A 144179-nucleotide genomic window follows, 5' to 3' on the forward strand; every position below is an offset into this window, starting at 1 on the left:
TGATTTTTATTAAGTATTTCATTCTGTCTTAAAAACAAGGCATTTGAAATAACCAGTGACACCAAACCTTTTATTAGCCACAGTCCTGAAGATCTTGAATGCAAAGATTGTCTGAACTTGATACAGTTTACAATAGCAAATGCATCTATACCTATTTAACTTCTTTAAATAGCCTTGTTTTTTTTTTTTCATCCTAAAGTGTTACAGTATCTTCTGACTTAAGTGTGTACAAAAAAGGTTGGTGTCATTCAGCAATTCCAGTTTTGCCATGAAATAAAAATAACTGACATTAGCATCTTAAGTTTTGCAAATTACTTTATTATCTTAACAGAAGATATTCAAATTTTGCAGGTAAGAAAACTGAGGCTTATTTGGTCAAACAACTGATGAGTGTTGAGCCAAGAAAGTAGAGTGGTATAATTTTAAAAATTGTTGTGGAATCGGAGGACCTGGTATGACTCTAGATTTTGTAGCACTTCCTATTAGTGTGGCCTTGTTTAGTGTGGACAAATTATTTTAAAAAAATTCTTGGCCTCAGTTTCTTTATATGTAAAATGACACTAGATTGGATTAAATTAATTCCAAGGTTTATTTTTGCTCTAAATCTCTAATTCCTTTCAAGTCCTTTTCAGCTCTAAACTTATGGTCATATTTTCTACAGATTTGAACTCAGGTTCTCCTGACTCCAGGTCCAGTGCTTTCCCACTACCACTCAGCCTCTAAAAGGAATTAAAACAGGTATCAAAAAAAATTTACATTTTGTTTTGAGTCCTATCCTTGCAACCTTAAAATTCATGGTCTTAGAGCCATAGATGCTAAAATTGTGTAGTATCATTCCAAAAAGAAAAGAACAGTTTTATTTTGTTTAACTAATGGAGAGGTTAGTTGTTTTGTTTTGTTTAAATTTGATACTTTAAGATTTTAAAAGCATTTGTTTTCTTTTCCTGTTAATTAATATGTAGATATATAGGCAGCTAGATGGCACATGGTAGCAGTGCATAGAAAAATGAGCTGGGAATACTAGCTGTGTGATCCTGTACAAGTCACTTCCCCGTTTGTGTCCGTTTCCTCATCTGTAAAATGAGCTAGAGAAGGAAATTACAAATCATTCTACTATCTTTGACAAGAAAACCTCAAATAGGTCTGTGTGACCTTGGACAAGTGACTTAACTCTTTGGGTGTCAGTATCTTCATCTTTAAAATTAGGGGGTTGGACTCTGTAACCTTTAAATCTCTTCTAGTTCTAGATTAATGATCATATGATTCTCTTATTTTACCATGATATATTGTTATCAATTTTATCTTTACCCTTAGTTATGATAACTGACACACAAACACATATCGTATAAAAGTTTGCAAAGACATGAGCATGACAGAGTAACAACAGATGTATGGAATTTTACATTGCTTTTGGGAAAGTTACCAGTATTTTAAAGTGTGTGTGTGTGTGTGTGTGTGTGTGCGCGTGCGCACACACGCACATACATTGTATTCCAAAACTTTCCCCCCTTTTTTCACTCTAGCCCAGTTCATCTAATTTGTCCAAAATGGGTTACTTTCCTTTTAAGAGAAATAGTAGATTTCACTTAAAAAAAGAAAGTACTTGTACTTGAAACTAATGAAAGCACAAGACTCATAGAAGGAATAAGTATTGAACTAATTTTAGTTAGTAAAGTTACCTTGTTTTTCACCATTGGTATTTTAGTTTAATAAGTAGATCACCAATTTTCATAAATTGTTGGATCAGATCATCTAATTCAATTCTTAGGAATAGAATGTGTTGTTCTATTATAAAAGCTTTAAACAAAAAAGTTAAACTTAAAGCCACTTAAAGACTAGTAAAGTTACTGAAAATTCTCGTAATTTCCCTTCTCTCTCTCTCTCTCTCTCTCACACACACACACACACACACACACACATACACACAGCACACACATATGTGCGTGTCATACACACACATGTATGCAACTAATTTTTTTTTTTTGTTAAGGTGGAGTTTAAAATTTTGAATTCCATACTATAAATAAAAACTTTGAAAGCATTTTTTGGGTGCTTCTTAACTTACCTGAGATGGTCTTCTTTTCAAATCTGCTCATCAATGAAACTGAAGTATATATAATAATAATAGTGTTACTTACATTATAAATAAGAGTCATGTTTATCCATAAATTCTTAGATACTTAACCTTTTTTCTCCAGTCATGACTCTTTCTAGACTTATTAACTTATAAGGCAGTAGGTGATAAAAAGGAGGAGACAGCAATTAATTTATTTGGTTATAATTGAAAGGTGATTATTGTCCCTCATGCTAGATTAAAAACTTAGATAATTTTAGTGTAATAATCTAAGACATTTTTCTTTCTTTCTTTTTTTTTTTTTTTGTAAAAATTTTTTTAAATAACTTTTTATTGACAGAACCGCTAAGACATTTTTCTAGGCAAATTTTATTTTGGGAAAAATTTTTATTCCAATCAGTCACAGGAAAGGCACTGGACTTGAGTTGGACTACCATCTCTGTTAACATCTTCTTTTTTGGCTGAGGCAGTTGGGGTTATGTGATTTGTCCAGGATCACAGCTAGGAAGTGTTAAGTATCTGAAGCAAGATTTGAACTCAGGTCCTCCTGACTTCGGCACTTACTTACTGCCCCAGCTGTTAACTTCCTGACTTTTTGCAAGTGACTTAACTCTCTGGGGACAGGAGGTTGAACTCTGTAACCTTTAAATCTCTTTCAGTTCTAGATTAATGATCATATAATCTCTTATTTTATTTTGCCATAGTATATTATCTAATTGCTTTATCTTTATCCTTAGTTATGATAACTGACGTACACACACACATATACACATATTGTGTAAAAGACATACATTGTCATTTGAACCTCATAGCAACTCTATGAGGGAGATGTCTCAGGTAATATTGAAGATGAGAAAACTCAGATTCAGAGAAATTCAGTGAGTTGCTTTTGATTGCACCACTAAACCAGATATTATAGAATGGAAGTAGTATTCAGTAAACCAACAGGTAGTTGTTAAGTACCTGTTATATGACAGGCAATATTCTAGGCAATGTGGATACAAGTAAAATCAATAAAATAGTCCCTACTAGAAAGAATTATAATGGGAGAGACAAGTATACATACATCTATATTATAGCCTAAATATAAAATTGCCAGATGCAGGATAGTATGAGGTAGGGCACGAACAATTTGGTGAGGCTTAGTAAAGGCTTCATAAAGACTAAGTTAGAGCTTCATCTTAAGGGAAGAAAGGAATACTGAACACTGAGGGGAAATTTAGGAAGTAGTTCATTCCAGGTATATGGGACATGAAGGCATACAGAGAAACAAAAAGAGTACAATTGGTTGGACTCAATATGGAAGGAATAGTAACATCCACTAAGTTTGAAAAGATAGGTCGAGGCCAGCTTATATATTACCTTGAGGTAATAAAGGCCCTTTGAGAATCACAAAGTCAGATTTGCCCTTAAGGAAAATTTGGCAGCAGAGTGGAGGATGGACTGGAATAGGAAGAGATTTGAGATGTGTAGAGCAAGTAGGTAGCTGTTGCAGTAATCTAGGAGGAGAGCAATGATATGGACCTGATGATAATTGTGGGAGTGGAGAAAAGGAAAGATTTGGGGACTGATTGGATATGTGAAGAGAAAGGAGCATGATTTTGAGGTTATGAACTTAAAGCTGGAAGAATGGAAGTGCCATTAGAAATAGGAGAATTTGGAAGAGGGCAGGGATTGGGGACAAAAGGTTTGTGAACACAGTGAATCTGAGATGTTTCAGATGTTTCAAATGCATATTAAGTCATTGGTGATATGGGAGCTAGGGGAGGGACTGGGGCTGGCTATGTGTCTATGTGTCATCTGCAGAGAGATGATCGATATAGAGAGTTTATCCCCAAAGTTATTAATTATTCTTTATGATTTACATTTTGAATGTTTCTTTAGAAACTTGGATGTTATTTGGCAGTTATTGAATTTCTTAAGTACAGGAAAGACTGTGTCATAGTTAATGAAGGTTGATGAGATTTGTAGTCCCCATTTCTGTTACTGATTTGCTTCATTACTGTTGGCAAAACTCTTAGCTTTTGGGTTCTTCATTGGGAGAATGAAATATCTTGACTAGGGGCATTGGGTGCTCAAGAATCACTCAGTGTTAAGTATAGGCAGCAAAGAAGCCTATACTTAAAGCAGCTTCAGAGACATATTGGCAGACTGGCAAGAGCCTCTCTATTCACTTGCTGTATGACCTTGGACGAGAAACCTGGGTATCCTTAGCCTCAGTTTTCCCATCTCTAACATGGCAGGATTGGACCAGATGGTATCAGAGATCCCTTCCAGCTTTAAAAATTTATGATCCTAGATAAAATTCTATTATAACAAATTCCACAAACAATCTAAATATTTTTGTTGCAGTAAAATTTTTAAATGAATGTAATATTTGACATTTTTAGAAGCTGGAGAAGAAACAGATGCCCAAACTCCATGTTGTGAATAGAGTGTTCTGGGCACAGATGGATGAAGAGGGACATTTTATGTTTATATTTTTGCTCAGTCCCTTCTTCCTTAATATCCCAGGAGTATTTTTTTAGTGTGTTTTTATTGCAGTTGATGATTTAGAGATTGGACAATGATGACTGAGAGATGAGAAATTGGCATTCTTAGCAGAATAAAAGCTTTAAAGAGCTCAACTGTAACCTAATTCTTCTTTTCTAACATAGATACTTTTATAGGAGAGAGGGAGTTAACATTGATAAGGAACTGAGATAGTATTTGGTATACAGAGTTATGTATTGTAGAGAATTTGTTATTAACATTTCATCAAAATGCTATTGTTATTATTGATCATTTGCAAGCAGTGTTCATGTAAATAACAATATAACAGAACACTTTGTTATATTTATTATAATTTAACCTATGTGTTCAGGGACTTCACAGAGACGTTTCTTCTTCTAGTGAACTTCTAGTGAATTTACTAGGTGGATAATCACAAAATTCCAAACAACTCTTTCTGAGTGGAACTACAAACTGGAAATTACTGTTAACAAAGGTAACACTGAGGCATAAATATGGAGAGGATGTGTGGCTAATAGCAGTAAGGAACTATACTGTACTGAGCCATCCAAAAAAACACTTACTTGCAAACTATTCTTATAGAAGGTTTATAGAAACTAGAATTAAGACAACATGACAGAAAGAAGAAAAGTAGCATAATAGACCATTTAAATGATTTAATATGTAATTTTGTTTTATTTTAAGGTGTTTAAGCATTTTTGCTACTTGGAATTCTTTTATCCCAATTTGAATAACTTGAATAATATTTTAAGTGCATGCTAAATATTGCCCAAGATTTAGGACAATATGTATAAGAATCTCTTCCTCTCCTGTTCCATACAATAGATTTTTTTCTGCCATCTGATTCACACTGTTTACCTTTAGAATTTTATTTCATAAGTTAATTTCACAAGTTAATACCGAACAAATGAATGAGTTAGGCTTACCAGTTTTTAGATTCATCTATTTTCTATTGATTATTAAAAGTAAATGTATTTCAGAAATGCTGGTTAGCATTCTGTTTGTTAATATTCTTATTTATTTAAGCATTAAAATGACAAAAAAGCAATAAACATTCTTAATATCTTAAAAATTCTTGTTAGTTAACATCATTAGTTATACCGTCAATAAGTTTCTTTTCACTTTGTCACATGCCAGGTAGCTAAGTGGTGCCATAATGTACAGAGCAATAGATCTGGAGGCAAGAGGACTTGATTTCAAATTTTACTTAATATATTTATTATCTGGGTAATCTCAAGCAAGTCACTTGACCTCTGTTTGCTTCAGTTTTCTCAACTGTAAAATGGGGATATAACACTACCTACCTTCCAGGGTTGTTGTAAGGCTCGAATGAGATAATAATTGTGAAATGTGTAACACTGTGCCTGGAACATAGTGCTATATACATGCCATTATTGTTGTTGTTGTTGTTATATCATCATTCTGAAAGCTTGGTTTCATATTCTTTTTAGGAAAGGTGTCATGCATATTGTTGTTCTCAAATTTTAAAAGGTGGTAGAATATAAAATTACAGACTGAAAAGAAAAATGCTGTGGCAGTGAAACAACCATACTTCTGAAACATGAGAATCAAAAGAACAGAAGTGACATATCAGTGATTTCACATTGAAATGACACATTGGCAGTCCCAAACAGTAGAATCTCCATATTTTTGTCAAATTGTTTTAGACTTGCTTTTGGAAGCCTAAAAGTGCTGTCACATAGCTTTTGTAAAAACCTTATCTCCCCACTTTTCACTTCCCCCCTCCCCCCCAAATATCTTATTCCATTGTAGCTTTCACTAAAAAATAACTGTGGAAGTGAATTGTTATTCTGTTTAAAAAATGTAACACCTTGTTTCAAGGTCTTTTAAACTTGTCTATATTTTCCAGAAAGCAGTGCTTATGCCATTATTACATTACACTTGGCAATGTCTAATGTACGTACAAATGTTGAAGGTATTTATTTTTAAAAGATCTACTTGCATATTATCTATTCTTCATAATAGTTGTTTTTGGCTTTTATTAACATTAACTAATAATTTGATTGTGCTTAATGATCTGAGTTTAATCACTTGTTTTCTTCTTTTTTTTAAGGCCCATAAACCAATCTAGATTCTGTAAGCAGAAATGATTTAGTTCATTTTATTTCATAGCTAAAAATAGCAGAGTTCCCTCACCTCCAATATTTCAAATTTTAATCTATAGCAACATATATTAATAACTAGAGTTTAGTTATAGCCATTTTTCTTCATAGAAGTAGCTTTTATTCTGAAATAACATTGGGAAATTTAACTATTTTCTGTATGACAGAAGTTTTAAAGTACCTGACTAGATTTCACAGATTTCATTTTTGTGGTATATATTAATTTTTTCTCTCTTTATGTTACTTGGGAAAAGCTGGAGATGATAGCAACTCCTCTATGAAATATTTGGGGGATTCTAGGACCTCATGTCTTGATAATTGATTATGTCAGAGGCAAGTAATTTAGGATTATTTTCTGGTTTCTATTTTTATCTTGAACTGCCTCCTCCTACTTCCTTTTCCCTAATTGAAAAAAAAAAAACAACTTGAATATTGACACTATATAACCCCTCCCCCCCACCAAAGACATGATTGCTATGTGTTTTCGACTTTATACATGAAATAATTGGATATTTTAAAAATATATATTTAGAAAGTAGTTAAATATTAGGAATGAAGTACCTTTTTAATCCTTGCCATTTTTTTTTTTTTTAATTATACATGGAGTAAGACCAACTGTAGCAGAGAACTGAAATCCTAAATGTAAAGATTCTAAGTCTTTTCTAGAAAAATGACCCTGCTACAGAAAGACATGTTAGCCACAGTAAGAACAGTTAACCAATCTTAAGGTAATACATGAGAATACATGTGAAATTTTTTGTGGTAGAGAAGAGCCTCCAAAATTCATAGGACACAATAAAAAAGACCTAGTCAAAGATATGCTGTCTTGTTGTTGTTTTTCCTTCCTCCTCCAAGAGGACCATGATATCAGGAAGGTGAGGCCATGATATGCAAGTGAGTTGGATTTAAATAAGGGAAGGCTATGCAAGATCACCTGCCTCATTTTCTCTTCCACAACCATTTGGGTCCTATAACCTTAAAGGTAAAGAGAACATGTTTATTAAAAGGTACTCAAAACAGAGAGGTTGTGATTATTGCTGTTTTAAAGAATATTAAAGATAGAAATTATATGCTACATTATTTGTGTGATTATGGAAGATAAAAGATAATTTATGCCAGCTTTTGACTTCTTCATAGTAGTGTTGAGAAATCCTAAGAGCTGATTAGATTCTGTACTGGGAGATTGGGGAGAAAATTGAATACATAGATAGTAAACATTGTAAGGATATCGTTAGAACTTAAGAATTTATGTAAAATTCCAAGTATGAATTACAGGTGTGTCACATATGGAGATGTGACAAATCACTGAAACATTTAAAATTTTCTACAGTTATATAAGAACTTTGCAAATTTTTTGCAATCTTCAGAATTCCATAAGTTTCAGACTGATAATATTTGTGCTTGAGAAATTACTTTATTAATCTATGCTTAGGAAGCACATTGTAAATAGCAACCAGGAATATTTTAATGACTCTATGTTCTGGTGAACATTTGGTGAGAAGATAGTGGCAAACTATGAAAGTGTAGGTAATAACTCTGTTCTACTCCCTTCCATGAGTTGTCACCCCCATTTTCCTTTTCCCCTTTCTTTCATTTTTCTAAGTCTTGTCTTTCAATAGATTTTAGACTGTTGAGGGCAATGATTATGAAATTTACTTCTTTTTTTTTTTTTTTTTTGGGTTTCCAGTCACTAACAAAGTATTAGATAGTATTGATTCTTTGTTTTTTTTTCCTTTATTGCAAGAAGTTATAGAATCAATTGCTTTATTTTTATTTTTTATAAATTTAGAACTTAAAATATTCCCCCCAAAATCATTTCCATATACAAAGAAGAAAACAAAAAGAAGATTCTGTATGAAACTATGTATCTTTATTTCACACAGTTTTTTAAAAAAAACACCTGTTTTCTAGGTTTTTCTGGACTCATGTTTCTTTATTTCAGAGTTCTTACTTAATTAGCCCTGGTATAGTCATCTGGAATACTTGAAAGTGCTCTATTCCATTAAAGGATCATTTCTCACTCCTGATTGTATATATATATATATATATATATATATAAATTCTGCTCTTACTTTCAAAACTGCCGTACCTTTCTTCCCTTCTGAAATTCCTTTTGTTTTCTTCTATGAATTAAAAGAAAAGTTTTGTTGCTCCTCTTTTTTTTTTGGCGGGGAGGGTGGAGGGGGGAGAAGCATCCCTGCTTCATCTCAGACCTCTACCCTAATTAGCTTAAAGAAAGAAACAAAGAAAAATTTTGTTGTAATGGTATGCATAGACAAGCAAAATAAATCCATGCAGTGGCCATATCCAGAAATGTATGTTGTATCCCCATCATCTCTCTGTTAGGAGGTGGGTAGCACTTGTTTCTTTTTTCCCCTTCCTCCCCATTAGATTGTTAGTACTACATCATCATATTATTCTTTCCATTTGCTCAGATATGTTTACCTTTCTAGGTTTTTCTGGACTCGTGTTTCTTTATTTCAGAGTTCTTACTTAATTAGCCCTGGTATAGTCATCTGGAATACTTGAAAGTGCTCTATTCCATTAAAGGATCATTTCTCACTCCTGATTATATCTCAGATTTTGTAGAGTAAATGATTGTATACCTTTATTGTTTACCTCTCAAAAATGTTATGTTCTAAGATCTCTGGTTTTTAGCAAGAGCTACCATGTCTTTTGTTAATCTGAGTATAATTCTATGATAATTGAACTGCTTTTTTTTTCCTGGAAGCTCTGAGTCACCTGGGTCTATCTGTACTGATCTCCACTTTTCAGAATTTGTCTTCTCAGATTATTGGAAAGTTTCCTCTCTGGTATCTGTATCTCAGGATAGAGTGTTAGGGACTTCAGGCACTGAGTGCCTGGGGGTTTTCTCATTATCCTGGGGTTCACTTATTGGAGCCCTCAGCTTTTGCTACCTCCAGAGCTATATAGGCTCTGTTGCCTATGGGCTTACTGAGAGATTGGCTGAATGAACAGTCTTTGCTGAAGGGACGTCGGCTGGATTTTTATGCCACTATCTATATCTGTATCATATCTATATTACACAGAGATCAACACTGTTGATCTCTCCATGCAGCAGGTACTTCATAAATGTTTGCTGAATTAAATTGACTCCATGTGTGTGCTTTCTAATTAGTTTACCTGCCTGAGTCCATTTCCAATGTATATGTATGTGTGTGGATTTGTCTTTTGTATTATATGTGTAACAAGAGATGTTTTTAGTGGATATTTTGTGAATTGTGATTGCATATTAGGTCTTTTCCCCACTTTGTACCAAGTATAAAAGATCTCTTATGTAAATTTAAATTTCGAATTACAGTTAAGTTTAGAACCTGCCAAGGAATAACAACTAAGCTGTGGCGGACACATGAATCAGATTCTTCTAGTTAAATTTTTTTTTTTTTCAGTGTACTGGCATTTTTGGTAGGAAATAATTAATTTGAATAACTAGCTACTTTTAAAGGATACAATTTGAAATTTCCTAGATGCTTTTTTGTAAGAAGTAAAGAATCTTATTCCTAGTCAAGTCTCATGATATTAGAAAGGAAAAATCTACTTAGAAAAAATAAATGAAACTTTTACCTTCTTCACTTGAGAAATCTGAAAAGAATCTTTGGATGTTCCCTAATTTAGTAGTTCTCAAACTTTTTGTTCTTGGGACTCATGTATACTCTTAAAAATTATTGAGGACTAAAGCATGTTTTTTGTTTATATGGGTTATATTTATCAACATTTCCTGTATTAGAAATTAAGATGCATTATAATTAGTATGAAAATAGTTTTGACTTCTTGTACCCCTTCAAAGGGCTGCTAGGTGGTGCAGTGAATAGAGTGGAGCCTGGAATTAGGAAGGTTCATCTTGAGTTTAAATCTGGTCTCAGATACTTATTAGTTTTGAGATCATGGGCAAGTCATTTAACCCTGTTTGCCTTAATTCCTCACCTGTAAAATGAGCTGGAGAAGGAAATGGCAAATCAATCCCATATCTTTGTGAAAAAAAAACTCCAAATGATGTCTTGAAGAGTAGGACATGACTGGAAAAAAATGACTGAAAGACAACTCCAGACAAGAGTCCAGGAATTCCTGGGGAACTGAGAACCTGGTTGATTCAAGAAATATTTCCTTAAATCTTTCCCTTCCTACTTTGTTTTTATCTCTCCACTCAAAACTGGCTGGCAGTATGAAGGAAAATGTGTTTATTCTTATATTATCATTCAGTAGTTCTAGGCATTTCCTATCCTGTTCCATGAGAGGGAGTATTTCATTCCTTGAAATTAAATTATGCTGTTGTCTGATCTAATGTCTGTGAACAAGTCACTTCTCTCAACTTGATTATCTTCAGCTGTACAATGAATGTTTACTAGATGATCTTTAATATCTGTTTCAGTTTTGCCAGTTGATGATTGATTTGTCATAGATGTTGTAATCTAGCATAAAATATCACTAATACTGGCGGACACGGTATATGTAAAGGTAGTTATTGAAAATTTCTTTGGAAAAGAAGAGAGGAAAATATTCCTTACTACTCATAACACTTTTATAAATAGTAATACTTATAAAAGAATCAGTGTGTTAAATAATATGATGTTAACTGAAAAATAGGACCCTGGATTTTGTCCTCTAGGAATTTATAGACTCAGTGGTAATATAAAACAAATACAAAGTTACCTTAGAAGGATAGGGTCTGCAATGAAGAAAGAAGCTTTTGACGTTAAGAAACATTAAAGTATAGTGGGAAAAGCCTTTTATGTAGAGGCAGGTGACCTGATGCTGCCATTTTTGAGGGTGTTATTTTGAACAAATCACTTACTCATTTTGTACCTTAGTTTCCCCATCTGCAAATTGAAATAGTACTATCTAACTGGCTACCTTAGACTGCTGGAAAGGTCAAATAAGATAATGGATGTAAAACACCATTTTATCTGTTTTCCTCACAGGACTACTGGGAAGAAAATGCTTTATAAATCACAAAGCATTATATTTTATTATTGTAATGAATTAGCTGTTTGAATATTCCGTAGGCAATTTTTTTAACACTTTAACCAGTCTTCTATTGGTTTTACAAAATGAGTTTCTGCTGAGTACTTTTAGTGTTAAAGAAAATTACTTTTGTATTTAAAGAGTTTAGATGTGACATTGGTAACTAATGAAAATATCCTTCATTTATGGAAAAATTCTTCTTGTTATTAGGTATTTACAAGGTTTAACTTGAATTCATATTATTAAATTTGATATCTTGGAATAATTTCTAAGTTTTGTAATATGTCTTTTAGTTTCTTAGTAGTAATTAAAGTCTCTTAGTTAAGATGTTGAATTATATTGAATAAATTACTTTTTAAATTAAGTAATGTTCTGTTTATTTCAAGTTGTTAACTAGGTCTTTTTATATTTTCATAGACAATCTGTTTCATCTTGATTCTGCAGCATTCCAGAATAGAAGTGTCCTTGGGGCTCTTTCTTAACATTGATATGGTACAGAAGATTTAAAATCAGGTATGACTTTTTGTCCAGAATCCATCAATGAAATGTAAATTTTAAGTTTTATACATTTGGACACATTTTGATTACATATTGATTCTTTTTTTGGCCATCTTTTAGCTGATGTTCACAAGGAATAGAGTCACGTGATGTATGAAGGGAAACACATACACTTCTCTGAGGTTGACAATAAGCCCTTGTGCTCATATAGCCCCAAACTGTGCAAGCAGCGGCGGCTCAACGGCTACGCTTTCTGTATCAGACACGTTCTGGAGGACAAGACTGCCCCCTTCAAGCAATGTGAATATGTGGCCAAGTATAACAGCCAACGCTGCACCAACCCCATCCCCAAATCTGAGGATCGCAGGTAAGACTTTTTAGGGCCTATATGTAATTAATATGGATTGTGATTTGGATTTTTTGGTTTTTGTTATTTATTTTTTGCTTAGATTGTATTTTTATTCTTTGGGGATTAGGGAATATTTGTAAAAGAAGTGTTCCAGTAAAGCATGTTCAAGTATTTTTCCCTCTTAATTTTATAGGCAATCCAGAATTAACTATTAAACTTTTTTCCTCCACAAAATTTGCTATTATTTCTATAGCTTATGAAGACCTTGCAAAGAAGTCTCTGACTCCTTTAAGTTTATTAGTTATTTAAATGAAAACAATTAAAAAAGGAATTTTTTTCTCATATATAAGCTCACTGGTCACTTATTGATTAAGATGGCATTCAGAAAATCTTTCATTGGTGCTAATGAAAACTATTTTGTAGACATTTTAAAAAACAGAATGTTGCAGGAAAGATGATTATGAAATTAAATATTTTTACAAGGATTTTGACATTTTTGGCTAAAGGGTGGCTATATAGGTATATATTTCTTAAAAAAAAAAAAAGGAAAACCAGAAATGTCATTGGATTATATTTCAATCTTTCCTATTAAATTTATTATTCAGGTTTTATTTTCTTTTAAAATGATTTTTAAGCCTTTTTGTGACAATAAAGTTTGGTATTAAAATATATATAATGTACTCACAGAACACAAAACTTTGTTTTTACATCTAAAGTAGTTCTAAGTTATAAACTGAAAAATGATGCCCAAGAAAATTCCTTCTAAGAAAACAATGTCTTAGAAATAAGTTTTATGATAAAATGTATACATGAATTGAAAGAGATGATCTGCTGCTGATCATACATCTTGCATGTTCTTAAGAGAATTCATATTCTTTTTTTATGGGCTACTTTTCCCTTTCTGATTTTCTTCATCATCAAAGAGCAATGTCCATCCTATTTATTACTTTATTTACTCATGTAGAGGATTATACAGTAGAGCAAATATTGCACATTTTCCCAACAATTTTAGCTATCCCTTGAAAAACTGGATATATTGTTTTTATATAAGTAACTGAAAATCATAATTTTAGTTTTGCATTTTTTTTATGTATTATATTTCCATTGGAGGGAAAACCTGAGACTCAGCTTTCACCTTTCTGTTTTCAAGTAAATATCTGTTTGATTGGAGTATAAAAGTTGTTCTGGTGAGCATCTAGACCTGTAATTTACATTTAATGTGTGAAATAAATAATTTGTATAAAATGAGATCATAGCAAAATGACTGTGTGGTTTGATGTAGTGATTTGGGAGTCCTCCCTTAGAATTACTAATCAGCACTTCAGGCTTCAAATTACAATACCTGAAAGTTATAGACAGTTGTTTAGTGAGGGAAGAAATAAAAGTTTAATCTTAGATGAAAAAAAGACTCATACTTTGTAGAAAATGTGCATGACAGAATTTGATTTTATAGATTAATAAGTAGCCTGAAAATTACAATTTCTCATTACTCTTTATTTTAGGATGATGGATGAACATAAATTAATTCATTGCCTTAAGTAGCATTTTTTAATATCTATATAATTTTGCTTTTAAATTTAGTTCAGCATTGACGCATTTGCCAATCTTGGATATTTTCCCAAGGGCCAGTACTAAAGACTTATTATTACCAGAGTTAAGAGCACAAATTAAAATGAGAGGCCAATCAGAAGTTCCCCACAATGTTATAGGCATTTCAGATAACCTCTTTTCTTTCACTTTTTAGCTCTGAAGTATACTTAAGATTTTTTAAAAGACAAAGATGGACTAAGGATAGACTGTTAATTCCTCATAAATCTATTAGGAGATGCTATGATTAAATACTAATTTAGATATTTTTACAGGATGATACCACAACTCAATATTATATTTTCTTTTTCTGTATTCTATATTGACTCAGATGTCATTAGAATCTGTTGTTTTTCAAATCCTAAAAAAAATCTAAATCAAAATTACTTCTAATTTGCGAGACCAGAACTTGGGAGAAGAATAATGTTTTTAAAATAACTTGAAGAAATCTAGATCATAATATTACTATCATAATATTACCTGTTTACAACTGCTATTCATGGTTACAAGGCTATATTTGTTTGCTTCTTCTATAGGTAACAAAAAAAAAAGATATATTAGTATTCATAATAAAGTTCTTCTTGGATAATTAAGGTGAATATTTTAAAATTGTTTTATAGGGTGTTTTTTTTTTTTTTAGCAGACTACTAAGGATAGTAATTTACAATATAATTTTGATGAGTTGGAGAATTTAGGAAACTTCTTAATATTGAATGGCTTACAGTTTGGCCAAATATATTAATGCTTCTGCTTTAAGAGGCCCTTTCTTACTAAAACAGAATGAATTGCATTGTATTATACTCAATGGAAGTACCAGAATGATTATTTTTTGTTAGTTTTTTTCCTTACTTTGAATTATAAAGTCAGTACCATGTATTAAGTACCTGCCTGCCATGTGCCAGGCACTCTACTAAGCAGTGAGGATACAAGGAAAGGCAAAAAATAGGTTCTTCTTTTGAGGAATTTATAGTCTAATGGGGAGGGGGAAAGAGAGGATAACAACTTACAAACAATTTAGTCAGCTCAGGTTTTTGCCAAAGATTTTTATTTTTAAAAGTTATTTTAACAATCAATCTTTTATAATTTGTCTTAATTTTGTATTAAATTTTTAGTGATGTCACAAAATCAGTTCTTGAATATTCAAAGCAGTATGGGAATTTCTTGGCATAGATAATCAGAAATGATAGATAATTGGCAATATGTGAAAACTATATTTTAATTGATAATTAATTTCCTGTTTATATTCCCAGAGAACTTGTGTATATTTATATATTTGGAGGGGAGTAGTCTACACTTTTATTCATAAGTACACAGAACTTTGGATGAGGAACTCCCCATCAATGCAGTTCTGCAACTGCTCTTTTACTTACAAATTTAGACTATTAGCTGAGGCACTGAAAAATTAAATGACTTACCTAAGGTAACAGTATCAAAAGTGGGAACTTGAAACCAGGTTTTCCCATTTCTGTGGCTGCCTCTGTCCATTTGTCATGCTTTGTACACATAGATTAGAGATTAGTCTTTTTGTAAATAATTTTAAAACAGGAGATCTTTACCTGTGGTTTGTTCATGAACTTAAAAAAATTTTTTGATGACTGTTTTTCAGTGTAATTGTTTCTGTTGTAACCCTATATTGTTTATAAATTTAAAACAGTATTGTGGAAAGAGGTTCATAGTTTCTACCAGAGTGCCAAAAGAGATCCACGACACAAAAAAGGTTAAAAATCATTGTTTTAGAATCTCACTAGAGTTACACTACATAGGAAAGTTATATGAGAGATAAACAGAATTGTCAGTATTTCTTTTTTTTTTTTAACAATTATGGTAAGGATGGGGTGTGTGTGTCAATTTATAGATTATTATATTAATACAAAAAAGTAAGGTCACTTGTAGTTGGGACAATATATATGCACATTGACAAAAGAAAACTGTTCAAGGGAGGAGAAAAGATTGATTTGAGGCCTAAATAAAAGCTGTGAAATTATTTTAAATTTATCTTTAAAATTAGTGAAATTAAAATTATTTACTGAACCAGAGTTTTATGTGCATTTACATAGTATCATCCCCATATACTTGTTTCTTTAGTTCATCCTCTTCAAATATGTTGCAAGCCAGTGGTTCTTAAGCTAGCACAGTCAAATATGTAAGACTTGTCTATTTTTTCTATCTTAGATAGAAATTATTCTGTAAAAAGTGAGAGACTTACAGGGATTTACTTACAGAAATACATATGCCCAATTCGGCACTAATGTCAGTAACATACTAAAGAGATATTAATTGAAAGAAATAGGTTTTTAATTTACAATAGAAGTATAAGTAAAGATATGTATATATACACACACACATACACACACATCACACACATCCTTCTCTGTTATATAAGTGTGTGTGCACACACTCACACACATACTCTATTGGACATAGCATTTATGGTTCCTATAAATTCCATTAAAATGTTTATGGAATACTTGTGTTATTATCCTTCCCTTTATTTTTTATTTTACTTTTTGAATAATAGGTTTTTTTTTTCCAAAATATATGCAAAGATAGTTTTCAGTATTCACTCTTGCAAAACCTTGTGTTCCAAATTTTTTCCCTTCCTTTCCCCACATCTCCTCCCCTAGACAGCAAGTAATCTAAGGTATGTTAAACATGTGAAATTCTGCTATACGTTTTATCATGCTGCACAAGAAAAATCAGATCAAAAAGGGAAAAAACTGAGAAAGGGGTGGGGGAAGCAAACAAGCAACAAAAAAGGTGAAAATAGTATCTTGTGACCCACATTCAATCTCCAAAATCCTCTCTCTGGATGCAGATGGCTCTCTCCATCACAAGTCTACTTATCCTTTTCTTTAAAGAGAACTCTGTAAAACATTGTTGAAAAGTGTGATCATTTATGGAGAATGGAAGGCTTGCCTGCTCTCCCCAACTTTTGTCCTCTGAGTAAGATAAAATAAATAACTAGGAGGGAAGACTGGGTTCTTGGCTTAGCTAGCCATGTTCCATTGCGCTCTTTAGCTGGAGATTACTAGAAGAAACATGACACTCATAGCACTGAAACCCTTCTAAACCAAAGATGCCCCATATCACCTTAAAATGCCTTAGTTGATGTATAAAATGAAAAGAACATCTTTTGTTGTTTGGGTCTTTTTAAATGGCCATTTCAGCCTAGTCTTGCTAATTATCCTGAAATGTCAGTATAAAAATTCTCATTTTTTAGGGAGTGTGGCTTTTAACAACCACTTTTCAAGTACCCAAATGGGTCTTGGGGCCTTCATTTAGCTCTGTTTATCCTGTCCAAAGGAAATCCAGAACTTACTGTGTATGCATTTTTTTAAAGGTACTGCAACAGCCACTTGCAGGTACTTGGCTTTATACCGAAAAAAGAGAGGAAGAAAAAGAATGACCCACTAGAGGAGGCGAAGGCCAGGCACCAGATGGATACCATGGCCTTCAGCCTGACGGTGCCCACCCTGGCCTTGAAGATGCCCAATGGACTTGATGGAATGTCCCTGTCACCACCAGGGGCGAGGGTCCCTCTCCACTACCTGGAGACAGAGTTGGAAGATCCTTTTGCTTTCAATGAGGAAGATGATGACCTAAAGAAAGGGGCAACTGTGAGGAAGAAGTTGCAGAGTAAGCTGGCCCAGAATCGGCAACGCCAGAGAGAGACAGAGATTTTAAAAGTCCGCCAAGAGCACTTTAGCCCCCCTCCTGCACCTTTGCAGCAGCAGCCTCCGCAGCAGCACGCCCATCTGCCACCTTTATCGACTTCTTTAAAGCCTCCAGGGCTGCCGCAGGGTCTGGTCTGCAAGTCCCCTCCACCTCAGAACACCAGCCTACCAATGCAGGGAGTGGCACCCACCACACACACTATAGCACAAGCCAGGCAGTCGTCCCAGAAGAGACCCCTGCCTCTCCCGCCCTCCGGTAGGGCTCCTGCTGCGGACCCGCCCCGGACTGACCGGGTCCTCATGAAAGCCACGGCCTTCTCTCCACACTCAGCTTGCATGAGTCGGCTGCAGAGACTGGTGAAACTGTGCACTCGGAGACGGCAGCTGGACACAGATCTGTTTCCCCATCTAGGTGAGTGGATAATCATCTCTGGCCTAGGGATCTAGGGACAGACCAAAGAGCTGGCAACTGACACATCTGGGCTTCTCATCATTGCTTTTGTGTTTCAGAGTTGTTGTTTCCTCTTTGGGTATACCCCAAAGTTTCTTTCTTTCTTTCTTTCTTTCTTTCTTTCTTTCTTTCTTTCTTCCTTCCTTCTTCCTTCCTTCCTTCCTTCCTTCCTTCCTTCCTTCTTTCTTTCTTTCTTTTCTTTTTTCTTCCTTCCTTTCTTTCTTTCTTTCTTTCTTTCTTCTTTCTTTTTTCTTTCTTTCTTTCTTCCTTCCTTCTTCCTTCCTTCTTCCTTCCTTTCTTTCTTTCTTCTTTCTTTCTTTCTTTCTTTCTTTCTTTCTTTCTTTCTTTCTTCTTTCTTTCTTTTTTTTTTTTTTGTTGAGGCAATTGGGGTTAAGTGGCTTGCCCAGTGTCACACAGCAAGGAAGTGTGAAGTGTCTGAGGCCAGATTTGAATTCGGATCTTTCTGACTTCAGGACTGGTACTCTATCCCCTGCACCCACCATCTGCCCCCCTACATTTCTTTCTACAGCAAAATATTCTGTTAAAATGTGTAAATTAGCTGATTATAAAGTGTCATGTGAGAGTTAATTTTAAAAATTGTAATTATTATTGCATATTATTGTGTTCTCTCTCTTCCATTTCCACCTTCCCCTCATATGAATAGCCACAATAATAAAACTCAAAGTGAAAATTAAGTCAGTTCAACAAACATTTATCCTATTATGTGATAAGGCTGGGGCTAAAAAAAGACCAAAAAAAAAAAATCACGATAGTTAGCATTTATATATACTCTAAGGTTTGAAAAGCATTTTAAAATATTAACTTATCTTCAGAACAACCCTAAGAGGTTCAGGGACTCTATTACTGTTTATTTCAGGGGCTCTATTTATTTCACAGAAGAGGAAACTGAAGAAAATAGAAGCGAAATGATTTGCCTCAGATCCCAGAGTTCCTTTAGTGTTCCATCTACTGCACTATCTAGCTGCCTCCTAGTAACTAGCATTATGTAGTGCTATATGGTTTGCAAGTTTTACAAATATTACCTTGTTCTATCCTCCACAACCCAGGGAGGGGTTATTATCCCCATTTTACAGATGAAGAAACTGAGATAGGTTAAGTGACTTGCCCATGATCACATGGCAAGTATGTGTCTGAGGCTGGCTTTGAATTCAGATCTTCCTGACTCCAAAACGAGGGTTCTCAAGAAGCTTATAATATAATGGGGGAGACAACATGCAAAAATAACTATATGCAAACAAGGTATATTCAAAATAAATTGGAGATCTCCAATCAAAAAAGGTAAGACAAAAAGACTTAAAACATAAAACATGGGATTTTATTGGGCACTTGAGGGAGGTCAGAAGACAGAGGTGAGGCAGGAGAAAATTCCAGGCATTGGAAGCAACCACTTTCATAATAAACCATATCTAGCAAATATGCATAATACTGCCAGGCAAATTCCTGAATTAGCCTATGTGAAAATGTCTATGCCTGCATTTTAAGTTCATCAAATGTATTCTGTCAGATGTGGTTTATTTTATCTTCTGATTTATAGTTTATCATTGCACTAATTAAAGTTTTAACTCATTCAAAGTTGATTTTTCTTATCTCTGTTAAATTTTTTTCTAATTTTGCTTGCTTCCTTCTGCATCAGTTCACAGTAATCTCACTTTTCGTTAAAACTGTCCCTTTTATCATTTCTTATAGCATCATAATTTCCCATTATATTCCTATGCCATAATTTGTTTGTCCATTTCCTAATACACAATCTTAGTCTCGAAATTTTGGCTAGTATGAAAAGCTGATATTAGTATTTTTGATCATATAGGTTCTTTTCTTTTTTCTTTGCTCTCCTTGGGATGTAGGCCCAATAGTGGTATGTATAGTCAATTCCAAGAGTATGTGCAATTTAATAATTTCGGGGACATGGTTCCAAATTGCTTTGCAGAATGGCTAAACTATATCACATCTCTACCAACAGTGCACTAGGGCGTAAAGGCAAAGTTATTAAAATGGGAAATATATTTGTAGTTTTATAAATATCAATTCAGCTAGCTTATGTAAACTAAAAATCCAAGGAAATAGTTATTTAAGTGTTTGGAAAATTTAATCTTTAAATTTTAACCCATTTTAAATAATCTATGAGAGAACAACTATCATTTTACATTCTTTATGATGAGCCCAATTTAAAGATAACTTCCCTGTTTCTGTCAAGGACACCACCAGCTTTCAGTTACAACAGTGTAACTTTTAACTTTTTAAATAACCCCATTCCCTAGTATCATTGAATTTTAAAAATGACTAACTAAAACTATGAGAATATAGCATCTACGAATTAATCTTTGATGTTACAAACATAAAAGAAACAGGAAATATTTACTTGTCTTTAACCAGAATTCATATTTTTAGGACTCAAATAAAAATTTTGAAAGGAAGGTTTATTTTTTGGGAAAATAATACTTTTAAATCCATTAGCAAATATAATCATCTAAATCATATTTGTTTTGCCAAGAGCAAAAGGAAACATTCTAGAAGCTAGAAGACCAGATTAGGGAACTCTGCTCACCCATAATCTGTTATTGGTTAGCTTAGTTGGTTATATTAGAACTAGTACAAATGAGGTCAAGGTTAGAAAAGTTTTGATTTTTAAGGCTCAGATAGTTTCATGCCAGGACAAGACATTCATTCCCATGATCACAGACAACATTCCTCATCTTAGGCATTTCATAGGTATGTAACATTGATCACCAAGTTAACCAGGTGAGTGGGTCTGGATGATTTAGCTTAAACCTATTTCACTTATGCTATTCATGGTAGATCTGAGACATCACCTTTGTCTATGAAAGATAGTGTATTATATACTTGTGGTATACAGAATGAAATTGTTGCTATTGTGATTATTTCATTATTGACTCTGTATCTTTTGGGGTAAATTAGAATATTATATTTGGCAAAGCAAAGTAATGTGCCTTTTAAGGTGACCTTACATTTGCCAGTAATTTCGAGTGTAGATTTAAGAATTTCTTTATTTTAGTAGCAACATATTATCTAATCTTAAATCTCAATAATTTTTTCAGTTGATTTTTTTCTTAGCTGTTCTTTGACATATATAAACCCACTTAAAATCTTTTGAGAGAATGATCCCTAACTTTTTTAATGATGAATCCAATTTGAGTATAACTTCCCTATTTTCTGTCAAGGGCGCGACTATCTTCCAATTATCATATTTTGGTGGCTCCACAGAATTTCTTTCTTTGTTTTCTTTTTCTTTTTATGAGGCAGTTGGGGTTAAGTGACTTGCCCAGGGTCACACAATTAGGAAGTGTTAAGTGTCTGAGACCAGATTTGAACTCAGGTCCTCCTGGTTTCAGGGCTGGTGTTCCATCCACCACATCATCTGCTCCACAACATTTCTTGCATCTGACCTCTTCATTTCCTTGACACTCCCCTACTTCAAGTCGTCATCACATCTTGACAAGATTATTGAGGTAGCCTCTATTTTCTCCGCTTTTTAAAAATCTATCCTCCATATGGTTGCCAAATTAATGTTTTCAAAATACGGGTCTGTCTGACACTTCTCTGTTTAAAAAATTGCAGTAGTTTCTTAGTGATTCTAGAATCAAACATAGATACCTTTTTTGATTCTAAGATCTGACTATAGTCTGTCTTTCTAAACCTAGTTCCTGTTACTCCCACTCATACACTCTATCTTCCAGTCAAACTGGCCTGTTTGCTATGCTGCTAGCAAAATATTCAGACATGATAGACACAATAATTTGTCTGTTGCTTCCTTGTCTTTGAAGGGGCTGTCCTCTACACCTGAAATGTTCTTCCTCCTAACTTTATTCTTTTGGAATTTCTAATTCTTTTCAAGAATTAACTTCAGTGGGACAGCTAGGTGGATAGAGCACCAGTCCTGAAGTCAGGAAGACCTGAGTTCAAATGTATTGTCAGACACTTAACACTTCCTGGCTGTGTGACCCTGGGCAAGTCACTTAACCCCAGTTGCCTCAGCAAAAAAAAAAAAAAAAAAAAAGAATTAACTTCAGGGCCATCTCCTAAAAGAGGCTTTTTCCTAGTCTCCCTCCATTACCCTGACATCCCATTTGTTGTCAGGGCTGTATCCCTTTCTCCTTATATCCCTAGGGCCAAAACAGTGCTTGGCCCAGAGAGTAGACCTAATAAATACTTGTTTAATGAAATTGGGTGAAAGTCCTTCTGCTAAAGTCAAAATCTTTAAAGGTGAACTTACAAAAGTAATATTAAGTGCCAAAGTCACTTAAAGTTTCATATGCATGTGAAAGACTGAGTAATGAATTTCCATGATTGTGACTGACTTTGTGTCACTTGCTCAGTGGTACTGTGGATAGAGTATATAGCCTAGAGTCTGGAAGCCCTGAATTTAAATTCAGCCTCAGATGTTTACTAGCTCTATGACCCTGAGCAAATTAAATGTTTATTCCTTCCCTCAGAAAATAAAAATGATTTTAGAAATTAAGATTTAAAAAATAAAAGAAAAAGTGGATATGCAGAATCCAGTTTTTAAAATAGAAATAATATAAATTTATACTAATATAATGAAATTCATTTTAAGTGGAATTATAATCTTATTCATTCAGAATTAAGTGTTCTTCAAAGTAATGTTAGAAGTCACGTCATTTATTTTTCATCCCCTATTACTCCTCTCTAAATTTGGATCCTAGAAAATTGAAGGGGAGGGGGAATTTACCATACTTTTCTGAAGGAACTGAATGAATTTCAAATTGTATCCATAATCTTCAATAAAATCTTTGGAGGTCTTTTGAAGCTATTTAAGACTAAATATATTATTGTGAGTTAGAAGGTGAATTGATAGTCAAATTTGACCATCAGTGGTTTTTACCTTCTTTCATTTGTCCTTCTTAAACTATTTGTCAAATACAATTGTAAATACAATAGAACAGTACAATTTGTAATTTAGTCTTGCTGTGTAGGGGTTAGTGAGTGCTATATTTTCAATTGTCAAAATATAATTTAATTTTCAATGATGGGGTAGTTCTTTTTATCTTAGAGCACAAGTAAAGGCTCATTAAACTGAAAAGACTTAGTTTGATTAATAAGTGCTCTTGAATTGAAACTCCTTTATAACAAAGTAAGCCATGTAAAAAATAAATATAACTTTCATAAATCACTTGAGCAGGGTTATTCTTAATTGGTTGTACATTACCAAAATAATTCCATACATAGTTTTTATCTGTTTTCAAATAGTTAAAGATAAATTGGGTTGCCTCTGACCAAATTAAGAAATTGGCAAAATTTGTCTTTTACCTCCATTTTTGCATTTCCCTCCTTCACTGCAAGTGACTCCCTCATTCACTTCAAATACTCTTGTTTTCTTATCTGAGTTTATTCATTATAAACTTCATAAGCAAATGGAGCTCAGCAGTCCTGAATACAGATTATTCTTGTTTACCTTTTCTCTCTTCCCTTAGGCTTTCTCCCTGTAACTCCCAGATTTGTGTTTTTGTTTGTGGTATATTTAATTTTTAATGATATTTTCATACTACTTGTTGATGTACTTTGTATTTTGTTCTGCCTAGTATACATTTGGCATTTAAACAATGTGGCAATTCAGTGGAGTAGGTGCTCTCTGCAAAGGAATTTGAAATATACACTTGTCAAAAAAGACTTTTATGGAGAACTCAAACAGGGCTGGCACTCACAAAATGGTCAGGAAAAACCCATACAAGGACACTCTCAAAGTCTCTTTTAAAAACTTTAGAACTGATTGTATGACATGGGAGACACTGGCACAGGACTGCCCAGCATGGCATGCCTTCATCAGAAAAAGGACTGTGCTTTATGAGCAAAGCAGAATTGAATTAGCTCAGAAGAAATGTGAGATGTACAAAGTTTGAGAGTTCGCTCCAAATGTTCACATGGACTTTTTGTGTCCAGACCTGTGGCAGAGCATTCTGAGCACATATTGCTCTGATCAGCCACAGGCAGACACACTAACTTGACTCTAACATAATGATGTCAGTTTGGTCTTCTTTGTGAACAAAGGACAGTAACCAGCCATTTTCTTCTGCCTACCTAAGTTCTCACAGCTTATTATCAGCTTAACCAAGTGATGGCCAGTTTAACTATAACAACTCAAGAAGACTATCAAGTTATAGAAGGATTGTGATCCGCACTGGTAAAGGGAATATCCATAGCAGTGAACTATAAATGCTAGGATAGAAGTATGTCCTTACTGTAAATCTCCTTATATCTTAAAATACATCCTATGGCTCCTTATTTTTATCCTTGCTGATGATAGACATCTTTAATAAAGAATAGAAAACTTTTTTTGTTGTTGTATTTAAGGTTCAGTTTTTTAAAATAATGAATATTAATCAGCTATTGTAGTAATGTCTTAGAATCAAACAGGCATCTTAGATAGAATTTATTTACATTATGGTAGTACTACCATTATTAGCTTGGACAATTTTGAATGATTTTTATTTCCTAAATTCAAAGATAAATTATTTCTTTGAATTTTAATTTTTCTATCTATATGTCATCTGCTCATCTGCCTCAGGGCTGGACTGGTCTGAAGATAGTGGAGAAGAATTGGAGGAATCAGAGCAAGCCTCGCCATACCAGGTTGCATGGTCCATCCGAGAAACCCTCAGATATGAGAGACAAGAGTAAGTCTTTCTTTTCTTATTAAAAATAAATTAAGTTATGTAACACACAGATTTTGTATATGGACATTAAATTTCTTTGACTGTCACATTGGGTTGGGTCTTTTGATAGAGGAAGCTATGGCAAAATGTGTTTCTTCTAAGAAATTCACTTCATCTGGTAGAACTTCCTGGTAAACTCATTTCTTTATCTGTCCTTTACAACTCAATTAGAATAGATATTGGCTTTATGGAATGCTGGTGCTGAAAAGGGACTTTAAAAATCATCAAGTCCAACCTCTTCTTTTATGGGTGAGAAACTGAAATCCAAAGGGGTTATATATGCAAAGCAATATAGCTGTTTAGTGGCAGAGCAGTGACTTGAGCATTGCTTTCCAAATTCAGTTTTTTATTATTTGTACTGTTTCATAAATAGTGTCCATGTCCCCTGTCCCCAGGAAACAGAAAGGCCAATATATTTGAATTTTTCTTAGTTTTGGAAAGTTTAGACCCATCATTATTTAATTAACATTTGTTGAGTTTTGCTTAGTATTGTACAACTGTGTACAAGACAATTTTTTTAAAAAGGAGTTTGTTGGGTTTTTAAAAAATTATAATAATAGCTTTTTATTTTTCAAAGTACATGCAAAGATAGTTTTCAACATTCATCCTTGCAATACCTCGTACAAGACAACTTCAGTAGTTATTTTCAATATTTTCAATTCCAATGTTATTTTTTTTTCCAGCTTTACCAAAAAAAAAATGAGATGTACTTTGACCTTTCTTTTCTAGTTCTGACTTCTAAACAGGAACTTGGAAAGGTAGCATTATATCATGTAATTTTGAAAGACGATATTGCTTTTTGTTTAATAGAAGAGGAATATACTCTGGAAATATAGGGTTCTTTTGACTATTGCACTTCACTAGTACAGGCACCATCATGACAAGGAAAATTCAGTTCCATTTCTCTGCTTTTTTGAGAAGATAGTGAATATTGCACATTCTTATTTGCTGACTTTTGCCTCTGGAATGTAAATTCCTTGAGGACTTGAACTACTTTTTATTCCAAGTATAATGCTTGACACAGAAATTGTTTGATAAATGCTTGTTGATTAATTTATTCACACCTATTTATTCACCCACTAAGTACATAAATATCATTTCCATGATAGTGTTCTGTTTCTAAAAAAAATTTTAAGGATTCCCCATAGCCTAGGGAACAAATTCAAAGCTCAGCAATTCCTTAAAAACAAACAAACATTTCTTCCCTCTTTAACCTTTAAAAAAAGTATTGATGGGATTTATTTTGCTATAGCAATCATTTCCCAATAAAAACCTAAACAAATCTGTCTTTAAAATGTGTTCCCTAAAAATAATTTTTCAGTTATTAGATATGTCCTAACTTTGACCATTATATTTGGCTAGAGTTTTGTGGCTTTTATTAATATTGTAATCATCATGTGCATTATTATTTTTTCACTTTGATTTTTTCACTCTGCAAAATTTCATAGAAGTTTGCCTATGTATCTCTGAATCAGGAGTCCTCAAACTATGGCCTGCAGGCCAGATGTGGCAGCTGAGGGTGATTATCCCTCTCACCCAGGGCTATGAAGTTTCGTTATTTAAAGGGCCACAAAACAAAGTTTTTGTTTTTACTATAGACCAGCCCTCCAACAGTCTGAGGAACAGTGAACTGGCCCCCTATTTAAAAAGTTTAAGGACCCCTGCAAGCCTTCCTTTACAGTGAAATAATATTCTACTATATTTGTTTATTTCCAGTTTGTTCAGCTCAGTTGTTTTAGGACAGATGACCTTTTTCTCAGTTCTTTTCTAGGAAAAATGAGTTATTTGTTATGTCTTTTGTTTTTTATGTCCAATTTATTTCCCATTATTTCTCCCCTCCCAAACAATTAAGAAAGATTGACCCATAGAATAATTGCATCCAGCATTATTTGTAACATTCCACAGTCATAGCTGCCCACCTATCTGTTGAGATAAGAGAAATGTATTTCACCATCTCTTTTCCTAAAGCATGACTGGTCACTTGCGATTTCGCTGGCAGCCTTTTAGTATAATTTTTGTTGTTGTTATTGTTATTTTAGGTCTTCTGGTTCTGCTTTCTTTGTTTTTTATCAATTGATATAGGTTTTCCTATATCAGTCCTCAGACTTTGGATCTGAGTGTTAATCTCATGTTTCATTCATTTCTTAATATAATAATATTTCATTACATTCATATTTCATGATTTGTTCAGCTCTACCCCAGTTAATGAGTATGGTTCTTAGTGTTCTAGATCCCTTTCACATTTTATCCAATTATAAATAATTATTTCCTGTTTTTTCTGCCATGATGCATCATCTTCTTCCTTGGCCAGTCCTTTGTTTTCTTTTGCTTTTTTATTTCATTCAGATTTAAGGCAATTTAACTTTTACCTAGCAATCATCTTTTTCTATAGTCTTTCCTTTAATTGAAGCTGTAAGAGTCTCAGTTCCTCATCACCTTTTTTTTTTTTTTTTTTTGGCAGACAATTGTCAAGCTTTGAATTCTTTTGATATCTTTTGTTTTCATACCTTCATTTCCAGTTGATTTCCCCATCCACCTCCAATGAACTGTTTTATAAAAAAATACTTTAAAAGAAAGAAAAAAAAATCAGCAAAACTAAATGAAGTGTTTGCTATGTTTGACAATTCATGCAGTATACCATACTCAGCAGTGCCCTATCTGTAACAAAAAGAGAGCTGCATATTTTTCTCTGTGACCAAGCTTAGTTATTATAATCATAGAATATTAATTATTTTGCTTTTCTTTCCACTTGCATTATATAATTATTGCATATATTGTTTTCTTGGTTTTGCTTACTATCAGCTTATATCTTTTTATGTTTCTCTGAATTCTTCATATAGTGGGAAATTTGTTTCTTTTGGTATGGTGATATTTCATTACATTCATGTGCCACAATTGTTTTAGCCATTATCCATTGGTGGACATCGTTTCACATCATGGGGATTATGGGCAAAGTGCCCCTGCAGTCTGGAATATCCATGTTTTTTTGGCCCTCCTTTCGTACTGGAGAAGCCTGAATAGTTTTCTTTTATAATAAGTACCTTATAATAAATAATCCAAATAAGTAAAATTTGGGTTGATGATATATAATACTATACATATATTTTACGCATTTCTGAGTTTCTGAACTTTTTCTGTGTTGTCTGCTGGCCTTTACATGTTGTCTGTGGCTTCTATGAAATTCCCTCAAAATTCTCATTTAATTTCTTATGCCGATAAAGTTTTGATCTTGAAGGGATAATTGTGTTTTGCTGCCTGCTCTTTTCTAGTCTTGACTTTAGATCTGAGCAGTACTCAATGTCTTTAAGTGTCTTATCACATACCCATCTGTCTTACTGTTCTTAAAACTTAACATTTCCTAGCTTATTACCTTCCTTTTCTAAATGATCTACTTCTAATCTTTTTTTTTTTTTTCTAGTTTTCCCAGTGGTACTACCATCATTTAGTTATTTAGATTTAAAACTTAAGTATCATTTTTGAGTTTTGTTATTTTTTTAATCTCTCAAGTCCCATCATTATTTTTTCCTTTAAAATGTCTTTTAAATCTGTCTCTTTATTTCATTCTCTGAATCTCTGTGATTTATTGTCTAAAAACTAAATGAAAACTCTTCCTTTGCTATGATGTCATTATTCTATTTTGCTTTCCATTTCCATTGTTCCCTCCCCCATTCTATTGTTAACAAACTTCCCTTTATTAGTTTTCTTCTTTAACATATTCCTTCTTGCGCAAATGGAAACCCGAGCCTTTTCAAGCAGATAGTGCATCCTTAGCTTCTCTTTCCAGTACTGGATGTACCTTCTCTTGTCCTACCCCTCTTATTGGACCAGTATGAGAAATAGATATTCTATTCCTCACTGACAGTTCTGGACCAATCTCTTTCATCCTACCCTCCCTATCACCCCCATCCATTATTTAACAACCTTTCCTCCTTTTAGTTTCATGATATTCCGATATATAGATATACAGATCCTGGTTGTTATCTGCCATTAGGTCATTCTCCCATCTTTCTAGTGAAGTTCAGTAACTAGCTCATGGTCTCCCTTTCTTCCTGCATTGTTGCTATCCTACTTGGGGACTTTGGTTTCCTCTAACACACCTTGGTCTCCCAGTTGATCAGTCTCTGCCTCTTCAGTGATTTGTACCTTCATCATACCTTACCCAATCACTAAGTATTTATTAAGCACTTACCATGTGCCAAACACTTAACTGAACTAGGTGCTGGAGATAAAAAGATTTATCTTCTGTTAAGGAAGATGACATTTATATAAATTATACATAACATATACAAAGAACTAGTCTAGGTGTTTTGGTGCATACAAAAAATCATAATGCAGTTCTTAATCTGATGGAGCCTATTAATTTAGCTTGGGAACTAGACAATCAAATGAAAATTAAAACATGTACCACTTTAAAGCAGGCTATTAAAAAACCTCATAGTGGGTGTAAATTAAAATGGTAGTGTCAGAATACTACCAATCCACACAACTAGTTAATATTCCATTCTATGTAATAGAGTTTCTTTCTTTCTTTCTTTCTTTTTTTAATGTGAAAATTAGGGCATTTCTCTCTCTCTCTCTTATAAAGCTTTTTATTTTCAAAATATATGCATAGATAATTTGATAACATTGACCCTTGCATAGCCTTATATTTCAGATTTTCTTCTCCTTCTCTCCACTCCCTTCCCTAGATGGCAAGCAATCCAGTATATGTTAAACAAGTTAAAATATATGTTAAATCCAATATGCATAAACATATTTATGCAGTCCTCTTGCTGCATAAAAAAATCAGAACAAAAAAAGAAAGTAAATGAGTAAGAAAACAAAATGCAAATGAACAACAACAAAAAGAATGTTATGTTGTGATCCACATTCAGTTTCTACAGTCCTCTCTCTGGGTGTAGATGGCTCTTTTTGTCACAAGATCATTAAAACTGACATCAATCGTCTTATTGTTGGAAAGAGTTATGTTTATCAGAATTGATCATCATATAATATTGGTGTTGCTGTATACAATGATCTCTTGGTTCTGCTCATTTCACTTAGCATTAGTTCACGTAAGTCTCTCCAGGCCTTTCTAAAACCATCCTGCTGGTGATGTTTTATAGAACAATAATATTCCATAACATTCACATACCATAACTTATTCAGCCATTCTCCAACTGATGGGCATCCACTCAGTTTCCAGTTTCTTGCCACTATGAAAAGGGCTGCCACAAACATTTTTGCATGTACAGGTCCCTTTCCCTCCTTTAAGATCTCTTTGGGATATAGGCCCAGTGGAAGCACTGCTGGGTCAAACGGTATGCACAGTTTGATAACTTTTTGAACATAGTGCTAAATTGTAGAATTTATTTTTTCAAGGAAAAAAAAAGTTGCCTACTATTGTAACCAGCCTTTTCTTCTAGTTAGAAACCATTTAAAAGAAATCATATATGCATTTCAAGAGAAACTACATTTAATTTTTTAATAGAAGAAAATCTAGAGCATAGTAAGTACAAAAACTTTGTGAATGAATGCTGACAGTGTAAATCATTGTAAAAAATCATTGAAAGGGATATGCCCATCTGTCATTTCCCAAATATGCTGAAACTAATCTAAAACTTTCTTAGTCACATTTGAACTTACCATCATCTATAACTGTTAGTCCTCCATTTCTAAAAAGCCAAAATTCCTTTCTTGTACCTCTTTAATATTTTCATCTCTTCCTCTGCCTCACTTCTAAATCTGTAATCTGTCCTCATTATCACCGCTAATTATTTCATCTTTCCCTGCTTTTCTCGTGTATCACCCCTACTCTGTTTTTGCGTTATTCTCTGAAGTCTTGTTTCTAATAGTTAAGTAATTAAACAAGGATTTTATTACTCACTTAATATTGCCAAGAACATTTTATATTGCTTAGCACTGGGGTTACAAAGAACCCTACCTTCAAAAAGTTTTTATTCTAATGGGGGAGACAATGTCCAAATAAGTAGGTACATAAGAGAAATACACAGAATAGATGGAAGAGCACTTGGTGGAAGGCGAAAGCCTTCAGCACAAATACTTGAGCTGAGTTTTGAAGGAAGTCAAGAAAGCTTGAGAGGTGGAGGCAAAGAAGCAGCACATTCCAGGCATGGAGTTAGCTGGATATCTGTTTGAGGAATAACAAGTAGGTCAATACACAACAACTGAATCATAGAGTATGTGGAAAAGAGTAGAATATAAAAAAACTAGACAGGTTGGAAGCGATCAGGTTATGAGGAGGTTTAAAAGCCAAAGAGAGTTTCTGTGTATAATCAAAAATCCTTAGGGAATGAGTAAGGTTAGGGAATGCCTTCAGGAGAGATAAGAATTTTTGGAACAGTATGACCTTGAAGAATTGGACAACCAGATTAGTTCAAGATTAGTAGAATGATTGCCTTGATACAGTAAGGATCTAATTGAGATTAGGTAACAAATTTCTAGTGGATCCCAGTTCAACATATTATATCTTAAATTCTCAAGTCTCTTGTGTCCTTATTCTAGGACTGTTTGCCGTATTCCAAATCTCAATCCTGGGTTACTCACATCTACATTATGAGCTTCCCTTTCTCATCTTAATGTCTCCAATACTTTCAGCACCTACATTTTCTTCTTTGCTTTAGTCTAAAAAAAAGGGGTGCCCTTAAGGGCAGCCCTTACATATGATGTCTCCAAAATCTTTTCAGTGCCAAGTTTTAGTAGGTTAAAAGTTCACAACAACTTTTGAAATGTTCAGTATTTATACTCTTTATCAATTTCTCTTTGATTATATGATCTCTCTAATTTTTAATCGCTTTTCACTGGCTTTTCTGCTGCACAGATATGACAAGACCTTCTCTATACTTGAAATTTTCCAATCAACTTTGCTTAATTATATCAATCCCTCAAATTATAATTCTGTATTTTCTTTCCCTTTTATAATCAAAATACTGGAAAATACTATCTAAGTTTGTTTTCTCCAATTCATCATTTTCTAATTCCTTCCCATCACCCACTGTTCTCTTCAAGATTATTAGTCTTGTTTTAATTGATAAATCTACTATCTCTTTTTCAGTCCTCATCTTTGAATATCTCTATAGGTTGCTATAATGTTGATTGTTCCCTTCTCCTGGATATTCTCTCTTCTTTGAGTTTTTGCCATGCCACTCTTTTTTTTTTTTTTTTTTGAATTTTTTATCTTTAATATACCTTACTTTATGAGTTATGTTGGGAGAGAAAAATCAGAGCACAAAAAAAAAAAAACAGAAAAAAAAAAGTGAACATAGCATGTATTGATTTACATTAAATCTCCTTAGTTCTTTTTCTGGTTGCAAATGGCATTTTCTGTCCAAAATCTATTGGGATTGCTTAGGTCACTGAACTACTGAAAAGAACCTAGCCTTTCATAGTTGTCATTGCACATTCTTGTAGTTATTATGAATACTGTATTCCTGGTTCTGCTTCTTTCACTCAGCATCAGTTCATGTAAATCTTTCCAGCCTTTCTATAATCATCTTGTTCATTATTTTTTATAGAACAATAATATTTCATTACTTTCATATCCCACAACTTGGTCACCCATTTTCCAATTAATGGACATTTATTCCTTTTCCAATTTTTTGCTACCTCAAAAAGAGCTGCTACAAACATTTTTGCACATGCCACATCACTCTTTATTGATTTTAGTCTAACCTCTTTGTCATTATCTGTTGCTAGCCCTTCTTCTATGTTTTAGTTCTCTCTGCATGAGTGTATTCTAAGTATCTATCTTGGGCCCCCTTTTTTTGTGCACCTCAACTTCTCAAGATTCACTTACCACTTCTATGAAGACAGCTTTTAATTTTTCTCCTTTGCATCACCAACTTCTACTAGACAATTTTCATCTGTATGACTCATGTTCATCCCAAACACATTATGTCCAAATCAGAAGATATTATCTTCTCCCCTAAATCCATCCCTCTTCTCGTCTTTCCTATTTCTGTAGAAAATCCCACCACCTTTCCTTTCTCTTAAGTTGAAAATTCTTTAATTCTTCTCTCTTCCTTCTTCTCTCAACCACCTGCTCATATTCATTTAATTATTAAGTCTTTTCCTGCAACATATCCCACATTTGTCCTCTATTCACTCATTTGACCACCATCCTAACTTCAGACCTTCATTACCTCTTACCATGATTATTGTGTTAATAGCTTTCTCCTTTCCCTTCTCCACTCCATCTTCTTTATATCTATTAAGTTAAAGTATAGATCTGATCATGTCATTTTAGCCTGGCTCACTGACTCCTAACTGCTACCATAGTAAAATTCTTTTTTTGGATCTTTACTGTATGACCTAATCTAATTTTTTAAAGACATTTCACATTACAGTTAGGTCCCAATTAATACAAATTAGGAATCTCATAAAATGGTTACATATGCAAAATATGGTAATTGATTCTTTTAGTGGAAATATGTAGTATAAATTCAAATACTACAACCGCTTTATCAAAACCTCATTATACTTCTCTTCAATATATAATACATAGGATGCAAACCTGCATTGCCGTTCTTGTTATGAAACATGACTTTTATTAAATGCCTAGCAGTCCTTGCCCTCACAAATCCTCTGTTCTTTCAGGATGTGCTTTCTGTCTCAGATTTGTATCCATGTATATGTTGTTTCCTTTCTAAAATACTTTTCCTTTTCATCTCTGACTCTGAATTCTTTTAATATTTTCTTTAACTACTTACTACCTTTTGTATAACTTCTCTCCTGATCTTTCCTTCTTGTGAATATTCTAACCAATGCTCTCCCTATTATTTTGTTTATTTTGTATCTACTTAGTATTTACTTATCCATGGATAACTTGTTTCTATCCAGGAAAATGCTAAAACTCCTTGGTGGGAAGGGACTGTTTTGTTCTTGTATTCTTAGCATCTAGGACAATGCCTTTCTTCTTGAATAAGTACAATATAAATGCCTATTAAATTAAATTCCCACTGCTATTACCCTTCTGTAGGCTAAAGATTGAAAAAAAAAAGAAGAGAAAATATAGGATAACTGATGTTAGAAACAATTGACTTGGAATAGCTTAAAGAGAAAAGATGAGACTCTCTGAAAACAATGACTTTTAAAAGCCTTGACATTACATTTCAGAAATGAGAATGTTTGAGTTTTTTACCAGAGGACAAAATAAAAATAGATTCAACCTATTACCTCCTGAAAAGCACCCCAAAAGGAAAATTCCCAGGAATGTTAAAGCCAAAATCAGAGCTTCCACATCAAGAAAAAATTATATATATCCTGCAAGCATCCAGATATAAGCAGTTCAAATTCCATGGAATTTTCAGGATCACACAAGACCCAATAACTTCTGCTTAAAATGAGAGATTTTGAATTCCATTCAAAGTAACTGTCGACAGCATAAAATATTTGGAAATCTGTCTACCAAAGGAAAGTCAGGAATTATATAAGCAAGATTACAAAAAACTTTCCACACAAATAAAGTCAGATTTAAATAATTGGAAAAATATTAAGTGCTCTTGGATAGGCTGAGCGAATATAATAAAGGTGACAATCCTCCCTAAATTAATCTATTTATTTAGTGCTATACCAATCAGACTTCCAAAAAAATATTTAATGATCTAGAAAAAATAGCAACAAAATTCATATGGAAGAGCAAAAGATCGAAAATCTCAAGGGAATTAATGAAAAAAAAATCAAATGAAGGTGGCCTAGCTGTACCTGATATATATTATAAAGCAGCAGTCACCAAAACCATTTGGTATTGGCTAAGAAATAGATTAGTAGATCAGTGGAATAGGTTAGGTTCATAAGACAAAATAGTCAACTATAGCAGTCTAGTGTTTGACAAACCCAAAGATCCTAACTTTTGCGATAAGAATTCATTATTTGACAAAAACTGCTGGGATAACTGGAAATTAGTGTGGCAGAAATTAGGCATGGACCCACACTTAATACCGTATACCAAGATAAGATCAAAATGGGTCCATGATTTAGGCATAAAGAACGAGATTATAAATAAATTAGAGGAACATAGGATACTTCATCTCTCAGACTTGTGGAGAAGGAAGAAATTTGTGACCAAAGATGAACTAGAGACCATTATTGATCACAAAATAGAAAATTTTGATTACATCAAATTAAAAAGCTTTTGTACAAACAAACAATGCAAACAAGATTAGAAGGGAAGCAACAAACTGGGAAAACATTTTCACAGTTAAAGGTTCTGATAAAGGCCTCATTACCCTGGCATGGGTTCTGTCAATGAAAAGTTATTTAAAAAAATAAAATAAAATAAAATGAGAGATTTTGGAATACAATATTCCAAAAGGCAAAAGATAGAGGTTTACCATAAAAAATCCTTTACCCCATGAAGCTGAGTTAAGCTTCTTCTTCCTGGGAGAAAATTGACCCAATATCCAAAACCTGATTTTTTAAAAAATAAAAATTTATGGATCAAAAGGAATTATGCATTAAATATGAAAAATGATTGAGTGGTCACAATTTTTAGGTTATATTTCACTCCTTGTGGAGAGATAATACTTGTTGATCCATCAGCAGAGAATGTACTTTGAAATGTTTTGCCATTAGTAATAATGTAGCTTGCTTTCTCTCTCTCCCTCTCTTTTTCTATCTCAATATTGTAAACAGTAGCATATGTTTATAAGCCATATAGCTAAGGTAAAGGAAACAATTTTTTTTTTTTTTTTGGAAGTCTTCCTCTGAGATATTCATTTTACCTTAAATTTTAAGGTAAGTTCTAAAAAGTTTTACCTAATTTGTCTAAGCAGAACAAGTGAATATTCAAAAGGAAAAAAAATTCTAATAATATAAGTCTTTGAAGATGCCACCAATTCCTTCAGGAGGCTCTTGAGGAGGCTCTTTTGTCACTGCTGCCTGGTGGAATTAGATGTGAAAGGATGGTGAAAAGAAATGAACTGTGAAGTTTTATACACTCCTCTTCTTATGTAGATAGTGCATATCAATGGAGATGTCAACAACAATAATTGTTAGCATTTTTGTAATGCTTTACTCTGTGCTGGGTACTGTGCTAGGGAGCTTTACAATTATTATATCATATGATTCTCACAACAACAAAAAAAAGAGAGTTGGGAGAAAGGTGCTCTTATTATTTCCATTTTACAGATGAGAAAATGGAGGCAAACAGGGAGTAAATGAGTTTTCCACAGTAGCAGAGTTAGTAAATGTCTGAGGCTGATTTGGTTGCAGGTTTTCCTGACTCTTGTCCTGGCTACCATTTATACAGTGCATATTACTGTGTGCCAGGCCCTGAGCTAAGAGCTTTACAAATATTATCTCATTTGATCCTTACAACAACTCTGGGAGATAGTGGCTGTTATTATCTCCATTTTACAGATGAAGACACTGATGGAAATAGAAGTTATTAAATAAGTAAAGACAAACAACTAATAAGCATCTGATTCTAGATTCAGTGCTTCTTTGTAGCGCATTTCGGTGCTTGATCAAACTGGATGAGATATATTCTTGGGCTAAGAGTGGAAGCAGAGAGATTTCTTAGGAAGACTTTGCAATTGTCAAGATGAGAAGTAATGAGGCCTTGGATTAGGGTAGTCACAGAGAAAATGCGAAGAAGACAATAGGGATAAATGCTGTTTACAGATGTACAGATTGTCTTAGCAAGTCTTGGTGAGTTACTGGACAGTACCAAGGACTGTGGTGCCTGAGAGTAGTCAAAATGACCAGGAGCAGGCAAGTGTCCCTTGTATAATTGGGGAAGTTGGAAGAAGGAGCAGGTTTTGGATGGTGTTTGTAGATCATAAATCTAGAATTGTAAGGGATGTTAGAGATCCTTTTTTTTTTTTTTTTAAACTGATGAGTAAACTGGGGTCAGAGAAACTAAGTGACTTACCTATAGTCACAAATCTTTGCTTATCAGAGATGGGATTTGAACACGTCTTCTGACTTGAACTTAGTATTTTAGCTGCTACATCACTTTAAATTTCAAATTTACTTTTTGATTCATTGAATCTAAAGAGCCCAAGACAGTCCAGGTAAGATGTCTAGTAACTAAGCTAGAGATAGATTTAAATTTTTTAATTTTATTTTAATGGTATATATTTTTTTTCCAATTACAAGTAAAGATGGTTTTCAACATTCATTTTTATAAATTCCAATTTTTTTTCCAATTCCATTCCCCCTCCCCAAGACAGCAAGCAATCTAATTTAGTTATACATGTATACAATCACTTTTTGACTTATTTCCATATGATTCATGCTGAGGGGAAAAAAAGAACAAAAGGGAAAAACCACAAGAAATTAACAACAACAAAAAAGGTTAAAAAATCTATGCTTCGTTCTGCGTTCAGACTCCATAATTCTTTCTTTGGATGTGGATGGCATTTTCCATCCCAACTCTATTGGAATTACCTTGAATCACTGCATTTCTGAGAAGAGCCAAGTCTCTCATAGTTGATCATCACAATGTTGCTGTTACTATGTATAGTGTTCTCCTGATTCTGCTCACTTCACTCAGCATCAGTTCATGTAAGTTTTTCCAGCTTTTCTGAAATCAGCCTATTCATCATTTCTTACATCAATGTACTATAACTTATACAACCATCCCCCACCCGACGGACATCCACTCAATTTCTAACTCCTTGCTACTACAAAAAAAGCTGTTATAAACATTTTTGCACATGTGGTTCTTCCACTCCCCCATTATGATCTCTTTGGGATATGAATCCAGTAATGGCATTGCTAGATCAAAAGATATGCATAGTTTTATAGCCCTTTGAGTATGGTTCCAAATTGCTCTCCAAAATGACTGCATCATTTCACAACTCTACCAACAATGCATTAGTATTCCAATTTTCCCACATCCCTCCAAAATTTATCATCTATTTCTGTCATTTTAGCCAATCTGATAATTGTTTTAATTTACATTTCTCTAAGGAATAGTAATTTAGAGCATTTCTTCAGATGACCATAGATGGTTTGAATTTCTTCAACTGAAAACTACTTGTACATACTTTTTGATCATTTATCAGTTGAGGAATGGCTTATATTCTTATAAATTTGGCTCAGTTCTTTATGTATTCTAGAATGAGGCCTTTATCAGAAACTGGCTGTAAAAATTGTTTTCCAGCTTTTGGTTTCCCTTTTAATCTTGACTGCATTGTAGGAAATAAGATAGCGAAGCATGATGCCTTAACCATAGCAGTCAGATTGTAGAGATGGCCTCCCTTAGAAAATTATTAATCTTTAACAGAAAAGCAGTTCATGTTTATATAGTAATTTATGGTGGTAAAAAGGACTTTAAATACATTATATATATTTGATTCAAACTAAAGAGCATTCATTAATCATTTATTATGTATCAGGCACTGGGCTAAATGCTAGGGATACAAAGAAAGGCAAAAAAAATTCCTTAATCTCAATAAGCTCATCTTTTAAAGGGGGTGAAAAGTAGATTATACATGAACTATATAAAGAGAGCAGAAGGTAGATAATCTCTTTTTTTTTTCCAGGTTTTTATTTTTTATTTATTTTTATTTAATTTTTTTTGTTTTTATTTATTTATTATTTTTTATATTTTATTTTATTTTATAATAACTTTATATTGACAGAATCCATGCCAGGGTAATTTTTTTTACATTATCCCTTGCACTTGCTTCTGTTCCGATTTTTCCCCTCCCTCCCTCCACCCCCTCCCCTAGATGGCAAGTAGTCCTATATATGTTAAATATGTTGCAGTATATCCTAGATACAATATATGTTTGCAGAACTGAACAGTTCTCTTGTTGCACAGGGAGAATTGGATTCAGAAGGTAAAAGTAACCCGGGAAGAAAAACAAAAATGCAAATAGTTCATATTCATTTCCCAGTGTTCTTTCTTTGGATGTAGTTGCTTCTGCCCATCATTTATCAGTTGAAACTGAGTTAGGTCTCTTTGTCAAAGAAATCCACTTCCATCAGAATACATCCTCATACAATATCGTTGTTGAGGTATATAGAACAATAATATTCCATAATGTTCATATACTACAATTTACCGAGCCATTCTCCAATTGATGGGCATCCATTCAATTTCCAGTTTCTAGCCACTACAGACAGGGCTGCCACAAACATTTTGGCACATACAGGTCCCTTTCCCTTCTTTAGTATTTCTTTGGGATATAAGCTCAGAAGTAACACTGCTGGAGCAAAGGGTATGCACAGTTTGATAACTTTTTGGGCATAATTCCAGATTGCTCTCCAGAATGGTTGGGTTCGTTCACAACTCCACCAACAATGCATCAGAGTCCTAGTTTTCCCGCATCCCCTCCAACATTCATCATTATTTTTTCCTGTCATCTTAGCCAATCTGACAGGTATGTAGTGGTATCTCGGATTTGTCTTAATTTGCATTTCTCTGATCAATAATGATTTGGAACACTCTTTCATATGAGTGGTAATAGTTTCAATTTCATCCTCTGAAAATTGTCTGTTCATATCCTTTGACCATTTATTAATTGTAGAATGGCTTGATTTCTTATAAATTTGAGTCAGTTCTCTATATATTTTGGAAATGAGGCCTTTATCAGAACCTTTAACTGTGAAGATGTTTTCCCAGTTTGTGGCTTCCAGAAGGTAGATAATCTCTTGGGCTTAGGCAGTAGTTCCTGGGGTGATGACATATTGAAGTTATTATGAACCTCAGTGTTTGGGAAAATGGTAGCATTCTTAACAAGTAAAAGACAATAGATGGGAGAGAGAAGAAGCTAGAACAATGAGTTCTATTTTGGATGTGTTGAGTTTGAGATGACTGCGATATCCAGTTCAAGATCTGCAAAAGGCAGTTGGTGATTTGAGACAGGAGAGTAAATAAGCCAGCAAAGGAAACATAGAAGAACCAGTTAGATGGAGAGGAGGAACTTGGAGGAAGTAGTTATGAGATTCTCCTTTACAGCTAGTGTATTTCTCTCTGAGATTATCCCAAATTTACCTTTTTTTATAGCTTATTTATACTTGTTTGTCTGTTGTCTTCCTCATTAAATTGTGAGCTCTCAGATACTCTTTTTCTTTCTTTATAGCCCCAATATTTATATATTGTTTGGCATATAGTAAATACTTAATAAATTTTTGTTGACTTGACTGTCCAGGAGAAGAGATTGATCAATAGTGACAAAAGATACAAGAAGATCAAAGAGAAAGAGGATTGAGAAAATGTCATTAAATTAAAAGAACCTTGGGAAGAAGGTCTAGTAGCACCAAATCTCAAATTGTTCTATGAAGCAATAATCTGTGGTGAGCTTTTTCTTCTCAAAACGCAGCTAGGTGATAAAAGTTCAGATCTTTTATTATCTCCAATATAGCCCGGTTAGCTTAGAGGCCTATCTCTCTGCTTGGTTCCAAGAGCTCTCTCCGAATGTCTTTAAATCCAAAGGTCTGGTCCTTCAGCCTCTGCCTCTGCTTTCTTCAGCCTCCAGCCAGCTCTACTCTTCATGTCATTCCGCCGAAATCTCGACTTGTAGCTTCTTCACTCTCTGAAGAACTTCTTTGACTGGCCCATTGAAGCTCTATTTATGCTAGTGCTCTCTGGCCCAAAGAGCTTCAAGAGAGGTGTGAACTCATTGAACTCCAATGAGTAAAGGTGTGAACACAAGCCTTGTATTAATTAGTTCTACTTAGTACCTTGTTTCAGGTTCTGCCCAAAACATCTTCTTGTAAGATTAGATCAACTCTAATTAATTAGCAGTTAGTAAGGATTCCAACATCTCCCCCTTTCTTTTGTTTTAAAACATAGGGGGTTTCTGAGGGGATACACATAAATCCATCAATATGGGCCAGAACTTTGTAACAGATATACATGGTATACAAAAATCCATCAATATGGGAGGCATTATACATAATTTACATAAGCACATAGCAATATAACACAGGCTAGTAGTAATGTAACAAATAACATGAATCATCCTGAAAATTTACACATGTCCATAAGTCCTAGAAACAGTCCAATAGGATTCCATTGTCCATTAGTTCATGTGCCAGGAATCTAATAATTCTTATAAGCTCTGAAGTACTGCAAAAGGTCTCATCAACAATTTTTCATCTTAAGGAATCCAATGATTCTTAGCAGTTAGTAAGGATTCCAACAATAATCATCAAAATAACTTGGTACTAATTAAAAAATCAAGAATAATAAAGAAAAGTAAATACCAAAAATACAGATACATATCAGCAAACCTAGAGGCCACAACTATTAAAGTAAAAACTCATTGAATAATCAAAACTGCTATGAAAATAGGAATGTGGATTGTCTGACAAAAATTAGGCATACACCAAACATCTCTTAACAAAGAATAAGATGCCAACCAAGTAGGTGGGGCAGTGAATATAGAGTGATGAACCTCAGTTATGAAAATCTGAGTTTCTTATTAGTTTCAGATTCTTATTAGCTTTGTGATCCTAGGCAAGTCACTTGGCTTCATTCAGCTTTAATTCCCTCTTCTGTAAAAAAGGATTATAATACATACCTCACAGGTCATTGGGGGAATCAAATGAGATACCTTGCAAAGTGCTTTGCAAACCTAAAAGTGCTATATAAATGCTAGCTATTAAGATAGATTCTAAATGGATACATAACTTATACATAAAATGAGAATTCATAAACAAATTGGAGGCTTGAGGAAGAAGTTGCCCTTTAAATCTATGGTTAAAGGAAGAGATCACAAGAGATAACATGTATAATTTCAATGAGATAAAAATAAAATGTTTTGTGCAAAGAAAACCAGTGCAGTTAACATCAAAAGGGAAAATATGCTGCAAATCTTTTCAGCAAGTTTCTCTGATTCAAGTTGCATATCCAAGAGGGATATATATAAGAAACTTTCAGATTTAAAAAATTTTTTTTTATTATAGCTTTTTATTTAGAAGTTATATGCATGGGTAATTTTATAGCATTGACAATTGCCAAACCTTTTGTTCCAACTTTCCCCCTCCTTCCCCCCACCCCTTCCCCCAGATGGCAGATTGACCAATACATGTTAAATATGTTAAAGTTTAAATTAAATACAAAATAAGTATACATATCCAAACGGTTATTTTGTTGTACAAAAAGAAATGGACTCTGAAATAGTTACAATTAGCCTGTGAAGGAAATCAAAAATGCAGGCGGACAAAAATATAGGGATTGGGATTTCTATGTAATGGTTCTTAGTCATCTCCCAATGTTCTTTCACTGGGTGTAGCTGGTTCAATTCATTATTGCTCCATTGGAAGAAACTTTCAGATTTGTAAGAATTCCCCAGTATATTAAAGGATAGAAACAAACAGTTTTCCAACGAAAAAATCCAAGTTCAACAACCATGTAAAAATGTTCCAAATCACTAATAAAGAAATGAAAATTGTATTAACTTTGAGATGCCATCTCACATTCTATCAGATTGTCAAAGTTGACAAAAAAGAAAGTGACAGCTGTTGAAAAGGCTGCAGTAAAGAGACCCCCTGAAAATATTTATAAAAACTCTGTAGTGGAAAAGATCTGAATTTAAGCGATATCTCACTTGAGAAATGACTAAACAAATAACTAAATAAATGGCATATGAATTTAATGGTGTGTTATTGTATTGTAATGGAATATTATTATACAATAAAAAATTGCCAAAAAATAAGTTTGGAGAAATCTTTGCATGTTATTATAAACTGAAATAATAAAATGAATAAACCCAGAACAACTTATATGTAGCAAGAACATTGTAAAGACAAACAACTTAGAATTCTCACCAAAGAAATGACCAATCATGAATGAGTTCAGAAGACTTATGATGAAATATGCTACATACCTCTTGACAGATGATAGACTTAAAATGTAGAAAAAGACACCTATTTTTTTGAATTTTATATGTATATATATATATATATATATATATATATATATATATATATATATATATATCTATCTCACCTTATTTGACCTCAAGTACCCTGTAAAGTGGGTTCTATTATTATTCCCATTATGTAAAATAGGTAACTAAGGCTAAGAGAGCTTTGAGTTGCTCCAGGCTCACACAGCTAGTAAATAAATAGCTGAGGCGGGATGAATCTTGAATCTTGGTCTTCTTGATTGTCTATACCAGTGCTAAAAGGTTTGATTGATTAGATAACAGATCCATCATTGTTCACCAAAAAATAAATTTTCCTTTTTTTATTGTTGCTTTTTCAAAAAATATATTTTTTATCAATATCTTTTGTGTCACCCACTCTTCCCAAGGCATTTGCCTTACCACCCCTTATGACAAAGAATAAAAAAGAGATTAAAAAACTAACAAATCCAGTAGATAGATAATACATTTTTTAGATACTTATATGCAAGTCAATATACTAGAACTGGGGAGATAAAGGCAAGCAAGCAAGCCAATCATTGCCCTCAAAAAACTTATATTCTAATGAGGAACAACAATACAAAAAGAGGGTGAGAACTCTGTGTACTACAATAGTGTGATATAGAGATGGAATTCTGGATCCTGGCAAAATATAGTCAAAGGTGGTTTATCAGAACCCTAGGTGGTTCCATGGTTCCAAGATTCAGGTCTGGAGGAAGTGGAGATGGTAACATGTTGTAGACATAGCCAGGAAGAAAATGTGATGTTACCTGCAAAATTCTCCTTGTGAAATGACCCTTAGCTCCCAGGTGTAGGAGTATTTGTCATTTGATATTTCTTTCAAGTTTCAGTCTTTTTTTTTTTTTTTTTTTTTTTGAGAGATATGTTACACTTTTATTCTACAGGACCAAATTGGTTCACTTCAATTAATTTGATTTCAACAACTTTTGACTATGATTTTCATTTTTATGATTGTTGTCATTGTAAATAGCATTTTCTTGCTTCTGCTTGGTTGTCCTTATATTATCTTAAGTTTTCCCATGTTGGGCTTATATCCCAAAGAGATACTAAAGAAGGAAAGGGACCTGTATGTGCCAAAATGTTTGTGGCAGCCCTGTTTGTAGTGGCTAGAAACTAGAAATTGAATGGATGCCCATCAATTGGAGAATGGCTGGGTAAATTGTGGTATATGAATGTTAGAATATTATTGTTCTATAAGAAATGACAGAGAGGCTTGGAGAGACTTACATGAACTGATGCTAAGTGAAATGAGCAGAACCAGGAGATCATTATACACTTCGACAACGATACTGTATGAGGATGTATTCTGATGGAAGTGGATTTCTTTGACAAAGAGACCTAACTCAGTTTCAGTTGATAAAAATGATGGACAGAAGCAGCTACACCCAAAGAAAGAACACTGGGAAACGAATGTGAACTATTTGCATTTTTGTTTTTCTTCCTGGGTTATTTTTACCTTCTGAATCCAATTCTCCCTGTGCAACAAGAGAACTGTTCGGTTCTGCAAACATATATTGTATCTAGGACATACTGCAACATATCTAACATATATAGGACTGCTTGCCATCTAGGGGAAGGGGTGGAGGGAGGGAGGGGAAAAATCGGAACAGAAGCGAGTGCAAGGGATAATGTTGTAAAAAAAATTACCCTGGCATGGATTCTGTTAATATAAAGTTATTATAAAATAAAATAAAATGGAAAAAAAAAGTTTTCCCATGTTTCTCCAAATTCTGCACATTTGTAGTTTCTTTGAAGACAGCATTCCAAGACATCCATACACCATAGTTTGTATAATTATTCCTCAAATGAAAACTATTTCTCAGTTTTATGCATTTCTAAACACAATATTTTTATAATTTATTCATTGGTTCAATGGTCAGATTAAGCAACAGGCTTATTAGATGACAGCATTCGTAAAAATCACATTTTTTGCCCCTTGTATCACAAACCCTATGGCAAAACCAAATCCTAATGTTGGAGTATATTTCTCTGAATTTTTAGTCTTTCAGATTGCAAGAACAATCTGACAAGCAAGAAAATTCATTTGCTTAATAAAAGCATTTTAACTTTACAGAAGTAAAGAAGCAGAGTAGTAGAAGCAGAGAAATAAAAGTCAATCACATTACTTAACTCATGAGAATTATTAATTATTATTATCATGAGCATAAAGGATTACTAGTACGGAGGATCAAATATCAGCCCTGGAGTCAGTAAAGACCTGAGTTCAAAGTTTCTTAGATACTTACCAACTATGTGACTCTGTGCAAGTTGTTTCACCTCTCTCTGCCTTAGGTTCCTCAATTGTAAAATGATAACACTAGTATATTCCTTGAAGGTTGTTGTAAGAACCAAATGAGATAATATTAGTAAAAGGTTATGGAGATTTAAAAAATTTTTTTTTTAATTATAGCTTTTTTATTTACAATTAAGCTTCAGTCTTTATAATTTTGTGACTGTTTCCTTACCACTCATTCCCCCATGGTCTTTCCATTTATATCTTTGTAATGTTATTTTCTGGTTCTGTTTATTTTGCTTTGCATTAATTCATTTAAATCTTTGCATACTTTTCTTTTTTTGTTATATTCATCATTTCTTACAGCAATTTAAGCTGTTATATTCATATATTATTTCTCAGTCAATGGGCACCTGCTTTGTTTCTGGTCTTTGGATGCTTCAAAAAGTGCTGGGATGGATGGAAAAGTTAGGACATTAATAAAAAAGCTATTCTTGTGAGCTAGTCTTTCTTCAATAGTAGGTATGCATAGAACTTTTCTTTTTGTTCTTTGACATTGAGTAGCAGTGATATATCTGAGGCAAAGACTATGGAAATTTTAGTTTTAGTTTTTTTAAAATTTACATAATTTTAAATTATTTTCTAGAATGATTGGACCAATTCTCCAACCTACCAATATGCTACTAGAATGCCTTCTTGGGAATTGACCCTTTCTAATACAGATTGTGTTAAATCCCTATATATCTAAGATATGTCAGATCTTAAGTAGAGATATTGATGCAAAGATGTCCTCTCTACTCCATTTGAGTTTTCCACAGCATTAATTATGTTCATGTAAAAGCTTTTAAATTTGTGTAATTGAAATTATCCTTTATCTTTTGTGATTTCGTTTATCTTTTTTTGTTTAAGAACTTTTCTAACTAGAGATATGAAAGATATCTCTATTTAACTTTCTCTTCCATGTCTTTCTATTTTCTTTGCCTTGTTCCTAGTTAAAGAATTTACATAAATAGGTGTTTCATCGAAGTTAAGCAGTTCTTGATAGCTAGACTTTTTAGGACAGAGGGTGTAAAATGTACATTCCTTTTTTTTTAAAAAAAAAAACTTTTTATTGATTCATATGTCTATAAATAGTTTCAATTTCTTCATCTGAGAATTGTCTGTTCATATCCTTTGACCATTTATCAATTGGAGAATGGTTTGATTTCTTATAAATTAGAGTCAATTCTCTATATATTTTGGAAATGAGGCCTTTATCAGAACCTTTGATTGTAAAAGTGTTTTCCCAGTTTATTGTTTCCCTTATTATCTTGTCTGCATTTGTTTTGTTTGTACAAAAACTTTTCAATTTGATATAATCAAATTTTCTATTTTGTGGTCAATAGTGATCTCTAGTTCTTCTTTGGTCTAAAATATACATTCCTAAAATTCTTCTTTGAACCTGTACTTTCCGCATACCAATGTGTGGGAGGGTCGGGTGTAAGAACCCTTCCCAATCCAATTAATTCATCAGAGACATCTTCGGGTACAAAGAGAAAACATTTATTTAATCCCCACAGGCAGAGAGGCCCAGTCACACACCTGGGAGCCATCCCAACTCCACCACGTGCACCTGGAACCTGGCCGGCTTCCGGCTTGTCTAAGATTTAAAAGCAAAAGACCTGAACCATCTCATTGGATAGACTAACTTAACCATCCTTGTAACCATCCTTGACCAATGATCACTAATGCTGGCTGCCTCCCACAGGCCATGTCACTTTTGGCAGCTTCCTGTAATTCAGGCTCAAAGTTCATTCCTCCAGAGAGTAAATGACCTCCCCAAGGTCTCATTCTGGGAACATGTGACTCAAAACTGAGAAATGCTTCATCCAGTCAGTCTCATTCACCAAACTGTATTTATCTTAGTGACATCTGCTCTAATAGAATATACCTGTATCCTCATGGATATTTTTACTTAGGCTCACATATATTGAATATCTTTGTTGTGTTATAAGGAATATAACTCCTATCTTTAAGATATATATTTAAACCTTCTTGAAGTAAGAGAAATAGTGGATGAAAATTTAAGTGAAAGTTTTAAATGTCTTATTTTCTTTAGAGAGTTAAATTGAAATAGGGTTAGTGGCCTAAAAAGCTGGCTACTGGAGAAGCAATATTGTATTCCCAGTTTAGTTAGAAGAATGCTTTCTGCTTGATATAGACAGCTGATTCCCTTAGAGTTAATTTGTTAGCTAACAGTCATTATGTAAAAGTGAAACTTGACCTTCTGAGGATGTGGGATAATTAACACTGGGGCAAAATGTGGTTTGTAAAAGATTTCTCAGAAAAAAAGATTTCTTGGGAGAAGGTTCTTGTCATACTGCAATAAGCTCCTTCCTAGTTAGAATAGGAAGGCATTAGGTAGTTCTAAAACTTAAGGGATTTTTTTCGGCAAATCTCTAATTGTTGCAGTTTTACTTTTCCTCCCTTCTTTGTAGTATTTTGTATGGTAATGTTATCTTTGACTATATGTTATTTACAGAAAATTAATACCACTACAAAAATTTATACTTGCAGTTTTCATCAGATACTGAGTTTTCTAAAGGATTTTTCCTGAGTTGTTTTTGTTGTTTTGTTGTTGTTACTGTTATTTATTTATCCATTTAAAGGATATATCTGGATAAGGAAATGCTCAGTGAGCAGTCAGTGTTTTACCAGCTTTTTGTTTTTTAATCTCAATTTTGGGAGTATGCAACCCTACTCTAAAGGGATAGCATATTTCGTTTTAAATTGTAGTTGAAAAGGCAAAAAGAATTCTATTATAAAGATCATTAGCTATATTTAAAGGTAAAAATCTCAAAAATAGGATTGCAAGATGTTCTATACTTATGTATCTATACTTATTTTTACACTGATGAATCTCTGATTTCATCCTTGTGAATACTTCTTTAATCCATGTAAAATACAGTCCATTCATATCTCCTCTTTTTATGTGATTTTGTTATTGTTGCTATAAATTCTTCAAAAGGATAGATATCCTGACTCTCCTAATGAACCTCTTTTTACTTATCAGCCATGAAGAGTTAACATGATCTGCCCTAGAAATCCTATTCAAAGCTTTTCCACTTGAGTAGAACCTAACATAATTTGTATTCACTGACAGAGCCTTGAGGATCCCAAGGTGGTCTCAGCACCACTGGAAAGCTTGAGAGTCAGTACTTTTGTGTAGAAAACATTCCTGTGTAGTACTTATGATTTATATACTGATCGTAACTCTAGAACTGGAAGGAACCTTAGCATCTTGTTGGTTCCCATCCTCCTATCCCCCTCATTTTTACAGGCAAGATCACTGAAATCCAGAGAGGGAAAGCAACTTACTTGAGATCACTAAGTGGCAGGCCAGATCTGAATTGGCATTAGCCCTCCTGGTCCCAGACCTGGTGGTTTTCATTATTCTGTGCTGTATCTTAGCAGATTTGGGTCATACCCACAACCCGATGTTTTGAGTAAATTCTTTCCAGGCTCAATCCTGTCCTGTTTCCTTAGCTATAAAATTGGGATCCAAATTTTACTATCTGAGGGACTCCCTCAGTATTTCAATTAACTCTCTAAAATTATACAATACTACTGACTTAGTTACCCCCTTACTGAATAGACTTGTGGCAAAATTTGAAAAATCAGAGGCTATTAGTTACAATTAGCTAATTATCTAGCTAATCACTTCCTAAACTCTTTCTCTTCCCTTTTTTCCCAGTCCTTAGACAAATGTTTCTGGTCTGCTACATCCCGTCCAGTACTTCAGACAAACGTAACTGTAGGAACTCTTCCAAATTGCATCAGTTTTGCTTTTGTGATTTATTTTAACTTTTTTATGCAAATATGAAGGGAAAGCTTTCAATGAGATTTGCTCTGGGCTGCTATCTTCTAGGGATAACTCAGAAATACTGAACGTCTCTAGTGGATCATATACTTAAGGTTTTTTGTTAGTGGGATGATGGAGGAGTATGGTATGATTTGTCAGGGGATTTGAATGTAAACTGAGATTTATATTTAACAGAAACAAGGAAAGAACTTGACTTTGCTAGATTCATTACTATTTTGCAGTACTAATTACTTTTATTATTATTTTTTTTAAATTTGTGGATATTAACTGATGCTTTGCATTTTCATGTTTCTTCCCCTAGACTTTTTAAGTCATTTGAAGGGACTGTGACAGGGATAATTTTCTTTATCATGTATTTCACACAATTTATTTTTAGAATGGTCAATGTAGTATCTATATATCTTTGCTCTTTGGCCAATTCTGTGAACATCCTCTCCTGTCATTTTTTCCCCTTTTGCTTTTCAAATAATCTACTCCCTACTTAATTAAAAAAAATACTTTACTATAGTAAATCATATCCCTTCACTGCACTTGACTTTCCTAGTCTGCCATTTACAAAATATCTGTTCTTTATGTGGGGAATAGAGAGATAAGGTGAAGAACTTACAGGAATGTATGAATTCTTTTTCTGTATTTTATTATTTCTGTGTCTCCCCTATGACCTGTATATGTGCAGGCTCATATCTACTTGAACCTTGGCCAACTAGAAACATATTTACTTGACCTGAGCTGATGACATTTATTGGTATTTGACATTTATTGATATTTAGTCTATTAGCTGAACCACTATCTGCTTGATTAAGCCTGAAGGCCTGATTTTCTGTTTCCTAGAAATCAGGAGATTTCAGGGAAACAGAAACCTTCCATTCCAATCTCCCCAAATAGCAACAACCAATTAGATGCCTCCCCTTCCCCTTCCCAATGCTCTCTTACTTGTGATGTAATTTCTTGTATAAAAGCTATGTATCTTTACTACTTCTACTGGGAGCTTTCTCTTTCTTATCTCACGATGGGACGGCTCATCCTCTGGAGGTTTTCAATAAACAACTTTTCTGCCTTCTACTGAGTGATCTCTGAGTAATTATTTTGGGTAAGGGTCTTCTACATCCCTCACATTTACAAAATATCATCTCTGCTGATGCCTCTCAAATGACCAATTCTGGTCCTGAACTCTTAGTCACATTCCAGCCTCTTATTTTTCCATCATCACCTTAAAAGTAATGTCTTCATCTCCCTCTTGGAAATTCAGCTCTTCTTTACAGACTTCCTAGCCATTATATGACAATTCACTTTGCCTTTTCTTCATCATTCATATCTAGTTAACCAATTATCAGATCCTGTCCATTTTTCCTTCCTCCTATTTCTCACATGTATTTCTTCTTTTCCACGCTCCCTGCTAAAATCGAATCCAGGCTCTTAAATCTTAGATTTACCACATCAGTCTCCTGATAGGTCTCTTCTTCTTATCTCTTTCTCTTCTAATGCCACCAAAGGAATTATCCTGATAAATCACTTTAATCTTGTTTCTCTCTTGTTCAAGAAATTTTTTTCACTTTACATTGTCTTTAAGACAATATTTTTGCCCTAGTACTCAAGACCTTTCATACCTTATCTTTTTTCCTCAGGCAGATTTTCCATTATGTGTCCCTTCCCTAACCCCTCCCCTAGTTTTTTAACTCTTTTCCTTGCAGATTTTTCTTCTCTCTGTTCTTTGAACCATTATTGCTTATAGCATCTAGAGATAGAAAGGATCTCTGTTCAGTTGAGTCATTTTGTAGGCTAGAAAGCTAAGGGAAGTAACAAACTGGGAAAACATCTTTACAATTAAAGGTTCTGATAAAGGCCTCATTTATAAAATATATAGAGAACTGACTCAAATTTATAAAAAATCAAGCCATTCTCCAATTGATAAATGGTCAAAGGATATGAACAGACAATTTTCAGATGAAGAAATTGAAACTATTACCACTCACATGAAAGAGTGTTCCAAATCACTTTTGATCAGAGAAATGCAAATTAAGACAACTCTGAGATATCACTACACACCTGTCAGATTGGCTAAGATGACAGGAAAAAATAATGATGAATGTTGGAGGGGATGCGGGAAAACGGGGACACCGATGCATTGTTGGTGGAGTTGTGAACGAATCCAGCTATTCTGGAGAGCGATCTGGAATTATGCCCAAAAAGTTATCAAACTGTGCATACCCTTTGATCCAGCAGTGTTTCATTGGGCTTATACCCCAAAGAGATACTAAAAAAGGGAAGGGGACCTGTATGTGCCAAAATGTTTGTAGCAGCCCTGTTTATAGTGGCTAGAAACTGGAAAATGAATGGATGCCCATCAATTGGAGAATGGCTGGATAAATTGTGGTATATGAATGTTATGGAATATTATTGCTCTGTAAGGAATGACCAGCAGGATGAATACAGAGAGGCTTGGAGAGACTACATGGACTGATGCTAAGTGAGATGAGCAGAACCAGGAGATCATTATACACTTTGACAACGATATTGTATGAGGATGTATTCTGATGGAAGTGGATTTCTCTGACAAAGAGACTTAACTGAGTTTCATTGGAGAAATGATGGACAGAAACAGCTACACCCAAAGAAGGAATACTGGGAAATGAATGTGAACTATTTGCATTTTTGATTTTCTTCCCGAGTTATTTTTACCTTCTGAATCCAATTCTCCCTGTGCAGCGGGAGAACTGTTCGGTTCTGCAAATATGTATTGTATCTAGGATATACTGCAACATATTTAACATATATAGGACTGCTTGCCATCTTGGGGGAGGGGGAGGAGGGAGGGAGGGGAAAAAACGAAACATAAGTGATTGCAAGGGATAATGTCGTGTAAAAATTATCCTGGCATGGATTCTGTCAATACAAAGTTATTATTAAATAAAATAAAATTAAAAAAAAAAAAAAAAAAAAAGAAAGCTAAGTAACTTGGCCAGGTCATCAAGTTAATCAATGGCAGAGGTGGAACTGACCACCTGTTCTGCGGTCTTCCACTGTACTCTGCTGTATCTCCTCCAAAAATGCCCTTCTTCACTTCCTTCCTCAATAATCATTCTTCAAGAAACCATTAAGATTACTTCAGACTGCAGCAGTAACATCTTATCTTTGACTTCCTTTTACACTTATCAGTTGTGCCACTTTTCCTTCTTAACAACATGGTGTGTATTTTCAAATATGTGTGTGTGTGTGTGTGTGTGTATGACCACATATATACACCTATGTAAATATTTAAATTTTTAAAGTGTATATTGGTATATACTTACATGCATACATCCAAAAATATCTTACTTCTTCCCAAAGATTGTAAGTTACTTGAGGGAAGTAAACTTGTTCTGTATTTCTTTATGAATACTTATCACAAATAGCAAAATAGGCATTCAGTACATTTTTACTGAATGACTGAAAGAATAAAGTGGATTCTTTGATTTGTCTGTGTATACTAAGAGGCTATGAAAGAGAAACTTTTGAAAGCATTGACATTCTACTTTAATCATCAAAAAATTATTAGTAGTATATGGTTGTACTGTTCTGGGCAAGGTGGTATCACAAAAGAAAGAAAATACACAGCTTTTAGTTCTATATGGGAAGAGAAAACTGAATTATAATTGCATAAGAACATATGAGTCTTCAGAATCCTTCAAAGTGAGAAGTCAGTGCCACAGGTTACAAAGATCTTTGAAATACTAGATTCTGGGATCCTATGTGATTCTAGAGTGGTATCTTTATAGTTTTATAGTATAGATTACCTATGTAAACAATCCCTTTTCATGACACAGGGAACAACTCCCCATGCTTTCCTAGCTTGTTGACCATTTCTTTCCATAAATCCAATAAAACTTAGGAACTGAAATTGTTTTGTAGTCTTCCTCTCTCTTTTATCACAACAAAAGTCAGTTGATAATTCACAAAGACTAAGTGTTTGTCAGAATAAATGCAGTAAAAATCAGCTCAGAGATTGTTACTTTTATATTGAAGAGGGGAGGAGTTGAATATTAGCAGCAAAAAAAAAAGTGTCAGATATCTGAAAAAGGTCAACTCTTTGATATTCTACTGCTAAAATTCAAAGCATTTTTGTGTCGTGACCTTTTTCTCATGAAATTATGCTGAGTGCTTCCTCATAACTGTTGCTTGATTTAAAGGCATGTCTTTTACTGAGACATTTACAGTAAGTAAAAGTAAAGATATGGATTTCTTTCTTTTCCTGAAGTCCCTTGACAAATATATCGAAGACGATGCTATGATGTATTGGTTCAGTCTCTAATTATGATGTGTTAAGAAGGTTAAGCATCTTAAAATTCAGAAGGCATATTAAAGTGTCTTCACTGTCTGGTTCCTTTATGAAAAGCTGGGTTTTTATTTCTATTTAGCGGAATTCTTTTAAGCCTTTTTATGATAGATGGGTGTTAATGCATATTGTATACATTAGAAAATTTGTTTTTCTCTTCTCCTAATTTTACTTACATAAAATGAGTAGAAAGCTTGATAAAGTTACTTTTTTTTTTCTTTTCCTCTTCCTTATCTTTCCAGGTCAGATGATGATGATACAGACAGCAGGAGTTCCAGGGTGACCCAACTTTGCACTTACTTTCAGCAGAAATATAAGCACCTCTGCCGCCTGGAGCGGGCAGAATCTCGTCAGAAGAAATGTCGGCATACATTTCGAAAAGCCTTGCTGCAGGCGGCCAGTAGAGAACCAGAATGTGCTGGGCAAGTGATACAGGAACTCCGAAAAGCTGCATGCACTCGAACCAGGTTAGTGCAAAGATGCCATGTTCAGCTCTGTAGGAGCATTGCTGTCTTTACCTTTGTTTTGGTTATGTATTTGTTACTGTAACTGAGATCCAGGAGAAGATGTGCACTCTAATAAAAAGAGTGGATTATAGCTCTTTATCTCTGGCTGAAATAGTGTTTTATGCAGAACCAAAATAATCCTGATCACATTTCTGCATAACATAACTTTATTTTTCCTGGAGTTAACACTTTAATCAGATGCACATTTTAAGGTAATTTTTCCATTAAATGAGCAAAATAAAAAAACAAGTCTCACACTAATTTGATGTTTTACAGTCATTTTGCTGTGTACTTACTACTTATTAACAGTTTGATCATTTGTAATTGGTTATCCAAACACTAAAAAAAAAAAATCATTTTTAGCCTTTGTGATGATATGTGGAAAATATATTAACACCTATTACAAATTTATTGTTTTACCACTAAGTAACTTTATTCAGTCTTTACAAAACTCTCTTACGGTAAAATTTTATATATGAAAAGCAATTCTTTGAAAATTCATTGAAAACATTTGTTTTTTTTAATTAGTATAATTATTGTTCTACTTAGTAGCTTTTGCAGTATTGTTATAAGAACATCATTTTAGAGAATATAAATAAAATTTTTATTTAACTATAGCAATATATAGAATATCTTTGAAGCCATTTTACATAAGTTGCTTTGCTTTGTTTTTTAGAATCTTGTTGTATGTATGCATATAAAAGAATTATTTGATCATGTATTTCCTGTTGTTTCTTATATATAGGCCACTGTGTGCTTTTAACATACTGAATTGAATGTTTTTTAGAATTCCTAAAATTTTCCTCCATTTGAGCCAAAAATTGGAGTTTTATAACTAAAATAGTTAGCTCTTTGAGGTAGTTTGTGTAGATAGCACTACATTTTCTTTCAATAAAATCTGTCATGTAATTTTTGATCATGCTTCCTACTCTATAAACATTCACTAAGTGAGCTATTTTGGTTTTTCTGTTAGCTCTTTCACTATATGCAAACTAAGTATCTTAATTTTTAATTGTGTATTTCACATAATATACCCCCTGAGAGTACCATGATTCTTGGCATATGTGATTATTCAGTTCTCATATGAATGTGATGGGCCAAGACAGAACAAAGACAGCCTTTAGTGCTGTGTCTGGTGGCAGTGATTTCTATTTTCTAGTTCTTAGCTTTCCATAGCTCTCAAGGTCTGTGTAGGGAGTACCTATCCAGAACTAGGTAAAGCAATACATCTGCATTCAGTGAATGAATTGATTTTAGTCCCCAAAATACAGTTAGGTCAGCTCAGCTTGGAATTGCTCATTCCTCATGGTAGAACCATGAAGTTAAGATTGCATTTGTTACTTTTCTAGCATGAATTGAATCTGTGCCAAGTTATATACGTTGGTTCTAATATGTTGTATTTAGATGCAACCTACCATTGCAATTATACAGTGAGGTAAGGATAGTTTGGTATCAATGGGAATTTGCTTTCTGTCCATAAACATTAACTGAAGGAGATATATTAGGTAGAAGCTACTTCTACCATTGGGGAATTTATACAAAACTATTTTCAGTAATAGTTGCTATTATTGTTGTTGTTTTTAATATACATGGGCTCTTGGCTTATAATAAGTAGGTAAAAAGTAAATCCCAGTATAGTTCTCCACTTAATTTGGTGAGCTTACTTGAGAAAAGTTATTGGTTTGTCAATGTTATCTTATTAGTAGATGATGAAAAATAATTATAATTTTGCTGGCACTTTGTATATGTGACAAACTTGTCTTAATCTTGTTGTGGTGACTTTAGACAACCAACCTCCTTAAGTTAATAAATAAGAAAATACATAGTCTTAAGCTTTTCATTTGCACTGGGCTTTATCTTTAAATTATAAACTATTAAATGAGCTAGAATAGCATATTGTATTTTGTATTTTAGATTGTCTAGTCTTAGAGAGCTATCTAAAACTTGAGGTTAAGTAACTTGTTCACAGCTACAAAGCTAGAAAATGTCAGAGGCAGCATTGGAAAGGAGCTCTTCCTGACTTTGTCAGAAGATTGAACAACTCTACTAATATTGCATTAATATACTTTTCCCCCCCATAACCTCTCCAATCGTTGTCATTTTACTTTTTTTTTTTTTTTTTGATAATCTAATGGATGTGAGATGGAGTCATTTTAATTTGCATTTCTGTAATTATTAGTGATAACAAGTAGTTTTTAGAGATGATAATTGTACTCACTGAAGAAAATCTATAGATTATATTTCAACTATTTCAGTAACTGCTTATAGATCCTGTGGAATAATTACAAAATTTTATAATGTACTTTTTGCAATGAGATTAAGTTGTATAAGCAAATATTAGAGTTAGTAATTGTAGAGATAGTCTTGAATATATGAAATTTAAATAAAGTATATGATTATAAGTTGATTGATATTAAGATACTCTCAGTCTTCTACTTATTTATTGATAAATATATTTAAAAACATTGATAACTCAGGTGAAATCTTTTACCTATTTTGGCACAAAATCTAAATGATAGCTTATAACTAATAACCTGATATAACAAACATTAGTGAATTACATGTAATATAAATCTCTGTCTACAGTTTATATTGAATAGTAACATTATATTGAAATGCTTAGCATATTTTTTTCATGAAATCTCTTCCTCTCCTTTTTTCTTCCCCCAGCACAAACCGGGCTCAATTGAGGGAGGTGGAACCAGCACCATGTAGTGGAACGGTGAAGGGGGAACCATGCACTAATAAAGCTCTTCCGTTCACCAGACATTGTTTTCAACGTATCCTCTAATTAGAATTAAGTGTGTGCTGGAAGCAGCAGCCTATTTGTATTGTGTTTTTCATTCTTTATTCAGTGATTGAACTTAATATTAGGATTATATACTGTTTAAAATGGGTTTTGCATAAATATCACCTATCCTTATTATCTTATAATAGCCATAAGAATTAATTTTGTATTTTTTCCTCCTTTTAAGGATATCATTGGAGTCCTGTATTAAATAGTCACTTCAGAATAAATGCAATAGGAGCCGCACAAGAAGCATTTGTTTTCTCTTCCAATAATTTCTCAATTGAAAGGAAAAAATAAAACCAAAAACATTATCAGAATTATGCTTGGTCAAACAAAAAAAATTCCCATATTGTCCATGTCTATAAATATGTCTTATTCTGCTTCCTGAATCTATCAAGTTGTCAAGTGATGATTCACATACTTCATCCTGGTCCTCTGGAATCATGGTTGGTTGATATTGATTAGAGTTATTAAGTCTTTCACTATTGTTTATCTTAAGGTGTGGTGGTTGTATAGATTTTTCTCCTGATACTGCTTTGCATAATTTCATACCAGTCTTTCCAGTTTTCTCTGAATCCATGTTTTATGGCATAATAGAATTCCATTGAGTTCATATACCATAATTGTTTCAGCCATTTGCCAATTGATAAGAACTCTTTAGTTTCTAGTTCTCTGCTACTATTAAGAGAGCTTTAGTAAATATTTTTGTACATGGGAACCCCATTCCTCTTTGATCTCTTTGGAATATGTACCCAGCAGTAGTATCGCTAGATCAAAAGAGTGGAAACAGTTTAATAACTTTTGGATCATAGTTCCAAATTACTATGGAGAATTGCTATGCCAATTTACAACTCTACTAATACTATATTAAAATACCTTTTTCCCATAGCCCCTCCAACATTTGTCATTTTATTTTTTTTCCTTCACTTTTGACAATCTAATGGATGTGAGATGGAGTTTCAGAGTTACTTTCATTTGCATTTCTGTAATAGTGATACAAGTAGTGTTTTGAGAGTTGATATTTGTACTCACTGAAGAAAATCTATAGATAATATTTCAACAGTTTCAATAACTGCTTATAGATCTCATAGCATAATCATTTAATTTTATAAAGCACTTTTTGCAATGAGATCAAGTTGTGTTAGCAGGTAGTAGAGTTAGGGAATGTAGAGGTAGTCTTGAATGTATGAAAGGCAAAAGTTTCATATCACTATCTAGATAAGCTATCTTTCATCGGGGGTTAAGTGAAGGACATTTAGGTTTAGGTTCTTCTACCTCTAGCTATTATAAGAGTCTTATATTCTCTATTAGCAAGCTTTCTATTTTGATTCTTTTGATGGTAGAAGCTTTTTTAAAAAAAGTCTTTCTTCTTGTCTCTTTTTGTTCCAGTACTCACAGTTTTGGGTTCTCCTTTTGTACAGCTTATTTGACATTTACTCTAAAGTAAAAAATCCTTGGTAATTCACATGTGAAATATGAAAAGATACTTCTTTGGGTATAAGTTTCACTCCTAGAAGAATATTGAATTTTCAAATCTAGTATTTTTTTAAATAGCTTTTTATTTACAAGTTATATGCATGGGTAATTTTATAGCATTAACTATTGCCAAACCTTAAGTCTAGTATTTTTGATAATTTTATTTTTCAACATATTTTGTGCTCATGTTGCTTTGGACAGTATTTAAAATATTAGAAAAGGACATGAACTTAATTCTAGGAAGACAATTGCTGAATAGTTATAATTTAAAGCAATATTTTGGCATTAAATGCCATCTTACATCTTTGGAAGTTGGGCTTTTGTTTGGAAATGTGAAATATAAAACTCAATTCTATACTAGTTGGTAATTCAGTTATTTGGATCTATTATTTGTATTTAAAATTTAATCTCGTGCTATATTGCTTGTGAAAATAATCTCTTTTTTATGAAAAAGCTTCTTACCATCATAGGCTTTTATGAACTAATGAATTTCTAAGGAAATTTACATACTGGCCATAATTTTCTAAAATGACAAAACTGATCAGAAAGTATACTGTAAAAGGAATCTGGGAAAGTTGGAAGACAATTAGCAAAATGGACTACCTCCAGAAACATATCCAAATAAATGCTTGGCCATTCAGTTTTACCATTTGCCTGCATGGTAGTAGTTGGGCTGCTGTCTTAGTTTTAGTTTTAATGATAAAATTCAGAAGGTTATATTCAACAAGCAGTATGAGATACTTTAGAAAAAGTTTTGTTGATTTCTTTTAAAATTTCACATTCATTTCTGAATATATTCCTTTCCTTTTCCAATATACCTTCTCTTTGTAATAGTTTTTAAAAATTCAGTAAAACCAAACAATAAGTTATCCACATGTAACAGCACATGCATTATTCCAGACTAATAGCCTCCCACCTCTCTTCACAAAAAGAGATGAATTTTCTATTGTAAATATTATATATTTATTTCAAATATATTTTACATATTATATGATTATTATTATTTTAAAAATTAAATAGAATTTTCCATCATTACTTGCCATCTGTTGTTCTTGACACTGAAAAACACAGATATCCTCTTGAACCGATCTCAGCAGCTCTTTTCCAGTTGCACAGCTAAGTTTGCCGATGGACAGCAGTGTTGTGTGCCAGTTTTTGACATTACGCACCAGACACCTCTGTGTGAAGAACATGCCAAAAAAATGGTAAGTTCAGCCTGTGTTCCAGTGTTGCTTCTGACATATCTTGTCTCTGTAACTGAGGGTAAATCACTTTACCACCTCATCTTACTTAGGCAGGTGTTTAAGTTCCAGAAAATTACCTATCTGCATTGCAAAAGAGAGTTTCCCACATTAATGCATTCCCAGGTTCAGATTTTGCCCCCAAACCAACTAAACCAAACCCCAGAAGAAATAAAGTTCCTGTTTTGGTAATGGGATCATCAAATTTATAGCTGAAGGGAGAATTTAAAAGTTATTGTGTCCTGTTCCCTCACTTTGCAAATGAAAAAACTAAGCATTCTCTTCCCTACCAATAACTTCCACTCCTTCCCCTTCCCCCATCTCTCTATATCCCTGAAACATGTATAAATGTTTTCTTAATTCGCATCATTACAGTGTCAAACCTAGTATATTCCAAAGTTTTTTTATATTTACAGTTTCTTCCACATTTGCTTTTATATAATTCTGAAAAAAATGGACTTAATTATTGTTTTGGCCCATGCCAAAGATTCAGAGCAGTAGGGGGGTAGGGAAGAGGGAGGCGGAAGGTGAAGTAGGAGAAAGGAAGCCAATATGACTTAGTGAAGTATTCAAATCAAAAAAATTCTTTAGAGAAATATTGTCTTAATGCTTTAAAAATAGAGAGTTCCCTCAATAAAAAAATGATCAGGATCATCATAATGATGATAACAGCTAACATTTATGTAGTAATACCTATTCTGTGCCAGGTACTATATGAAGTACTTTCCAAATAGCTTATCTACTCCTCCAAACACCCTTTGTGATGGTGCTAGTATTATATTTTATATTTTATAGTTGAGGAAACTGAGGCAAATAGAAGTAAATGACTTTGTCCAAATCATTGTGTCCAGGGTCACACAGGTAATAAGTGTTTAATGATGGGTTTGAATTTAGTTTCTCCTGGATCTGGCGCAGTGCTCTTTCCAGCTTTCTTATTCTACCTTTCATTTTCTTCATCTATCACTTAAAGAGCTTTAGGCCAGATGATGTTCTTTAAGATTTTTTTCAGTTCTAACATTCTGTGGACAATGCCTTATAGCTGTTAAATATTTTTGAATGGATGTAATAATCAACTAGGCTAACAAAATGTTTCCAAATAAAGTTGCAGTGTTTTAGAACCTCCTTTGGATTGATAAGATGAGTTGTAAGTAATATCACTTTTCTGGGGAAATGAGTGCTCCTGAAAGGGGTTTAAAAGTAGTTCTTTTAAATAGTATCCTGTATGTTTCCATCCAAAGGGAGCTACAGAATCTTTAAAAGTTAATTTATATCATTTTAAATTTTTATTAAGTAGTAAAACTATACAAGTTATCCTTCCCATTCATGAATGACTCTTTATGGGACTCACCAGAGTACTTTGAATATTAGGCCTTTAGGCATGTGCCAAGTAGAGAGAATCAGCTTCAAGCTGCATGTACCCTTAAAAGAAAAAAGGACCAAAAAACTCCATCATGATATGAGCTCTTTCTGTGGAGAGAGAGGGAGAAGAAGGTAATTAACCAAGGAGGCCATGTTCTGACAGGATTGGTTTTCTGAGTTCTGTTTGAGCTCTTCACCATAAACTTTTCTTGTTTCCCCAGTCCTTCCTTCTTCCTTACAATTCCATTATCTCTACTCAATTTGAGGAAATAACTGCCAATACATTTTGACAAAAGTAGTTTCAAAGAGCACCAGTTAGCTGAAGGTAAAAGTGGGAGAGCTTGTGCACAGTCAGTCCTGTGCAGGTAGTGAAATGAGGGGAAGAGAAAGTCCTCAGGGATCTCATTCTGCAGCTGTTCCCTGTTTATTATTATTGATAAAATTGAAGAGAAAGAGAAGGTTGGTACTTCAGAGCTAGAAGAGAGAGGTTTTGGTATTTTCTTGTACCATTTTTCTAGATAAGGAAATAGAAGCTCAAAAGGGTTGAGCTATGCCCAAGGTTACATGGTTGAACAATTGAAGAGGTGAGACCCAGAGCTCCCAACTCTTCTTAGTTCAGAGTTACTTCTGCATTCATCTTGCTAGGGAGGACAGTAACATAAACCATCCAAAAAAGACCAAATTGATGATGAGAGGGACTCTTTCTGCTCTGTCAATCCATTTATTTTAGATGTTGAGAGTTTCCATATTTGTTGTAGTAACTTTGCTTATATATATTCTTTATATAGGTACATCTGACTACCTGTAGTGACACAAATTTCCCATAATGTTGATTATAGAGTTTTATTATGACTATCAGCATATTATGACATTGTACTTTTGAACTTCTTGAATAAAGTTCTTTTCTCTCTCTACCAACATCTTTCATGGTGACATATTTTCTTGAAACTCACTTTATATATTAAGCATGGGGCTCAAAACATTTCCTAGAACTGCCACCACTAATATATTTTTTGCCCTGATCTATGTATTTATTGTAATAAATACAATTAATTTGGTTTCTGTGTTCCAAAATATTTATGAAGGTTAGAATAAATGATCTCAGATTGGTAATTGGTTTGGAGAAACCCATTTGTAGTCTAATTCAGTTCTATGTTGCAGAGCCCTAGCTTGGTGCTGCAGAAAATAGAAAATTTAGATGAGACACTGCAGGATTTACCTTTAGTGATTCTTTTGTTGCCCTTATATGATTGTCTTTTATGTAAATTGTTAATGAAGAATTCCTTTGAAACCATTACTAAAATCAATAAATATAACAAAATGAGTGTTTTCTTATTTTTAAGTTTGGGGCTTTTTTATTTAAAAAAATTAATAAGCAGACCAACTGAAACCATCATATTGTTTTCATAAACCATCATATTTACTGTTTTCATTTCATACTCTTTACAAAAGGATAATTTTTTGAGAGGAGATAGCTCCCGTAAAGTTCAGCACCAGCAGCAGAGGAAACCCAGGAAAAAAACAAAGCCACCTGCACTTACCAAAAAACACAAGAAGAAAAGAAGACGTGGACCACGTCGGCCGCAGAAGCCCATTCCCCCTGCAGTGCCCCAAGGAAACCTCAGCATGCCCACCAGCGTCTCACTGCCATTGGAAATCTCCCAGCTGCGGTTAGTTACCTACATTATATATTTTGAGTGTTTATTCCTCTTTACAGGAGGTAGAGTATGGTTAGGTGAGATGAAGAAAATTAGGTCTCAAACATACTTTCCAAATCTTTCTAATACCTGTACCTTTGGAGCAGTCCATTCTGGAAGAGAAAAACTGATGACTTTTTGTTTTTGCAGATAGTAAAATCTCAATAACTCTCTTTTCATAATTTTCTTGATTTTCTTGGATTGCTTTTATTTTTTTCCCTTTTTTCCCTCGATCTCTCATATTTGATTTTTGAAGTCCTTATTAAATTCTTCCAAGAACTCTTTTATTGATTACATTAAATTAAAATTTTTTGCACAAATAAAACAGATGTGGCCAAAATAGAAAATTGGGGAAAACAATTTTATAGAGTTTCTCAGATAAAGATCTCATATTGCAAATATATGAAGAACTTTTTCAAATCTATAAAATTATAAATCATTCCCCAATTGATAAATGGTCAAATGATATGAATAGGTAGTTTTCCAGTGATGCAATCAAAATAGTTTATAATCATATGAAAAGCATGCATTTAAGTCATTCTTGATTAGAGAAATAAAAATTAAAATAACCTTGAGATATCAATTTACACCTATCAGATTGGCTAAAATGATTGAAGGTGAAAGTGACAAATGTTGAAGGGGATATGGAAAAACTGGGACACTAATTCATTGTTGATGGAATTGTAAACTGATCAGTTCCCCAAAGATTTTGGGGAAATCTTTGAATTTTGCCCAAAGAGGTTTTAAACTGCCTAAGCCCATTGATCCAGCAATACCACTATTTGGGTCTGTTTTGACAAATGATTAGAGAAAAAGGAAAAGAACCTGTGTGTTGCAAAATATTTATGAAATTTTCTTTGTAGTGGCAAAGAATTAGAAATTGTAGGGGATGTTTGTCAGTTGGAGAATGGTCTAACAAATTGTGATATATGATTTTGATGGAATACCACTGTGCAATTATAAATGATGAACTTGATCTTAGAAAAACATGGGTAGACTTGCATGAAATAAGAAAGAGCAAAATTAGCAGAACCAAGAGAATGCTGCATATAATAATAGCAATGTTCTTGTAAGAAAAACTGCATGATTAAGTCATTTTGACTATTATAGATGCCCAAATTAACTACAAAGAATCTAAGAATGAAGATTCCATTTGTAGCCAGAGAAAGAACTGATAAATAAAAGTATATATGGAATATGTGTGCGTATGTGTGTGTGTGTGTATGTGTGTGAGTGTGTGTGTATGTGTGTGTATCTAATGGTGTCTGTCTCTAGAGCAGGGATGGGAGCATAGGAAAAAGGAAAATAAAAAAAAATTCCATGATAACTTTAATATATATTTAATAGGAATAGCAAATTATACATAGTAGATTTACAATTTCATGTATAGTTACCTTTATTTTTTCTTATTTTCTTATGTTATGGAAATGCTTGTTTTATCTTAAGTTCAGAATAATTTTATATTTCAGTTACTATTATCTAGTTATAATATTCAATCTACATAACAGTTATATTAGATCTAAAGCAAAACTTTCTATAAAATAAGGAGAACAAGTATCAAAATGGAAAATTGGGGAGTGCTGTCTAATTCTTCTATTTTTACCAGCTGTGTTTTAGGGAGTTGTATGGCAGGATAGTAAAAAAGAGCATTGCATTTGAACTAGGAGCCTTAGAGTTAAGTCTTGACTCTTCCTTTTCAAAAACACATGACTCTGGCTGTCTTCAAAGTTCTGTGGACCTGTTTTTTCCATATAAAATAAGTACATTTCTTTCCCTGCTCACTTCACAGTGTTTTTAGGAGCAGATAAGTTATACAATGCAAATTCCAAATTTTCTTTTCTCTAATCCCTCCCCCATCCATTGAAAAAGCAAAAAAGAATATAAATCATGTTTCTCTAATTTGCTTATGTTGTCATATTTGAATTTATGTAAACATTGTATTACCTGTTTTGGCCTTACTTTGTTATGTGGTATGAAATATTAGTCTATGCCTAATTTCTTCCAGGCTACATTCCAGTTTTCCTAGCAATTTTTATCATATAGTGAGTTCTTATTCCAATAGCTGCGATCTTTGGGTTTATCAAATACCAGGCTACTGTGCTTATTACCTCAAGTATATCATATATCTAATCTATCTCATTGATTGACCATTCTATCTCTTATCTGGTGTCAAATTGTTTTCGTGATTATCATTTTACAATGTGATGTGATACTTCTAGGCTCCCTTCCTTCACGGTTTTTTATGGATTCAGTTAAATGTGTTGACCTTTTGTTCTTCCAGATGAATTTTATTATTTTCTTCCTCCTATCTTTAAAGACATTCTTTAGTAGTTTGATGATAGGACACCAAATAAATAAATTATATAATCTTACACATTATTAATTTGGGTAGAAGTGATGAAAAGGATACTAAAGTCACCGTGATTGTTGATTTTACAAACTGCACTTTGAGATGTATTTTTCAGTGAGAAAGAAGAAAGAAAGGTTTTTATTTTTCCTTTTATTTATTATAAAAGAGCAACCTATTTAAATGGGAGGAGCCAGGTGAAAAATCCCTCCTTTTAACATCCCTATTCTATGTTTGAGAAATTCTCTTGACAAAAGTTTTCTGACTTTTGTGGTCTGTGTATCTGAGCAAAATTGATGATAATAATAATCAAAATGACCACCAGTAAAAATTTTCAAATGGGTATATTTAATGTAATTTTTAATGTGTCAGTAATTTTTTGGAAAGGTTATTGGTTCTTATATACCAAATGCTTATTGAGCAGAATCATATTTTATAGAACTGTTCATTTTTATAACAGTGTCAGGGTAGTTTCTGTCAAGCCATTGTTTTGTAGGAATTGTCTACTTTCATGTATGTTTTCTATTCAAATAGGAAAATATGAAACTTCCTACATTAAGATTTTCCTCTTTTATGAGACTGTAGAAAACATTTTGAGGATGAATGAATCTGTTGTAGTAAGAAACATAAGAAGTTGAGGGAAACTGATTAAAGATGCAGTTTCAAATCTTATCCCAGGAGCCCTTCCACACCGGAGCTGAGTACTGACGAGCTGCCTGATGACATTGCCAATGAGATCACTGACATTCCACATGACTTGGAATTAAATCAGGAGGACTTTTCAGATGTCCTGCCACGGCTACCCGATGACTTACAAGATTTTGATTTTTTTGAAGGTATTTTAAATTTCTTGTTTTGATTATTTATTTTTCAGGAAGCAGGTTCAAAAAATGAGTTGAAAAGAAAGGACTTAATTTTTTAAGATGTAGTTGAAACATTCTTATCAATTAATAGTGTCTTATTTTAGGTAGAGATTGCAAAATGCTAAAAAGCTGCTTTTACCCTCTTTAAAAGTTTTGGTATTTGTTGTCTGTATGACTGTGGCGTTGTTTTGGTATACCAAGATTCATTATTTGATATCTCTATCTTGTAATTGTCATGTGAAATTAGTCATTTTAAATGTCAAAAAAAAATTATTATAGATCTTCAAAGAAACGAATAGCTGGCCTAATTTTATTGCCCTAACTTCAGCTGTGAAGTATACATTTCAAAAATCATGTTTGCTTATCCCACTAAAGTTTTGTTCTTTTTTAGAAATTTTCCTGGACATTGTAAAATTTAATTTTGTAGTCATTCATTTAATGTCTTTTTGAATATTTCTGTCAGTTTTTGCATTGGAGTTTTTTCTCCCTTGAGGTAATTGCTTGTAATGCCATCTGAAAGCAGAGCAAAATAGTTTCATGGACTTCAGTTTATAAAAGCTTTGAGAGTATATGGAAGATTAGAGGGGGGAGTTAGAGAGCAAAGAAAAGAATTTTAAGAGAAAATCTATGAAGTGAGCCAAACCCTTAAGTCTTGACATAAAATATAAATGAATTTCTTTGTTCTAGTTTTTCACAGCTTGCCACTCCAGGTGGAGGAGCCTCAGGATGGAAAAGCTAAGAGTGGACCTCCCCTTCTGAACTTTTTGTCTCAAAGCTCAACTGATATGATATGCTTGCTATGTTTTATTACGTTGGTATTATCTGGGCTTATATGCAAAGCCCATAAGCAAATAAACATTTAAGAGTTTTGAACTGATATTGAGTAGTTTGACTGCTTTAGTTTTGAGTTGTAGACTGATTCACACGTGTACAATTAAGTTGATGATTCAATTGCTATGACGGTGTGAAATTTGAATTGTGTACTACGTTTTAATATTTATTTTTTTCTTTCCAGTCCTATTTCTTGAAATATTTTCTTTCTTTCTATTCCCCTCATAGAGCACTGTTTAAATGCCAACGTCAGATGACCGGTTCATTGTTTTGGTGGCCTTTGTTTCCTTAGGTAAGAATGGAGACCTCCTTCCTACAACAGAAGAGGCGGAGGAACTCGAGCGGGCTTTGCAGGCTGTAACTTCCCTTGAGTGCCTGAGTACCATTGGAGTACTTACCCAGTCAGACGGGGTGCCGGTTCAGGAGCTTTCAGAGAGAGGCATAGGGGTGTTCTCCACGGGTACTGGAGCTTCAGGAATGCAGTCCTTGAGCCGGGAAGTAAACACAGACCTCGGGGAGCTGTTGAACGGGCGCATCGTGCACGATAACTTCTCCAGCCTAGAGCTGGACGAGAACTTGCTCCGTTCTGCTACCTTGTCCACCCCGCCGACGCCCCTGGCAGGGCAGATCCAGGGCCAGTTCTCGGCCCCAGCCACTGTCGGCCTTACTCCGGCTACTCTGATAAGCCAGAGCGCGCTTGGGGAGAGAGCCTTCCCAGGACAGTTTCACGGACTTCCTGACGGCAGCCATACCTCCCAGAGGCCACATCCTGCCCAGCTGCTGAGCAAGGCAGACGACCTAATCACCTCACGACAGCAATATAGCAGCGACCATTCACACTCCTCGCCCCACGGAAGCCATTATGACAGCGAGCACGTGCCGTCTCCCTACAGCGATCACATCACCTCTCCCCACGCCACCACCTTCTCCGGTGATAACATGGCAGCTACCTTCTCAGCAGAAATGCCCATCATGGCGCAGCACTTGCTCCCAACCCAGCTGGAGGTGCCCCTGGGCGGAGTGGTGAACCCCAGAACTCACTGGGGCAACCTCCCCGTCAACCTCGCTGACCCTTCTCCGTTCAGCAACCTTCTCGGCGCCGATGGACACCTCCTCTCCACGTCCCTGTCCACGCCACCCACCACCTCGAACTCAGAGACCACACAGCCTGCCTTCGCCACCGTGACCCCGAGCAGCTCCAGCGTGCTTCCGGGGCTGCCCCAGACCAGCTTCAGCGGCATGGGGCCGCCTTCTGCCGACCTGATGGCCTCCACCTCTCCCAAGCAGCAGCTCCCCCAGTTCAGCGCGGCCTTTGGCCACCAGCTGAGTTCCCACAGCGGCATCCCGAAGGACCTGCAGCCCAGCCACAGCTCGATAGCCCCTCCCACAGGCTTCACGGTCACAGGGGCCACTGCGACAAGTACCAATAATTCATCTTCTCCCTTCAGCACCCCTAACTGAGCGGCGTGTCTGTGTGTGTGCAGGCAGGTGGGGACCGTGTTTTCTGTCTTTAGTTCCCTCTGTAGGCATCCCCTCCTGCTTCCCCTTCTTCAGCATTTGAAAAATAAGGTCGGGGCCGGCAGGAAGCCCGGCGGGTCCCCTGAAGTGAACCTTTCTGCAGTGTTCACGTGTGCTCTGTCCACGGTGCTCCTTTCCTCCCGACAGGTTCACGTTACCCTCACGTTTTCCTTAGCGGTTCAGCACAGTGACTGGATGCCATTGATTTTTAGCAGTGAGACTGAGAAATGAGAAGATACCTCAGATAACCAGTGCCCTTTACTACTTCCTAGGGTTCAGATCAATACTTTCCATCCCATTGCCAGATTTTATAAGAGGCGGTTCTGGAGAGATTGCTAATTTACTGAGTCCCCATTGAAGAAAATAGCTAATGGTGTGGAGAGGTGGATTAGGCCTCTGACTTAGCACTAGTCTGCTGAGACACTGCATTGAGGCTAGACTTCCATTCTTAAGTAGGACAGTGCTTAAGAAGGAGAAAACGTCTTTTGACCTCCTCTGTGTATGTTTGTCCTCGTGTGCTTGTGTGTATGAATGTAAAGGCAGGAAGCAACAATCCCATATTTTTCTAATAAGATAAAAGGTGGTTTTTGCTTACTTTCCCTCATTTTTTCCCAATTCCCAACCTTACTGAAATCCATCATTCTTTCCTACTGCTTGTTAACTTGAATTTATTGATTAGTGAGGGAGCTGGCCTGGTCATATGAGTTGCACTTTTGTAATCAGCAGCCTTTTCTTCTGAAGGTTAACAGTCTGAGGGGGAAAAAGTCAAAGGAAAAGTTGAACTGGTAAACAGAAGGAGAGACTCAACAGTCCCGGGAAAAAAATGGGCCAGAATCGTTGTAAGTTTCTGTGGCCTCATTGCAGCGTTTTATCAGGCTAGCATTCATTTTTAAATCCTTTTCATGAAATCTATTTGCCAGAAGTAATTGAACAAATTATTTTAGTATGTAAAGCAGGATAAGTCAAATGGATTTCAAAAATTGGGACTCTATAAATTCCTTAAGCCATCTCTTGCTTTAGAAATTTTTCATTTTCTTAGTAGTAACTTTTCAATAGGAGTTGTAAAATGTTGAACACACATGAAATCAATGTTCCAATTATGAAATAATTGTAATACCTGAAGGGTACACAGATAGTTTTTGTTTTGCCAACCTAGAAATTAGAACTTATTCTTAAATTCACCTACCTCCTAATTTTATTAAAATAATTTAAATACTTAGGTGCAAGTAAATTTGGATTTGTTAGTATAAATAGAATTGGACTTTTGTGGTGTTCTCTTTGCGAAGGAAGTTCAAAATTGATTTTGGGAAATTTTTCAAAATTATAGGTTGATTCATGATTAATAGGATTAAAATATTGGGTGATTTAGTAATTTAGTGACTGTAAAATTACGTACAAGGGTTCCCTATTACCTGCTTTTTGTATCTTTTAGATGTGTGATGAAAGAGATTTTAAAAGCAATTTGCTTCCGCTTTTTTGCAGAGAGGTTTTACCATCTCATGAGATAGGTTATTGGCTGTTTATTACCGAATCTAGTCTAATTTATATATTTAAAAAAAACAATACAAAACCAGATAGAGCATAATCTTCAGTGAGGTGGGACAGTAGGTTCCTTTGAGTCAGGGAATATTTGAATTTAATTCCTTCCAAATGAGTGAAGTTTTGGATATATTTTCCTACTTCATGTATGTATCTCTTTATGCCATGCTAGTTTTAGCCACTCCCTTCTTTTGAAAGCTTCTTTTCTTTGCTTTTTAAAGGAATGGCAGTGATCAGCATTTATAATGCTGAAACCATGTGCCTGAGCTTATGGAGGGGAAATGTCATGACTGTCTTTAATCCTTATATGCCCTACTTTTAAAACAAGTATTTATTGAACTCCTTTACTTTTATGGGCCAAAAAAATGTTTGTAATGTATTTAGTTTTTTTAATCATGAAAAGTTGGTTGGAAAATTTTATTTTTTTGAATAGCTTTGTCTTGTCTTCAGATTGAGAAATTTCTAAATTATAAATTATGTTATGAAGCAAGATTTCTCACCGTAAATTTATTCTGCTGTGGTGAGGAAGACAGATAATTTGATAGCTTTTCATCACTGAATCTTATGTTAGTGAGCTTTTCTTAATGTACATATTGGGATGATTATGGGTAGTTAACCTTGGCTCAGAAAGTGTCATTTAGTTTGCTGGGCTATTTTCCAATTTTTAGTACAGACTTAAGCATCATTGGATAACTATTATCCATTCCTATAGATTTCACTTAGTTCCCATTGTGTACTAGTTAAAGCTTGTTACAAAATAACATGTCTTCCTCATCACCTCTCCTTTTTGAGCAAAAGGAAATTCATAATCATTGTAATCATAGATTGGAATTTTATCTATCCTGGCTCTTTGTCCTGTGCATTGGCTGCTTAAAACTCTTCATTAACAAAACCTGTAATAAATTGCACGTTATGTTGTTCGCAATTTTCTGTTTTGTGTGCATCAGAAAGCCCTTTTCTGCTTTCCAGTGAGGAGGCATGCAATGATCAGGAATATTGCCAGTTATAGCTTCACACCAAAAACTTAAGAGTAAGTTAATATTCATGTAGTCCCCCGTGCTGAGGCCAGAGGGAGGAACACCGTTAGAAAGCACTGGTGCAGGGTTGAAGATGGTGCAAATACTCCTTTTCCTCTCATCTCACCCAGTTGAAAGATTGCATAGCTTTTGATTTGATTTGCGCTTGCCATTTGCCTGGATTGTTCCCTTGGTTGAAAAGAGAAGTACATTTTTTATAATACTAAAATGTTAGAACAATTACCCTCTTGCCAAAGAGTCAGTGTAGCAATTTTGATCTCTTGGTAGATATATTTATTTATATAAAACAATGGAATAAAGCTTTTTTCTTTTTTTTTTCCATTCTGAAAATCTAAAAATTAGCTTCTTCTGTGGAATGTTTAGAGGTAATACTGGCATCAAAAGCGAATCTTACATTAGGAATATGGTCCTCTTTGGGTGGAAAATTGCTGGTATTTTAGACTGAGGTACACAATGCATAGTAGAATAATGCCATGACACAAGAATAGTCACTTTCTTTCTGCAGTGGTTTGGGACCATTTGTAAAGGCCAGTTAGGTACAGTTTATACTGATTTCGTTTACAGAGTTGCTGCAGTTAATGGAAGTATCCTATGCTGTAGGAGTCAGAATCACCATTTCAATGTATGCTATCTTCTGCTTGTGTATTAGATTACGAATCTAATATAGCATCTGAAGAAAAGTTATATTTTCTCTCCTTTATTACCCCCACACAATAATAATTATTATTATTTGAGTTAAAATACTATTTCATTTCCTCTGTGGAATTGGCTTAGCATTTTGCACATCTGGGTAGGTTATGTAGCTAGTATACAAGTTGTTCACAATAATGAATGGCAGTTACACTTAACCCACCAAGTACCAGACTATGCAATGGAAGGATTTTCTAATATTTGTTCTGTAGGTTATATAGTGAAGGATTATTTTCTTGAGTAACCTACCACATGTGGGAAAATTGCTTGTAAATAACTTTTCTGAGCAATTTCATGTTAGCAAGCAATGTGGCATATGTATAAAATGCCCCTCCATGAGAAAATTATAATTTATTGGGAAAAAAAAAGGTAGTGAATATGGAGATCATATAAGAAGTGTTGTGTGTGTTTTTTATTTGTTTTGTTTTATTTTATTTTTTGTTTTTGGTGGTGGTATAGCTTATAGTTTAAGTCTCAAGAAAGCTAACAGCTTTTTTTCTTCAGCCAATAATTCTGTAGGGAATTTATTTCTTTGGAAGAAATGTTTATGTAGTTGACTGCATACTTAAAAATTCAGTGAGTTTCAAAGTAGAAAGTTCAGAATAATCAATCAGTATTGTTTTCTTTAATGACACTAAACTCGAGCTCATTTTCAGCCTATGATTACATTAATCCATAGAGGGAAGTTTTATTCATTAAAAGGTAAGAAAATTAAATATTTGCTGCACATTGGTATCCCTTCTGTTTCCCTCTTGAATAATTGCTTATATCAAAGAATTTATCTTACTAGTAAGATACCAACCAGCTGTCTGAATTGAAGTTACAAACTTTGGGCACATGTGTATAAGAAATTATAATCATAGTAATTCAAAAATCATAGGTATTTCATCATTAGAAACTTCCCTTTCATCCTTGAACAACATTTAAGAGGGAATATTAGTGATGGTAGGAATAAAACAATAGCTGTTTCTGCCAATTTTGAGTAAAATGTGTGTAAAGTGCTTGCAAAAAGGACAGGTAGGAAGATTTACAACACTAATTGTTGAGTAATTTTGCAATTAATTTAAATTAATTGTTTTTTTTTCTTTTAACTTTTAATGTCTATAATCTGTTTTCTTCCTCCTGTTCCTCTCTAGCTCTTGCCCCTTCCTTTGTAAATGAAGTATGCCAAAAGTTTTAAATCTGGTGTATTTTAAGGCCTTAAATGCAGTCCTTTTCTAAATGTGGTTTACAGACCCCTAGGGTTTTGTGGACATTTCTAAGGATACCTTAAAAGAAAATTTAGTCATATTTAACAAGTGTCATAAGTATCTGCCCCTTCTCCGTGGCCCCTCAGACTACACCAAAGGTTGGTTGGGGTTTTAGGGTAGTCAGAATAATGCAGATAGATTCTTTTGTAGTCACCTCAAAATTTGTAAGTAGTTGTGAATAAGTGGAAAGGTTTCCCTCTATCAAACATTTATATTGAATGTCTGATCAACAGTATATTCTTTTTGGAGTAGTTTTCTCCTGACTAAAAGAAATAGCTATCACATTAAACAAATGTTTTTATTTGTATGTATGTAGATGTATGTGTATATACATACATATATACAGATGTATATGTGTGTGTGTATATATATAATATATATATATACACACACACATATATATGCACATATGCACACTATAGATGTGTGACAGCTCAGAAATAGAGTAGATGTTTTATTTCAATTTGGAAGCAATTATCCTTCTCTCAGTCAGTCTACATAGATATAGAATCATGTAACCGTATCTGTAGGGTAACATTTTATAAGATTGAAACTCATGATTTAACCCATGGCCAAGAGAAAATCCATGTTAGAAACAACTGACTATTTTGAAAATAATAGCTCTCAATGAATGATTTTTACTGGCATACTGGAAAGGAGCTGAGTTTGTTCATGTAGCTCTTGTTTTTCCTCCAAACATTATTTAGGAAAAAAAATCTTAGAAACACATGGCAATATGGATTCTTCTCATTGCCAGTTGATATGTCGGTGAATGCTGAATATGAATTGATTTCAGGGAGCTTTTTTTCTAAACAGCAAACCTTTTCATTGTTTTTGGTTGTTGGCTTTCCTCACTTTTACTTTTTGTGGTATCACTTGTTTAGATCTTTTATGATAAAGTGTTATGAATCTTGTATTTGGTAGAAGGAAATATATTCTATATGGCAATTTGGAGGAAGATTATGACATCATTTGCTTTTTATCCATCATCTCCTATCCCTGGGGGATTTTGGCTAGTTTGTCTAACATGTTTTTTGATCTTCTAGAGTTTAGTCTACATAAAAATCTATATGAGAAAAACTTAGAAATCTATATATAATCTATTTAAGACAGCACAGTTCTTTTCTTTCTCTTCTGCCTACTTGCCTCTGCCCACTTCTCAGTAATGAAACACATACACATAGTGTATGAGCTATACTTTATTCTGGTCTGAGTAAAGAAACATCTTTCACTTTTCTTTTTTAAAGCTGGGGACCACTGAAGTAAGCTCTATATGCACCCAGAGTTCCCCATGGAAAATTTTCAACATGCAGTGCAGAAGGCTTCAATGCAGCTAAATGCCACACCATTGCTTTTACTTTGGGAGTAGACTGATTTGCCCTGAAATGACTCCAATCTTCAGCATTAAGGTACAGTTGGTTCCAATGGATCAATGCTGCAATGATGGAAAGTTTGATACTTGTTGATAGTATCTTCATCTGCTTGGATGGGTTGAACTAGTTCCTCTGAACAGTGATGATTATTTTCACTGTACAGTTTGAGTATGTCTCAGGGATTCCTTGTGGAAATAAGGGCAATTTAATAAAAAAAAAAAACAAAAAACAAAAAACTAAATAGTTTTAAAAGAAAATAAAGGTAGAATATCATCAAAGAGAGCGCAAGAAAGAGAAAACACATTGAGTTTTGTAGTCCGCAGTGTCTTGTCTAGGGACTCTTGCTTTCTCCTTGGGGCTCTCATCTCAATTTCAGCATACAGAATATTTTTCCATCACGCTCAGCTTTAAAAGTTTTATTTAAAAGTTCCCTTCCCCAATGAGCTTTCAGAATACTTATTGTAGATTTTAAGAGAAAAAGGTATATTAATTTATGCTATTAACATCACCTCATAAATTATAAGTTTTATACTAAAGCTGTATTGAGTGTAATGAATTATGTTTCCTATGTGTTTTAATAGCTATAAAATTATATACAAGCTTTTTTTTTTTTTTTTTTTTTTTTTTTTGGTGAAAAACAAACTAGTGAAGCACCTTTTTACACTGGATCTCTGCCGTGTCAAGGTGTATAGCTATTCTTTGCTACCTTGCAGATATATAAAATAAAATGGTATCCTGCAGCCACAAAATGTAGAACATCTTTTAGCCCATTTATTACTGCTCATAGAATTCTTGAGTATTTCATTCTTTAGTAAATGATCGTGGTTTACACTTAAGATGGCTAGAAGCTTAGTTACAGGGTAAATAGAAATACATAGATCAAATAAAAACTCCAACTACTGTAGCTGGAATTGTGAACTAAGTTTGTAAGACCTCTTTTTTTTTCCTATAGATTTATTCTTTAATTTACAGTTCATTCTGTAAGTTGGGAAATCAAAAAGAGAGAAAATGTCAAATCTAGATGTTCTCAGTGTCTTATTCAGGAACTTTTTACCCCTCCTCACTAAGGAATTCCCACTGTGACTTAAAAATAGAATTAAATTACTTGTGTGCATGTATGTATTTGTGTTTTACACACATGCAAAAATATGCATTGGGGGAGTGTGTGTGTGTGTGTGTGTGTGTGTGTGTGTGTGTGTGTCTGGGTGTGTGTATGAGAGAGAGAGAAAGAGAGATATGTATGTGTGTGTAAGGTAAAATAGAGAAAAGTAGCAACACAAGGTGATGGAATGTATTGTAGAAATATGATTTATTTAGTTGAGGGGATTGGACTTATTTTCTCATTGTCACTATTGTATAAATACACCAAATTCTTTATTATGTTTTGTTAAAAGGCTAGCTCTGATATCATGTGCTTTTTATTTTAAACCTTTTGATTGACTTACATTGTGTTCCATTTTTAAAAAATGGCATGAGAAATACCAGGCTCTAAGACACCCTTCTATCCCCTCTTTTTTTTTTTTTTTTTAAATGAGAGAGAGGAAATGAAGTGTTATCTGTATTTTATTGTGGGGTAGTGGGACCAGATATCCGTTGTAAATTTTTAAGTTAATAGTAAATTACTTTATACTCTTAACTTTGGAAACATTGTCCATCATCCTTATTTCAATTTGACAGGTATTGTGGTTGGCATTTTTTTTTAAAGGATGCCATTTTCATAGGTGACTGCTTTGTTTTCCTGAGGAGTTGGTGGGATCATTTCATTATGCTTCAAAGCTAGGGAAAGTTTAAATTATTTTAAACATATTTTTATCTCAACTGGGCTATCCATTTTGGATTTAGGACAATTTTATTTCCCATATTTTGTCCAAGGGGATGATGATGCTTTCTCTTAGAACTTTATCTAAGAGTTAACTTCAAATGAGACATTCCTATTTATTTTGGTTTTTAAAGTCATTGTTCTGTTATACTTCACTGTAATATCCAGCAGTTTGAAGTAATTAAAACCATAGATGTTACTGAATTTCTCATTCATATTTTTAATAATGAAAATCATGTATTTTAAAAATCTTTTAAAACAGCTTCTCGTAATACAGAAATATTTGATTTTGAAGCCACATTTATTTAAATGCAATCAAAACCTAGAAAAGCTCTGTATGTGGTTCTTTTTACAGTTGTACTTTTCCAGCATCTCCCAAGTTCACTCTCTCTGTGGATTTTTTAAAAATTTGTTTCCTGCATATTTCTTGTACATAAGCATGCAAATGAAAGAAGAGAGTTTGTACTGGTGCCATTCTCCCTTCAGTTGTTTGTGATGGGATTTACCAAAATAAATTCCCCATTCATCAATGGAGGGAAAAAGACCCTTTTAATGTATATTTGTACAGAGATGTGTATATCAGATGTGGTAGCACTTTGCTGAATGTAAACTTGCCCTTGTCAATGGAAAGATTAAAAGTATTATGTTTATTTATACATTTGTATAATCTAAATCTATATATACACGTATGTATATGTGTGTATATAGATAGAGCTATATACATATATTTCCCCCAAAGTGTGTGTATAATAGATAAATAGACTTTGTTAAAAAGATTAATATGTCAGCGGTGGGATTCTAGATCAAACTGTAAACCAGATAAAATTCCTATCTAGGGCACATCACCATAACTCTCTAGGATAGAAATCCCTTGGGTTATCATCTTTTTTTCTGTTTATAATCAATTGATGCCCTATAAAAATTATTTCTATTATCCATTTCCCGTGGTCCTAATTACCATCATCACCAACTGTTGTTCACTTTCATCATTTAAAAGCTTAACTTCAAATCTCCTCTCACTTTAATCACTTCCATTCTAGCCCAGAATATTTGGTTTAACCATCCTGTCTTTCATTGATATCACTGTTGTTTGTTCCTTTAAAAAAGGCCTTTATTTCAGAGGTTTCCTAGAAAATTGAGGTCTCAATAACATACACTGCACAGATTTGGAAAGGTGGGCTTAAATTCTGTCTTATTTGAAAAAATGTCCCACCATTTTAGGAATTTTATCTAGAAAATTTTATGAAGTTGTTGCTGAAAGAGTAAGAATTGTAACAGTTAAAGCTTTTTATAAGTTATACTACTGTCTGTAGAGAAAACATGTTTATTCCCTCCTTTATTCTCTTGTTAATTTGGCATTTGAAAATTTTGGTTCACATTATAGTTAACTTGACATTTTCACTTCCTTTTTCAGTGACGGTTAAAAGCTTATTCAACTACATGTAAGCCTCTTAAAATCTGTGGCTAACCCATATTCTTAATTCATGTTATAATTGCTCTTTAAATTCTCATCTCTTTCTAGTGAAATCTCATTCTTATGTGATAAATTCTTGGCAATATGGCCTTTGATATTCTTACAATAGTGATGTTGAGTTTTAACTTTGCTGCAAGTTTTATAGAAAACTTACATCCATTTATAATTGTGCCTTCTAAACTCTTATGCACACACTAAACAAAGTGTATATATACATGTTGGAGCATGTGTACATATACTAGCATATATACTCACACAGTATGTCTTTAGTATATATTATGTGAGTGAATATATAGATATTCAGAGGCAATGAATAATTGTTCTCTTGATATATACTCATGCATATGTATATTAATATATGTATATAAGTAGTGTGGATATACTGTATATACACATGTATATGTATGAGTTTTGGACGGCAATCTTTTACATTTAGCAAAATGCTGCCCCTCCTGGAATATTGTCCCTGCAGTGGCAGGTATATGTAACAAATTGTCAAAAATGTAACATTATAAAAAGTTATTTAAAAAACATTTTAAAACTTTAAATCATCTAAAGTCATTGGGAAATTATTTATTTATTATTTTTTATTTGTTTCCTTGCTGTTGTTGCTATAAATTAAATCATATGGGAAGCATTCCTAAAAGTTGTCATCTATTCAAGGGAGTGAGAGAGAGAGCTGGAGGTGCACTTGAAGAACTTGTGTGGTTTTTCCTGTCTCTCAAACAGAGATGTGCTCCAACCAGTCTGGTCATTTCAATTACAAAGATACCCTACCCTTTCCTTTAGTACACTTTGTCTACTATCCCCTAGATCAATAGTGGTCCACCATTGGTTGCCTGTTTATTTCATTAATATATAATGATAACTAAAATTGATTTGACTGAGGAGAGTTAAATATTCTCCTCCTGCTGCAGGGAGAAAATATCACCTCATTGTTACCTAGCCTTGCTCAAAGTACACCTTAGAGAGTGTGGATTTCTCATGAAGCTGTCTGAAGCGAGCCTTTCACTTATTTAATTAAAAGTTATCTTCACTAAGAATTCTGTTAAAGGAATTTTGAGACTGTTCATACTGGACATAGGCCTAATTCTTCATTAGACCCACAGCCTCAAGTGTTTTTCAGTGATTTATCATGCTGATTGCAAGAACATTAAGAAAACTCCTTTAGTTGCCATTTGATTTTGTGATCGAATGGCAGAACAGATTACCTCCTCAAGACGTAACAGAGAAAAAGGTAGATGGACAATCGTAAATTTCAAGATGCTACAGAAAACTGTGGATTTGAGAGTATTTCTTATGACTGTTCGAGAGAGGTTTGTGTTTCTGTCATTTGAAAAGTTAGCCTAGCCACAACCAGGTATCAGAAGCAGCCTTACAACAAAAAGCCTCATGGGAGTTGTTGAGCTGCTAGAATGCTATAGAATATGAACCAGTTGCAGTGGGGAAGGCAGTAGGAGGCAGCACACCTGGAACAGTGAACGACAGCTTGCACACTTTCATTTTCTTTCTTTCTCTTTTTTTTTTTTTTTTCCAAAGTAGCTGCACGGTAGCAAGGACTAGCAGTCCTTTCCCTCAATCCTTCTTTCTCATTGTCCCCTTTCACCTTGGCACACAAAATCTGCTAACATGCCATACATTGAAAATGCTCACAAAACCCCCCAGAAAAATAATAATTGCTTAAAGGGAACATACAAACTTTAATTCTCCTCTGTATTAGTAGTGGCTGAAAGCTTAGTTAGTGTGCACACAAACCCGATGTCATTTGTTTCTGCAGAGAGCGCTTTGAAACAATGTGTGGGAGCAAGATGAGGAGAGAAATAGTTTTTGGCCAGAGCCCCCAGTTCTGATCAAAATTCATACCAGTGGCTTTTAAAGCAGGTGTGCTGGAGGACCACATTTTGGGAGCAGGGAGGCTTCTGGTTTGTATTTTCCCTTTAAACAAGAAGACTTGGCTCACATTTTCCATATATATCTCAATGAATGTACTGTATGACCATTTTAAAAAAAATTTGATGAAATAATAATGGATTGGTCTCCTTTTGTTATCTGGTCCTTGTTTAATTTGTTTAAGGGTTTTTGTATACAAAAGTTTACATTTTTATGTATATTTTTCTTGTGTAAAAACTGATGTAATATGTGTATAAAACACTGTATGTATTATCTGTATATAGTGTGACAAAATGATTTTTCTTTCTTTCTTTTGGATGTATTAATAAATCTTGCTGTGAAATAGCCTCGTTTTACTTTAGTGTAATTTCCATTACTGGGGATTTATATTTGTTGCATTTTTATTCTTTATGTAAGTATATATATATAGTTTAAATACTAGCTGGTACGTTACTGTCATATATCATTTAGTGCTCTCTGGGCATAGACATTAACCTTGATTTTTTTGTAAGCTTATCCGGTTTTTATCTTCATGCCTCTATAACTAATAGATTAATTTATTTAGTAGTTGGTAACCAACTTAATGATGTTGCAACACTTTGAAACCTTGAAATCTATAAGTTACTGTTCCTTCCCAAAACTATTTTAAGCTCTCATTTCCTGACATAATTATCCCCAATGTTTACTTCATCAGAAAACCACACCTCTTGAATGTTCAGAGGTACAAGGTTGACGGTGAAAACTAGGGCCAAAGACAAAAATTGTCAACCTCTTTATTCAAGGATGATGTAAAAGAGCTTGCCTTATATCTATTTTTAAGTATTTATTGATTGAAGTATTTCTCCTCACTTCATTTTCTTTGTATGGGAAGCTTTTGTGGAGATTTAAAAATATTTATATATAAAAGGATAAGCCTTCATGAAAATCCCAGTGTGTCAGAATTGGAAGAGACCTCATCCAGTCCATCATGTACTTGACCAAGAACCCTCTTTGTGACATTCCCAACTAGTGAACATTCAAACTGCATTTAAAAACCTCAAGGGAGAAGAAGCAAATTTTTTCCCAAAGGAGTCATACATTCTGGGATAGCATGGCAAGTGATTTTTTCCTTACATAAAGCCTATGTTTTCTTCTTTCCCACTGCTGTCCCATTGTTCCTGATTCTGTGGCTAAGTAGAATCATGTCTAATTCCTCTTCTAAGAGACTGCCTTTTAAATATCTGAAGTCAGCTTTCACTTCCTCCCAAACTCCAACTGTTCAAGTGCTTCATCTTGGCTTAGAGGTGACCTTGGATTCTTGAAGACTGTTCTTTCGAGACATGACAACAGGTCCTATCTAACTGGAAAGGTTTCAGGAATGGTCCTAGCAATGGCAACTGTGTGCCTGTGGGTCTAAGGACCACCTACATATGGAGAGCCATTAAATAGATTAAGACCAGATTTATAAACAGCAGCAATCCTTATGCAACAACATTCCCATAATAGGTTCTCTTTTATGCTTGCATGGGCATGTGTATAGAGCCTGCGTGTGTTCTACCCTTTTGGTATTGTCCTTCTAATTTTAATAGACTACAAGATAAATGCTGGATTTACATCATCCTTGAATAAAGAGGTTGTAATTTGATTTGATGCTAGAACTTTGTTCATTCCATTTGTGTCCTTTTAAAAGGTATGATAGATGGTGGGGATACTTAAAATTGATGAGATACTATCAGTATCACCAAATGCTGAATTTACAGTAACAAAAACCTGGAATCAAATCCTTGCTGTGTAAATGTGGGGACCTCTCTGAGCCTCTTGATTCCTCATCTACCAAAAAAGGGGGCTAGATGAACTGATCTCTAAGATTCCATTTACCTCTAAACCTATAATCGTTGATCAATTCCGTCCTACTTTACTATGTAGAAGTGGAGTTGTCCATTTTTGACCAATTGTTTGGTTTTTTTTCCCCGCCTTTGTATATTATGTTTTGCAAAAACAAGGTATAGACATTTAGAAACCATGTCCTAGTTTAGTTCTTGATTCAGATTTTTAAAAATAAAAAAATCATACTCTTAATGTGACAAGTTCATTAGCTTAATGTCCATGTTGAACTGACATCTTTGAAGGGGTACCATTGGAATCTTATATAGATTGGCAAGTGAAAGCAAAAATTGGAGTTTAAAAAAGAATGTGTTTTCTTTTTACTTCTCCTCTTGGAACAACTCTATGGATTTTTTTCTCTATTTTGTTGAAATTTAATAGCAATTCTCAAAAAAAAAAATAACAGCCTGCATTATTTGCAAACCTACTATTTGCATTAATTTATACCTTTCATGAATATGTGGATCTGAAGCTTAAAGCAGTATTAATCTGTTCCTTTTTTAGAGCTGACTCACTGGGAAATTCATCTTTATCCAGTCTTTTTCTCCTACAGTTACTTGAAAGCCATGTGAATGAGAAGCTGCCCAGTGGCTCAACATTCTGAATGAAGGAACTCAGTGGTATGCTGGGCAATTTGACATCCATCTAAATTTTTGAAGAGAATAAAAGAAAGTATCACAAGGGGTAACTTAGCCTAAACAAGCAAGCTCCCTATCTTTCAGGACACATCTAGTTCTTGAAATTCCATTTATTTAAATTATAATTTGATCTCTCCCTTCTCTTTTCCTTTTCCCCAGCATCTTATATAATATAAAGCACTATTTAATGGAGCAAGATATTGTAGCCATACTACTGTGCACTGGGGTAGAAAATCTACTTTGATTTACAAAGTACTACTGATGTAATGTGAATTTAACAGAATAGAGTCCTGATATCTCCTACATATGTCAAGTTTAATGTATAAGACAATCACTATACCAACTACTAATCTAGAAATTACAAATGAAAAAATTGAATTGAAACAAAACTATAGGGTAACATCCATTATTAGACTTAGGGGTACAATATATAGTATTCCATAGCACACTTATTGTCACTTCAATGCATATTAAGATTTGAGTCTTATTACTCATTCTCCTTAACCAGTAAAAAAAAACTGCTTGAGGGCCAGGCTTACCATATTTTTATATCCTTCATAGTACCTAGCACAGTGCTAAATCTTCGCTTTATTTCCCATCTTGAGTAGCTGCAAATTGTCCTTAAAAATGCCACACCCATATCTATTTTTTTTTCATGCTATTCTCAATGTCTGAAATGATCTTTTTCATTCTTTTGACCTGTCGAAATCTGACTTTTTGTTCAATTCACAGCTTGAGTCCTATCTCATTTCTAAGAGTTGTAAGGATCCTTAGAAATAAAAATTCAGATATTATTGCTGTGTTGTAATAAACATTCCTGTACCTTCTTTCCCATCTGCATAACCTTCAAAGATATAATATCTGTATACTTTCATAGTGGATGAATTGTTCTTCTCCTGTCAATCTTTATCTTTTCTTCTACCATCTTAGGGTGGACACAGTTGGACTTCTAATTTGAACCCCCTCATCCTATACTACAGGTATTATTTTCTTGCATAATCTTTTCAATATTACTTTTCATTGTCAGATATAGTACATCTTTTGTTTATAGTACTTCTCCAAATTTACTGTATCAAATAATAGAAATTTATAAGCATAATCTGAAAGGAAAAAATTGGAGAGCTCTTATTTATAGTATCTGAAAGAGATTCTCTTGTCTGTGGCAGCCACTTTCACTCAATGGGTATTTCAGTTTAATCATGTCCCAATTTCTTAAGTGTGCACTTTTGTAAAGTAAGTTTTCTTCCATTGGAATATACCTGTATGCCCACTTATCTTTTGAAGTTGGGGAAATCTCTGAATTAATTTTATTACCAATTAGAATGTTTGCAGAAATTACCACTTAGGAACCTGATTAATCAATTATTCAGGGACTAATTATTGAAGCTATTTGTTCTCCAAACCGTAAATCATTTATCTCCCTTTATGGCTATTTGTCTTCTATATAAATATATCATTCTGCTTGTATACCTTGACCTGAATGATCTGGGGAAGTAAAGGAAGATAAAATTTATATTTCTTTTCAGTTTTCTAGCCTCTCTGGGAAAAGGTTTTGTGAGTGAAATAGCTTTGAAGTGATTTGAATATTTCAGTTATTTCTTTTTCCTATTAGCTGGGCCACTTTCCATACTTTCTGCCTATGTAAAACAGATAGCCGTGTTGAGAAGACACCACTGGACTAAATCACAATACATAATAAGTTTAGGTATTGTGGATCCAATCTCCCCCATATTAAGAGTTAGCTTTTAACAGAATGAGGGATGATCACCAATAGTGAGCCATCAAGCTCCAATGAGATTCAGTCAGTTTCAAAAGCATACCAAAAAGGTCTTTTCCATACTAGATGAACCCTCTACAGAAGATTAGTGGAAAAGATAGGAATGAGAATGGATGGCTTGATCTGCATTGTTGGAGGAAATGACCAATTAGATATGATCACCCTTCCATTGGAGTATTGCTATATATGTGTAGCAAAGGGCCTAATTAGCAAATTCATTAGTGTCCTTTATATACATTTTTGTCACTGTAATGCTTTTGACTATTTAAATTTAATTCTTACTGCTTATAGTATGCATTCTTGTCCGTGAATTTCATAAATATGTTATTGAATATCACAAGACTAGCATTTCATCCAAGAGCACCAATTTAGGGTCTAATCCATGCTCTACCATTCACTAACATCGCCTGATTCCAGCAGATCAATCCCAGTCCAATCACTTAAATTTTTTTCACATTTTGATGTCTATAATCGAAAAACGAGTTTTATTAGTGACTAACCAGTCACTTCTTTCCTTTCACTCCATTAGACTGTGAACTCCTTGAATTCAGGTGCTGTTTTTCACATTATCCCCAGGACTTAGCATATAGTAGGAGTTTAATAAATGTTTCTTGAGGACTTCAAATTTCAGTGCCTTAAAATATTCAGGACAGCATTTTCAGGCCTTAGTGGATGTTGACTGTATTTTGTTGTGGCTAAATAATTAATCACCTAGGGGATGCCTTTCTAGTGATAAGCCTTGGAGCTTAATTAACCTGGTGCTTAGAGAAGGGATTCATAGTCTGCCATGGAACCCATATGCAATATCTAGTTCGACAGACCTTATACTCCACTGGCATAGCCTTAAGGACCCAGGGTCACATACATGCTGAGAAGAGAATTTAGAGTAAAAACTTTTCTGAGTGGAAGTAGAGGAGGGAGAGAAAATGCTTTTTTTTTCCTTTTTTTGGCTGAAGCAATTGGGATTAAGTGACTTGTCCAGAGTTACGTAGCTAGGAAGTATTAAGTGTCTGATTACAGGTTTGAACTCAGGACCTCCTGACTTCAGGGTCAATGCTCTATCCACTGAGCCATTTAGCGGCCCCAGCTCTTTTGTTTTATACCTGATTTTTGCTGTCACATAATTAGATGTGCTTTGCCCCTCCTGTAAATTTGGCTAGACAAGCATTTTTTTTTTTTAATGGTTTGTGGAAGAAGGGGATGAGTGAGACATGGTGATTTCTTGGAAGTGTTTTTAAGTCTTTCCTGGAAAAGAGAGACTTGATTTGTTCTGGGTGGTTTTACTTTTCTGTTAAAGTCTTTGGAAGGGATAACACATAACTGGTCCCCAAACTATATCGAGCACCTACTGTTTGCCAGACACTTATTTTTAGTATTGGAAAAACCTAAGAAATCATCTAGGTCAATATATTTTTTTAAACAGATTGTAAAACTGAGGCCAAGAGAAATGGAGAAATCAGCCCATGCTCACAAAATTATTTGCAGAACCAGGAATAAATTCTAGGTTTCCTGACTAAATGAACAATCAGTGGTTTGTTTGTTTATTTGTTTGTTTTTTTCCCAATATGCCATAGCATGCCTCTTAATATCTGGAATATTATGAAATACAGCCCTAATTATCTAAGATGTAGGTTACATTTCTCCATCATATCTATAAATGGCAAGCATCCTCCTTCAGCCTCTTTTGTTGTTTAGTCATTTCAGTTATATCTAACTTTTTGTAATCCAATTTGGGGCTTTCTTGGCAAAGATATTGGAGTAGTTTGCCATTTCCTCTTCCTGCTCATTTTACAGATGAAAAAAATTGAGGTAAGTAGGATTAAGTACAACTCTTTTTGAGCCCATCTGAGATTTTCTTGGCTGAGTTACTGGGGTGAATTGTCCTTTCTTCTTCCAGCTCATTTTACAGATGAGGAAACTGAGGCAAACAGAATTAAGTGACTTGCCCAGGGTCACACAGCTGGTGTCTGAGCTCACCTCTGAGCTCAGGAACTTTTATAATTCAAAATCTAGTGCTTTATTTCATGTTCTGCCTAGTACCTTCATAACCTCATAGTATGTGTCCCCACAAATGTGATGTAGTGCATGCATGTATGTGCACATATACACAATTTTTATTGCTATTTTGCACCCAACCCTTAGTATATGAGAAGAGAGTATCCAGTAGAAAGTAAGTCTTGATTAACACATAGGGGCCCATAGTGGAAAAATTAAACATTAGAGAGAAAAAAGTTCTTATTTTTGAGCCTTTGAGTTAATGGTCAAGCACTCAAAGAAAAAGACAGTTAAGTCAGTGGACTTTAGTTTCTGGCTATTTTCCCAGGAACTTATATGGCCCTAGTGGAACTGCATCCCTAGCCTGGTGAATTACAGAGAAAATATTGAGCTCAACAAAACCAAGAAATCATATTTATCAGGTGGTTAAGTAAAAGAAAGAAGGGAAATTTTGAACTTTGTACTTCCCTTTAGCTCCCCGTGATGTTAGAAAAGCCTCTCTGTCTGCCAGTGTTCTAGGTTCTCACCTAGGACAGGAAGCTAAGTGACCTGATGGAGAGACACAATGAGCCATGAATCAGAGGGTCAACTTCAAATATGGCCCTAGACACTGATCAGCTGTTTGAGCCACAGCAAGTCATTTGACCCCTGCTGGCTTCATTTTTAATCTGTAAAACAGGGATAAAAATGGCACCTATTTCCCACAGTTGCTGTGAATATAAAATGAGGTAATACTTGTAAAGTGCTTAGCACGTCTTACATATAGTAGGTATATTATATAAATATTATTAGAAAAATGTTACAGAAATAGAATGCATATTTGTTTCAAGAATTTTTTCCCCTTTTTCAATAGGATTAGAGGTAGGAAGGAGAGAAAATAGATTTTGATTCCTTTTGGTTTTTTAGAGGAGGTTGTCATATAGATGTAAAATGTATATATACTTTCAGATGAGGTTAATTTTAATTTTAGTAAATTAAACTAATTTTAATTAAATTTAATTTTACTTAATTGTTTTTATCTTGTTATAAGAGACTTCTCAGAAATTGGATATAATTTATAAATGCATGTAATATAAAAACAAAAAACATCAATAAAATTGAAAATGATCAAAAAATTGAAAGAGATAGGAATATACAAATGATCTATTAACTGGGCTTCTTTACCTTGGGGTCTTTCCATCCATCACTAGATTACAGATTATATAGGGGTTGGGATTGGGTTCTGTGAACTTGGATAGTGAAAAAAATTGCATCTTTATGTTCATTAGCTTCTATCAGAAATTTAGCTTTCCTTCATTTATTTGATACTACGTGCTAGACAGTGAATTGAGTGTTTTATAAATATTTTCTCATTTAATCCTCACAGATCTTTGAGGTAGGTGCTATTATTATCGCCATTTTGCAGATGATGCAAACAGAATTTGGCCCAACTTTATCTACTATGCTACTGGTGTTATTTTTATTATCATGAGGCAGAAAACTAATGATATTCTATTAGTCCTATTGTATTTAAAGATGCGTATGTCAAAATTGGTTCAGGGTTGGAAAACATTTTTCTTGAGAATTTTCAGTTAATGCCACATCATCTCATAGATCACATCTTTTGTAAAAGTAAACTGTAGCAGAGATATGTTACTTAAACCAAGACTTGACAGTCAGATTTTTCCAAGTAATTTCTCTTTATACTCTAATTCATTTTTAAGCTTGAAAATGGATTTTTTTAAGCAAATAAATCTAATAATCAACTTTTCTTGAAAACTGTTTTTCTTTTTAACATGTAAAAGGGAGCTGAGAATCTCAAGGGAAACCCCAATGTGTAAGGATATTGTTGCTTTTTTGAGGGAAAAATATATTTTATGATTTTCATAAGAAAAACAAATATACATATAAATAAAAGGCATAAATGTAAATGGCAAACTGATTAATATATGCAGAGGATAAACAGTTAAGGTCCCTATGCTTCAACATACCAAATGGGTTTTTCCAACAGAAACAGAAATGTAGAATATTAAAACTCTATTTCATTTTTATTCTAAATTCTTTGATAACACAATTGGGAAATGCATGTTTGATGGTAGTTATGAATACTCATTTCATTTGTATGTGTGTATTTTTCTTTCCTGTTTGGCTAAAAACAGAGATAATGACATTTCTCATAATCCTATTCCTGTAATTTCCCTACAGAAATTTTCGAAGGGATATTTTTGTGCCATTAGATAAAAGGAACAAAGAGAGAAGATTGGGCTTTATTGGATATTGGTAAACTGTGCATCTGTCATTTCTAAGCTTCTGATGTCACTTGTGAGCTTGGGGAGCTACTCTGCTATTAACCTAGTCAAGGATAAGGTACTTTTGTTCAGCTGAAAAAGTCAAGTTGATCCAGTTCTCTATGCATATTTTTAGACCTAAAGGTGAAAACTATGAGACTTCAGTTTATTAATTAGCATTTATGAAATGCCTAGTGTCTGCTGGGCATTGTCCAAAGCAAAGGGGTTTGCAGGCACAAAAGAAAAGCAGACTTTTCCACATAGGGTTTACATTTTAACAACTTTGAATAAAGCCCACAGAGTTTTACTGGCTCACAGAGCTAAAAAAGCTTAGAGATCATGTCTTTATGGAACATTCCCTTTTGATAGTGTCTGATTAAGCCAATGGACCATGTCTCAGAATGTCTTTAAATGCACAAAATAAAAGACATAGGAAAGAAAGGAAAGAAACACAAAAGAAACCAATTTTATTTAAGTTATATTTTATATAACAGTCTCTCACACACACACATACACACACATATTAAAAAATTCATGGAGCCCAGGTTAAGAACTGTTCATTAAAATGGTCAGAGGACATGAATGGACAATTTTCAGATGAAGAAACTGAAACCATTTATAGTCATGAAAAGGTGCTCTAAAAAACTATTGATCAGAGAAATGCAAATTGAGACAACTGTGAGGTACTACTATATACATCTTAAATTGGCTAAGATAACAGGAAAAGACAATAACATATGTTGGAGGGGATGTGGGAAACCTGGGACACTGATACATTGTTGGTGGAGTTGTGAATGTATCCAGCCATTCTGGAGAACAATTTGGAATATACCCAAAGAGTTATTAAATTCTGTATGCCCTTTGATCCAGCAGTGTTTTTACTGGGCTTATTCCCAAAGTGATCTAAAAGGAGGGAAAGGGATCCACATGTGCAAAAATGTTTGTTGTAGCAGTACTTTTTGCAGTGGCAAGAAACTGGAAACTAAGTGAATGTCCATCAGTTGGAGAATGGCTGAATAAATTATGGTGTAAGAATGTCATGGAATGTTATTGTTTCTGTAAGAAACGACCAGCAGGATGATTTCAGAAAGGCCTGGAGAGACTTACATGAACTAATGCTGAGTGAAATGAGCAGAACTAGGAGATCATTATATACTTCAACAACAATACTATGTGATGATCAATTCTGATGGACATGGCCCTCTTCAACAATGAGAAGATTCAGGCCAGTTCCAATGATCTTGTGATGAAAAGAGCTATCTACATCCAGAGAAAGGCCTGTGGGAACTGAGTGTGGTTCACAATATAGCATTTTCACTCTTTTGGTTGTGGTTTGCTTGAATTTTATTTTTTCTCATTTTTTCCTGTTTGATTTGATTTTTCAGTGCAGCATGATAGTTGTACAAATATGTGTGCATTTGTTGGATTTAACATATTTCTATTATGTTTAACATTAAAAAAAAAACTATTCATCAAGATCAAGCCCTTCATTTTAAAGTTTAGGAAAATGAAGCATGACGTGATTTGCCATAGTAGCACATAATAAGTAGTAGAATGGAGGTTCAAGGTCAGATCTTCCTTTTCTTTTTCCAATATAGTATATTTTCTTCTGTGGATATAGCATTGTGTGAAATCTGGGAGGGAGAGAACTACTCCATCAGAGCCTAGCTAAGTTACAATTATCATGTTCATTATACAGTGGAGGAAACTGAGGCAAAAAGGTAAAATGACATGACAGGGGCCACATAGCTAGTTGTGTCTGAAGGCTGTATTCAAACTCTGCTTTTCCTGACTCCAAGCTCAGCACTCCATCCACCTTGCACCACCAGTTTTAGTAGGTGGACAAGATAAGATGTACTATAAATTCTGGGCACTTAACAGTATAGTTTTCACATTATAGCATTGATCCTTTTTTTTTTTTTTTTAACTGTAACTAAATATCTTCTTGCTTACATTTGTAAGCTCATCCCTAATATTGTACTAACCACATTTTCCCCAGTTCATTTTTATTGAACCTCAAAGTTGGGTTTTTACAAGAAAAGATGGTAGCTTGTGGAGGTAGGAGATGTAAATTTAGCCTTCTCTGCTTTCAAAGGTTTTTAAAGGCCTCCCTAAAGGGGAGATTTATTTTAGATGCTTTTCCTTTATTCTCCAGGAATCAAGCTGAGGGAAGTCCCAAGTTACCTGGCTTTTACCAGTCTGAGTCAAAGAGATTTGCTCTGTGGTTTGTGCATCTCTTCCTTAAGAACCCCTCAGAGCTTCATTTCCATTGAAATCGCTAAGAAGATGTATAATTACAGTAAAGACTTGACAAGGACAAAGCAATCATTGGCACATTCATGCCCAATAAGGCATATCCTGCTGTGTATTCTAGCTTAACGATTTTATACTCTGCATCTAAGTAGGTGGTTCCCCCCTTTATGTATGAAAAGAATACCAATTTCAATCAAAAGATTTCCTCTAAGTATAACCCAAGAAAAATTTGCATAACTCCATAGGTAGATGAGGGGAACAGCTTAAAATAATTGAAAGGTTAAATATAAATAGCCTTTTTTCCCCTATCTTCCCAAGTTTATGTTTTATCTTTATTCCTTACTCCCTTCTTCTCAAGGTTTCATCTACTTTAATATTTTTAAGCCTTCTATATTAAAGAAAGAGACTGAGTGGCTTAGTGAATAGAGAACCGGTTGTAGTCATAAAGGTCTAGATTCAAATTTAACCTCCTCTGGGTACTCAGTGCCCCCCGCAATGTTTTGAGACAGTGAGAGAAAGTGTAATTAGAACAAGAAATTCCTCACTTGTAGCTCCTGACCGGATGAAATCTAGATCTGCTTACATATAATATATATAAACTAATAAATAAATAAATAAATAAATATATATATATATAAACTAATGATAATACCATTTACAGGGCATGTTAATATTTGCAAAACACCTCTCCCACAACTCTGGAAGATAAATATGGTTATTGTCCATGTTTTACAGATGAAGAAACAGAGAACAAATGAGGTCACCCAACTAATCGTATATGGGGCTAGATATGAACATAGAAAGTTTTCTTATCTCTAGATCCCATGCTTTAGCCCCTGTCTAGCCTAATTTTTTGATGTCACTTGTTTACCAGACAGCCAGGTGACTGCCCAAACATAGATAATAAAAAGAACCTGCTTTTAGAACTGGAAGGGATCTCAGAGTTTACATCTCTATATGACCGTAGGGCTCACATCTACATGCATATCTACCATCTTTCTCTATGTAATGTGCATGTATGGAAATAAGTCTGTATCTGTAAGTATTATCTTTGAAACGCTGATAGGTTCTATCTGGGTTCTTTTGGTATGGACTATAAGGCAAATCATGGACAAATGCAAATGTTGGGGGAGTGGGAGTCAGGGACAATCAACAAGCCTTTATCAAGCTCTTGGAAGGATTGCAAAGAAAACCAAAAAAAATGTCCCTGCTTTTCAAGGAGTTGTTGGCAGAGACAGACATGCAAAGGACTACATACTAGCAAGAGACGGTTACTTATCCTTTTTCAGATTCAGTTCCCTCACCTGTAAAATGGAAATAATAATAGTACCTTATAAGGTTGTTACTTTAATCATGAATTGTAAGATACTATGAATGAAAGAGAAGATTGAGGTTGGAAATCAATTTTGATTTTCTATTTTCAGTTTAAATTTGTACACTATGGAGGGAGAGAGCTTATTTTCTCCTGGCATGCCAATTATTTTATTATCATCCTTATATATCACCAGCATTATTGAATTAATTCACATTTCAGCAGAGCTTTAAGGTCAAATACTTCCTTATAATGAATGATCTTTGTAAAATAATGATCATAGCATTCATATAGTACTTCAGGATTTGCAAAGTGCTTTACAAAAAATATTTCATTTTATCCTCAAAACTATCATGGTGGGAGAAGGGAGTAGCTGCTATTCTTAAACCCATTTTACAGATGAAAAAACTGAGGCACAGAGAGGTCAAGTGATTTGCTAAAGGATTATGCAGCCAACTCTGAGGTTGTATGAGTTCAGTGCTTTATCCACTGTACCACATTCCTGTTTTTATTACCCTTATTCTATAAATGAAGAAATTGATGTAATCTTGGCCAGGTTCAGAGATCTAGTAGGTGCCAGGTCTGGCTTTTTCTGCTTCACTCCTTTCCCATCTACATTAATACTAAAATTTGAGAATATATTGCTAGTGATTATTACAACTTTTAAATTTTAGTGCTTTTCCTTTCTCCAAACATATTCTCTTTATGCATTTTCCAAAACTTAAGGATTTTAAATCATCTTTATTTTTCAGTTCTCTTTTCCCTCAGACTTTTAAGAACATGACTTTCTAATATTCACTTATTATTTCCCCTTCTCTTTTCTGTGATCCTCATACTTAAATATTATCCCCATATTTTCATCTTTTATGTGCTATCTTAGTGTCTCTCCCCACACTCCTGACCATTCTGGTTCCCCAGTTCTCACATCTTGATTCTCCTCTCTCCCCTTCCCTGCCACATCCATCATAACCAGTACTTCCTGAGACCTTGGATAGTTCACAGTACTGACTCAACATGTGTATCCTGGAAGGAAAACAAAGAGTAAACAGTTGTAAGCAGTAAGTCCAACCACAGCTGTTTTTTATAGATAGCAGTTTTTCTGATGTTACTGAGTGACCAGCCAGCCAGTATTGACCAGAAATTCCCTCATTCTTGTTATCCTACTTTTTTTCTTTTTTTGAGGCATTCAGGGTTAAGAGACTTGCCCAGGGTCACACAGCTAATGTGTCAAGTGTCTGAGGTCAAATTAGACCTTCTGACTCTAGGCAGGTGCTTTCTATTGGATCATTTAGCTGCCCCTATCCTACATTTTAAAATTCATCTAGGTATATAAAGAAGGGGATAGAATTTGTTATTTGCTGATCTTCCTGTGACTGACTCACTGAATTTTCTAGAGATGGTATGGCCAAATAGTATTTTTTATATTCTCTCCTTCTCCTTCTTCCTTTTTCTCATTTTATCCCTACTTTTACATTTTAAAAAATCTGATTTGACTTTATAACAATTTTGTGTAACATTTCTTTATAAGGCCATTAATGTACATTTTATCACCAAACCCAATAAAATTAGTTAGGTATCTGGCTGGACAGAGTGCTAAAATTGGAATTAGAAAGAACTGAGTTCAAATCTCTTCTCAGTTACTAGCTGTGTGACTCTTGGCAAATAACTTAACCTTTCTTTATTTCAGTTCCTTCATTGTAAAATGCCTCATTTTATTGAACTTTGCTTTATTGAGTACTTCACACTTTATAATATTTGTGTAATCTGGTATTGAACAAGTCTTGGTGCCATTTTTCCAACAGCTTCTACTCACGTTGTGTCTCCATGTCACTTTTTGGAGATTTCAAATTTTTTCATTATTGTTATATGTTATGGTGATCTGTGATCAATAATTTCTCAGGTTTCTTTTGTAATTTGGGGGAACATCATGCATTGTGCTCAGACTTAATAAATGTCACGTGTGTTCTGACTGCTCCAGCAGAGAAGTGGTCATCCATCAATTAGCATCAAGGCAAGACCTTACACCAGTAAAAAGATTATAACCCACTTAAAGCTCAGATAATTGTTAGCAATTTTTTTTAGCAGTTAAGTATATATATATTTTTATTATATCTTTTTATTTACAAGATATATGCATGGGTAATTTTTCAGCATTGACAATTGCAAGTCCTTTTGTTCCAATTTTCCCTTTCCTTCCTCCCACTCCCTCCCCCAGATGGCAGGTTGACCAATACATGTTAAATATGTTACAGTATATGTTGAATACAATATCTGTATACATGTCCATACAGTTATTTTGCTGCACAAGAAGAATCGGACTTAGAAATAAGGTAAAAATAATCTGAGAAGGAAATCAAAGATGCAGGCAGACAAAAACAGAAGGATTGGAAATGCTATGTTGTGGTTCACATTCATTTCCCAGAGTTCTTTCGATGGGTATAGCTGGTTCTATTCACTATTGAACAAATGGAAATGATTTGGTTCATCTCATTGTTGATGATTGATCAGAATTGATCATCATATAGTATTGTTGTTGAAGTATATAATGATCTCCTGCTCCTGCTCATTTCACTCAGCATCAGTTCATGTAAGTCTCTCCAGACCTCTCTGAAATCATCCTATTGGTCATTTCTTACAGAACAATAATATTCCATAACATTCATATACCATAATTTATTCAGCCATTCTCCAATAGATGGACATCCATTCAGTTTCCAGTTTCTGGCCATTACAAAGAGGACTGCCACATTTTGCATATACAGGTCTCTTTCCCTTCTTTAAGAACTCTTTGTGATGTAAGCCCAGTAGTAACGCAGTTAAGTATTTTTAAATGAAGGTGTGTACTTTTTAAAAAAAGACATAAAACTTTTGCACATGTTTTTTAGACATGCTATTTTATACTTGCAATATAGTGTAAACATTACTTTCATATACCACTGAAAACAAATTTGTGTGACTCTTTTTATTATGATATTCACTTTGTTACAGTGGTCTAAACACAATAACTCTGTATTGTGCATATAACATCTTCCAAGGTTATTATAATGATCAAATATGTAAAACATTATATAAATGCTAGCTGTTTTTGTGTCTTTTTTGCAGGTCCCTATTCTTCTTGACTTGTCTGTGGCATATGATATAATGTACTGCTCTATAACATTATCCTCTTTGATGCTATACTCTGCTGGTTTCTCTCTCTTACTTGTATCTTTCTTCATTCTCTTTATCTTTTTTGCTAAAGTTCTGTTTTAGATCCTCTTCCTTTATCTCTATTTCTTCCAATTTTCAGATTTTTTCTAATATTGTTTGGTGTCTCATGGAGTTACCAGTTTCTTTTTGCTCTATTCTAGTTTTTAGGGATTCTTTCTCCAGTGACGTTTGTCACTTTTTTTTTTTTTTTTTTTAGCTATTCTCCTAAATCTTTCCTCAATAGCTTTTTTTTTTTGACCCTTGCATAGCCTTGTGTTTCAGATTTTCCCCTCCTTCCCCCTAGCCCCTCCCCTAGATGGCAAGCAATCCAATATATGTTATACATGTTAAAATATGTTAAATCCAATATGTGTAAACATATTTATACAATTCTCTTGCTACACAAGAAAAATCAGATCAAAAAGGAAAATAAATGAGTAAGAAAACAATATGTAAGCAAACAACAACAAAAAGAATAAGAATGTTATGTTTTAATCTACATTCAGTTCCCACAGTTCTCTCTCTGGGTGCAGATGGCTCTCTTGGAATTGGCATCAGTCATCTCATTGTTGAAAGAGTCACATTCATCAGAAGTGATCATTGTATAATACTGATGGACAATGATCTTCTGGTTCTACTCATTTCACTTAACATCAGTTCATGTAAGTCTCTCCAGGTCTCTCTGAAATCATCCTGCTGATTGTCTCTTATAAACAACAATATTCCAAACAATAATACCAAATCTTATTCAGCCATTCTCCAACTGATGGGCATCCACTCAGTTTCCAGTTTCTTGCCACTACAAAGAGGGTCGCCACATACATTTTTGCACATGTGGGTCCTTTCCCTTCTTTAATATCTCTTTGGGATGTAAGCTCAGTAGAAACACTGCTGGATCAAAGGATATGCACAGTTTGATAACTTTTTGAGCATAATTCCAAACTGTTCTTCAGAATGGTTGGATCAGTTCACAGTTCCACCAACAATGTATTAGTGTCCCAGTTTTCCCACATTCCCTCCAACATTTCATCATTATCTTTTCTTGTCATCTAAACCAATCTGAGAGGTGTGTAGTGGTATCTCAGAGTTGTATTAATTTGCATTTCTCTAATTAATAGTGATTTAGAGCACCTTTTCATATGATTAGAAATGGTTTTAATTTCATCTGAAAAATTGTCTTCATATCCTTTGACTGTTGTGCCACAGTTCTCTTAATGTCCTGACCCAGTTTCCCTAATTGTCCTATTCAGTTACTCTGCCTCAGATTATAAGCATTATCTCTTAATGTTTGATAGGATAAAGGTCTTTATCCATTTTAAACTTCATTAGAATATCAGGAGCCTTTCTAGTACCTCCCTCCATTATGTCATCCCCATCCAGGTACCTCCCCCATTATGTCTTTGTTCCTGTCACCCTATAAAAGAATCTTGTATCTGATATTCGCTACTAGATTCTTGGAGATGATAGTCTCAATTCAGCCCTGGCACCAAACAATGGATCCATTTGGTACCAGTAAATCTCTCCCATTAAATAAATTACTAAATATTCTCTAATCTCTATCTTGCTCAGTTTCTCTGGCATTATATGACCATTTATCAATTGGAGATTGACTTGAATTCTTATAAATTCCTCAATAGATTAAAAAAATTTTTTTTGCTTCATTTATTCTAGGTTTTCATGTTATCAAAGAAAAAATATTAATACTAATAGTGTATTCTGCAATTTAGGTTCTTCTGTCAGAATCATATCTATTTAATAATTATTTAATGATGCAAGACATTAATAGTTTGCAGAGAAAGAGACGTCCAAATTGGCATAGTTCATCATGCCTCAGGTGCCCTAGAACATGATTCTACCCTTAGGAAATTTCTTATCACATTTATAGGAATCTTTAATAAGGAAAAGACATCTTAACATATTGTCAGGGTTAACTATCTACAACTGTTTAGTTAATCATCATTATTTATTTAACAGATTAATTCACCAAATCTCTGTCTCATTCTTCCTGGACCACTTCTGGAGTTAAACCTCCTCCTCCCTTCCATGGCAATCTTAATCCTTTTTTCTGTGGAAAAGGGTGAGTGCTTGCCTGCCAGTCACTACAAGAGACTGTACTTAGTTGGGTCAATAACCAAAGGGTAAACTGGACTGGAATTATTCTTGGTTGAAAGGTTTGTTATCTCTTTAATCTATTTCCCTAAGAAAAGCCTTTTAATTCTTTTGTCCTGAATATCACTCACCTATTCAGGGTCCTTTCTTTCCCCAGGAGTCTGAAAAGGGCTTTAGAGGAAAATATTATTTCTTTATATTGCTAAAGAAATACCAAAAGAAGTTTTTAAAATATAATTATTGTCAAAAATCAATTTTCCCTATTGAAGTTGTTATGACATAACTTTTCTTCTAAGAGAGATTTTTGAGTATCTCTAAATTTAGTAATTTTTTTACTTTAAAAATGTTTTTAATAGTAGGCTTTTATTTTTAAAAATTTTGCAAAGATAACTTTAAACACTCCTACAAAACCTTGTGTTCCACATTTTTCCCCCCTCCCTTACCCTTGCTATTACTTAACTTTTCCCCACCCATGGATCCCTCCCTTATCTTCTTCCCTCAACCTTTGATTTTCTATCTGCCCATCCCTCTCCCCTTATTTCTTTATAGATTTTGGAGGGTGCGATAAGCTTTGTAGTATCTATGTAGTGTTGCCTATTTAACTCATTCCTAATGTGAGTAGCTTTTTAGAACTATGAGCCCTCCTCCTCTCTCTAATGCCTCTGTCTAGTCTTCCTCTGCATCTCCTTTGTATAACATAATGACTATTTTTACCTTAACTCTGCCCCAATCTTTCTTTTGGCTTACCCTATTATTGATGTCAATCTTAAACCTAAGATATATATTTCCATGTTTAAGAAAATCACAATTTGTCCATATTGAGTTCCTTAAAACTGATCTTTGATATTGGCTGTTATGTTACATTTTCTATTGAATTCAGGTTTGGTTGAGAAAAAGTCCTGGAAATCTTCAAGTTCATTGAATGTCCATTTTTTCTTATTTGGGGATTAAAAAAAAATATTCTTTTGTTTTCCACAAAGGATCTCATTGAAGTAGTGATCAGTGGATTTTTTTTCTATTTCTACTTTCCCCTTATATTCTATCACTCCAGAACAATTTTCTTGAATTATTTCTTGCATTATTATTATTTTTTTTTGTATCTCAACTTTTAGGCAATTCAATTATTGTTTATATTTTCTCTTAATGTGTTCTGCCAATCTGCCATTTTTCTTATAAGATGTTTCACCTTCTGTTCTATTTTCTTATTCTTTTGAATCTGTTTTGTTATTTCTTGGTCTCATAGCTTCACTGACTTCCTTCTGCCCAGTTATAATTTCCAAATAATTATTTTAATCTTTGAGACTCTGTCTCCTTTTCTTGTTGATTAGCGTTTTTTATAAGCTTCTTATTTTTCTTGAATGGGTTTAATTTTTTATTATTTTCCCCTCAATATCACTCATTTGATTGTTAAATGCTTTTTTTGTGTTCTATAAATTCTCCCTGGGCCATTTCACAGTACTCTTTGGGGTAGAAGCTTTTTTTATTTCAGTGTCTACTCTGAAAATGAACCCTGGTCTTCCCATAGTAGGTTTCTATGGTGGGGTTCTTTCTTCTTCACCAATTCCTTTTTTTTTTTTTTTTTTTTTTTTGTTAAAGTAAAAGGTATTAGTATAAACACTGATAATCATGGGAGAGGATGGGGCAAGGTGGTGACTATAGTTCTCCCCTCTGGCCTAGAACCCCAAACCAAAAACTTCACCCTCTTGCAAGTGCCCTGAGCTTCTCTGACGCTGCTTTTGCATTCCCGGTGTGCTGCCCAGGGCTGTGTCTCAGCAGCACATCTGGGCCTGACATTCCTGATCAGCAGATCAGTCTTTCTGACTTCATACTTTGTCTGGGAGGTGAAAGTTTCTGTGATTCCTGTAGAGGCTCTCGCCACACCCAGCTTGCCCTAGGGGTCCCCTTGTGACTGTTCTGGGGAGCTAGCCTGAGGTAAGTGTACTTCTAAAAGGTTAATCCCCTGATCTGGGTCTTTCTTCAGGACTTCTTGAGTTGTACCTGGAGGACCCCTGTTCTTCCCCAAGTCTTTTTTGATTTTTCATCAATCTATGTTCACTATGAGGTGCAAATTTGTTTTATTTACTTTGGAAATCTGGAGAGCTTGAATTTTACCAATCTTCCCAGAATCGTCCAAATTACCCAATTTTTCAAAAAGAGAAGGGCACAAAACTACTGGTCCGTGAGCTGATTTCACTTCCTGGGAAAATCCTAGTACAGATGGCTAATAGGTATCTAGAAAAAGAATGATAATTCCCAAGAGCTAGGATAGTTCCATCAAGCACAGGTCATTTTACACTCCCCATATTTCTTTTCTTTTTTTTGACAAGTTTGCTGGGCTGGTGCTTCTAGAGAATTTTATTTTAGTCATATTTTATCTGGATTTAATCAAGGAATTTGATAGAGTATCCTCAGAGTGATTAAAAAATTATTGTTGATATCATCTGTTTGTAATCTCACATATATTTCTCACTATATCCTTTCCCTTACACTCTCCCAGAGATTGTCATATGATAAAAAAAAAAAAAATGTTCAGTTGAACTAGTCAACATATGGAGAAATCTGACATTATATGTTGTTTTCTACAATCATGATTTCATGTGTCTTCTGAAAAAAAAGTATCTTGGCTTTCTTTGGGGCCAAGCTTGGCCATTATAATTATAATTTTGCAGCATTCAGCATTGATTTTGTTGGCGCTACTGTTCTTGCCATTTATACGGTTGTAATCACACATATTGCTGTTCTGCTTTGACTTATTTCATCTGGCATCAGTTCATATGTCTTCTCAGTATTCATCATAGTCATTGTTTCTTACAGCATAGTAATGTTCCATTACAACTATGTATCACCAATGTCCAGCCCCATTTCTCATTTGATGGAAATCTGCCTTGTTTCCAGTTCTTCGTGACTATTCAAAGGGCTGCATAAATATTTGGGTTTCCATGGGACCTATCTAACTGTTGGAAGGGTGTAGACATTTTAGTGACATTTTTACCATAATTTCAAATTGCTTTCGACAATGATTGAACCATTTCATAGCTCTATCAAGAGTATGTTAGTATCCTATCTTCTCTCAGCCCCTCCTGCACTATATCCATGTTTTGTCATCATTGCTAGGGAGGGGAAACTTCAGAGATGTTTTGGTTTGCATTTGTTTCATGATTAATGAAAAAAATTATGTGACTGAAAACTGTCTATGTCGTTGTACCACTTGTCCATTGGGAGAATGATTTTATGGAGGAAATAGATAAAATCTGTGTAATGTGAGTTTGGAAGGAATATCTCCCCAATAAAAATAATTTCAATGGTTTATTTAAAAAAAAATAGAACCCTATACAGGTTTACACAGAGGTACAGACTCTCAGTGTGTATTTTATTCAAGAGCAGAATAAAACTCCTAGATTTTGTATGGAAAAAGCTCTACTATCTTAAATACTACTTCTTTCCTCTAAATATTCTGATGAGATCAACTGGAGACTGTTGGTCCCACCTAGATAGATTGATGGGATTAACTACAAAGATACACCAACACCACTACCACCACAATAAACCTAGTCTTGGGCAATTCATGAGACACCATGGTTAACAAATGACAATCTCAAGATTAAGACATCCCCCCCCAAAAAAAAAATTACCCTGTTTAGCTTATTTAGCCTTCCAAATAAGGAAAGTACCTGAGTAGCCTTACCTCAAAGGCTTGTTTTGCAACCTGTAATGTTGCCCTAAATCTATATAAAATTATGTATGTGTGTGTGTGTCTTTTTGTATCTTTTTTTGTGTCTTTTTGTTTGGAGGGACTACCAATTACCTGATGCTTATTAACCATTTTATCATCTAACCTTATTTCTTGATTTATTGACTTTTAATCAACCTTACCAAGGTGGAAGAAATTTACACCTATTAAAATGCTGTTACTATCAATTGAAAATAGAAAAGTTAGGAAGAAATGATCTTGAAGGAAAGTAGGGGGTCTTGAAAGAAAATAGTTCAATTTTAGACATGTAGAGTTTGAAGAGTTAGCTAGACATTCAGATGAAGATATATTTGGCAAGTAGCTGGAACTTAGAAATTCAGGGTAAAGTTCAAGGTAGAAACAGACTTGGAAATCATTTGGTTGAAGGTAACAATGAAAACCATAGTGGCCCTTTACATGAAATTCCCAAGGGAGAGAACCTAGAAGAAGATCAATGAGAAGACCTTGAGAGAAGTACTTACTTTTTAAAAATTATTATTATAGATTTTTATTTACAAGTTAAATGCATGGGTAATTTTACAGCATTGACAATTGCCAAACCTTTTGTTCCATTTTTTCCCCCTTCTTCCCCCCATCCCCTCCCCACGATGGCAGGTTGACCAAAACTTGTTAAATATGTTAAAGTATAAATTAAATATAATATAAATATATATTTCCTAATAGTTATTTTGAAGCACTTATTTTTAAATAATCTATTTTAACCAGAATAAAAATAAAGAAGTTATCTGACAAGATTATCAGTCAGCAATGAATTGAGGAGTGGTCTATTGGGAATTAGAGTGGGAGGGATGAGGTAGCCACATGGCTATTTGCAGAGAAAGTATGAATCTGGAAACAATCTTCAAGCCTACCTACTTCCCTGAGGCAAGCATGGAGAAGCACTGATAGGATCATCTCAGCCTTCAGTGGGCCTTTTGTTTTTAAGTCGGACTTTTCCCCCTAGCCTTGATAAAATCATTATAACCTCACAGTTTACTGTATTCACTCAGAAAATCAAGTTATGATGGCAAACCCTTGAGATTATATTTCCCCTATAAAAGACCTGCTCATATATTAGATCTTCCTCAACTCCTTTTTGGGGTTAGTCTGCTTGTTAAATGATACAATGTCACAATAACTTCTTTTTAGGGTAACCAGTCAATTGGGTATTCCTGCCTCAGGGCATCTTTCTCCTTTTATAGCTAATTTCTTTTGAATTTAGCCAACTCTTAGCACCATATTAAATATTTGTCATTTGGTTTGAAGGTTTATACCTACAAATTCTTTTGAGACACTTCATAATATTAGCCTGTAACCATAATATATTTTTGGGATATCACCCTGTATTGCATCATTTTGGTGGGCAACCTTATTTTGTTGGCCTGGTATGGGGAGGGTCTGACAGCACTCCCCAGAACCTCAACAGGAGAACCCTAAGAATGCAGTGTTGCAAAATTCTATGGCAGAGAGGTTACCTAGTGGGTCTAAAGTCAGGTAAATATAGAGAGATCAAGAAGGGAAGACTTTTTGATTAAATCTTGTGCTTCCTATTTTCTATCACTTTCTTTAGGTTTATATTGTTGTGCCACAGTTCTCTTTTAATGTCCTGATCCAATTTCCTATTCAGTTACTCTGCCTCAGGTTATAACCATTCCCTATTAATGTTAGGATAAAGGTGTTATATCTTAGACCTTAGGCTATAATCATTCCCTCTTAATGTTTGATGGGATAAAGGTCTTTATCCATTTTAGACATCATTAGAATATCAGGTGCCTCTCCAGTACTTCCCTCCATCATAGCCTCCTCCTCTTACATTCTTCCCCCCCATTAGGTCATCCTCACCCAGGTACCTCCTCCATTATGTCATCATTCTTGTAACCCTATAAAAGAATCTTGTATCTGACATTCACTGCTGGATTCTTGGAGATGATAGTCTCATTCAGCCCTGGAACCAAACCATGGATCCATTTTGTCTCAGTAAATCTCCCATTTAATAAATTAGTAAATATTCTCTAATCTCTATCTTGCTCAGTTTCTCCGGCATTACAAGATCAAAAAGAAAAAAAAAATTTTGAGAAAGAAAACAAAATGCAAACAAGCAACAACAAAAAGTGAAAATGCTATGTTGTAATCTACACTCAGCTCCCACATTCCTCTCTCTGAGTGTAGATGCCTCTCTTCATCACAAGATCGCTGGAACTGGCCTGAATCACCTCATTGTTGAAGAATCATGTCCATCAGAATTGATTGTCGTATAATATTGATGTTGCCGTGTACAATGATCAATCAAAATAAGACTCCCAAAGCTGCTGCTGACTAGAAAAAATTTTTTTTTTACAAATGTTCAAGAAAGCCCAAGGCAAGTAACACAATTTGTTCACTCTAACTTCTACTGAAAATAAAACATTGAGATCTGCAATTTACTACATAAAACTGCACTTGTGAACAGAATAACCTTTCAGAATTGAATTAAGGTTCATCAGAAACTATGGATGCAATTTTAGACTTCATCCAGGAAAAGACGTTCAGTTCAGATTGAGTTAAAGCCAAACTTTAGATACTGTACATCTAGCCTAGTTGGATCGGTGTCTGGAACTGCTGTGTTGCCTTGAACAGCTGTAAACTAAACAATTGTATGTAACTCCATAGGAAGCTTAAGGACTGAGGAAATGTACAGCCTGTTAGATCTCCCCGGCTTCTCGCTCTTCTGAGCTCCTCCTGTCTTCTGATCGGCCATTAGCACTCTCATAAGAACGTTTCTTATCTTTCCTCTCTCTGTCACGAGGAGACCTCTCTCTGGAACTCCTATCTTTGTCACGTAATGCTAGGTCTTCAATGGTTCTGCTCATTCCTCTTAGCATCAGTTCATGGAAGTCTCTCCAGGCTCTCTAAAATCATCTTGCTGGTCCTTTTTTATAGAACAATAATATTCCATAACATTTATATACCATTACTTATTCAGCCATTTTCCAACTGATGGGCAGCCACTCAGTTTCCAGTTTCTTGCCCATTCTAGATTGTTTTTGATATAGTCATTAGAAAGATAATCTATATGTTGTTTGCCTCATTTGCCCAAGTAGTGTTCCTTCCTCTTTCCATTTTGCTCAGCTAGGTTTGCCAAAGTTAATTCCCAATTCTCAGAAGAGTATCTCAGCATCAGATTCAAGCTTAGAAAGTACCTAAAAGGCCATCTAGTCCAAGCCCTCTTTTCAAAGATGAGGAATTTGAGTCTCTGATAGAAGAAGGGACCTGCTTAAAGTCACAGACTAGTATATAGCTGACATAGTACTACAACCATAATTTTATGACTCTAAATCCAATAACGCTCTTTCTACTAGAAAATGCTGCCTTATAAATGGCAAGTACACCCCACCATTTCTGGCATCTGCTTACAGAGTCTCATTTATGGCTTTGCTTTCACTCCACTTGTTTACCTCTTCCAATTTTATGGTCAAGAAAACTTTCATTTTTTTTCTGGCAATAGAGAGCTCAATATCACTGGTAAATCTATAAAGTTTCCATATTACTAAAGCATGGGCATATTTTATGTTTATTACTTTTGAATTTCTTGATTGATTATTGGGCTCATATACTTCTGAGAGTAAGGGGGGTCCAGCAGTTTTTTTCAGTGACCTAATCTTCTCTCTGAAATAAAGGACCATAAAAAAAATTTTATTCTTTTCCTGATTGGACTAGGTGAAAGAAGAGATTCTTTGCCTCAATTGCTATGGGACCTTCATTCCTGAATGGCTGCAGCTTCAATCAAAGTGAGACCTAATAGATCTTAGCTTAAAAAGGCCAAGGTTTCCCATTAAATCTGGGCTATTATTAGTATGATGTATTTCTGGCTGCCGGACCCAGATGGTTCTGGAGGGAAAGTGAGACAAATGAGTTTGCATAGCCCTCCCTCACTTAAAGACAAGACATGATTCTTGCATGTCATGATATTACTTCCTTCTTCAAGAATGAAAGACAAATAATTCTCCTGATAATGTTATATGGCTATGAGTCACCGAATATCAGTCTGTGACAAACTGCATTTGAGTATCCTCCAAAGGGAAGTGGAGAGGTTAGGGTAGACATGGACAGGTAGAATACTCTGTAAACAAAGAATTATACAAGAGAAGAGATCCAAAAAATGTCATCTGAGAAAAAGTTGAGTCATTGTTGTCCCTGCATAGCCTTTGTGTCCTTCTGATATCAAGAGAATTACATAATCATATATTATATCCTTCTGATATCAAGAGAATTATAATTACCCTCAGCATGTTGGATGGAATCCTTTTGAGGGATTTATTGGAGGATATGGGCAAAAATCACAGAAGGGCCATCTTGGATAGATTATGTTCTACACTGAGGCAGCTAGGTGGTATAATGGATAAAGAGCATTTGACCCTAGAGCCAGGGAAACCCGAATTTAAATTCATCTTCACACACTGACTAGTTTTGTGAATCTAGACAACTCAGCCCTCTGTCTGCCTTAGTTTCCTCAACTGTAAAATGGGATTATTCTTCTCAAGATTATTGTAAAAGTTGAAAGAGAGAGAGAAAGATTATATATGTAAAGTGCTTAGCACAATACAGGATACATAGTAGAGGCTGAATAATACTGATTTCTATCCTACCTCCTTTTCTTCTTTCCTTTCTGTATTGCCAGAAGTTGTACCTCTGGCCTAATGATTGCATCCAATAATTTTTAATCCTTTCTCTATAGGTTTAGAACAAATTTGTTTCAATTTTCTTTCAGGGTCATAACAAAAAAAAATTTTTTTTATTAATAGTTGTTGGAATCTTTACAAATTGTTAAGTCATTAGAGTTGATAGAGACAATAATTATCTAATTTAGCATAGTTCAGTATCCTTGATCTAATCTTACAAGATGCTTTGGGCCAGAACCTGAAACAAGGTACTAAGTATAACTAATTGATACAATGCTTGTGTTCACACTTTTACTTATTGGAGTTCACATGTTTGGGAGATTTCAGGATTTAATATGAGATATCTGAATTCACACTTCCCTTGAAGCTCTTAGGGCCAGAGAACACTCTGGGAAGAAATCCGTAATCCCTCTCTCTTATTCCACAATTCCTCTCTCTCATATATAAGAAACAGACAGAGTCTCTTGGACAAAATTCTGCTGAATTACAAGGAGAGTGGAGCTGAATTTAGATTGAGAGGGGAGCGTCAAGTGAGTTCAGCCAGAAGCCCTCTCCGAGTGAGGAGTTTTACTTAGAAACATTGACTGGGGTCAGAGAGGAGCACTCTGGGAGATTGAGAGCCAGAAGCTCTCTTTCAGAGGCAAGACAGATTCAACTTGGAACTCAATTGTAGGCTGAAGAAAGCAAAAACAGAAGCAAAGGACAAAGCTGCAAGAGCTCTTAGAACCAAGCAGAGAGATAGGCCTCTAAGCTAATGGGGATATATTGGAGGCAATAAAAGATCTGAACTTTTATCCCCTGGCTGTGTTTTGGGTGATTATTACTTTCGACTGTAACTAAGGCTGCCTCCAGGAAAACCTCCCCGAGAAACCTGCTCGCTCCCAGAGAGAACCATCATTTATATTATTTTAAAGAAGAAAATCACCACAAATAGTATTTCATTTTTCCAAATACATGCAAAGATAGTTTTCAACATTCACCTTCGCAAAACCTTGTGTTCCAAGGGGTCAGAACTTTGATTGCCTGCTTGTCAAACTTACACTTAGGACAGTTTTTGGCAGTTCTTAAATATTCATTTTCATTAAAATGTGATCTAGATTGTAGACGAGATAGTTTCACTTTTGGCCACCAGATGGTGCAACGGTGACATTAGAAAATTATTTCTCAGTTGGTTGAAGGTGGCTTTTCCTTATTTCTTGAAATACTGGAAAAAACAATAAAATGTTGCCTCGATTCAGTGGACTTGTTTTAAGAAAAAGTTAGCTTTCTGGAAGCGCTTTGGAAAGTTAAATCCTGTGCTGTTTTGTTTTAGATGTTGGTGATATTTTCTGCCAGAGTACCATAAATATATGTCCCCACCTGTATCCCTAAATGCAATCTCACTTGTTTGCTCATTTGTTTGTTTGTTTATTCATTTATATTCAGTTAGTTACATTATAATTATTTATAATGTTTTAAAAAGCTTATTTTCTTCCTGATAGAATACAGTTTCAGTTGTTTTTCAATGACACAAATAGTTGAAAATTGACTCAAATTACTATTCCCCATATAGGTGAGAGAAATTGCAGGGGCTTAGTCTGAACTTTGGAGAGTAAGAAGCTCAGGATCAAAGAAATGTCTATAAGAGTTCTGTATTTTCAGGGAAAGAAAAGACTATCTTATGGATAATTATCATTATCATCACCATCATAACTGACATTAAATTTTGCTAAGTAATTTATATATACTTTTTTTTTAGACTAATTTCCATATTTATGCCTCCACTGGAGTTACAGCTGCCATTCATGGACCAAATCCCCCTGTCCATTGACATGGAAGCTTTGACCTGCACTGTTTTTCTGAATAGATCAGTTTGCTGTTCCTCAGGCAGCTGTGTTATCTCCTGTTCCCAGGAGCTTATCATATTGGTGCCAGACTGAATAAGAATTCATGGTCAGCTTTAGTCCCACTGTAGCTCAGAACACCAGAGTTCGTGACCCACAAGCCTTAGTTTCTCTACTACTAGGGAGTACACGCTACCTTTATGATCTAATCTGATCTTCGGAACAATCCTATGAGGTAGGTGCTATAGGTCTTGTTACAGATGAATAAATCTTTTACAGATGAAAAATTAAGGTCCAGAAAGTTTAAATGGCTTGCCCAGGGTCACAAACTTACTAAGTATCAGAGGAAATATTTGACTTTCCAAACTCCCTGACCAATGCTAGATCCAGTGTTTCCATGCAAATGAAATGCAAAATAGGCAGAACCCTGAGGGGAGGAAGGGAGAAATGCCAGGAGAGAAGAGAGGAAGCTTTACTAAGGTTTTTAAATCCTAGTGCAAGTGTTGGGACTGGGATAGCAGGGTTTATGAAGCCATATGTGGATGTGTGCTCTAGAGAGACCAATAATGCCTCAAATGAAGAAAAATAGGCAAAACTCAATGCACAACAGGATTCTAAGACCTTCTCTTCAACTCAAGCCCATGAGTATTGTGTGTGTAAATAATATGTGCAAAGATATGTTCCCTACTAAGAAAATGTATGTGCACTGAAAAAGGTGCCAATGAGGTCCACCAGCAGGAAGACCATAGGGGATTGTAAAAAGGCTCTTCCCCCAACACCTTTCTCATTCCCCTCCCCTTGAACTCAGCTGTAAGAAATAAGTAGGCAGGAGAATTTTTCTTTCTCTTGTGCATCCTTTTCATTCTGCAGATAACTATTGTGTTCACTCCAATTAAATCTCACCCAACAATCATTTATTAAATTCCTATTATATTTGAGGCACCCTGCAAAGCATTGGCAATACAAAGACAAAAACCAGTTCCTACCCTTAAAGAGGCTGGGCTCCCCAGGTGTTGGGACAGTTGTGTCAGAGCCAAGATTATGTAGTTTTTTAATCGAAATCATGATGTCAGAAGACTGACTGAGATGAAGTTTTGATATAAGACTAATGCTAAAAATAATTTAATTCTACATGCATTTATTAAGCACATAGCATATGCCAGGCACTGGGCCAGCAGCTGGGTATACAAAGAGAAAACAAAAACCAATCTTGAAGAAGCTTTCATTCTACTGAGAGATCTCAACATTTGCACAGGTAAATAAATGCACGATAATTTGAGAAGAGAAAGAGCACTAGAATCTGGAAGGCAGCACTTGAGATGAGCCTGCAGGGAAGTGGCAGAGGTAAGAAAGAAGGGCTTTTAAATACATGGGGGATGACCTGTGCTGAATTTGGTAACTATAAGTTCTCTATTTTGGCTACAACACAGAGTGAATGAATTATCAATTTTTAATTAGAAAAATTAACTGCCAGGGCTATTAAACATTATAGTAGGTTACCAAGGAAGGTTTTGTAGTCACCCTTTCCCTAAAGCTCAAAGGAGTTTTTTTTTTTTTCTTTAAATGGAGAGGCTGCAAAATTTAGTAGATCTGCCTTTGATACTTCTTATTTGTGCGATGATGGAGAAATCATTTAACAGCTGAGCCTCAGTCTCCTCATCTGTAAAATATAAATAATACATGTAATGCTTACCTCATAGGGGTTTTTGTGAGGCTCAAATGAAGTAATATATTTAAAATACTTTGCAAATTTATTACAATACAAATTTATGTCAGTTATTATTATGGAGATTACAAGCACTACCTTATTCTGATATTCCCCAGGCCTGGAATTCTCTTTCTCCTCTTCATCACCTCCTACCTTCCCTGGCTCCCCTCAAGTCTCAGCTAAAGTCTTACCTTCTGCAAGATGCTTATTGTGGTCCTTTTTTATCTTGGTGCCTTCCCTCTCAGACTACTCCTGATTAATCTTTATTGTACATAGTTGTTTTCCTCTTGTTTCCCCCATACGATGTGAACTTCTTTAAGCAGGGACTGGTTTTGTTTTGTTTTGTTTTGTTTTTCTATCCCCAGCACTTAGCATTGCACCTGGCCCTTAGTAGGAACTTAATTCTGACCATCCAACTGCTTTGTGCTTTGGATATCTATCCATCCTCTCTTTCTTCCATGCTTACCTCCATCCTAACAGTCCCAGTTGCCACTTGCAGGACCCTAACCTCAATTTCTTCATCCCTTACACAAAGGAATTGGACTGTTTGATTTTTAATTTTCTTTTTATTCGGAACTTAAACACCATATAAAGGCAGCATTTCCATATACAAAGTAAAACAAAGAGGCTCATATGTGATCCTGCAAATCATTCCTTCCAGAGTTAAATCCAAGTATCCTCCGAACCCAGCTTACTCATCCCATAATTAGTGACCTGAACCTACTGCTTTCTGCATGGGAAGCTGGGAAGCTTCATTTCTCTCCTAATGAAATGAGGCAACCAAATTCCATAAGCCATCTACTTTGGCAAAAACTTCAACAAGAGTGATAGAAGATCCAAATGCAAACCAGAGCCAGATGTTTATAAGAGTGTATTTGGTCTTGATTTCTTTCCCTTGGATTAGATTCCTGTTATATAGTGGAAAAACTACTAACTGTCTTAGGTCTGATGACCTAAGTTTTAATTCTCTTTTGCCCATTAGTAATTGTGTATGACTTTGGATAAGCTATTTAACCTGAGTCTATTTTCTCATCTGCAAAATGAAAAAAAAAAAATCCAGTGTCCTTGGCTTTACAGGCTTGAGATCCAAGGACCTTTCCATCTATACCTAACATTTGGGATCTTTGCCCACTCTTGGTGGATGTGGCTTTCTTGTAAAAGGGGGACCATGGGTGACCTCAGCCTGGGAGAAGCTGTAACCTAGGCAGTAGTTGCTCAAATTGATTTTATTGCTTCTATGGTCATGAATAAAGAAGTTACATATTGTCAAATATCATTCTTGTGCCATCAGTTTCATGTTACTATGGTTAAGTGATTAGTGATCATTTCAATACAACCAAATCAGAGAAAAGGTAGAGTTTTCCCAGTTGGTGGCGGCTTGAGACCTTAGATCAGTGGTTCTCAAAGTCTGGTCCAGAGCATCCTCAGAATCTCTGAAATCCTTTCAGAGAGTCTACAAATTCATAAGTGGTTTTTATTTTTAATGTGATCAATATCTATAACTATAATCCACATAAACAAAAACTCTTTGGACAGATCCTCAATCATTTTTAATAGGATAAAGATGTTGAGAACAAAAGTTTGAGGACCACTGAGATTCTTATTGGACAATGTGCACTATTCATACTAACTTAGACTAAAGAAGTGAACAGTTGCCACTAAGAATGGAATGGAGTTGACAATGGCTGCATTTCTCTTAAAACCAAAGAGAGTTGGGTAATTTCACCTGAGTACCCTCTGGAGTGCTAAGCCAAATGAATAGGGCTGAAGCCACAAACCCTGTGGGAGCCAAAGACCACTAGGCTGTTTGAGAAAGGGTGAACCAGCCTAGATCCTCAAAATGGAACAGGTCAAAGCTCATCAATATTGGAATTAACCCTATGAATAGCCCCTGTACATCCAGGCTGGACAAAAGAGGAAGACCCATTCTCAAAACCAAACCAAAGTGAAACAAAACAACAAAACCCAATCGTCTAGAATTTTCTCACTGGGTTTGGAGAAGAAACTGTTATTATTCAGGATCTCTTCTTGGGCAGAGAGCTCTTCTTTTTACCTCCAAAGCAGAAATTTTGGTCCTTGCCTTAGGTCCCTAAGTTCTTAGTTATGGTTTTTAATAAAGGAAATTTCCATTCTGGGAGTTACCCACATGAATGAGTTGCAGATATAGACTTTGCTCATAGTCTCCTGCCCCCAAAATACTTAATTTGTTTTCAAAATTTATGTTGGATTTTTTTGTTTGCTTCCCCCCTCCCCCCATGATTGGTTTTATTGAGGAATTAATTGGGAGTGGCATGAGAGGGGAGGATGTTTGTTTCTTGTTATTTTGCTGGCAGTATTTTTCCTTTGTTCATATTCATATATTGCTTCTAACAGTCCTGTTATAGTAAAAGCAAAATTTGTCATATTACAAAAATTTCATAGAATTTAAAACTAGAAGGATTTTTTTTTTTTTGTTTTGTGGGGGGTAAGATAAGTGATCATGTTCTTAGGATCATAGATCTAATGCTTGAAAAAAACTTAGAAGCCATCAAATTCAATCTCTTCATTTCACATAGGAAGAAACTGAGATTTGCCTTATCACACAACTATTAAATTCTGAGGACAAGATTTGAACTCAGGTCTTCCTAATTTTAAAGTTATTGCTCTGTCCACTGCAGCAAACTACCTCTAATTTTATAGCTAAGGAAACAAGGAACAGCTAGGTGATGCAGTAAGTAGAGTACCAGCTCTGAAGTTAGGAGGAGTTGAGTTCAAATCCAACCTCAGACATTTAACATTTACTAGGTGTCTTTGGGCAAGTCATTTAACTCCAACTGCCTCACCCAAATAAATAAAGGGACCAAACCAAAGCTCAGAGAATTAAAATGCCCAAAAATCATAAAGGAGGGAAAAGGACTCACATGTGCAAAATGTTTGTAGCAACTCTTTTTGTGGTAACAAAGAACTGAAAAATGAGGAGATGCCCATCAGTTAGGGAATGGCTGAATAAGCTGAGATATATGAAGGTTAATGGTATATTATTGTTCTATGAAAAATGATGAACAAGCTGATTTTAGAAAGGCCTGGAAAGATAAACTGATAAAGTGAAATAAGCAGAATCAGGAATACATTGTATATAATAATAGCAAGAGAGCATGATGATCAACTATGAAAGACTTGGTTCTTCTCAGTGGTTCAGAGATCCAAAGCAATCCCAAAAGACTTTGAACAAGAAATGCCATCTGCATGCAGAAAAAGAACTATGGAGATTGAATGTAAATCAACACATGCTATGTTCACTTCTTTTTTTCTGTTTTTTTTCCTCTCCCATGATTTTTCTCTTTCATTCTGATTTTTGTCTCCCAACATGATCCATAAAGCAATATGTATTAAAATAAATAAAGTTTAAAAAATAAAAGGACTTACCCAAATTCAAAGAACTAAAAATAGCAAACTCGGTATTCTAATCTAGTTCTCCAACTTACACCTAGTTGTTTGTCAACATTGAGCAGAAACACTAAGCTTTGGAACAGAAAGGAACCTTTCCCAAGATCCTTCCCCACACCATAGCTTTAGCACCTGTTACATTTTAAAACCTCTTAAAATTGACAAGGCTACATAAACGTTAGGAGAACATCTAGCCCAATCACTATTTATTTAATTTTCTATAGAGACTCAAGTTTCTCAGTCCACACTCTTCCCTCTGTCTATTACTACTTTTTTTTTAAAGTGAATTCATGAAAAATTATTTTTTAAATATTCAATATTTTTAATGACCCAAAATGTATTTTTTCTGAGTTTATATGTATGTGTTTCTCTCTCTGGTAGGAACAATATTCAAATCTTCCCTATGCTAGTTAGACTAGTTTTTCCCTAAGAGATGATTAAGTTGTGTCTAGAACTTGATTGATCTATCTAGGGAGCTAAAACTCAGGTGGATTTTTTTTGAAGCAGCCGCCTGTAACTTCTGGTTATAGAGACAAGGTTTCTTTATCATCTGAGGGCATAAAAGACCCATTCACATGAAGTCAGGACCTGTAACATTTGACAGATATTCCAAGATCTCACAAGTTTTTACTTCTTGCTCTGCTAATGGGATGCATTTCCATATGCAATCAGAGCCATGTCTACCTAAGCTAAGTGCTATAGTATACTTTTTTAATTGCTTTTTTTTCACTCAGTAGCATTTTATTTTTTTCCAAATACATGTAAAGATAGTTTTAAACATTCATTTTGTAAGACTTTGTGTTCTGAATTTTTTCTCCCTCCTTCCCTTAAGCGATCCTATATCCTAAATATTTTTTCTATGCTAAGATTAAGGAAATCTCCTTTTGTTAACTAATGATCTCCAAGTGCCATATCTCATTTCATTCCAACATTAAACCTCAGTTAGGCCTTCCTATCATACCCTCCCACTTCCATTCAAACACTGAGGAGAGGTGGGGAGAAAAAAAATCCCTTATTATTATTATTTTTTAAAATATGTATATAAAGGACTTGGTTTTTCCATGAAAAGCCTCAAAAACCATCTAGGGTAGCTTGGGAAGGAGAAAACTCTCCAGGGTATCTCTCTTTCAATCAGCTGCCAAAATAATCTTCATAAAAGAGAAAAGATCCTACCATGGCAACATGGCAGCCCACCTACTCTATAAACTCCAAATCAAATAGAAAAAAAAATATGTATAATTGAACAAGGCAAATATGCATTGATTATGTTCAAAAATAAGTATGTACATAAAAAATTCTTGAAAGGTCTGTAACCTTCAGGGTCATGTCTCTTCAGTGTCCAAACTGGTCAAGGCTCCCTTAGAGTAACCAAGAGTCTACTAAGGAAGAAAGATCATGAGCAGGACTCCCTCAAAAGTCTGAATTCTTATTTTTGGCTGGGAGACTATTTGTGTAGACAATCCAGCTTTACTTTCTTACATCTCAAGTCCTTGGGTAAGACATACTACTGGTTCCGCTGCTTCTCCCAACATTAGAGAATCTTTTTAAAGCCTAGTCAAAAAAGATCTTAATAAAAAATCTATAAGCATGGCTTTTAATGTATTTCATTTTTATTGAATTCCTTTTAGAAGTAAAAAGCAGCCTGTTTTGTAGTATTCAATATAGGGTCCATCTATAGATAGAAAACACAGGACAGAGAGCTGAGAGGCAGGGGGAGATAAGAAAGGGAATAGGAAAAGGAGGGTGGAGGTGGAGAATAGCAATTTTTATTACTTTCTGAAGTGAAGTCTCTCCTTCACCTTTCATTTCCGTTTTTGTTTCCGTTCTATATTTGTATTTTGTATGGGTTGGAATGATATTTCTGATATGGTACAAGAATGGCTTCCAAATTTAATTCATTTTCTATAGCATATTTTCTACGCTCCTCTATTACTCTCCTCCTCCCTTCTTTTTTTAAATAGAAAGAGTAAGAACATGTATATCCATGCCATGAAAATATAGTGAATAACGCCTTTCCTAAACAGCTTTCCCCTATTCCCACACCAACAGCGGTCAGCTGCAACATGTACTGTAATACCTGTTTACGGAGTGGGGAATTGAGGTTAGGTCCTATTTAAGGGTCACATTGGTTGTCTTAATGGCTGAACCAGAATCGGAGTTAGAGCCAAAGACTGATTTTCCCTGGCTCCTTGCCCAGATTTCCTTCCCCTAGGCTCCAATCACAAACCACACCTAATTCAGAGAAAATAAGGGGGATATTTCCTAATAGCTGGGGAAATAAAAGTGGGTGGGATTTTCTTTTCTTTTCCTTCCTTCCTTCCTACCTCCCTCTTTCTTTTCTTTTCTTTTCTTTTCTTTTCTTTTCTTTCTTTCTTTCTTTTCTTTTCTTTTTTTTCTTTTCTTTCTTTTCTTTTCTTTTCTTTTCTTTCTTTCTTTCTTTCTTTCTTTCTTTCTTTCTTTCTTTTCTTTCTTTCTTTCTTTCTTTCTTTCTTTCTTTCTTTCTTTCTTTTCTTTTCTTTTTTCTTTCTTTCTTTCTTTCTTTCTTTCTTTCCTTCCTTCCTTCCTTCCTTCCTTCCTTCCTTCCTTCCTTCCTTCCTTCCTTCCTTCCTTCCTTCCTTCCTTCCTTCCTTCCTTCCTTCCTTTCCTTCTTTTCCTTCCTTTCCTTCCTTCCTTTCTTTTCTTTGGAACTGGAGCTTGGAATGCTAAATTATTTTATTTGTGAAATTCAGGAGGTATAGTACTGAAAAAGAAACCATTCATTTAAGAGTTCTGAAACTCTGGATCAAATATAAGCTCTTCTGGCTTCAATCTATCTCTTCAATCCCGTTATACAATGTGTGCCCCCATTAGATTGCACACTCCTCGAGGACAGGGACATGCTTTTGTCTCTTTATATTTCAAGCATTTAGCATAGTGCCTGGCATGTGTTTAATAAGTGCTTCATAAATGTTCATTGATGGACAATATTGGTCTTCTTGCTGTTACATTTGACAGCCCATTTTTTTCCTCCATCCCTTAGTACTGTCTCCTATGCCTTGAAAGCCCTCCTACTTCACTTACACCTGTAAGAATTCCCTTTTCTTCAGAACTCTGCATGTGTTACCTTTTACATGAATCCCCAGATATTAGTGTTTTCTCTCCTCCATTTTTAAAATCTTTTGTTCCCAGATGACTTTCTTCCCCGTCCTCCTGAAAGTTCACCACAGAGGGATCTCAGATTCCAGTGTAAGTGTCTAGTCATCTGTCTGTCACTCTTCACTTTCACAACATGTCCCCTCTCTCTCCCTCCCCCCCCCCCTTCCAATTTGGGGAAAGTCTGGCATCAGTAAAAGTACTTTTCAAATCCCCCAAACAACCCAGGCTACTCTTTCCTCCTTCTTTTCAATTCTGGGTATAGCTCATTGTTCATTTGTTAGGTGACCCATTTGAATATCCATTCAAATGTTAACATATGGACAATAGATATTCTTTATCCACTTGATCTTTCCCAGGTGGGTGGATAAATTCCTTTGATTGCAGGTCCCACCAGGAGAATGTGTATTTATGTATATTTTTGCTAGAAATATATGTATATATGTATTCATAGAACATGTATATATGCTAGAAAGAAAACCCCTTGAAGACAAAGATCATTTTATTTTTGTTTTTGAATCCCGGATACCTACCACAGTGCTTAGTTCAATTAATAAATACCTGTTCATTGATTGATTAAAAACCAACAGGTTTAACACTATATCCTCTAGAGAGAATCTTAATCAAATTATTTCCCTGCTTTGTAACCGTGTCATCTTCCCTATCTATGGACTGCCTCCAAGCTCTCCTGGAAGGAATGATGAGCTGTTTACAGAAGGCAGTTCCCACAGGCTGGCTCAATTAACAAGAATAGACACTGCTACTTGTCAGGTGGGGCAGTTGGGTGGCTCAATGGATAGAACTCTGGCGACTGGAATCAGAAAGATCCGAGTTCAAATGTGCCCCAGACACTTTCAAACTGTGGAATATTGGGGGATGTCACTTAACTTCCATTTCCCTTAATCCACTGGAGAAAGCATTGGCAAACCATTATCCATCGGGTCACAAAACAACAGCAACAGTGGACACTGGGAAAACTTCAAGTATCATGGAGACATATAAAGTATGACCAGGTTAAAGATAAGGATTTTGTCCTGATTTTGGTTGTGCCTCCTACACGAGGGCCAGACTTTTTGCCCTTTGCTCTTGATATTTATTAATCTTTTTTTTGGGGGGGGCAGTATATAATAATAGCTTTTTATTTTTCACAATACATGCAAAGATAGTTTTCAACATTTACTCTTGCAAAACCTTGTGTTTAAAATGTTTCTCCCTCCCTCCCCTAGACAGCAAATAATGAAATATAGGTTAAACATATGCAATTCTTCTAAACATATCTCCACATTTATCATGCTACACAAGAAAAAACTAGATCAAAAGAGAAAAAATGAGGACGACAACAACAACAAAAACCAAGCAAACACACAACAACAAAAGTGAAAATACTATACTGTGATCCACATTCACTCTCCATAGTTTTCTCTGGAAACCGATCACTCTTTCCATTCAAGTCTATTGGAATTAGCCTGAATCACCTCATTGTTAAAAAGAGCCAACAACATCACAATTAATTATTACATAATCTTCTTATTGTTGTGTACAGTGTTCTCCTGGTTCTACTCACTTCACTTAGCATCAGTTCATGTAAGTTCAGGCTTTTTTGAAATCAGCCTGCTCATCATATCTTATAGAACAATAATATTCCACCTCATTCATATAACAAACTTATTCATCTATTCCCCAGCTGATGGGCATTTACAATTCCTAGCCACTACAAAAAGGGCTGCTACAAACATTTTTTGCACATTTGGATTTTTTCCCCTCTTTTATGATCTCTTTGGGATATAGACCCAGCAGAGACACTGCTAGATCAAAGGGTATACCCAGTTTGATAGCCTTTTAGGCTTCTAAATTACTCTTCAGAATAATTGGATCAGTTCACAACTCTGCTAACAATGATACTTGTTAATATTATGAAACCTCATTGAAGATGGACTCCCAGGGATTCCAGTACAATCTGTTCCCTTTTAAAACTTTAATTCAAGGGTTTCAAAGGTTCAAAGTTTAGATATATGGGCTGGCAAGGATACCTTGTCTATGCCCATCAAGGAGATTTGATAAAGGTAAAATCAGAACAAAGACCTAATCTTTTCATGTGGTTGAATTGACCTCATTACTTTTGGCCACACCTTCTTTTGAGACTGTAAATATGGAAAGCTTTTTAAAGTCAAGTTTCATTCTGATTTCTGTAACAGAATTTGCTGTGTAGGATGCCATTTTTTAAAGTCTCAAAGCTACATATGTCAAGCTGTCTCACTGGGATCTCCCTAAATTTGATATTTCGGTACAACCTGTTTGCAGTGCTAAAGAAATCCATTTCTTCCACTTTAGCTCATTATCATTTAGGAAATTGCTTTTCCTCAATTATCTTGACAACTCGAAGGCTCACAGTCCCAGATTTTCAGTGTAAAGCTACTTCCAGTCATTTTTGTGAGTTTTTTAATTGGTTTCTCAAGAAGTCTGCCTAATAGCTCTTTTGTCTTTTCTTTGCCTTAAATCTTGTGACTTTTCAAGATTCAGGTATCATCATTTTTACACCAAATGAAAGTTGTTGGAAACTGGAGGTCCCAAGAGAAATTTCACTTGAACCAATGGGGGAAAAAAATCCAACTATAACTCGCACTGGGGAAATGATATGTGACTAACTGATAGTACAGGAAGGGAAATAAAACTCAGAAGTCATTGTTGTCTGACTAAAGCTTGCAATGAGTCTTGATTTTATTAAATACACAGACTTTCCAGTTTCTTATTTTTTCAAGTATATATGTAAACCACACCTTTCCAAAATGGCATCTATGTATCTTAGCAGAAAAGAATAGGGGGGGACAGAGACCCTTTTCAATTTGGATGTTGTTTTTGGAATCATATTCAGGACAAACAAGTGGTACAAAATATAGAGCACTGGGCCTGGAGTCAGAAAGATTTATCTTTCTGATTTCAAATCAGGCTTTACTCACTTACTAGTTGTGTAACCCTGAGCCAAGCATTTAATCCTGTTTGTCTCAGTTTCCTCATCTATAAAGTAAGCTGGAAAAGGAAGTGGCAAACCATTCTAGTATCTTTATCAAGAAAACCCCAACTGAGGTCATGAAGAGTTAGATACACCTGAAAATGATTGAACAATTGGAACCATAATCTAAAATAATAATAAAAAAATTACAAATGAAGAAATTCTAGGTCTGGAAAACTCACACAGAAGCAGAGAGGGAATCAGCTTCCAGCTCTAATTCTAAGTTCTTTCTGTTAGACCTGTTATTTTTATTTTGTCTTTTTCTCAAAGAGTTTTGAACATCAGTATGAAAATGCAACCTGCATTCAAAATAGTTGCATTTGTTGCTTAGTGCCTTCCCCTATGGGAGAACTTTTCATCTACTCCACATATATCTTATTTGTACCTAAATCATTTTCCCTTTGTCTCCCCTATTCCAAAATAAGTTCCTCGAGGTCAAAGACTGTTCTTTTGTCTTTCTTTGTATACCCCCTTCCCTCTTCCCCAGTGCTTAGCACAGTGCCAGGCATATAATAAATGCTTTATAAACACTTGTTGATCCATTGACTTTATTTTGTGTGCTTTCTGGGGCTGGCTCTAGTTCACCATCTGCCTGCTAGCTGCCTTGGAGATTTAGCCTGAAATTGTTATTCTGGGTAAGTCCTCCTCTGCTCTGAAGATAGATAGTGATTCCTGCTTTTGGATTGTCTATCTCATTTCCAGGTGTAATGAACCTTCCTAAGCTGCTGTGCTTCTCATTTGAGGTTCTGAGATTCTTTTTCCTTTCCTTTGCCCATCCCAAATGACAACTTGATAGGAAAAGGAGCAGTCTGAGAAGAGACAGAAGAATTTCCTAATTTCCCTTTCTAATGTGTAAGGATCATTATTTTCAGAACCCCTATTTAATCAGTATTCAAACAATTTTATAGAAATTGCCGGCTTTCCTGTACAAAAATTTCCTGAGTGGCCAACTTTGAAAGTCAGTCAACAACTTTTGCTACCTGAATTCACCAAGTTTAAAGGGGGTTGTAGAGGCCTGATTCCACTGATATAGAAGACATGATTTCTTTTCTTTTTTCTCTTTTAAAAAACATGGTAGAAATATATGTTAAATCCAATATATGCATATATATTTATACATTTATCTTGCTGCACAAGAAAAATCAAACCAAACAGGAGAAAAAAATGAAAAAAAAAAAAAAAGAAAAGAAAATGCAAGCAAACAACAACAAAAAGAGTAAAAATGCTGTTATAAACCACCCTCAGTTTCTACACTCTGGGTATAGATGGCTCTCTTTATAACTAGATCATTGGAACTGGTCTGAATTATCTCATTGTTGAAGAAATCCATGTCCATCAAAATTGATCATTATATAACATGATTTCTTTTCTTAAGGAATTTATAATTTGATTGAAAGACAGTGTGATGTCAAGGAAGATTGCTAAATTCAAAGAGACCTGGATTTAAATCCTACCTTAGATCCCTACAAATTGTCTAACCACAAAGAAGTTGCCTAGCTTCTCAGAATTCTTCAGAAATTTATTGTGATGAAGTGCTTTGCAAACCTCACAGTGTGGTATAAATATGATTTGTTATAGTTAGATGTATTAACTAAAGAAAATTCATAAGGAGCTTACTTGGGAAGCCAAGTAACAGTGGCCTTTACCCTCCTTTTAAAGACCAGTGAAAAAAAAAGCATTTTAGTTCCAGTGATCTATGTCTTAGATCTAATTCTGACCAAATATTCCACTAGGAAACTTTTATTCCAAGATAATGGCTTTCATTCTTTTTTCAGAATAAGAAAATCCTACTGCAATTCCTGTTTTCTTGACCAAACAGACACTTGAGATTTGGATCTGCCTTGTGTTTTCCACCTTTCCCACATTGTGGTACGAAGCACATTCTTGAACAGAGATCAAAGCGTCTGCTTCAAGCAGCCATTATTTTGTTCTCAGGGTATGGAAGACCTCTTGGAATCTTGATTTGATTTGGGGTTTGAAGGAGGTGAGGATGTGGATTGAAAAGAAGAGGGGGAGAACATTCCAGGATGAGGGAATGGCATGTTCAAAGACTTGGCCATAGAAATGAGCAAGTTGTATGTAAACAGATTAGCAGGGCTGGAGTAAAAGCTTCTGATGAGGGAAATGGGATAGGAGAATACAGTAGTTCAGGGATTGCCTGGAAGGCCAGCTTATATTTGATATTTAAGTTATAGTTAGATGAAAGGAGAGCTTTCTGAGTATATAGTATAAGAAAAGTGCAAAGATAAAAGCTTGTGTTTTCCTTGGAGGGAGTGCAAGTAATGGTCACTGAGAGTCAGAAGAAGATTTATGAAAGTTAAAAAGGAAGGACAAAGCTGGAAACTACTTGGGAGGGGCAGCCAGCCAGTGTAAACTTTAGTGTTGGGGCACCTTCTGGCTTCTGGGGAGGAAGGACAAGGTCATCACAGCACTGTGGGCACTAGTTTTCTCATCTGTAAAATGAGGTGATTGGATTAGAGGATCCCTTCAAGTCCCTTACAACTCTAAATCCTATGATCCTGCCTCATTGAACCATCTCAGGCTTCCCAGTCCCTTAAGAACCTTTCATCATCTACTACCATCCCTTAATCCTCCCCACCTCCTATTATGAGCTGGAGAGATTTTTCCCCCCTTTCTTCCCTTCCTCCCATCAGGCACTTTTCCACCCTGGGGCAGGGTAGAGAGAGTTCTTGAAGTATTAGGATTATATCAACAAAAAAATTCTTTTATCTATTCATGTCTTTGGCCCAGTTCTGCTAAGAGCTCTGGGCTCTACCTTTGGCAGGCTTGACCTTAGATACTAGAACAGCCAACAGCTGTAAAAGCAGGAATATTGATGCATTCAGTGAACCTATCCATGAAATGTGTATATATCCTCAAACATGAGAACTAATACAATGATTTGGTCACACGGTGAATCCATTAGACCTGGCAATTTGCTATCTAGTTTTGAAAAATCCCTTTTCTTTTCTGGAGTGGGTGACATCCTTTATGATTAACATAATGGATCTCCTTAGATTTCTCTAGAGGTCCTGATTAACTCTTTGGAAAATTTAAAGATTGAATTTTTTAAAATTTTGTTTTTTATTGTCAGTTCTAAATTTTGAGAAGCAAATGGGTTATGGGCTTTGATCACTTATCATTTCAGATTAACATTGAAATGCTAAATGTTGAAGATATGTCAAATGGAGCAGCAGAAAACCTGGTTATCTCCAAACAGGGGAAGTGCAGATTAACAAATTTCATATCCAATCATATTTATTGGGTGTTTGCTTTGCTAAAGTGAAAATTCTCCATTCTCAGGTAGAGAGTATTCAAAGCTGCACAAAATAAATCTGTATTAAATGAAAAATAAATCAATTGTCATGGTTGTATAGCCTAGAAAATTTGCAGCTGAAGTAAGACAGAGAAAATCTATCCCTTCTTTTTTTTCTTTTCAACAGTCTTACTTTACACCTATCGGCAAGTCTCTGGGATACATGATAACTATTTTGAATAATAGGCTTGTGTAGCAAGGAGTAAGTATTGCACTTGCCTTCCATCCTCTGAATGGCAGTTCCTTAATTAAATACAAAGATTACATCATCCTATTGTTTCATTAGTCCTTGCCAGAGTAATTGGCAGAGTACAAAGCACAGTAGATTTGAAGGCAGAGGCCCTGGGTTCAAATTCAGTCTCTTACTTTCAACCCATGTTCCCTTGGGAGGGTAATGCAATGTGTCTAAGCTTCAGTATTTTAGATGTTGGGATATGTATATATGCTTGTATGTGCCTGTATGTGCATATCTTATGAGTTCACACAAGTATAATAGCCCACCAAACTGTAGTGTGTTCTTAAGATGTTGGTATTTGTGTATATATATTTCCATGTATTTATATGCATATATATATATATACATACCCATGCACATATGTATACATGTGCATATCCAGTAAGTTCATACTAGCATAATAGCCCACCAAACTGTACTCAGTGTGTTCTTAAATGTCAGTTTATGTGTGTACATGTACTTATATTCACATTAATATATAGTGTGTTCTTAGATATTGGCATATGTGTGGGTATGTTTCCACAAAGTTATGTATATTTTTTTACATGTAAATACACACACATATATAATACATACATACATATCTCCTATGAGTTCACATTAGTTAATAGCCCACCAAATTGTAGTGTATTCTTCCATGTTGGTGGTATATTTACATATACATACACATATGGGTATATCCTATTGGCCCACCAAACTGTAGTATACACAATATAAATACATATATACACAGACATACATAGTAGCTCACCACACTGAAGTGTGTTCTTAAATGTCAGTGTATATATTCACACATATATGCACATATGCACATATTTACATATACACATGTGTATGTATGAGTCCACACCAGCATAATAGCGTACCAAATTGTCTTTAGTGTGTTCTTAGATGCTTATATGTGTGCATGTATACACACACATGCATACACATATGTGTATAATATGTACACTCATAGAGCTGTATATGTATAGACATTCATATACATAAATATATTTATAGATATTCATATCTATATGTATGTGTATAGATATGTATATCCATATTCATATGGATATGAGTTCACCCTAATATAATAATGCTAAATTGTAGAATGCATAGTGTAATACACACACACAACATATATATGTGTTTGTGTATATTTACATTTACACACACATACATATCCTATGAGTTCACACTAGCATAACTGTAGTGTGTTTCTAACCAAAGAAGGGGCCAGTAACTGACTCTGAAAATAATAGTTGTGCATGGTGACATAGCTCTTTAAAGCTTTCCATAATAGATAGAATACTTATACAGTGTTTCTCCACTGAATCAACTGCTACAGTTGCTTTCTATGCAAATTCTCCACTGAATCAACTGCTACAGTTGCTTTCTGTGCAAATTCTCCCTTGAATCAACTGCTACAGTTGCTTTCTATGCAAATTCTCCACTGAATCAACTGCTACAGTTGCTTTCTGTGCAAATTCTCCCCTGAATCAACTGCTACAGTTGCTTTCTGTGCAGATCACCAGGTGGTGCTTGAACCTTTGCTGTACTAGCTTGTTACAAACCTGGCGTGTTAGTATACTTTCCAGTTTTCTCCCAGCCTCTGTATGCACTTAAGTGTTTCTGGGTTCACACTTTTACCTAGGGGGTAGGTTATTTCTCTTAAAAATCATAATTTATCAAAATGTCTCTAGCCCTCTTTCAGAGTCCTCTCTTCTGTTTCTCTTCTCAGCATACTCCAGAAGGTAAACAGGATGAATGCATTTATTGTCAGATCTGCTATAATGCTTATTTGAAAGAAATGAATTTGTTCTAATGTGATTGATATCACAACAATAACAACTCCAAAACATTGAGTCTGCTCCTTTTGAAAAAAGAAATGAATGTATATATATTTAAAAGAAAAGTTTTGTCTGAGTGTTATCTATAACAAGTGATCTTTTAATATTTCCATCTCACATTGATACCTAAGGATATGGAATATGCAAGGGGGGGGGGAGGTATTGTCTGTGAGACAGAGAGTCACTTTATCAGGTGTTTAAAAAAAACCACTTTGCATACAGTATTTCATTTGATCCTCAGAAAGACTGAGATTTTGGGGGTATTATCATCTTTCCTCTCCTTCAAAAAAAACAGATGAGGAAATGGAAGTTTAGAAAGACTAGGTGATTGGCCCAGGCTTATCTGTAGATATACAGGAGTATCTTGGCATTTGTTACCGAATTCTATATTTGATGCATTTTGAGGAGAAAAAAGTGCTTCAGCACTTAATATTTGCTCAATGTTTGTTAGACTTGGTTGTTGTATTGGTTAAGCAGTAGGACTGTGAGATTGGCCGGGTGTATTGGGCTCACTCCACTGCTTGCTATTGCCATTTGCTTTTGCCTTTGCCTATGGCAGCTCTTCCCCAGTGGGTGGACAGGACTGTCAGGTTGGAGCCCACAAGACTGAGGTTGTTCATGTCTGGTGGGCAGGTCTTGGAGCAATTCCTGCAGGACAATGTAATCTCCTGGCTCTCAAAATAGCAGAACTGGAAAGAGTATGGAGCAGTGGCTTGAGCAGCTGCTAGCAGTGGAAGCCCAAGTGGAGGCAAAGCTCCAGAGGACCCAGAACTCCTGGCAGTCCCAAACTCTGGGTGGGGACCAGAGCCCTGGATGTACCAAGCCACAACTTCCACCTGCACATCCAGGTTTCTTCCCCACAAAAGGAAGTTTGGATGGCATTGGGGGGTAGTATTAGAAAAGGGCTGTTCTGGGCTGTTTTGTTTGTTCAAAGCTGGAAATCCCATTTGCCCCTTTATATAGGGAAGGATGGTTAGACTGCAGACTTGAGTTGTATTCCTTATGGGAAAAATTCCTTTTATACTTATTTTTGCCAATCATTATGCCTTCTGGAATGAGAATAATTGTATTTATCATCAGTCATAACCAATATGTTGGCTTATTTTTACTTAGCCATACTTTTGTTTTACATTTTTTGGAGGCAGTTTGGGTTAAGTGACTTTGTCACACAGCTACTAAGTAAGTTACACCTGACTTCAGCACTGTCCAGTGTGCCAAATTTTGCTGCTTTGCCAATCTTTGAATAGTCCTATGAGAAGCAGTTAATAGGGAAATACTTTAACATCAGAGTAACAAAGGCACTAATCAACAATATTATGCTACATGGGGGACACAAATACAGATTTTGAAAGAATTTCATCTAGAAGGTTGTTCTTGAATGATGTTCTGAAGGAACAGACTCTGTGAGGTAGAGTTAAGGAGGGAGTGCATTCTAGGGAAGAGTCAGAGAGAGAGAGAGAGATTTTGGCTAGTTTGCAGTTAGGAAGAGGGAGTAATGAACAATAAAACACCTAATTATATCAACCACCATTGCATCTCAGAGGTAAACCCAAGTTTCTGGCTACTCAACAGGAAATTTGATCATATGAAAAGTTTAGATGTCACATACAGGTGGGGTTTCTTAGCAACTCCCAGAATTTTTCTGAATCAATGTAGTAATCCCTTGGTGTTGAAGGTGAATGAGTTCTCCCAAGATCTTGACTATTTTTCTTTTAAAATTCATGATCACTATAAGCCTTACTGAACCATGTTGGGCAATGGGTAAGGGCAGAGGCTGAACATTCAAATTCTGAGTTAGCAGCTGCTGTGCTGTCCTTCCCTCCTTCCCCTTTGGGAACATGCTTCATCACCATTCCTGGGAACCCAGTGGAAGTTTGGGTGTGAGAGGAATACATGCAGGAGGTGATTCCTACATAACATATTCTGAGCAATATGGAATATGACATTGAGTAGCAACATGGCTTAGTGAATAGAAAACCAGCTTGGGAGTCAGAAAAACTTGGGTTTAGATTCTATTTTGACATATACTGTGTGTGATTTATAGTAGTTTTTTTTAACCTCTTAGTTTTCAGAGTTAATTCTATAAGACCCCCTTTTGCAAAACAGACACTATCATCAGCACTGATATATGGGTTGAAGATGAAGGAATTGGCTATTTGAGGATTCAGTGGAAGTGCCCTGGAAGAGACCCTGCTCTTTACTTCATGCTCTGGATTTCTGATTGGCTGCTAACCTAAAACTGGGAAGTGCATACCAAGGACTCAATGAAAGCTGCATTTTTTCTTCCTTGGTATCTAGTGGGATGAGTAGGACAAGCTGCTGTGGACCTATTGGTGCTTTCACTTGGAAACTAGTATGGAGGCATGAGTGTATACCTTGTTACTACTGATAAAGGTAATGCCCATCAGTGGCCAAATCTTACCACTCACGTGAAACTGTGAGTGTATGACCCTATTTTTTCCTCTGTCCCAATTGCATTTCTTCTTTCTTGCTAAAGTGGAGATGTTTTGGAGACAGAATAGACTAGACAGTAATCTTGTGAGCTTTGAAAGATCAGGAGAATGAGCCCAGAGTTTAGGGAGCCAAAGTTGAGGCTAGAATTTACAGATGGTCAGCTCAACCTGGAGAAGCAACCATCATCCAGTCCCTCCATGTATTGACCCTGCGGCCAACACACTGGGTCCTACAACAAGGAAGACATCTATCCAAATTCTCTCTTTTTTTAATTTTAATTTTATTTTATTTAATAATAACTTTGTATTGACAGAATCCATGCCAGGGTAATTTTTTACAACATTATCCCTTGCACTCGCTTATTTTTCGTTTTTTCCCCTCCCTTCCTCCACCCCCCCAACCAAGATGGCAAGCAGTCCTATATATGTTAAATATGTTGCAGTATATCCTAGATCTATCCAAATTCTATGCCAAATTCGAATTGGGTAATGAGCCTGATGGGCAAAGTTTTTATGTAGCCGAGTTAAGTTTGAACTTCCTTTCCATAAGAAAGAAGCTTCTGTATTTCTTTATAGCACTATATATAGTACTTCTTTTATATATAGGAAATATGTGTCCTGGGTAGTTGGAAAAATGTTTTATATTTGTATTGTTGCTACATTTTCTCAATAAATAACTCTTTGTAAAAGTTAATTGATGTCCATCAATCAAGTAAGCAGTAATAACAAGCAATGACACCTAATATAGGGTGAACATAATAGAATGAGGACTTAAATCATGGCATTCACCAACTCTCCTCAACAAACATCATTCCAGTGTGTTCTTTCTAATATTAGCTGCCTGAAGCCCTTACTCCATCCAGAAGTCTATAGCAGTATGACTTACTGGACACCAAAGATAAAGGAAAGGAACTGATTTCCCCCTGAGGGAGTCTTTAGTAAAAAACCCCTAGTTCTAACTCAGTAGTCAATCATCAAGTCTGTTTTTTTAATTTTTTTTTTATTTTTATGTTTTTTTCTTCACTTCATGGTTAGTGGACTGGAAATAATCTTACTTTGAAGTAGAGAACGGGGCATTCCATGACATGTCATCAAGTGTTTCTTTTTCTTTCTTTCTTTTTTTTTTAAATAACTTTTTATTGACAGAGCCCATGCCTGGGTAATTTTTTTTTTTTACAACATTATCCCTTGTACTCTCTTCTGTTCTGATTTTTCCTTTCCCTTCCTCCACCCCCTCCCCCAGATGGCAAGCAGTCCTATACATGTTAAATAGGTTACAGTATATCCTAGATACAATATATGTATGCAGAACCAAACAGTTCTCTTGTTGCACAGGGAGAATTGGATTCAGAAGGTATAAATAACCCGGAAGAAAAACAAAAATGCAAGCAGTTTATATTCATTTCCCAGTGTCCTTTCTTTGGGAGTAGCTGCTTCTGTCCATCTCTGATCAACTGAAACTAAGTTAGCTCTCTTGTGAAGAAATCCACTTCCATCAGAATACATCCTCATACAGTATCGTTGTTGAGGTATATAATGATTTCCTGGTTCTACTCATTTCACTTAGCATCAGTTCATGTAAATCTCGCCAGTCCTCTATGTATTAATCCTGCTGGTCATTTCTTACAGACATCAAGTGTTTCTTGAAGCAAGCTCATCAAACACACACAATTTCAATTGAGAGAAGGAGTTTTCTATATCACAATGCCAATGAAATCATAGATTCAATCCTCCCCCCAAATATAACAGTACTTTAGTTTGTGTTGATCACTTGGTCATGAGACACGGGTCCTCTAGTAGTGTAGCAGCTCACACTGGGGAATGGGTTATATTCCTTAAGGAAGGCATCATGTCACTGCATTAATCAATAAAGGAGTGTAATCTATCATTAGCTCACCAGGTGGTGCTCTACTCCAAGCAACAGTGATAATGGGCAGAATCCCCCCCCCATTGCTTCTTGAGTAAAGACTCTCATATCCCAGGGTGTGTGGATCCAGGGAGAGGAGAGGAACAATTAAACAACAACAAAAACAATAACAACAACCCTGTCACTAGCATGTAGATTATATTCTGAATTTAGACAAGGGGATAACAAAATATGGCCCCCATTTATTAGAAAATTCTAGGAAAAAACATTTGCCACATCTCTTATTTCTTATCTGGAATTTCTTCCTCCAATCCAAATAAACTCTAAACATTCAGAGTATACTAGCAATCAACTCTCTGAAGCTAAATGGTTTAATTTAACATAGTATAAATAAGCAAAATGGTTTCAATGTTTTTATGTATTTCCTCTTCCCCACTATATCTGGAAACTTCTCTTGTACCTGTAAGTTATGGACAGGAAAAAGGAGAATTGTTGATGACTGAAGCATTTTGATCTAGGATAGCCAAAAAAAAAAAAAAAAGGAAAAAAGGGAATACCAGGAGTTGTGGGTCAGTTTTCCAGCTTTCTCACCTACTGAAGAGGTTTGGTTTTTTTTTGAAACTACCTGATCTCAGTGGTAAATCTCTCCTCTCTGTTCTTGTCCTTGAATTTCTGCTCTCTGCGCCTGGTCCCCACATTGATAGCTTTTGTTCCTGATTCCACAATATGTGTTCTTTGGACCTCACTTGCTTATGCAGGCCTGATCTCCAGGGATTCACTCTTCCACTGTCTCCAACATGGCTTATGAAAGTAAGGACTATGGCAGATCTATGCTTGAGCAACAAGTTTTTTCTTTTGTTTGTTTTATGTTCCTCTCTGTTCTTAGGCTTTGAACTATGCAAAGGTGTGTTCTCTGTAGTCTCTGTTTCTCATTAAGGGGGATAAAGCATAGCTATGGTCAGAATCACTGTTATTTATCTCTCTGTTCCTCAAATTACCATCATTATCATTTCTCTTGGAGTAAATAATAATTGGGATGGGTGTAGAGGAAGGTGTGGTGGGAGCATGGTTAATTTCATCAGATTATAGAAGTTCTTAGCTATAAAGCTTCCTCCCAATTGCACTCACACTGACGGGCTAAGATTATAGTGGGCAGCTGATTTCTTCATCTCTCAGGGTTTCAAGGATAATGAAAGGTTTTGAAGAATTTCCTAATTCTATTACTGGCATGCTCACCATTGATTATCAATTAGCTAGTTAGAGATAATTAGCTTTTAGAAAGGGGTGTTTACTGAGATGGTACAAAATGTTCCTCCCTCGAAGTCTAAAACACATTTCCATAAGTGCTAACAGAGTTTAAGGGAAAATGTGACCAAGTTTAGAGACAAGTGAGCAAGGGACAATAACTCAGAGCTTTTGGTTGGATGAAAGTTCTTTCCTCCCTTTTTGGAATGCTTATGAAATTCCCTTGAGGTATATGTCTTTCTGCTGGGCACCAAAAGTGTAGAATCTTGAAGCTGTACTACTCTACCTTGAAGAGGTCACAATCCCTAATTCTGCCTTTCCTCAGCATATCTATTTTGTCTTCATTCACTGTCTTGCTAGGTGAATGATTTATTCCAGGTCTAGTCTCTTTGATGATATGCTTAAATAGAAAGGGGATGGGAATGCACTGCTCCCTCTGGGATCATTTCAACTCTATTCCATCTTTCTTTCACTCCAGTTACAGGAGCAAGGGCCTGTCTCTTCAAAGCTTAATTCTCAAAGCAATTGCCAGAATTGAATCTCCTCCTGGAATTTCCTTCTCTGACATATAGAGACCCAGAGGTATATCTTATTCTTTCATGTTAGCCCAATATATTTCATCATCTGATTTCATCCAATAGCTAGAAACACTTTATTCCTTCCCAACTCAATAGCTAGGTTGATCACATCTATTTTATACCTTTGATTGATTGGTTCAGTAACTCAATCAAGAAAGTGGGTATTCCTACCTGATATAGGTATCAGGGTGTGAGGCCTTTTGTTAGGTAGATTAATTGGCTTTGGCAGATGGTCTACTTCTCTTAGATTTCTTGGAGGATTTGTTTGGAGTAACAATTGTTGCTTATAGCCTAAATGTTGGAGTTACCCACCAAATGATGGCATGTAATGTTGGAATATATTATGGGAGAGCTGCTGGAATACACGGGAGCCACTTGACAGTTGCTGCTGGAGATCCAACCAGAATGAATCTCCTCTTGTGAGAGGATGATACAAGGAGCCTGAGAGGCAGTTGCTGTTCTCTGACCTTTCTGATTGAGAGGCCGTTGCATTGTCTGACCTCTCTCTCTTCTTCCCTCGCCTCCAATTTATCTTGTTCCCAGTCTGCAACACCTGTCAGCAAAGGCTGCCTTGCAACTCCTTCAGATGTTATGATCCATAGCTGTGGAGGCTCTTGGGGAACTGACCTGTGCCTTAACAGTGTAAGGTGTTTAACCCCCAAATATATTGGGATTTTAGGACTTCCAATGGGCCACCAAAATGGTAGGACTTTGCCCCCAAATGTTGGGGAGAGGAATTGTTAACTCAAAAGTATATTGGAGTTACGTGCTGCTGTCATGAGATATCTCAAAAGAATTTGTAGGCTTAAACCTTTTCTGGATCAAAGAGCAAAGATTTTGTTATGCTATTAAGAACAGACTAAATCCACAAGGTTTTTTTTTTTTTTTTTTTTTTTTTAAGCAAAGAAAGGGAGTTTTAGAAATTAACAAGGAGAAAGACAATGTCCCTAGTGAAATTCCCAATTAACCAGGGGGAGGACACCATTAAGAAGACAAGTTTTTTTTTTTTTTTAATATATAGCTTTTTATTAACAGAACATATGCATGGATAATTTTTGCAACATTGTCCCTTGCACTCACTTCTGTTACAACTTTTCCCTTCCCTCCCTCCACCCCCTCCCCTAGATGGCAGGCAGTCTCATACATGTTAAACATGTTAAAGTATATCTTAGATACAATATATGTATATACATTGGTACAGTTCTCTTGTTGCACGAGAAAAATTGGATTCAGAAGGTTAAAATAACCTGGGAAGAAAAACAAAAATGCAAGTAGCCCACATTCATTTCCCAGTCTTCCTTCTCTGGATTTAGCTGATTCTGTCCATTATTGATCAATTGGAACTGAATTAGATCTTCTCTTTGTTGTACAAGCAAAACTAATGCAAACAAGATTAGAAGGGAAGCCAAAAACTGGGAAAACATTTTTAGGGTTAAAGATTCTGAGAAAGGCCTCATTTCCAAAATATAAAGAGAATTGACTCTAATTTATAAGAAATCAAGCCATTCTCCAATTGATAAAATGATAAATTGACAATTTTCAGATGATGAAATTGAAACTATTTCTACCTTATGAAAGGTTGTTCCAAATCACTATTGATCAGAGAAATGCAAATTAAGACAACTTTGAGATACCACTACATACTTATCAGATTGGTTAAGATGACAGGAAAATATAGTGATGAATGTTGAAGGGGATGCAGGAAAACTGGGTGTAGCTGGTTCAATTCATTACTGCTCTATTGGAACTGATTTGGTTCATCTCATTGTTGAAGAGGACCACGGTGGACTAAATTCTTAAAGAAGTTTAGCTATAACAAGAAGAAAGACATCATGAGGGGGCTAACCCTAAAAAAGAGTTAGCATACCATAGGTTTTAATGAGTTGGTAAGCTATACATAGCTTCTTCTATAGAGGAAATATAATCTCAGGGATTAACATCATAACTTGGCTTTTTGATTGGATACAGTAAACTGTGGGATCATAATAACCTTGCCAATGGAAAGTATTTGACAAGGGACAAAAAGTCTATTTAAGAACAAAAAGTCCATTCTCAGTGCTCCTTCAAGCTTGCAGCCCGGGAAATACCCCAGTCAGTAAAATTCAGGCTCTCTCCTGATGTCATTCCCTGCCACCAAAGACCTGATCACCTTACTATATTCTGTCATTAGGCCAAATGATCTTATCTGGACTTTTTATCTCAGCATTTTTTCTGCACATAGGAGGTTCATTTAATAAATGTTTGTTTTGGGGGGATAAAATATAGAGTTTTTTAAAAAAATTAATGAAACTTTATCTCTAGATAGGATTTTTATAAGGCACAGTATCCAACTAACTTTTTCATTTTTCAGATGAGGAAACTGAGGCATAAAAACATTATGAAATTTTCCTGAGGTCACAGTGACAGAATTTAGATTCCTGGAGTGCACTTTTTACTATTCTATCAAAAAACCCACCAGACTGTTTCTGTTTGAAAATTTGCCTAGGAAGGGATCATCTTTTCAGAGGTTTTTCCAATTTTAATGATTTTAAGCAGCTGATTTACAGCGACTACTATAATGTAAATAAAAAGAACACTAGGAAAATAATAGAAACTGAATTTCGTGAAATTATAAAGAATAATTTTGGATGATAAGAAAGATAATGATAACTGTTGGAGATGTGGGAAAACTGGGATACTAATGCATTGTTGATGGAGTTGTGAAATGATCCAACCATTCTGGAGAACAACCATGCCCAAAGAAACTGCATATCCTTTGACCCAGTAGTGTTTCTACTGGATTTATATCCTAGAGATTTTAAAGGAGAAAAAGGGACTCACATGTGTAAAAATGTTTGTAGCAGCTCTTTTTGGGGTAACAAAGAATTGGAAAATGAGTAGATGCCCATCAAATGGGAAATGGCTGAGTAAGTTGTGGTATATGAAGGTAATGAAATATTATTGTTCCTCTAAAAAATGATAAACAAGCTGATTTTAGAAAGGCCTGAAAAGATTTACATGAACTGATGCTGAGCCAAACAAGCAGAAGCAGGAATACATTGTATACAATGTGGAATGATCAACTATGAAAGAGTTGGTTCTTCTCAAGGGTTCAGTAATCCAAGGCAATCTCAATAGATTTTTCATAGAAAGTGCCATCTGCATCCAGGAGATTGAATGTAAATCAACACATGCTATGTTCACTTCTTTTTTCTGTTTTTCTTTTTCTCCCCCATGGTTTTTCCCTTTTGTTCTATTTTTTTTCTCCCAACATGATTCATAAAGCAGTGCATATTAAAGATAAATGAGAAAAAAGAATAAATTTGGTACTTGTGGTATGAATATTTCCTGCCTCCCTGAATTCTGGTGATAGTGCTGTAAGGGGAGAATCTGTGAGCCCTTTCTACCCAAGGCCAACCTTGGCCTTTGCATTTATTTTGTCCTACTTTGAGTTGAAGGAGATTAGAGATAGAGATAGAGAGAGAGAGAGAGAGAGAGAGAGAGAGAGAGATAGAGAGAGAGAGAGAGAGAGAGAGAGAGGACTTTGTGACCTTTGAAAAGTCAGGAGCAGCCTGAGACCCCCAGAAGTCCCAGAGTGGAGTCCATGCTGGTATTCACTGGAAAGCCAGATGGTGAGGAGTGAAGTCCTGAGCAACCTTCCTGGCTCAATCCAGCAGTAGCAAAGATATAAAAACATCCATCTGTTGAGTTTGTCCTATGCCACATTTATAGAAAAACTAAGGCAGTTTTTTAAAAATAATTTTTAAAGTAATAAAGCATCCTCTTTCCAGAGATGGTCATAATATGTGAGAATGTTTTTCTCCATCTTCCCCACCTCCCAATATCCCAGATCTTTGGAAAAATATGTGTACTTTTGTTCTCAATATATCTTTGAAGTAAATGTCCCTTTGTAAAAAACAAGACAAAACAAACTAGACTACAAAGGAGGCATTTCTTCCTCCTCCCCATCATGTCCTTTGCAGAGGTATAGAACATATAAATCAGATTTTTTTCCCCTGTGTTGATTGATTTTTATGTTTTTTCTCCTTTTTCTTATTAAAAAATTATATTTTAAGGAATGGTTCTCAGAGAAGAGGAGATAGGATATTGAGTGAAATATAGGTGATGTCAAAACAAAAGATACTAATAAAATCTCTTTTTAAAAAAAAGGAAAAACTCAAAAGACCAATGACAATGGACCATTCAGAATACTGGATGGCACTTACATAAGAAGTTCAAACAATGGAGTTTTCTTAGAGTGTTTCCTAGCTAAGCAGTAGAATTTTAAAAATGATATGACTGGAATGCAATGAAAAAAAAAAAAAAACAGCTACAGTAGAAGATGTCTTTTAATATTCCTGGCCGGAAAGGGTTAAAGCAGGGGCAGTATCCCTTTGACACCCACTGGAAAATAGAAGCATGAGAGAGGAGAGGGGAGGGGAAAAAATACTAAGGAAGTCCATATGTTTAAAAAAAAGGCTTCTTTCTTTCCCAGCCCCCTGCAATGCTTACAGTATAGACAAAATATACACAAAGTACTTCCTACAGGTGGGAACGGGAGTGGACACAAAAAAAGTTCAACAACATTTATGTAGATGAAGAAACTTTTTTTTTTTTTTATCCCAAAAGCTATTTAGAGAATATTTGCATTGATGATAGGCTTAACTGAGCTTTCTTATCAAATATTATTTTGATGGCTATCTGCCAATCAAACTCCCCTTTCCTCATAAATTCCAATGTTTGCTTATATACATTTTCCTCTGAAGGGAAAATTATGATAGATGTGGCTTTTATAGAGAAACTGCTACTATTATTAGAAAAAAATGATTCCAAATAATAACTTCTATTTATATAAAGTTTTAAGGTTTACAAAGTGGTTTACATCCGTTATCTTGCTTTGTTGCTTTGGCAGATATGTAGGATCTATCCCAGCATCACCTTCATTTTACAGATTAGGGTTTGAATTAATTTCAGTAATGGTAACAAAGAGAGCCAGTTTAGCAGTTAGCAGAGAGCTGATCTTGTCTTGAAGCTAGGAAGATACAGCTCAGTTAAGCCTATCATCAATGCAAAGAGCTATTCTCTAAATAGCTGTTGGGGTAAAAAAATAAAAGACAATTTCTTCATCTACATAAATGTCGTTGAACTTTTTTTGTGTCCACTCCCACTCCCACCTGTAGGAAGTACTTTGTGTATATTTAGTTTTCTTTTTTCTTTTTTTTATGTACAACTTACTATTCCTTTTACTTTATTTTATTTTTTTACTTCTGGTCTATTACTTTTTGTTTTTAAAGCTTTTTATTTTCAAAATATATGCATAGGTAGTTTTCAATATTGACCCTTGTAAAATCTTGTATTACAATTTTTTTCTCTCTTTTTTCTCCTTACCCTCTCCCTTAGACAGCAAGTAATCCAATATATGTTAAATATGTGCAGTAAAGATAGTTTTCAACATTCAACATTCATCTCTGAATTTGTTCCAAATTTTTCTCCTATCTTCTCTTATATCCTCCCTCTCCAACAGCAAGCAATCTGATATATATTAAACATGGGCAATCCTTTTAAACACATTTGTCCTGCTGTGCAAGAAAAATCTTCTCTTTTCCAAATCTTCCATTTATCCAAGTCTACTAGAATCACTCTGAACCATTGTACTGTCCAGAAGAGCTAAGACCATCACAGTAGATCATCACATAATCTTCTTGTTAATGTATACAATGTTTTCCTGGTTCTGTTTACCCTATCCAGCATCTGTCCATGTGGTTCTTTCCAGGCCTTCCTGAAATCAGCTTGCTCATCACTTCCCCTAGAGCAATACTTCCCTTACCTTCACATACTACAACCTATTTAGCCATTCCTCAACTGATGGGCATTTCCTTAATGAAAAAAAAATCAAATGAAGGTGGCCTAGCTGTACCAGATCTATATTATAAAGCAGCGGTCATCAAAACCATTTGGTACTGGCTAAGAAATAGACTAGTTGATCAGTGGAATAGATTAGGTTCCCAAGACAAAATAACTATAGCAATCTAGTATTTGACAAATCCAAAAATCCCAGAATAAGAATTCACTGTTTGACAAAAACTGCTGGCAAAATTGGAAACTAGTATGGCAGAAGCTAAGCGTTGATCCACACTTAACACTGTATACCAAGATAAAGTACAAATGGATTCATGATTTAGGCATAAAGAATGAGATTATAAATAAATTAGAAGAACATAGGTTACTTTACCTCTCAAACCTGTGGAGGAGGAAGGAATTTGTGACCAAAGAAGAACTAGAGATCATTATTGATCACAAAATAGATAATTTTGATTATATTAATTAAAAAGATTTTGTACAAACAAAACTAATGCAAACATTTTTTATATTCAAAGGTTCTGATAAAGATCTCATTTCCAAATTATATAGAGAATTGACTTAAATTTATAAGAATTCAAGCCATTCTCCAATTGACAAATGGTCAAAGGATATTTTCAGATGAAGAAATTGAAACTATTTTTAGTCATATATAAAGGTGCTCCAAATCACTATTGATCAGAGAAATGCAAATTAAGACAACTCTGAGATACCACTACATACCTCTCAGATTGGCTAAGATGACAGGAAAAGATAGTGATGAATGTTGGAGGGGATGTGGAAAAACTGGGACACTGATACATTGTTGGTGGATGTGAACAAATCCAACCATTGTGGAGAGCAATTTGGAGCTATGCTCAAAAAGTTATCAAACTATGCATATCTTGTGATCCAGCAGTGTTACTACTGGGTTTATATCCTAAAGAGTTCTTAAAGAAGGAAAAGGACCCACATGTGCAAAAATGTTTGTGGCAGCCCTTTTTGTAGTGGCTAGAAACTGGAAATTGAATGGATGCCCATCAATTGGAGAATGGCTAAATAAATTTTGGTATATGAATGTTATGGAATATTATTGTTCTGTAAGAAATAACCAACAGGATAATTTCAGAGAGGCCTGGAGAGATAATTGATGCTAAGTGAACTGAGCAGAACCAGGAGATCATTATACACGGCAACAACAAAATTATATGATGATCAATTTGATGGACATGGCTCTCTTCAACAATGAGATGATTCAGACCAGTTCTAATTGTTCAGTAATGAAGAGAGTCAGCTACACCCAGAGAGAGAATTATGGGAAATGAGTATGGACTACAACATAGCATTTCCACTCTTTCTGTTATTGTTTGCTTGCACTTTTGTTTTACTTCTCAGGTTTTTTCTTTCTTTTTAGATCCGATTTTTCTTGTGCAGCAAGATAACTGTATAGATATGTATACATACATTGGATTTAACATATATTTTAACATATTTAACACGTATTGAACTACCTGCCATCTAGGGGAGGAGCTGGGGGAGAAGGAGGAGAAAGGTTGGAACAGAAAGTTTTGCAAAGGTCAGTGCTGAAAAACTACCCAGGCATATTTTTTGTAAATAAAAAGCTATAAATAATAATAAAAAATAAAAAATAAAATTTCAGTTCCCTGCCACCATAAAAAGAGCTGCTCCAAATACCTCTGCACATATGGGTCTCTTTCCCACCTTCACAATCTCTTTGCGATACAGACCCAGCAGTGAGGCTGCTGGATCAAAGGGTATGCTCTGTCACTATAGTTCAAGGCCCAAAGTCCATTGGTCTAATGCCATCAACTTTTAATGGACGTTTGTCCTGTTTTTAGAGTTTATTATCACTAGGCTCACAGATCTTAGAATAGTTCAAACTCTCTGGTACCTTAGAGAGTATCTTCATTGTATAAATGAAAAAACTACAGCTCAGTTGTTTCAAATGCTCCAGGATCTCATTTGGGGTTTTCTTGGCAAAGATACTGGAGTGGTTTGCCATTTTTTTCTCCAGCTCATTTAATAGATGAGGAAACTGAGGCAAACTGGGTTAAGTGACTTGTACAGGTTCACACAGCTAGCTTTTGAACTCATCTTCCCGACTCTAAGTCTGGCAACTATATATATTGAGCTGGGCAAACAGAAAAATCTCAAATGAAAAGAATGACAATCTGCAAACTATGAAGTTTAATTTTAATCTCAGTTTGGAAGTCAATCAGAATCCAGTGGTGCTAACTGGAAAAACTTAAACAGGTAATTGAAATTCATTAGGCAACTGAATGAGTTTTGATCAAATAGGGTAGAATTACCTCCATTGTGATAAAATCAAAGAATGTTAGAAAAAAAGGAAATCAGAAAAGATAAAGAGAACAACATTAGCCTTCTCCTGGGAAGACATGCTAGGATATTAATAACCTGCTTGAGTTTTTGATTTTTGTGACTGTGATTGAAATGAACAATCTGGTTCATTATTGGGTAAGGATTAGCCAAATGAAGTTCACTAATTTGCCCTAAATCAGCAACTCTGCATGATTCAAGATTCTTTCCATTGCTCCAATGGAGCCCAGACAACAAGCAGGTTCTGAATGTAAATCTCACTTAATTCAAGTGTGTGTGTGTGTGTGTGTGTGTGTGTGTGTGTGTGTGTGTGTGTGTGCGTGCGTGTGTTTTATGTATTGATAAAGAAAGCACTTCAGCTGGACTAAATATTAGGATTCTGGGCATCCTCCCTCCTCCAGGGCTCCTGAGAACTGCAGACCTCTATCAACTTTGTAAACAAGAGCCTTTCTATCTCTGGGTAGAGGCCTGTAGACAGTTCCAAATATTTGAAATGTGAAGGCAATGAGATGAAAATGAAGCTTTCTCACCCATGATCTCTCTTTGATAGGCAGCTGCAAACATCTATTCAAGGTGACCTTTTGAAGCAACTTTCAGCCATTCTGGAGAAATGTCCAGATCGGCTGCATTGCATTGTCTGGCATTATTCCTGTGTGTATGGAGGGAGGGGAGGTGGGACTGTGTATTATCCAGATGAATTATTAATTATTATAATTGTATTTGTCACTTATTGAACACCAGTCATGTGCATACAATAGAAGCTGTACGTATCTGAAGAGTCCCTGTCCAGTGGGAAACTAGGGGGTGGGGTGACTGAAATAATTACATTTGAAATAACAGCAATTCCTGGCACACAATATAACTCATGACATATTCTGGATGCCTTATACAGTAGGCTTTCCCCTCTGTCTCTACAGAACTATATGTGTTTGTATTATTTTTCTAATTTGTTTATGTAAAGAGAGGGAAGAACTATTTGTCAGGGTGAAAGATATCACAGAAGATTATTTTAATTATTACTGTTTGTATCTTGAACCTGGCAAAAGAAACTAAATGAGGAAATGATTAGATATTGAAAAGCAAGCACTGAGCTTTTCTGGCCAGCTGCTGCTTAGTTGTGGGCTGGTGGTCACAAGGGGACCTGGCAAGAGAATGCGATTGGACGAAGCCATCTGGATTGGAACATTCTGAAAAACCAACTGGCCAGGAACACCTTCATGTATCACAGACAGCACATTCTAATATTGTCCTTAGAGACTTACAGAAGGTTAAAACTACAAGGCACCTTCAAGGTCATCCAGTAAAATTTCCCCATTTGAGGAATGAGGAGAAACAGAGACCCAGGCAGATTTCTAATAATAACAATTATTATCATTATTTCTCCACTAAATAAAGGCTTCCCTAGTATGTTGCTCCAATGCAGTGGGGACTTTAGATTCTTGAAAGCTTTGCCGGTAGAATGTCCTCTCCAAGTAAATCCTTGGGATATAAGCCTGTGATCCATCCCAAGACTGACCTCTGGTGGATCAGGTTAAGCAAGGCTAAAGAGGTCCATCATTAAAAAGTTGGTCACCGGGGAGTCAATTATGGTTGCAGTAATTCCTGAAACTATTGACCAAGGCATTTCAATCTGCCTAAGTGATAGGAATGCTCACATCAATGAAAGCACAGATCTTGTGAAAAATGCAAGTATAAGTATTTCTATTGACCAAGGTTTCACAGTTAGGAAATAGTAGAACATCGTCTAGAACTCAGATTTTTGCTTCACTGCCTAGTAATGGAGACATTACTCCCCTAGGAGGAGAACTGTCTGTTATACTCAAAAACCTATGATCTCATCGATGCAGATTGCAACCCAACCACGTCTGTTGATCTTGTGCTACTATTGGACATGACTTTCCCATAGGGACTGCATCCAATTGTTGGGGGAGAGTAGTGGGGAATCTTCCTTTTTCTGATTTCTTGAAAATAACAGTGAAGATTCCAATGGACATGGCTCTTTTTAACAATGAGATGATTCAAACAAGTTCCAATTGTTCAGTGATGAAGAGAATCAGTTACATCCAGAAAGAGAGGACTGTGGGAACTGAGTGTGGTTCACAACATAGCATTTCCACTCTATTGATGTTTGCTTGCATTTTGTTTTCTTTCTCAATTTTTCCCCCCTCTTGATCTATTTTTCTTGTGCATCAAGATAACTATATAAATATGTATACATGTATTGGATTTACATATTTTATTTTATTGGATTTATGTATTTTAACATATTTAACATGTATTAAACTACCTGCCATCTGGGGGAAAAGGTCAGAGGAAGGAGAGAAAAATTGGGAATAGAAAGTTTTGCAAGGGTCAGTGTTGAAAAATTACCCAATGCATATGTTTTGTAAATAAAAAAAAAACTTTAATAAAATTAAAAAAGAAAAAAAAATACCAGTGAAGCACATGCTCTGTTCATTGGCTTTCCTGAACTTTTACCACGTGATAAACACATTCATTTCCTTGACAATATCATTCACTTTGCTTCTCCTTCCTAATTTCTTGTTTGCAATGTATTGTAATCTGCTGGCTGCAAGCTATATTATGACTCTTTTTTTGTCCTTTGAGTGACCACAGTTCTAGTTTTTCAAAGACAGTAGTGTTCCCTATCTCTCATCAGTGCATCAACTCCAGAAGAATATTGTGTTTTAGGGAAAAAGCTAGGGATCATCAAAAGAACTTTGCTATTTCCACTTCCTTCTCATCTAGTTCACTTCTGAAATAATAATGATAATGATGATGATAATAAAACAACTAGCATTTATGAGCATTTATGATTTGCAATGAGGTTCACAAATATTTCATCTAAGTGTCACAACTCTAAATGATAAGTCCTATTATTATCCCCATTTTATAGATGAGAAAAGAGACAGACAGAGATTAAATAACTTGCTCAGGATCACACAGCTAATAAATATCTGAGACTGGATTTAAACTTATGCTTCCTGATTCCAAATCCAGTGCTCCATCCACCATGCCATCTAGATGCCTGTTCATGACTTACTTCCATATTATCACACATATAACATATATCTACATATAAAGTGTTAAGGGACGACTAGCTCCTCTTGTATGAGGGCTTGCCAAGCACTTTTCAGGGCTCCTTATACAATTTTTGGTGTCCATCTGTAACCCAACTATCCCCTATGGTTCCAAGAAGCTGTAGCATGTATAGTGGTCACACTCCAGACAGTCTAAACCTTGTTGAGGGTACCAACAAGTTCCAACTGTTTGGTGAGTTAGGGGGATATCTACACAAAAGCAAATGAAGACTTGCCTCTGGGGGAATGGGCAGATGAGATCAATTTGTTCCAATAGCCCAAGAAGACAGCTGAAGTGGACCTTGTGGAGCACTCAGAACTTCATCAGAGATGCTTTGCATTTTGGGCCAGTCATCCTACTTTTTGTTTGCTATTGGACTTTGATGACTCGGGAATAGAGAATGGGGCTGACAACTTTGTGTAATTCTGTCTCACTTAAATCCAATTCACACACACACACACACACACACACACACACACACACACAGGATTTAAGATATCATCCCATAATATTATTGGTCCTCTTTGAAATAAAGGATAAACAATAAGCATATAGATAGATGTATCTATATACACAGGTATATTTATCATCTGCATCTGAATCTTTAGTTACATGCATTTATTAAATACATACTATGTACCAGACACTGTACTAGGTGTTTACAAGTATGAAGAATGAGACAATCCCAATTCTAAAAGTCCCAATTCTTACATTCTATTGTGCATCATGTATATATATAAGTTCATAAAGAATAAATGTAAGATAGAAAGGGAGGGCATAAGAAACCAGGGGGATCAAGAAAGGTCTGGTGCTTTAGTTGCATCTTGAAGGAAGAGAAGAATTCTATGAAGTAGATATGAGAGAATGCATTAAATGGGGGATAGTCAGTGAAAAGGCATGGGATGGGGGAAGGAAAGATGGAGATATACCAATAGATGAGCTCTATACTTTCAATCTTCAACTGCATATTATAATCTAGGCAATAAGTAGGCTTCATATACTTAGTCTTTTCTAGGTTTATTATTAATATAAACTTATTATAGGGATTATGAATCTCATTTAGGAGGCTCTGCTGTACCCATGTCCTGATGCAGTTGGCAAATACAGTGTGTCCTAAAAGTCTTAGGGCAGTTTTGAATTACTAAAGCTTAAAATTCTTCTAAGACTTTTGGGACTATGCATACACACACACACACACACACACACATGCACACATGTACACACGGTGCAGCTAGATAGCAGAGTGCACAGAATATCCGGGCTTGGGGTCAGGAAGACTTATCTTTATGAGTTCAAAAATAGCTTCAGACACTTACTGTGTGTCACTTAACTCTGATTGTCTCAGTTTCTTCATCTGTAAAATAAGTTGGAGAAGGAAATGGCAAACCACTCAGGTATTTTTATCTAGAAAATCCCAAATGTGGTCATGAAGAATTAGACATTAATAAAATAACTGAACAACATGTACATACATAACTATGTATGCTTGAATATATATTAAAATCACCCTAAATTCAGCTATTGGGTGTCATCTATAAAAGTTGTTCTCAAAGTGTGGTCCAAAGAATCCTGAGACTCTCTAAAATCCTTTAAGAGGATCTACAAAATCAAAATTAATTTTCATTTCTAATATGGTAAATATCTACAAATATAATTCAGATTGACAAAAACTCTTTGGACATATACCCAATAATTTTTAATAGTATAAGGGGATACTAAGAACAAAAGTTGGAGAATCATTGATCTATAAGAGACTCACTTTATAAGAGACTTCCTTTAGGCTTTGGAATATAGAAAAAAAAAACAACCCAAAGCCATTTCTGCTTAAAGCTATAATTCTCTATTGTTTGATGATATTTTAGCAGTGTTTCCAGTATAAAAAGATCCAGCTTGAGTCACACACCAGGAGATATTGCCTCCATTTCTAATGGCCCACGAAAGACCTTGAATGTTTTGGATATAAGGGCATACATTCGGTGTTTGCTTCAGCATCAGATGAGTTCTGAGATATGTGTACTTCACTTCTTCACCTGATAAAGAAGCTGTCCTTCAGAATGGTGTGTAAGGAGAATTATGAAATGATAATTTCCAGGAAGATATTTGACTTTGACAGCATCTTTAGACATTGTTTGCTCTCAATAGGGAAGCTTTGCCAACTAATTAATTAATTAATTAATCTTTTCTTATTAGGGGCAGTGGACATCCTCATGGGCAGGTTTTTTCTTATCTTTTCTAGCTGGTTGGGATACATAAGATATTTCAATAACATATGTGCATAATTTGGTGTTATTATTTGCAATGAGTAATATTATACTGCAATATTGTAGCACAGAGCTTAAGTTTCCTTAAATAAATTGTAAGTTCATTGAGGGAGGGAATGTTTTTTGTTAAAAAATTTTTTTTCAGTTCCTTTGTCATATTTTTAAAAATGGATTTTATTGGTCTTTTTTTATACCAATTATAATTGGTTTACAATCACTAATTACAATTCTTTTGGTTTCCTTTTCCCTCTCTTCTCATAGTCAACTTTTAACTTAAAAAAAATGAGGTATAAGAAAAAAAATTCTGCAAAACCAATCAATGTATTGAAATAGAATCTGGCAGTTTATATAATCTTCCACACCAATGGATCCCCAAAAACCTTTACCTCCCACTTGCAAAAAAGAAAAAAAAAAGGAGATGAGGGTGTCTTACAGGGAATTTTTTCAACTTTGTTTTCTTTGTTTTTGTATTTGTATTTTGCATTTGTTTTGTATTTCTGTGCTCACATAGGTTTTTAATAAAATTTTGTTGAATTGAATTAAAACAAATGTAATGGAAAGTATCCCATGGAACATTTTTGGGATTGACTCTATAAACCTTTTTCCATATTTCTTCTCCACAGAGTGGCTGGCTCTGTCATCAGAGTAGCAAGATGATCTTCTCCATTCTTCTTCCATAGGATGGTGACTCTCATTTTTTTCTCCCCTCTCCTCCTTCCCTTTTTTCCTCCCACTTTCTCTCTCCCTCCTTCCTTTTCTCCCTCCCTTCCTGCTTCCTTTTCTCCTTCCCTTTCTCTCTGTTGTTCCTTCTCTCCCAACTCTGTCCCCTTCTATATCTCCCTCCTTCCCATTTTTTTTTCCTGAGGCAATTGGGGTTAAGTGACTTCTCCAAGGTCACATAGTTAGGAAGTTTTAAGTGTCTGAGGTCAAATTTGAACTCAGGTCCTCCTGACTTCAGAACTGGTGCTCTATCCACTGTACCACCTAGCTGCCCCAATGGCTAATATTTATACAGATCTTATAAGCACTGTGCTAAGTGTTTTACAATTATTATCTCATTTGACCCCCACAACAAACCTGGGAGCTATTGTCTCTAGTCATACAGCTAGCAAGTATCTGAAGTTGGATATGAACTCACTGTGTCAGGGCAATGCAATGCAATAGCCTAGCCCACATAAATGAGTTCCACCTAGGTGTGGAACACTCTCTCCTTGTCATACCTGTCTTTCTGTACTGTACACTCATCTACAGAGAAGGGATTCCTCAGGTTTTTCATATGCCAGTGGTATTTCAGAGGCATTTTCCTTACTTCTGCAACACCTTATAATCAAT

The 144179-nt window shown here is 34.9% G+C and overlaps 1 protein-coding gene across 1 annotated transcript; it reads left to right on the plus strand.

The window, feature by feature from the left end:
- Window positions 1-12106: 12106 nt before the first annotated feature.
- INO80D (INO80 complex subunit D) lies at window positions 12107-74013 on the plus strand. The gene is made up of 11 exons (XM_051983711.1): window positions 12107-12204; window positions 12310-12556; window positions 17466-18211; window positions 24813-24921; window positions 53456-53680; window positions 56390-56499; window positions 59058-59191; window positions 62039-62256; window positions 65309-65466; window positions 66617-67812; window positions 73606-74013. Exons 2-10 carry the CDS (start codon window positions 12339-12341, stop codon window positions 67783-67785), a joined length of 3087 nt encoding a protein of 1028 aa, XP_051839671.1. The 5' UTR covers window positions 12107-12204; window positions 12310-12338; the 3' UTR covers window positions 67786-67812; window positions 73606-74013.
- The last annotated feature ends 70166 nt before the right edge of the window (window positions 74014-144179 follow it).

The sequence above is a fragment of the Antechinus flavipes genome, chromosome 3 (assembly GCF_016432865.1).
Source record: "Antechinus flavipes isolate AdamAnt ecotype Samford, QLD, Australia chromosome 3, AdamAnt_v2, whole genome shotgun sequence".
NCBI lineage: Eukaryota > Metazoa > Chordata > Mammalia > Dasyuromorphia > Dasyuridae > Antechinus > Antechinus flavipes.

What these genes read in the sequence shown, in the direction of transcription:
- INO80D (XM_051983711.1), top strand. Translation starts at nt 12,339, where the DNA reads ATGTATGAAGGGAAACACATACACTTCTCTGAGGTTGACAATAAGCCC. An exon ending in CCCAAATCTGAGGATCGCAG is followed by an intron (nt 12,557 to 17,465) that starts GTAAGACTTTTT and finishes ATTTTTTTAAAG; the next exon opens with GTACTGCAACAGCCACTTGC. An exon ending in CACCAGACATTGTTTTCAAC is followed by an intron (nt 56,500 to 59,057) that starts GTATCCTCTAAT and finishes TGAAAAACACAG; the next exon opens with ATATCCTCTTGAACCGATCT.